Source organism: Tasmannia lanceolata, unplaced genomic scaffold, assembly GCF_043159265.1.
Source record: "Tasmannia lanceolata isolate RefF3 unplaced genomic scaffold, GAP_Taslan_0.1 ptg000002l, whole genome shotgun sequence".
NCBI lineage: Eukaryota > Viridiplantae > Streptophyta > Magnoliopsida > Canellales > Winteraceae > Tasmannia > Tasmannia lanceolata.
This window is the reverse complement of record NW_027518679.1, coordinates 49,211,952-49,356,130: the sequence shown is the minus strand read 5'-3', so window position 1 is coordinate 49,356,130 and position 144,179 is coordinate 49,211,952. Positions and strand designations below refer to the sequence as shown.

The 144,179-nt window shown below is 38.5% G+C and overlaps 8 protein-coding genes, 1 non-coding gene and 2 pseudogenes across 10 annotated transcripts in view; 4 read left to right on the top strand and 7 right to left on the bottom strand.

Moving 5' to 3' along the window:
- Nucleotides 1-568, bottom strand: part of LOC143886369 (Pyridoxamine 5'-phosphate oxidase family protein) — an 11,036-nt gene extending 10,468 nt beyond the window's left edge. For both annotated transcript variants that reach the window (XR_013253758.1, XM_077390312.1), the window contains exons 1-3: nt 421-568; nt 276-325; nt 109-166 (exon numbers count right to left, since the gene is read on the bottom strand). Coding sequence is in view for 1 of the 2 variants with exons in the window: in XM_077390312.1 (XP_077246427.1) it covers nt 109-166; nt 276-325; nt 421-504 (192 nt within the window). In the remaining variant the exon portion in view is untranslated. The remainder of the gene's footprint in view (nt 1-108; nt 167-275; nt 326-420) is intronic.
- A 16,031-nt stretch (nt 569-16,599) lies between these two features.
- Nucleotides 16,600-18,622, top strand: LOC143886354 (dof zinc finger protein 1-like). The gene is made up of 2 exons (XM_077390297.1): nt 16,600-16,937; nt 17,429-18,622. Exons 1-2 carry the CDS (start codon nt 16,914-16,916, stop codon nt 18,170-18,172), a joined length of 768 nt encoding a protein of 255 aa, XP_077246412.1. The 5' UTR covers nt 16,600-16,913; the 3' UTR covers nt 18,173-18,622.
- Nucleotides 18,623-26,432: 7,810 nt separating this feature from the next.
- LOC143876703 (uncharacterized) lies at nt 26,433-45,687 on the bottom strand. Its single transcript, XM_077378397.1, has 3 exons — nt 45,342-45,687; nt 43,436-43,584; nt 26,433-26,850 (listed from the first exon to the last, which is right to left on the bottom strand). Exons 1-3 carry the CDS (start codon nt 45,525-45,527, stop codon nt 26,712-26,714), a joined length of 474 nt encoding a protein of 157 aa, XP_077234512.1. The 5' UTR covers nt 45,528-45,687; the 3' UTR covers nt 26,433-26,711.
- Nucleotides 45,688-55,730: 10,043 nt separating this feature from the next.
- On the bottom strand, nt 55,731-81,157 carry LOC143876695 (zinc finger BED domain-containing protein RICESLEEPER 2-like). The gene is made up of 4 exons (XM_077378385.1): nt 80,902-81,157; nt 77,472-79,432; nt 77,281-77,334; nt 55,731-56,296 (listed from the first exon to the last, which is right to left on the bottom strand). The coding sequence occupies exons 1-2, from the start codon at nt 81,015-81,017 to the stop codon at nt 77,476-77,478; spliced, it is 2,073 nt and encodes a 690-aa protein (XP_077234500.1). The 5' UTR covers nt 81,018-81,157; the 3' UTR covers nt 55,731-56,296; nt 77,281-77,334; nt 77,472-77,475.
- Nucleotides 66,228-66,435, bottom strand: LOC143886343 (cytochrome b-c1 complex subunit 6-1, mitochondrial pseudogene; annotated as a pseudogene).
- Nucleotides 81,158-88,793: 7,636 nt separating the features above from the next.
- On the top strand, nt 88,794-90,565 carry LOC143886334 (E3 ubiquitin-protein ligase PUB23 pseudogene; annotated as a pseudogene).
- A 12,735-nt stretch (nt 90,566-103,300) lies between these two features.
- On the top strand, nt 103,301-107,018 carry LOC143886325 (aluminum-activated malate transporter 10-like). The gene is made up of 6 exons (XM_077390276.1): nt 103,301-103,805; nt 104,702-104,842; nt 104,926-105,198; nt 105,309-105,415; nt 105,547-105,690; nt 106,252-107,018. Exons 1-6 carry the CDS (start codon nt 103,466-103,468, stop codon nt 106,714-106,716), a joined length of 1,470 nt encoding a protein of 489 aa, XP_077246391.1. The 5' UTR covers nt 103,301-103,465; the 3' UTR covers nt 106,717-107,018.
- Nucleotides 107,019-109,962: 2,944 nt separating this feature from the next.
- Nucleotides 109,963-119,328, top strand: LOC143876684 (plant UBX domain-containing protein 10-like). Its single transcript, XM_077378374.1, has 4 exons — nt 109,963-111,008; nt 114,090-114,260; nt 114,627-114,830; nt 118,524-119,328. The coding sequence occupies exons 1-4, from the start codon at nt 110,166-110,168 to the stop codon at nt 118,752-118,754; spliced, it is 1,449 nt and encodes a 482-aa protein (XP_077234489.1). The 5' UTR covers nt 109,963-110,165; the 3' UTR covers nt 118,755-119,328.
- A 1,118-nt stretch (nt 119,329-120,446) lies between these two features.
- LOC143876674 (protein LEAD-SENSITIVE 1-like) lies at nt 120,447-124,623 on the bottom strand. Its single transcript, XM_077378365.1, has 3 exons — nt 124,395-124,623; nt 122,671-122,783; nt 120,447-121,611 (listed from the first exon to the last, which is right to left on the bottom strand). The coding sequence occupies exons 2-3, from the start codon at nt 122,762-122,764 to the stop codon at nt 120,941-120,943; spliced, it is 765 nt and encodes a 254-aa protein (XP_077234480.1). The 5' UTR covers nt 122,765-122,783; nt 124,395-124,623; the 3' UTR covers nt 120,447-120,940.
- A 574-nt stretch (nt 124,624-125,197) lies between these two features.
- On the bottom strand, nt 125,198-133,941 carry LOC143876665 (protein LEAD-SENSITIVE 1-like). The gene is made up of 2 exons (XM_077378355.1): nt 133,721-133,941; nt 125,198-126,159 (listed from the first exon to the last, which is right to left on the bottom strand). Exons 1-2 carry the CDS (start codon nt 133,815-133,817, stop codon nt 125,441-125,443), a joined length of 816 nt encoding a protein of 271 aa, XP_077234470.1. The 5' UTR covers nt 133,818-133,941; the 3' UTR covers nt 125,198-125,440.
- Nucleotides 133,942-135,702: 1,761 nt separating this feature from the next.
- TRNAV-AAC (transfer RNA valine (anticodon AAC)) lies at nt 135,703-135,776 on the bottom strand. The gene has a single exon. It is a non-coding gene; the product is annotated as a tRNA-Val (tRNA).
- Between the last annotated feature and the right edge of the window lie 8,403 nt (nt 135,777-144,179).

Sequence of the window (144,179 nt, the reverse complement as noted above, 5' to 3'; positions counted from 1 at the left end):
CTTTCTTATAATCAAACCCATTCCAATTCAAACATCATCCTTCTTAAAGCAAAAAAAACATATATAAAAAAATAGAAGAAAATTAGAGTTTAAAAAAAAAAAAAAAACCTTGCGTGTTCGGGAGTCTGTGTTGATCAGGATCTTATCGGAGCCTTCTTGGAATCCTCTGAAAAGTTCCATAAAGAAAAACGAAAATCGATGGAGAATAATAAATCTCTATAACTCAAACAGAAAAAAGAGAGGGAAAATTAAAAAAAGAAAGAGAAAATCAGAACCTGAAAACAACAGTGCGATTAGCGGGTCTTCCATTAGAGCTGATCGTTGCCTGAAAATCCAACAACAATGAGTCAGAAACCCTAAGAGAGAGAGAGGAGAGAGAGTTAAAATGATTGAAGAATGAAAGAAAGAAAAGAATTTTACAAGTTGAAAGAAGGAAGAATGTTTGTTGGATTCCAAGGCATTGAGAAGCAGCTGCTTCCATGGCGCGGCCGACGGACTCCCCATTGGAAAAAATGCTCACTCGTTTGGATCACCCGAAAGTTCTCCCGAGAATTTATAGGGTACATGCAGCCCCAAAAAAAAAACATTGGGGCCCACATTGTTTGGGTGATCTAAACCCTTCATTTATTGGGCCCTGACATAGACTGTGTGTAGAAAATCTTCAAGCTCGGATCTATGGAGATTTCTATTTTGAGACGTCCATTTTAAACCACATCAAATGGGAGAGTTAGGATCATTCAATGAAGAATATTTTCTGGGCCCAACAAATGAACGCTTTGGAGGATCGGCCAGTTAATGTTGGCCCCCCATTGTATTATCATTTATCAAAATTTATAGGTGCCACCCTTCGCCTTACTTGCAATACATTCTAACAGGGGTGCAAGTTTGGCCCTGTCAGCCTGACTCGCCCTGAGCTCGAACAGGGTCAGGTTCATTTTTTTAGACCGTGACTCAAGTCGGGTCGGGTTCTGGGTTAATGCCTCGGGTACCCTGACCCGGCCCTACCCTAAGTTTTCTATTATAGAATTGAACCATCTATGCATGTTTCTTTTGCTAATGTTTTCTATTATCTTGGATTGGTGCTTCTTTAGATTATTATTATTAATTGTCACTGTTGCCCGTCATGTTGTTGAATTCATATTATCTTATTTTGTTCCCTTTCTCAGTTTATTGATCATTTTTGGCACTCTCAACAAGTATTTGCACTAGGGTCAATTAGGGCCGGCCCGGCCTGGCCCTGCCCAATCAGGGCCAATCAGGGCGGGCCATGGGTTGAGGTTTTTCGGCCCTGACTCAGGGTCAGGGCGGGTTAGGGCCGAGATAATGGGATCCAGGGTTGGGCTAGGGTTTTGAAAAACCCGACCCTGTTGCAGCCCTATTCTAACTCATCTTGATATTTTTGCACAAAGCTTGAGGCTCCCAAATAATAATCCATAGCTAGTTAGTCTCAAACGAAGCAACGATACTTAGGGGTGCAACTTGGGTCGGGTTGAACCCGAACCCAACGGGTTGAACCCGATTTTTGGGCGGGTTGGGTTGACCAAATTCAGGTTGGGTTCGGGTCCGGATTGGGATTTGGCAACCCGACCAAAATTCGGGTTGGGTGGGGTTGGGTATCAGGCAATCCGACCCAACCCGTAACCCAACAAAGAGTAATACACGTTTTTTACTTTTTGTACTTTGTAGCTTCTGACCTGTTTTGTTGTTTCTTTCTATCCTTTGCAAATATAATAATAGAAGAGATCTCAACCGCAAGATTGAAGCATGTAAAAATCGATTGATTGGATGATCTCAACCTTCTTTTTTCTGGACTAAACACCTGCATATCCTTGTGATTGTGATTGTCATGTTTTTCTCGCATCATTTGCAGTTATTTAATATGTGCATGTGTTCTAGTAGTGTTTTACTGTTTTTTGAACTAGGGTGCCATTTCCCTTACTAAATATCTCATCTGAAATGTCTAACCCGACCCAACTTCGGAATTCGGGTTGAGTTGGGTTGGGTTCGGGTTAGGGAAAAACCAATTTGGGTTGGGTTGGGTTAGCCATCCGGGGTTGAAAGTCGGGTTGGGTTGGGTTAGGGGTGGAGGTTGAGCTCCTCGGGTTGGGTTGGGTTGGCCTCAACCCGACCCAACCGGACCCGAGCTGCACCCCTAACGTCACTTCAAAAACTTCCTTTCAATCCACGTCGAAGCTACACCATCCGTATGGAACAAAGCAAACAAGAAATAGAAAAGTGGGCTCTAATATTATTTAAAAAATGGGTGTATATCTATCCCTTTACACGAGAGGAAACCACATTACTGCACTCATGTAATGAAACATAGTTGGACTTGACCTGCATGGCCTGCCCAATGATATATCTACGCATGCGGAGTACAGTATATCCCACTTGACAGGACAAATTTCTCTTTCTAATACGTAAGGACTTGGCTTTTCATTTTGGAAGGATAGTGTGGTTGATGATCTCACATGCCATTCCAACCCAAGAATAATTTCTATTCCATGATTTTGGAATCCAAATACTATCTATTAGAAGCTCCTTTAACTGTTTTGCCGACAAACAATACTGTTCCCACTTGGAACAGTTCCATCTTTCTTTCTTTCTTTTTTTCTTTTGAATTATCATCCCTTCTTCCCACAATATAGAGACGAACATGCTTCCCTTCTCAAGACTGGACCAATAACAACTCAAAATGCTAGCCACTTCCTTTTAGTACATAATTACAGTTACATTTACTAAAACCATGACATCTTTCAACGTAATCCATCGACTTTGATTCTCTACTTTGATTCTACCTTGAGCATGATAGAATCATTACAACACATGTTCGAACAAATTGGTGCAGCCCGTCAAATGGAAGAGCACTTGGGGAACACGGCCCTACACATGTGGATAATGTGTTAAGATGGCTCTCAAGGTCTGATTGAATTGGACTAGCGTTCAAGTGTGGAATTTTGTCACATAATTCCATATCTTTTGGCTTGACAAAAAGCACTAGCATAATTTCTAACTTGGAATTATTCATCCATGTTTGCCTTCAGAACATTTGTTGCACACACCGGTGAATGTTTAATTGGTCTCCATTGATTGGAAGCAGTGGCTGGAATTTAACCAGTTGAACCTAAAGATAGAAAAACAATAATGAGAAAAACAAATGTATGAAGTATATGCAAGGCTGAGTGAAGCTGTCATCGCAATCCCTAAATGAATCTGTGTCTAGTCGAGAAGACAGCATTGCCGGTTTGTGGTCTTGAGAGGGCCATGAGCAGCTTTAGAGCAACAGTAATATCAGTAGTAGTATTAGCAATAGTAGGTGTAGTTACTCTGATTCTAGGATAGATAATGGGTGTGAATTGTTGCAATTCTTTGGGTACACTACTTGTATTGATTCTTCCATTTCAAAGGAATACAAACACAATAGTTTTTAGTAATCATGGTTTTGCTTTTGCTTTGACCAGAATATGTTTTCTAACAATTTATGGTTAAGAAAAACTGGGTTGGAATTATCCTTCAAAAAAATAAGAAAACTGGGTTGGAATTGGATCACATAATGAAGATGGCTTCATGACATGTGGAGAGTCTGATGAATATCATATGGAGTGTGTACTCAAGTAAGGTTTTGGGGGGCCCCAATTGTTCAATGATCTAAACTATTTATCTACTTAAGCCTTTTTATGGATAGTCCATGCCAGACTATTTTCCAACTGTTACTTGCAACTCAATAATAAGATCCAACAGAAAACAGAGTATTCCTCAATGGCGTAGCATCTTGAAGATCCAAAAAATGGCAGACATTTGGGAGAAAGTCTTCTATGACCAGCTTCAATGAATAGTTTTGGGAGTCAGAGACATTTGGAAGAAACAATTCATAATAAGGTACTATATCAAGGAAAGTGATTTAAGGATCTTGGTGGATTTGAACCATCATACTCTTGAGAACCATAGGTTAAACCATGTTTCCCAAGCGCTCTTCCATTTGAGCTAAAGATCAAGAAAAAGTTAGTTGCAAGCAAGTGCCTCTTAAGTAATACCACTCTCAACTGGGAATGGAAAGAAAGGAAAAGGAAAAAGCATATAAAGCCAACATTAGACAGTTGTGAGTTTTATTACTTAAGAAATAAAAAATCTAAAACTTTATTGTCGAAAGGATAGGAACAAAATAGGGGTCTGTTTCCCCTTCGAAAGATATGTACATCCATGGAGCTGAATGAGCATAAGCCACTCCAAAAATTATTGAAGTGCTTAAATCATCATCTGAATAGCTCCTTGGAGATTTAAAATAAAAAATAAAAATAGCATGCCTTAAAAATGTGCCATACAAAGTTCATGCTCAATCTATCTCGTTGTACATAAGAATTTTGATCTAATGTGAAGAACAGGACACTCTTAATTGTAATTAAATCATCATCAGAATAATTCCATCCTTGAAGAAAGAAGCATATGCTTCTTCATCATCCAAACATTTCAAAAGCCAACAGTCTTGATCACTTGGTATGGTCTTAAAGACCCTCTTCTGTCACTCAAAACTTGTGGGTTAAATCCAAGCTTTTTTCCTCTGAAATAATAACATCAGCAGGATCTTGCCTGATTGCTACAGAGAACATAACAAGATAAAGATCATATTCAGAAACATTGAGCCGACTCTCATGTCATAAGTGGTTCCTCAAAGTAATGTACATCATATCACGGAATCACTCGGACTTGCAGTGTAGATGATTGTACAATAGGATCTCCAATACCATCTCTAGTACCCTGTTGCAACAGTGGATATGATGCATAGGAATTTAGTTCCAAATAGGTGAAGTTCAGAACATTACAAAACACATCAAGCTGCTGCCATAGATCTGTTAGAAGGGTCGTATAACCCTAAGGCAAAATCACTATTCGCAGCGGAATAAAATCGCATAGTATAACATTATTCTTCAATTTTGCTCTCAGCCCAAGATTTCTAGGAACTAGATTATATTTTGGTGATAAAATAAACAGATAAAAATATACCTTTGTAGAAGTTACCACGAAGAAGATCGTCTGCTTAATCTACTCCCTGAATCGCCACGAATAAACTTTTCTTCGCGAACGCCGCAAGTTGATCCGATGGGATCCGTTGATTTTGCACAAAGGGATAGAACAACTTTTGCTCTAATTAAGGATCTGATCTAAATCAGATCTAATGGATGGGATTATCTCAATCCTATATGGAGCTTTAATGATGTTGAATACAAGTAATGGAGAGAGAGATGTGGAGAAACTTTTTCACTTCTTGGGAGGTTTTCCAAAAGCAATTCTGTATATAAAAAACAAACGTCCATAGCTTTAAATATTTGAAGCTTTGTATTTGCTTTTGCCTTTTTGAAATCCTAAAAGATCTCAAATAAGATTTTATCAAAAAGTTGTTTGCAACTTTTTGAACTTTTAAAATACAAAATCCAACAATTGTTGGATGTTTTTGGATGCCCAACCAATTGGTTTAACAAATCAAATTCCTAAATATTCTCCTATAAGATCTCCCCTTTTTCTTTATCCCCAAGGAAAGAAGTTTCCTCATAAAACTAGATTTGCTATTTAATTATATTAAGATAATAGCAATAATAATATCTTCCAGTTTTACCCTCAAGTGTTGGACGAAATTCCAATTTAGGGCATCTCGACTAACAAGAACTTGGTCAACGAGCCTTCATAATCCCTATTCTACAGCCAATAATAGCACGCTGTCCTATTAAGGGAATGCTCAGTAACTCAGATGCAATGGACAGAACAATAACCAGAGATCTAATTTATTATGGAATTCCCTTCCTTTGCTACTTGGTGCTCATACACAATTTGCAATCTTCAATTCTTTTCAACCACTTGGTCCTATGAACAGAAAATTTTTAAATGGCTTTAAAACAGATGATATGCATTCCATCAAGGGAACAAACTAACAGAGAATCTTTACATATGTACGGGATCAAAACAATGATCGACAGAAGTTCATTTATATTTAACCAAAATTGTGTTAATAGAATTCAAATCAAGCCAGTCAATGATCATCCTTACATGTGTGTACGTACCCAACTAAAAGAGATGTTCCTATCATTTTTCACTAAAACTGAATTAATAGCAATTCAATTTTGTGGATGAAAAAAACTAAAAGAGCTTACCGAGGTATTGAGTTCTTACTTCTTAGTGTGATTATCCTTTTGGCTTCTTCTTCTTCTTCGAGAAAAACTGCAATAGATGAAGCCCTTGAAATCGAGTGTAGTCAGAACTCACGGAGAGTGGCGAGAGAGAGAGAAAAAATGTAGTGAGAACGCACGGTTCTTGTTCATGCTCTTCTTCTTCGATTTAGCGTTTCTCTTGCTGGTTCTTTCTCTCCTGAAAAAAAAAACAAAAAAAAAAACAAACAACTCTTACAGCAGCCAATGAGAAAGGTTTTCTAAACACTAGCGCATATAAGGTGCCTGCGCTCTAGCTCAGGAAATATATATTTTATGTCCATCATCCACCAAATATATAGAAAAACAAAAAAAAAGGGAAAAATACAGATACACCCTTAACTTGACATTTTCAACTCTAACCCTGACTTTTAAAAGTTAGTCACCAACTACACCCCTTGAGGTTTCAATTTGTATAAGGTAGACCCCCTCAATTGACTGTTTGTCCACAGATCAAAGGGTCAGGACGATCTTATGAAGCTAATTTTTTGGGCAGACTCTATCTATGTCAGGGCCCATCAAATGAACGCTTTGGATCATCCAAACAATGTGGGCTCACTGTGTTTTTTTGTAGTGTTTGGATTAGGGTATGGGCTTTGGAGGGGCGATGGGGTCTTCATTATCATTGATAGTGTTTCAAAAGAGGGGGTCTACCATATACAAATTGAAACCTCAAGGGATGTAGTTGGTGACCTTTAAAAGTCAGGATTAGAGTTGAAAATATCAGAAAGTTGAGGGGGTGTAACTATATTTTTACTAAAAAAAAAAGGGGAGGCCCGGGGGGGGGGGGGGGGGGGGGGGGGGGATAGAAAGAAGAAGAAAGGAGAAGAAAGTCACAAAATGTTTTTTCTTTAAAGATTATTGGTGAGGGTTTTTTCGTCTCTAAAAATTATTTAATCTTTGGTTCTTGAAAAAAATTACATATTGGTGACGGTTTTTGTCCACCGGTAAAAGCTAATTCTTTTTTCAAATTATAAATATTTAAAATTTAGGGCAAGTTTGGATTTGTAGATTTTAGAATCTTGGATTTCCTCAAAATCCTAGATGGGAGACGAGAGAAGGAGACCGTTTGTTGTTTTCTAATTTCTCGCCCTTCTTTTCGTTGGGCGAGAGTAGGAGATCTTCCCATGTTTTAGAAATCTCGGGATGGGGGAGAGAGATTTCTAAACCGAGATTTCTAAAACCTAGATTTCCTACTTAAAATCCAATATAATGGATTGTAAAATCCATAATTTTACAATTCTAAAATCCAAACAAAGAGCCCCTTAGCGACGGCAACAAATCCGTGGTCATTTCCTTGAATTTTTGTCACGAAAACCTTTGTAATAACTTTTAATGAGGTGGCAGTTTTTCTTTGCTAAATACATATAGCGTTATGGCGACGGATTAAATCCATCACCAAAACCTACATTTCTTGTAATGTGATGGATTAAACGTAGTTGCAAAATTGTACGGAGCATTCTAAATCTAAATGGGGAGGAAGTCAAATGTACAGAAGTACCCGTACTGTTTGGTTCATTTATATTTGTTCATGCAGGAAATTTTCGTAACATTTAAAAACACTACTCAAAACAATAAACAACATTTCATTTATCGCTTTTTTTTTGTTTAGACGACGATTTTCTTCTCTCCGGATTTTATTGCTTTCCCTTCATCTATTGGCTTGGACGGTCAATAGAAGGTTGTAGTCCTCATTTCAACAGGAAAATGTCATCTGATCGGTGGATAGGATCATTGGATTGGGTTGATTTAATATGTATGGCCCACCCATAGTGGTCCCCACCTATAAAAGTACTGCATGATTCTCCTGCCAAATTAAAGAAAGGGAAGTGATATATTCTCCCCCTTTTCTTCCCTGGGCCACCCCCACTAGTGTATTTATGACTATTTTTACACTACAGCCTACATGGGCCGCCCGGGATGAAAAGAGAAGGAAAAAAAGAAATCGATCATTTGGTGAGGCCCATCGGATCTCACAATGGATTGGCCCAGATTTAATCAAGTAACTTAGATTATCTCTACACTTCCTTGTTTTGATATGTGCAACCCTCTCTTTCCTCTACGTAGATCAAACACTGATGCCTCTCTCAAAGAAAACAGAGCATCTATTGGAGGCATCATCCGAAATGAAAAAGGTATGGCCTCCATTGCATTCTCTGTTAACACCTCGGAAAAAAGCAACCAGCAGCTTGAAATGGAAGCAATTCATAAAGGAATCCATCTAGCCTCTGATGAAGGAATTGAAAATCTCTGGATTGAATCAGACTCCCTCACTTCAGTTCTAAACATCTTGGGCACAGTCAGATGTTACTGGATGCAGAGACCACTCCTTCATTCAATTCACTCCAAGCTGATTAGTTTCAAATCCTGGGAAATCACTCATGTCTGGAGAGAATGTAATGGTGCTGCTGATTACCTCTCAAAGGTAGAGTGCCCCATCAAAGGAGAAAGACTTCTACCCTCTTCATTTACGACGGATCTTCTCCAATCCATATCCAGCAACGCTCAAGGAACTCTCTACAAACGGTGGAAATGACTCTCATCCTCATCATGTTGTGGCTACTATCAGAAAGAGACCTATTCTCTTGTTGCTTTAGATGGCTCCATTGCCCCCTCTGTCTTGCTCAATTCTTGCTTGAAGTCATGGGAGTTTCTTCTTAGTTGATTCTTCCTATTTCTTCTAGCTTTCTTTTATTTCTTTTTTATATATCTTTTCTAGCTTGGTGCTGATTCAGGCCCCTGTGTATCTTTGTTTTATATTTATTTTAATGAATCTCTGGTCGGGGTCCGCCTAACCCCAGCTTACCGATATATATATATATATATATATATATATATATGAGGAAAGTTTTTTCTAGTCGGCCGACTAGAGGAGCTTCTCTAGTCCGCCTACCAAAAAACGCAATGGTCCAACATTATTTGGATAATCCAAAACATTCATTTGATAGGTCCTCGCATAGATAGAGCGTGTCCAAAAAATCAGCTGCATAGGATCATCTTAACCCTTTGATTGTGGAGGTTAAAAATGGACTTATTTGTGGAGTTTATAAGCATCCATTTTAACCTCCATAAATCGAAGGGTTAGGATGATCCTATGGAGATGATTTTTTAGGCACATCCTATCTATGTCAAGGCCCATCAAATGAATGCTTTGGATCATCAAAACAACGTGGGCTCACTGTGTTTTTAACCTCCACTGTCCATTTTTAACCTCTACAAATCGAAGGGCTAGGATGATCCTATGGAGCTGATTTTTTGGGCACACCCTATCTATGCCAGGGCCCAACAAATAAATGCTTTGGATCATTTGATAGGCCCCTCATTGTTTCGGTGATGCAAACCATTCATTTGATGGACCCTCACATAGATAGGGTGTGCCCAAAAAATCAGCTCCATAGGATCATCCTAACCCTACGATTTGTGGAGGCAAAAATAGAAGTGTAAAAGCCTTTTACAAATCTGTCCATTTTTGCCTCCACAGTTTGAAGGGTTGGGATCATCTGATGGTGCTGATTTTTTGGGCACACCCTATCAATGTGAGGGCTTATCAAATGAATGGTTTGGATCACCCAACCAATGTGAGCCCACTGTATTTTAAGCCGTCGGTGTAGCTAAGTTAGCTACACGTATGTGTAGCTTCACTTAACTCTCTTTCTATATATATATATAGATCAAACACTGGGTCCAATTTTGGATCAACAAAAGGTGTGGCCACTTTGTAATAGGGCGTGGCGTGACTCCGTTTGCATTAGAATGGGTAGCATTCTCGTGGGAATCGTAGAACGAAGCTGATAAAAAAAAGAAGGCTGCCTCAATATTCAAACAAGGGGGTGAGAATAGAAGGTAAAGTAACTAAAATATGTAAGTTCTAGAAATTTGATGGAATTAAGCTGAGAGAGATGGTCATGTGATGGGATACTTTCCTCATCTTATACAATGATAATCCCATATGTTTTAAGATACTAATCCTCCTTTACACTATAAAAATTAAAAAAATATAATAAAAAGAGATTGTGAGAATCTTGTTAGGCTTCTTAACGGCAAAGATACGGACTAAAGAGATGACTAGTTTTGTTCAAAACAACTACCACTCACTTTCACAATCAATAATAAAAGTCACATTCGTGGCCCACATAGAAGACATGTGTGCGCAATCAAGACCGTTGACCCGCATGGTTATTTTTTTTTGGTAGGCAAGCTGGGGTTAGGCGGACCCCTACCAGAAGTAATTATAAAAGAAAGAAACAATACAGAAGGAGGCCATGAGGGCAGCTACAAGGGAAAGAAAGGAAAAATCATACAAGCTCCCAATGGTTATCAACAATTCATGGCCAAGATGTTGGAGTACAAAAATCAACCATTTAGCTTTTCTAAATTAGGCTTGATTGATCAAAGTCCTGATCATCCGATCAAAGTGGTACCGAGGGAGGAGAAGTGGAGCCCAATATGTGTCTTTTACGAAGGAGCGTTACACCCCCATCAAATACATGAGAAATTATATGGTGGATGACCACGTTCAGCCCCAAAATACAGTTGGGCCTTGCAGAAAATCTTCTCTATAGGATGATCCTAACCCTAGGATTCGTGGAGGTTTAAAAAGGAAGGCACAATATAAAAACTTTGACGGATCAGAGGGTTAGGACGATCCAATGGAGAAGATTTTCTGGGCACAGCCTTATCTATATCAGGGCCATCAAATGAATGGTTTAGATCACCTAACACTGTATTACGGGCTGCACTGCACGCACGGCTGTCCATATAAATTCATTCAAATATAGAGTGAGAGACTTATTTGCTGACGTGTAATCCACCCACCTGCACATAGTCCACGTCGGAAAAGCTATCGACGACGTCAGCTCACACGTACCACGGGTTCTTTACTTGGTTGGGTAGGAAACGCACGCGCAAGCGGGGCCCGCGACCGCCAGCTATTCTCTTGCAACCCAAAAATTGTGGCGTTCACATCAGGGACACGTGTTAAAAGCCAGACCTCCTCTGATGGGCCCCTACCAGGCACTGATCTGACGGCTGCTACGGGCCGCCAATCTTCTCCGGCTTCTACTTTTTTCCTTAGTCGCGAATGTCGGTCAGTTGGCTCGGCTCCGAGTCGAATTCGAGCACCTCTTCTTAGAACCGTCAGATATTTATTAATTAGAAAGGGCGATGGTGAATTCGCACCCCTTGTAGGATAATTCGCACCGATGGAAAGGAGGATGGGGCAGAGTTTAACACTTTTTGACTGTAAAGGAGTGCGAATTATCCTACCAGGGGTGCGAATTCATCATCACCCAAAAAAAAAGCTCCATTAAATTTACGGAAACGCATCCCCGGTATATACGTGGCGACATTAGGTGGCAGTCCGAAGCTTTTTAAAACGAGCGTGTTAAAGAAATGGGCATCAACATAAAGCAATAAATTACATCTTGAAGGGTCAAATCAACGGTCATGTCACTTCCTTTTTTATTTTCCACATGGAATCCCGTTTTCTGAAGTGTTTTCCTTTTTATTTTGACTTGAGTAGTGAAATTGAGAAATTGATTTTGAAGGAATTTTAAGGCCTATTTTTTCCGGATTTTGACAAGTGGTTGTTTGTCCAAAATTAATTATTTGACTCAACATTAAGGTCTCATTTGTTTTGGAGTTTTGGATTTTGAGAAATATTGTGAGTCCAAAATTGATTATCAGACTCATATTTACATTTAATTTTGAGTCCAATAATCAGATTTGGATGCACAATTAGTTCTCAGAATCTAAAACTGGTTATTGGACTCAAATTTACGTTTAATTTTGGCTCCAATAAACAGTTTAGGACAATTAATTTTCAAAATCTAAAACAAACGGGGTTGTGGACATCGAAAAAATCAACTGCATTAAATTATAAAATTACCCCTCAATTATGTAAGTGGGCCTAATCCTATAAAAGGGACTTAAAATGTAGATGTCTCACTTGGGCTCAAATAGGAGGCCCATCAAGAGGTAGCCAAAAGGCTACCAATTCACATACAACTCACCACCATCAAACTGAAAGAAGGTAGTGGGACCCACGACCACTTATGCAATGTGATTGGGGTAGTTATTACATGAGGAAGGAGATTATAAAGGCATTTTTCTTCTCTTTCTAAAAGAAATAATTAGAAAAAAAGAAGAAGAGAGGAGGCAAATAAAAGATATAAAAAAGGGAGGAGGATAGAGAAGAAGAAAGAAGCAGAGAAAGGAAGAAAAGATTACAAAAAATCTAGAGAAAAAGCTACCGCAAGAAAAGAAGAGCTTTCCATTAAAAAAAACAATCAAGTACTTGAAGAATTATGCCAATAAAATCAAGCTAGCACACAAGGTCCTTCATCGAAGAAAATTCACATACCTTCACAGCCAATAAAGCACGAAACCCAGAGATAATTGCGAAAACACTCGTCTTCACCACATTGATCATTAATCAAAGAATTCAAAAAGTTGTACCACTTTTATTAATTACAATTTCTTTATAATTTTCTCTGAAATTCGATTTCGAGAAATTTGTGTCGACCAAGGTCTAAATGTAAATTTCAGTCCAATAATCAGTTCTGGAGTTACAAACAGTTCTCAAAATTCAAAAGAAACGAGGCCCTAGGAGTTTTTATTCGGTCAGTGTGTTGGAGTGGGTAATTAGAAGCCGGGTACCACATAATACCACATATATTTAGTACCACTAATGATCCCAAATACTCATTTATGCCAATCCTTTGGTGTAATCAAATACTAACAAAGACCATGTGATCTTCTATCTGATAGCTGTCAAATATGGGGACCGCCACTTATTAGATATATTGTTGGCTAATCTAGTGTTGGGTCCTCACATGTGAACCGTCCATGTCAATCACACCGAAAGTTCGGTGTATGATTCCACCGGATCCTTCCTCATTTAGTAGTACACGTATCAGACTTGGGAAGACGATAGGCTAGCTGAAAAAGATAGGCGTTCTGTAAACTTCCTAATTGGTATTATAGCAAGAGTGGGGATTGCAAGAATTGTAAGCTTCAATATAAAGCAAAGATAAACGTATAACTTCATATGGCCTTGACCTTCATTTACATGTGATGTGATGGGCAATGACTTCAAACAATATGCAGCTAGATATAGACTTCTATTTATGTTGTTTTTCTTTGTTCTTCCCTGGATGACATATATGTAGGCGATATAGACCGGCAAATAGAAGTAGACATCTCTTGCTTTCTCGTTGACTTGCTTTCAGAATTTCCTGAGCTATATTGTCTACAACTTACAACTGTTCTATCTCTCTCAGAGCGTGTTATGAACCGATCTGATTCGTTACTAGATTGATCTTCTTGGTGGGAAGATCGGCCTCTTGACCCACTTCGAGGGAAGGGCAAGTCCTCCTTGTGCAAAAACACAATTTCCAGGATAAAATTATTCATTTCATTAGCAAAAAATTGTTTACATCTTAAATAGAAAAGAGCACTACTACGAAAACGAAAACGGGATTCCGTTTTGGGGAAAAAAGGGGGGCACCATTTATTATAGCCACGTCCACTAAACGACAAAGGAAGAGAGCTCAAATCCCATAAAAGCAATAAATACGTCTTGAAAAAGTCAGATCAACGATTACATCGCGCTGGTTTTTATTTCCAAAACGGAATCCCATTTTCAAAGTGTTTTCCAACAGAAAAAACCTTGCCACTTACCATTCCCTCTAAAACTCATACCCTAGCTAATCTAAATAACAGGCCCTTATCTCTAAGAATCCTACCCAAAAAATAAAAAAACCTAAGAAAGCAAATGTCTGAAATCTAAACTAATTTATTCCAACCCAAGTTGGACCGATGTTCTACTACTTTAACGTCGTTGCATATAGAATATTAGGGTCGCTTTTTAGGAATGTTGGTAAGAGAATGCCGCTAATTACCATTTTTCTTGGGGGTACCCCATATAAGCATGTAGCACAGTGTTTAGAACAATATTTCTTTGTGATAATTTGCATCAGAACGCCTTCTAAATTAAACAATATTTATGAGGGTGGAAGAAATATAAATATTTAAAAAGTTAGATATTTATGTCTCAAATTTATTCTACACACACACATGCTCCTCTACGCCCTTTTGCTTATAATCTTAATTAATCAGTGGAGATTATGAGCAAACACAAAATAAGAGTATTTTCATAGAGGAATGCTAGAATGAAGGCAGCCCTTGCAACCGGCACATTTTTTAAGATACTGCTATTGGATCAAATATAAAGGGTGGCATGCTCAAGCATTCCCGCTCGGGCACCATATAATTTCTCATACTATATCTTTTTTGTTAATTAGGGAAGCGTGGGTTGAACCTCCAACCTCATAGTCAAAGCACAAAGCCTTAATTAGCCAGCTAGCTAGAGGCTCAACCCCATATTTCTCATACTATATAATCATCGCACAGTGGAAGCTTTATTTATTGCTTTCCTATGTGGGATATAATCACAAAAGGCACTAACCACGTAAATATCCTGTGTTCTCAATACGTGTGCTTGTTTGTTTTCTCTATTATTTTACGTATCAGTCGAATCCAAAAGCTAATGTTTTCACATACATTTGTCTTGCTGTTATTCATTTGGAAATTGAAAATAAACCTTTTGCTCTGACCTCCCATCTCAGTCATCGTGTGTAGCAGCCAAAAATTCAACATTTCTTGCAAATTGAAACGTTTTCCATTCGAAATGGTAAAATATTATCAGAATAGCAAGCCCACTACCAAGAAATCCGAAACGTTTTTCACACTTGATCGTTTTTTTGGAAGCCATTAACTATATCATTTCTAAAACTATTGTAAGTAATCACATTTAACTTCAAATCCATTTTCTATACAACAATATGGGAAAAGATGTTTCCACCCCCTTTCCCATATTTTTACGTACCCAAATCCTGTAGGGTGTGTTCACTTGCTTTCCATTTTGTGGGAAAGGAAAGGAAATATCCCATCCTCTCCCCCCCCCCCCCCCGGTGGGTGGGAGAAGGCAAGAGATTTGAGAGGGCATGGTCGAGATGAGGGTGAGAAGTGGCTAAAAATCAGGAAAAAGTCTATCCAATTTTGAGTAGAGTTCTTTGTTTTCTAATATTCAGGCACTTGCTCACCACTTGGAGATGCTAGTTTCCATATTTTTGTTTACCATTTTTAGCCACTTCACCTGCCCTACGCCTCTCTCACCACTTGGAGACACTAGTTTATTATGACAAAAAAATTTCATAGTAGCCAAATGTGCCTTGGCTACCATGAATTTTTTTTTTTCTTGACAAATCAGTGTCTCTAAGTGGAGATGAGGATGAAGTGGCTAAAAATCAAGAAACAAAAAACAGGAAACTAGTGTCTCCGGTGATAAAGAGCGGCAAAAAATAAGGAAAGAAAAACTGTACTCAGAATTGGAACGACAGTTTCCCGATTTTAGCCACTTTTCAGGCTCATCGCAATTGTGCCCTTTCAAATCTCTCTCCTTCTCCAAATGTCCTACCCCTGTCTCACCACTTGGATACACCTATTTATCATGAAAAAAAAATTATGGCAGCTAGATATGGCCTTAGGGCATGTTTGGCTACTATGTTTTTTTTTTTTCATGATAAATCGGTGGTCTCCAAGTGGAGATGAGGGTGAATTGGCTAAAAGTCAGGAAACAAAAAATAGGAAACTAGTGTCTCCGGTGATGAGAATGAGCAAAATATTAGGAAATAAAACACTCTACTCAAAATCCGATCGACTGCTTCTTGATTTTTATCACTGGAGACACTAGTTTCCTGCTTTTTGTTCCTTATTTTTAGCCACTTCACCCTCATCTCCACTTGGAGACCTCTGGTAAATCAGGAAAAAAAAAAAAAAAAAACCATGCAGCCAAACGTGCCCTTAGAGGCACTAGTTTATCATGAAAATAAATTCATGGTTGCCAAACATGCCCTAAATGTGTCTTAAACGCATTCCTTGGGAAATAAGTCCAGTGGTATGCACGGAAACTTAGCCGTTTAGAAATGAAGGGAAGGAAAAAAAAAAGGCGGCTCAGTGCACGAAGCTCCCGCCATTGCGGGGTCTAGGGAGGGCTAGATGTGCGCAACCTTAACCCTGCTTCTGTGACTCAAACTGTAACCACCAAGTGACAATGGAGCAACCTTACCATTGCCCCCAAAGCTCGCCCTCTAGAACTAGAAATGAAGGGAAGGAATGACTGGGAAAAAAAACCTAATTTCTCTCCATTATTCCTGCGCACTAAGTGGGCTCTACAGCTGCTTTTGTCGGTTTTGGGCGCTATCTAGGTTTGATTTTGGACATTCAGCGTATAGTCAGCGTCTTTAATGGGACCCATACAGCACTCCTTACATAATTTGGTTCTTTGGAGATGGACTCGAATTCTGCAATCCACCAACGCAAGCCCTAGAAGGAGAAGAAGAATCCTACCCTTCCCCACTCCATGGTCATAAAAGACGCTCCACCACGTAAAACAATAGCCTAAAAAATTAAAAAAATATTATTAAATATTAAAAAAATACCCACATTAAGAAAAATATTACCACAATAATATTGCTAAAATACATTGATAAAGAACCCCACCATCTCTCTCTCTCTCTCTCTCTCTCTCTCTCGCATACTATCATATGTGAACCCAATAAAAACTCATTCAAAACCATTTCAAACATTCCTTGCTTAAGAAGAGAATCCAACCTAAGGAATTGATAGTCTTGAGGCAGATCATCACTAGCTTGCATGGATACTACTCAATGGCCACAGGTAATTGTGTATGCATAAGATCTGTTTCGTGGTTTTTTGAGCAGTGAAATTCGGTTGATTTTAGGAATATTGAGGAAATTTTAAGAAATTTTTTATGGGTCTTGAGGTTCTATGAAGTTTTTGTGGATTTCTTGACATGGGTGCTCTTAGATCTTCAAATTAGTGCTCTCCCTACCTTTGCTTTTGCTTATATCGTCATGGAATTCCTTTGATCTCAAAAGCTATTTACTTTTTTCCATTATTTTTTGCCTTTTGATAAAGGCAACAAAGAGGTTTAGTTGTTGTCGATATTATCTGTTTTTGGTTGTGTGGTCATGGAACTGTAAAGAAGCTGCTTTATTTTGCTTATCTGTTTGTTTGCTTTTTCGTTATTTATATGATGGGTGTAAGCTTAGTGAGACTGATCATCCTGTTTTGAAGTTTAATAAGGTTCTATGTGTTTGTGTGTTGTTGTGTTTTTCTTTTTCTATGTTTGTTATTTTGGTTTTCAGGAAATTGGACTTGTGAAACCTATGGAAGAGATGGAGAGGAGAACAAGGCCTCAGAAAGAGAAGGTTTTGAACTGCCCTAGGTGCAATTCTACCAACACCAAATTTTGTTACTACAACAACTATAGTCTTACTCAGCCAAGATACTTTTGTAAGACTTGTAGAAGGTATTGGACTGAGGGAGGATCTCTAAGGAATGTGCCAGTTGGAGGAGGTTCAAGGAAGAACAAAAGATCTTCTTCAAAAAAGTTGCCTGATCACACCCCTCAAAACTCCTCACATTCTACTTCTCAAAACCCTAAAATCCATCAAGGGCAAGACCTCAATCTAGCATTCCAAACCACCCAAGATTACCAACATATGTCTGGATTTGTTGAATTGCCCAACATAGAAAACAACAACAACCACCCTATTTCAACTTGTTCTTCTCATTCGGCTCTGGAGCTGCTGAGGAGTGGAATTGCTTCAAGGGGTTTGAATTCTTTCATGCCGATGCCGATACCGGATCCGAATTTGGGGTACCCATCTGGGTTTGGTTTGAATGAATTTAGACCTTCACTTAATTTTCCAATGGAGGGGCTTGGTGGTGTTTATGGAAATATTCAAGGGGTTCAAGAAGCTGGTGCAAGACCTTTGTTTCCTTTTGAGGATTTGAAGCCTGTCTCAAACACTGATTTTGAGCAGAATAGAGCACAAGGAGATTCATCTGGGTATTGGAATGGGATGTTAGGTGGAGGGTCATGGTAGAAACTCTCATGGTGGCTGATTTGTTTGGACTTGTTCAGAACTAACAAATAGTATACATGGAGTTTTTCCATTTCCTTTTTTTTTTTCTTTTGCATTATTGTGAACAATTGAAGCTTATTTTAGGTTGGCTTCAAAAGTGTGTAATGGGTAACTGGATTTTAGCTTTAAGAGTGAAGAAAATAGGTCAACTAAGCCCAGATTTTTGCAAGGGCGACATTGAGAAGAAGCCTATTTCTAGTGCTGCACCATGGCCTAATTCATGAATTTCTATCTCCAAAAAGAAGACAAGTCATGCACCCAAGTGTTATCTGTTTAATTTGGTGGGTTTGGAAATAATGTCAAGTTGTAGCAAGAGCTTGTCGAATGTGAAAGTTTGTATGGGCAATAGACCTGTTTATTTCTTCTTTATTTCGATTAAACAAACAAGGGATTGAGTGGGTTTGGCTGGCATTCTTTCTTTGAAGTGGGCTGTAAAGATGGCTTGAATTCTTTTCAGCTTATTTTTTTTGCAGGCAGGACTGAAATGTCAGGTCTCATTGGCTCCATCAAGAAGATTCTTCCAGCCATTAAAGCACCTTCATGAAGACTAACTAGGTAAGAACCACCACTCAGAGGTTCTTCACATGACATAATGTTTAGGACACTTTTGAAGAGTTAATGTAGACATTATTATAATAAAAAGTGTATCTCTTCTTCTCACCCTCATGCTTTAACTTTTCATGAGTTGAGAGCCAAAAGATTCAAAAACAAAGCTGTGTTCAAAACCAGATCACCTGCCTCAACCAAAAGCTTACCTAATGATTTCTATATCCACCCCTCCATTAATTCCATTTCCATGTATGATGTATCATTGCTTTCAAAGTTCAAACCATCTTTCCCTTTTATAACTGGCAAAATTTACTCTCTTTGGCAGAGGGAGGCCCCACAAAAACATTCTCCTCGGCATGAGGGCTGAGGAATAACTTTCGATACTAGCTGATCCAAATATAGATCCTCCATTTATTTTATTCTCTTCTTTCTCATCCTTTTGTGTGTTTCCTGGTTAGTTTATATGCTTAAAATAAGTCGGCACCGATTTGCATCTTTCATTTCTTTCTTTTTCATTTTACACTGGATGCCTTAAAATGTTTTAAACCGAGGTAACTACATTTTATCTATTAGGATAGTTCTGTGAAGGAGAAAATATCAAGAAGATTAGAATATTTGCAATAATTAAAGGTCTGTTTAAAGATTTAATTATGATTAGAATAGTTATGTTAATTATCTCCTTACCTTTCCTTATCTTCTATTAAATGCCGCATTTATGGTTCTTCAATAAGAAATCAAAGTAATGGCTTGCATAAATCTCGCGATCAAGCTAGCCATTGTCTTGGAAACTTTAGGCACCATCTACTGTCCACCCTTTCAACTCTATCTTTTAGATTATTATCATTCTAGGAAAGGTTTTCCTTCATCATCTTCTTATCCTGTCACCAATTCAAAATTATGATTGTTGATATCATGGTATTTTGTTTTCATTCCACAATGCAATCTCAATTGTTTGGGAGACTACATGATTGTTCAGATTGCCACCCCCAACCTGTGAACATACTAAGCGTGTGACAACGGTCCATACCCATCGGGTTAAATCCCATATAAAAGAGTAGGTACTCCCTGGAGTAGATAACTTATCTACTCCCTAGCTTAAAATAACAGTTGGGGCCACATTGTTTGGGTGATCCAAAGCATTCATTTGATGGGCCCTCACATAGATAGGGTGTGCCCAAAAAATCAGCTCGATAGGATCATCCTAACCCTATGACATGTGGAGGCAAAAAATGGATAGATTTGTGCAGGTTTATACACGCTCGTTTTTGCCTCCACAGTTCATAAGGTTAGGATGATCCTATCGAGCTGATTTTTTGGGCACACCCTATCTATGTAAGGGCCCATCAAATGAATGCTTTGGATGACCCAGACAATGTGGCCTCAACTGTTATTTTAAGCCAGGGAGTAGATAAGTTATCTACTCTAGGGAGTAGCTGCTCTTCTCTCTCTCTCTCTCTCTCTCTATATATATATATATATATATATATATATATATATATATATATATATATATATGAGGAAAGTGTTGGTGAGCTTAAGCGCCCAATCACATTGGGGCCTACTTTGTTAGGATGATCCAAAGCATTCATTTGAAAGGCCCTTACATAGATGGGGTGTGTACCAAAAATCAGCTCCATAGGATCATCCTAACTCATCCATTTGTAGAGGTCAAAATGGACATACATTATAAGATTCAACTTGATTACGATTTTCACATATACACCATAGATAATCTCTAAAGTATTCCTTAATTGACCATCACCATAGAGCAATCTAAAATTTCCAAAAATAAATAAATAAATCCAACATATTTTATGGGAAATGATATCAGCACAACCATGTCTTGTTATTTCCACTAACCTTTCTCGTCTTTTATTGTTTAAAAAGCCTTCAAAGGTTATTACAGTTCGCAAAAAGCTTTCACAAACCAATTAAAAAGACAAGTTGAGTTTGTACAATTATAAAACATTGTTGTGATGACATCATTTTTCTATTTTAATTGTCCACATAACACCAAATCGTAAATCTAATAACAGTGCATTGGTAAAATACTTAGTATCAAGTAGGCAAATTGATAGGAATCTCAGTCCATAAATCATCTACTCCTTACATTCTCGAGTTCTTCACTATGCAATCTAGAATCACTCCTCGCTATCTGAAAAATAAATGTAAAGAGTGAGCTCGACAGCTTAGCAAGTAATCGGCACTTAGATCAGTGGGATCAAACATATATACAAATAAATAGGTAAAAGGTTCTAAACATTTAGAAAAATAATCCTTTATAAACAAAAAAATTTCATGTCTTAAAATACCATTCAATTATATAATTTAATTGTTCAATATACGCATCGCAATTAAATAATCATTTCAAGATCAACAATCCATTCTATGGTCAATGTGTGCAGTGCTCAGATTCATCCAGTCCTCTTGTCTTTATATAGAAATCCATGCAAAATTCGTTTCCTTGGAGGAAAGCCGAGGAAACCCAATTGGTTTTGAAACCTGGCACAAAACAAACTCTTTTGTTTCTAACGCACTTTCATAAGCAAAAATGTTTTTTCTCCATATGGTAGCTTCCAAATTCCATGTGTGTCACACCGAATAGGAAACACTTTTCCAATTCAAACTCTTTCTCACTTTTCAAATTTCCACCAATAGGAAATTAGACAATTCCCACCAATAGGAATTAAGCTTGTATTAGCCAATAGGATTTCACATAACTCTCATCCAATGAGAATCAAATATGTACACACCATTATATGGTGTATCACACCCTAATTAAAATATATACAAACCATAATATGGTGTATCTCCTCTTTAAAGCATGTGTATGCACCCTATGTATGGTGCACCTTCTCCCTGTATCATATACAGTGGATCCAATTCATACCACGCAAATGAACAAATCCGAAACCCGGATTGTCCAAAAATCCAAAAGGGTCTAGCGAATTATGAGTGGGATCGTCGCAGGATCCAATGGTCATTCCTGTAGGGCTGTCTGGGCCCCACTGCAATCACACACAATGGAATTCCACTACGACCGCATTAGACAAGTGAACCCCACCAGGACATTACTCTGAAGAAGAGCACCAGATCAAAATACCCTAAACAGATCTAATAGCATATCATTCCTCCAATCCTACATTTACCGAGTTGAGTCCTACAGGAGGTGGACATCAATTACCCCCTGGGCCCACTCAATGATATACCTTTCGATATATCTATCAACTTGAGCCCGCAAATGCATTTGCAAATTCCTTTTGAAACAATCAATGCCTTTCAAAAAACTTTGATAAACTATTTATTAAACCGACTGGCCAATCATTATTTAAAGGACCTAGCTGAGATCGAAAATGTAAATGAGGTGGAGGATTCCTTGTTTGGCATCGCTATTGATCCCATGGGTTTACTCGATGACCGAAGACTATCCGCTGGGAATCACTAACTGGGAACTACGGTTAGATTGACCAAAGCCATAAGGCACGCCCATAGACTAAAACGACCCCCTAGGTTTAAGGACATATCCAAAGCTCCTTTCTGACAGGATAACCTTATCCAAATCCTTGTCCACAGGTTATTCCGTGAAGTTATCCGTTCAGTGTGTGATCCAATCATCGCAGCCATTCCGGTTGCTTAGGGTCAACTACTGCAGTGACCGAGATAGGCCACCCCAATGCGTGTTTGGAGGCAGGATCGATCCTGTTTGTGTGCAGCCAAGAATATTCACGTGGATAATATATGTTTAAAGTAATTCGTTTAAATTATCAAAGAAATATTTACATTTACAATAATGTATATAATAATTCATTTACTTTTCCAAAGCTATTTACAAGAATAATAACATGTTTAAAAATGATTCATTTAAATTTTTAAAGAAATATTTATAGCTATAATAACATGTTTAAAATAATTTGTATCTCAAAATTTTGATTTCATATACTTTTAGTTTATCTTAAATAAACACGTAAAAATATCAAGGATTTAATAAAACACCGGCACAGGGTTAGGTTACTTACCTCAACTGCAATTCCTTTCCAAAGAAGGAGGATCTTTCCTAAGAGAGCAGATAGATAGAGAGATGGCTTGAAAATCAATGACGTGGAGAGATGAGCTAAAGTATGCAGAAAAGGTTTTAGGTGTAATCTAGATCTGGAAATTCGAGCTCGGATTTGAAATTTACAGGAAAATGTGCAGGATAATGAAAAGTTGACTGAATTTTGTTAGAATTTAGGGATTGATTTTCAAAACAGATTTGAAATTTTATTTCTCAACAAACTACAAATGGAAAACGAGATCTATGAATGGAAATTAAAGATTTAAATAGAAATTCATATGATTTAAGGATGGTAAAGAAAGATAATTTAGAGGAAGGATAGAATTTCCAAGATAGAAAATGGAAAGTTACATCTCTTCAAGTGATCTTGCACTTTTTCAGATTTACTAACTTTGAAGGAGCCGGCTCTTGCACACAAGACGGACAGACGATTCGAAGAGGAAATGCACATCAATTCATAACGGTGCAAATCTCTAATGGATGTAACCTCCTTCTTCTCCCTTGCAACACCTCCAAAATCTCTCCAAACCCCAACTCTCCAAATTTTACATTTTTAAACTTAAGTAAAACTCTTCCACCAACCCCTATTTATAGACATTTCAACCCCTTAAGTAGACAACAAGTCATTCCTTTCTTGCAGATGAAAACCATCAACCCTCCATTTGATCCGATGTACCCATTTATAGCAACCATAATTTTTCAAGGGGTTCACTGGAATAAGTTCCCAAGTACCATTACGGAATAAAGCATTATACTCATCAGCCATGGTAGCACACCATGTAGGTGATTTGGGAGCTTGTGTAAAGCACGAGGGTTCAATTTCAAGATCCAAGGTGGCCACAAGTGCAAGGAATGGTATGTGTAGGGTTTGAGGATGAAGGGAGACACGACTAAGGAGTAACCTAGGGGACCGAAATAGGGAAGGAGGTGACCGAAGGTGGGCAGAAGAGCTTATCATTTTCATTAAAAACAACATGTCGTGCAATATAAATTTGACCCATCGGAAGGTGAAGACGTCAATACATCTGGTGATTAATACTGTAGCCAATAAAAACACATTTAGAAGTGCAAAATTGTAGCTTATCTTTGCATTAGGGACTTTCTGTGCGTTAATTCTTTGCCAACAACAATGTTTACTTTGTATTTTATCCTACAAAATACCTTATCAAGATGTACAAGGAGGGGAGTATTATCTTTGTGGGTAGAATAGATATGGTCTTTACCACTACAAGGAATACACACATTGGCAACCTACAAAATTTGTTGCCAAAAGACAGAATTCATAGCGATGGACTTTGTGAAGGTTACCGATCTGTTGCTATTTACTACCCAATGGCAACTGATAATATCCGTTGCTTAATTGATTTTATTTTTAAAATGAAAACCAATATATTTAGTTTTAGTGACGGAAAATATATTGTCGCAACCTCGACGGGGTTGACACGTCAGCTAGCGCGGGTTTGCTCCTCATAGACACGAGTTCGAGTCCCGTTGGAGTTGCCAGATGCACGTGGTTTACGGGTGATTGTTTGCATCCATAGGGATTAGTCCCGCCTTAAACTGGTGTGGGGATACCCTATGTCAAAACCATGCTTGGTTGCTCGGATATTAGTGGAAGAAGTAGTCAAAGAGGGAGGTGACAAGCATGGAAGTTGTGTGGACTTGAGTAGGGGAGAAGAGCGGTAGTCAAAGGGGAAGGGCGGTAAAGCGTGTGGTTGCTAGAAGAGGTGAGGAAATATCCGGGTGTCATTATCAAAATGGGCGGTGGAAGAGGTAAAGGAGGGAGAAAGACAGGAAAAAGGCAATGATTATATAAGACAAACAAATTATACTTTTCTTCTCACAAAAATCCACCAAAAAGGAAGTTTTACATTGAAAGTTTACTAGAGGGGACATCTCTGCCACCTAGGAAAAAGTGTAATAATGATGTCTCCTCCATGTCTGATGGTCAAATAGAATTTGAGCTCAAATTTGACAACCAAACATCGTCCGGCATTTCATATTCCATCAAGAGCCCAGCCGTCTTCCACTCTTTTTTGCAGCCAAACAGCAAAGGAAAAAAAAAATCGTCACCAAAAAGCCCATCACTCCAAAATTTAAGTGAGGGATTTGTCCATATCTGACATTAGATTTTTTTTTTTTTTTAATTATTGTTTTTTTTGCTATTCATAGCGACAAACAAATATGTCATGATAGTTGTACCAGTTTGTTGTTGAAATAGTTTGATCAGATATTTTTTTAACCCGGAATTGTGCACTAAGGCACCTGGACAGACACTGTTTTTTCACTAAAAACACTCTGAAAAGACCAGATTATCAGCCCTTTTCACTTTCGTCTCTAAGGGTGTCAATTTTGGCTCGGGCTCGGAAGCTCGCTCGAGCTCGGCTCGAATCCTTAACGAGCCGAGCCCAAGTTAGGCCAGGCTCGGCTCGGCTCGTTAAGGCTCGTTAAGAATTTAATATATTTAAATATATATATTATATATTAATATATACATTAAAATGGTTGTCCATGGAGTGAAAGGGGGGGGGGAGCAAAATATGTCACTTCATTTTTGGAACCCCATTTGTTACTAGGACCACCCCCCATAGTGTAAAAAAAGTAGTCAAATTACACTAGTAGGGCTGTCCAGGGAAGATGAGGGGTGTGAACATAATATAACCCGAGCTCGGTAAGGCTCGCGAGCCGAGCCCGAGCCTCACTTGTGAGCTTAACGAGCCGAGCCGAGCCTGGCCAAGCTCGGCTCGGCTCGTTTACACCCCTATTCGTCTCTATTTTCTGGACGGAGTTCAGTTTTGGAAGTGTTTCCCTAACTATAATAGCATGTCAAGAAAGCCTTAATATTACAATTCCATTACTTAATACAATTCTGATTCGCTGCAAATAGTGCCATAAAGTTTCATAAAAATGTTTGATCTAGGTAATAAATAAAAGGAAGAGATGTGAACAATCGCTTTATGTTTTTAAGCACTGGTACAATTAGGAATTTGGGTAGCTGAACTCAAAAGTAATGGATTGTGAAGATTGAGAATCGATTTTTTTAGTCCAAAACTGTTTATGGGACTAAAAATTGGGTTTACTTTTGAGTTCAACAATCAGTTTTGGGCTTAGAATCCGCAAGAAAAAGGGCCCAAAACAAGTTCAATCTGGCTTAATTATTATGACCAGATCAAATCCCTCACTGCAACAGCACAATAGCGCTGCAATGGAAAAGCAATTAGGAGTCGAATTCAAGTGACTCATCAGAAACCTAGTCCACAAATTAACTGAGATGGAACAAGGTGGAAAACAGCCTATGCCGTACAGGATAAACAGTTCCATTTGAAAAATACCCCCCATTAGATGATACTAACCATCTAATCAATTGTTTTCAAACCACTATTTGGATGGATAGGATCATTTCATCAGGGAGAATTTTGGATTGTGGCCCATCAAAAGTGGAGCCCACCAGATAAGACTACCGAAATCATGAAATCCATCTGCAGGGTGGAAACTACCTCTTCTCTGTATACTTTTATAACGGAAACTGTATCATCCCAATCAGTGTTCAGGGCATAAGCAATTCCCACAAAGTATTTTAATGTATAAATAGCAATCTATAGAGTTAAAAGATGTATGTATGAGAAAAGGGAGAACATAATATGTCATAGTAATTCTATCTGGGCAAAGATGATAATAACAGCACAAATCCTCCACAAGGGTTAATTGAGGATAACTGTACAAAGTAAAAACCAATACACGTATTGTTATATCTAACAAAGATAACTTGTAGTGCAACAGTTCAAGTAAATTTTCATTTACCACAAAAAAGTACCCTTTTAGTTCTCAGATCTGGCTTATGTACATGAGAACCATTTCTAAAAGGGTCGAGAAAACAGTGTGTTTTCTCACTGCCATTCACAGATCGGCATTGATTCCGAAAATTCGGACCTTGTGCATGTTAGGGAACTTTGCAACCACCAGCACAAACACAGCAAGTGTGTTAAGAGCAAGCATTGGATGCTGGTAATCTGTTGTGTGGGAGGCTATCAAGTACCTGCCAAAGAGGCACAGAAACACCCCATCAAAGGAAGAGAAATTGAATGCATGGACATTACTCTTGATCAGGTGAACAATAACTTCATATTTCAGGGAGGCATATTTGTCATATTATATGCAAAAATTATCCCTAGTTCTCCAATTTATTTTCCTTTCCTTTTCCCTAACTTCCATTTGTGATAATGGGTAAAGATGAAAGACATAACAAACAAAATTTATCATATATAACGCTGTGTGAGGATGAAACACATAAAAACAAAATTTATCATATGTAAAATGATCAGAATGTGACAGACCCTTCAAAAGACACCAACACACTGTGTAAGCCATTATTCATTTCTCTTGGTAGGTTGTAAGCTATTATCTTGAATTCAACTAATGATGATGATGTTTTTCTTTTCTTTTTCTAATCCACATATTACTGGACAAAATTATCTCGAGTTTCCGAGTTATTCTATTTATAATTTTCCTTTTTTACAGGCACACATAATTCAGATTTCTAATACGATTTATATGTTGGTATTTAATTTTAACTCGAAAATACAATTGTTAGAAAATTAGTAAAACTTTCTAACCCATGTCAGGAAAATAATGTTAAGGGAAAATTAGTGGTGTAAACAGGCAGGACCAGCGGGGATATAGGCATGTCATTTGGATTGTAACCAGATCTCTCGCCAATGTATTTTATACCAAAAATCTGCTCAGGCCCAGCTCATTGCACCACTAGAAAAACCGCTCTCCTTAATTTATATCCTCCAACAAACATACAATCTGAATAATGACATGATAAGTTACACTTATTAGCATTCTCTCGTTTTGTTTCCACAAGTATTTCAATTTTTTTTAGTAATTTGATTGCTTCAAATTTTTCTTAAATTCATCCTAGCCAGCTGCCAATACACTTTAGTCAAATTTTTTTTCATGACAGTGTGTCCCCACCCCATTTTAGGGCGGGACTAATCCCTATGGATGCACACAATCACCTGTAAACCACGTGCATCGGGTAACTACTTTAGTCAAAATTTTGATGGAATAATCCATAAATTTTCTTAAACTCATCCTAGCCAGCTGCCAACACACTTGTCAAAATTTTAGTTGAATAATCCTTATCCAAATACTCCGAAACCAGGGGTTTCAACCAACGCATCTTTTTCAAAACAACATGCGTGCAATTGCAATTGCAATCTCATTATTTCTTGTGCTGGCTTTGTGCTTGCTTTCTATATTTTGACCATCTCGGTCTTTCGTTCATGAAATTGGCTACCATTCAAAAAGGAAAACATATGTGCAATTGCAATGTGAATTGCATCTCTCTGTCCTTAAAAGCTTAGGGGGGGCTTATCTCAAAAGTGGAATTTCTCATAATTCAGTGTGTCGATAGCATAACTGAGACTTAATATGAGTTTTCTAATGTATATAACAGTTTGTAATGTTGATGTCACGTAAGATACTAGTATTCTCCATAATAATATAATTTTTTAATGGTAACTCCATAACAATGTATTAGTAACTAAACATATAGTATAGCAACCAATATAAATATACTATTACACAATGGGAAGTGATATATCCGCCCCTTTTGATTACTTGGGACACCCAGCAGCAGTGTACGTGGCAATCAGCCCCATTGAATCCTTCTGAAGTGAAGTACATCAGCCCCTCTGAACTCATTGATACACTGCTGCTGGGTGTCAAGTAATCAAAAGGGGAGGATATATCATTTCCCTTAAATAATATATTAGCACATAGGAAAAGTAGTATCAACTAAACATATAGTATAAAAGGGCGGCCCAGTGCACAAGGCTCCCCCATTGCGGGGTCTGGGGAGGGCTAGATGTACGCAGCCTTACCCCTGCTTTGCAGAGAGGTTGTTTCCTTCCGTGACTTGACCCAGTGACCACCAGGTCACAATCATGGTTTTAAATTTCGGTTTCGGCTAAAATTTCAGAGTTATCTGAAACCGAAATTTCAGCCGAATCCCGACATTTTGGAATTTCGCAATTTCAGGCAAAATTTCGGCAATTTTGTTCGAAATTAGTTAACGGAATAAAAAATTATTATTTTAATAGAAATTTTGATGAAATTCCTGAAATTAACGAAATTTCTTTCAGTGCCTTTTCGTTTCGGTCCCCACCGAAATCTAAAACCATGGTCACAATGGAGCAACCTTACCGTTGCGCCAAGGCTCGCAACTAAACATATAGAATAGCAACAATAATTCTCATTAAAGAAAATTATGATGTCACATAGATGAAGGGAAACTCGCTTCCCTATGGGGCCCTCTTTGGTTGGCTGGGAGAGTAGTGGAAGTAGTAAAAAAGGAGGTGACAAGCATGGAAGATGTGTAGAGTTGTCTAAGGAGAATAGGGGAAGAGCGGTAGTAGCGTTTGGTTGCGCGTAGAAGATGTGTGGAAAATGTAGGGGTGCCATTATCAAAATAGAGAGTGGAAAAGAGAGAGAGAGAATGAGAGAAAAAGAATAAGACAAGACAATTCTACTTTTCTTCCACCCAAAAACCTACTTTTTGGAGAAATTTGCTTGGGAGATGAGAGGAGGGTACAATTGAAAAAGTAGGGTGCCACATAGGATAAAAGCTCATGATTATGTTCCCATAATGTCTAGAAGTTAAATGGAGTTTCCACTAAAATTTGGCAACTAGACAACGTCCTGCGTTCCATATTCCACTAATTTCCAAGACCTCTTCCACAGTTTTGGCAACCAAACAGGGCCTCTATAAGCTCGATTCGGAAGCTAAGTTCTTCTTGCTTCCCAAATTTAGGGAAAGCGCACTTCCCACACGCTTCCTATGTGTCTCTTCTATATTAAGAGTACACTTCCTATTCAGGTGATTAATTTTTATAAAAGAGTGCTTTATCCTTTGATAATGCCAAAGGAGAGTATTAAAAAAATGTCAAAGGAGAGTATTAAAAAAGTGCCTTTAAAACTTGAAAACTCACCTTAACTATCAAATGAAACTCATGTGGATTTTTTCCCCAAAAAAATGTGAAATCCCTAAAATTTGGTGTTCTAATCAATCACGGTGTTTTCTTTAGTACTTATAATCCTTACCGACATTAAACCATCCAACTTAACCAACTGTGACCCTACTCATTATATTTTTTTTTGAAAGTTGACAGAATATATTGATAACCATAAGAGAATTACATGAAAAAGGGACTAGGAGTCCCCCATGAACCATCGTATAAGGTCCTAGGAGATAACTTCAAAACCCTAGAAAAGGTCCAGGGCTATCCCCCTTTACATTCCCTCGTACATCTACACAACAAAATACTAAAAATTCAAAAACTATAATCTTCCTAGAAGATCATTCCTACAAGTACCCATGTTAAAACAACTAAAACATCTTTGCGATCTTCAACGAAGATATTGAAAATAACCCTTCACAAATTAAGGAAACCTTCTTGTGCCTTCTCGAAGATCTTGAAACAACCTCCAGAAATGAAAAGAGACTCAAAACAATCCACCAATAATCCAAAAATCCCTTCAGAAGAGCTTCCGTTTCTAAATCTTCATAAATTTCCAAAACTCCCAAGACTAGATAATTCCCCCAAAAACTGTGTCTATACTAATCAGAATGACACCCCCAAGCCTAAGAGCACTTCCTTAACTCGCAATGAAGAAAATCAATCCCGACTTGCAACTCATTTTCTTTAGGGAAGAACACGATGGCAAGCTCAGGTATAGGGGCTTCTTCCATCGGGTCCGAGTTGATAGCAATTAGTTTCTCTAACTTCCGAATGCAAAGTCGACGGTTTGCTTCCCAATTGAGACAACACACCCTTTTCTCGTCCTCCAAACTGTTCTTGAAGAAGCGAAGCTTGTAAACCGGCAGGCAGATATCATTAATGTTGCGAGTGCCTGTGAGGGGAAAGAGCTCCACACGTTCTGCAGAGAGTCTGCTTTGAACTGATTCCATTGTCTTTAAATGGTACGTTTGACAATCTCTCTTGGAGTGGGAGCTTCAAGGGAGGCTTTGGATTCGTCATACCCTAAGAGTTGAACTTCAGTTAAAATCTCAGTCCAATATGAGCAGTTCACTGGTTCCAACCTTCTACGCTTGAATGTTTGAACTTCCGAGATGGCAACACTGCTGGACTCCATTTTTAAACTACAGAGGTAGTTTCCTTTCCTTTTCCTGAAGAGACACAGGAGACTACCTTTTAAAGGAAGAACCGTCTTAACTACCAATGAATAGACCCCACAAAAACGGAAACGTGCGAAGCAAGTAATGCAATTATGATATAATCGCTTATCTTCTTAATACCTATAGGCAACGAGGTATGAATATCAAGAATTACCACCTCCCAATTAATATCAGTGGTAGCAACGAGCATATGTCACTTAAATCGAAAAGGTACTTATTCCTTCCCAAAGACATTGTTCCCAAGAGATTTAGATTTTGCGTATTCCATTTACTTTCTTTCATAGAAAGCCACCGCTTCCAAAAATCCTCTACTTATTCCTTCCCAAAAGAGCACGTTTCCCAAGAGATTACGATTTTGCTTATTCCATTTACTTTCCATCCTAAAAGGCCACCGTTACTGAAAAACATTTACCCGAAAAGGCCTTCCAACCAACCTTTTGAAAAAGAGGCTAGGGAGCTCAGATCTTTCACTGATTGACCAAAAATACCGCTCATTAAGGTACCAAATATCTTCTTGGCTTTTGTATTTGATTTTCCGTATCTCGATTGAGACGAGATTCGACGCCAAGCCTTGATTTTGTCAAATTGACCCTGCGGTCCTAGAGCCACACCTACTGGAGGCGAAACAACTAGCTTTGGATCACCCAAAGCTAAACCTGCTTTTTTGTTCTCTTCTAAACACTTAGGATCCCACCCTCACCCTTGGAGATTTGATCGAAAGATATGTCACAATGATAATCTTCGAGGTGTTGTATATACTGAATTATAGTTATGTTTTAACCCTACTCATTATATACAAGAGGCTTCTGAGAACTACTCTAACCTTAGCCTCGTTAGAGTCCTTGACCCCAATGAGACCCAAGAAAACCCTTCTAGTCTCTCCCTCTTCGTCTTGGAGCAGGACACCCACCCCTACTGGCCCAGGACCGCCAAGGCTTGACCTGTCAAAATTTAACTTGAGCATACGATGGTCAAGCGATACCCACCTAGGTGGCTAGGTGTAATGGACTCCACACTTTCGGATACTGAGCAAATCACCTTCCAACACCTATTAAAATCACAGGTAATATGAAATTTGAAGGGATGGAGGACACTCACCTAGGAAATAATCTCAGTGTGGACGAGTAGAAGGCCTCTGGTGAAACTTTTGAATAACCCCTAGCATCGGGCCTCTTGTGAGATTTTTTAACAACCCCTGGCATCCTTCTCCTTCCAAAGGATTCATATGGTAGATAGCATCGCCGCTCTCTATAGAATGCTTCCTTTTGAAAGCCAGAGCACTAGAGACCAGCTTTCCAATAGATCAACCAAGTGGTGAGGGAAAACCCATGACATCCCAAAATTTTCAAGACTGTGGCAACATGCCTACCTAGCAAAAGAAAAGAGAAGGAGCAAGTGGTCGGCAGATTCCCTATCCCTCACACAGAGAGAACATTGGTCTATGGTCCACATCTGCGATTACATAGATGACCCAGTGAGGATCTTGTCCTAAAAGGCAGCCCATCCAAAAGCACTCACTCTAAGAGGAACCGGGATACTACTCCGAAGTGAAAAATATGCAAAGTAGAAGCAATGCGGTTAAAGAAAGATTTTATACTGAATGACAAATTTGCTCCATATCCAAACCCTTTTAGCTTTATTAATGGAGATAGTTTCCAGCATTTGATAAGTTGAGTGACTATGTTGACCTCCCTGTCAAAGAAATATCTCCTGAAGTTTTTTTTTTTGAATAAGATCTCCTGAAGTTTTTCTTCAAAGAAATACGGCCTTAAACCCTTTCGAAACAATCTTGAACCAATATTTTCTTATTAGATATCGCGACAAACAGCTTAGGGAACAGATCCTAAAGGGGAATCCCAGAACACCACTGGTCCATCAAGAATCTATGTCCTTTATGTACTCTAAATCTCGTACCTTCGACAAACTTTTGGTCTTCAAAATGTCCCTACTCAAGGTCAAGGCAGAACTTCTATATTTGCCATCTGATATCCAGTTACCCAATGTAGCCCCATACCTGATTTCTATGACTTCGGTCCAGAGATTCTCTTTCTTCCCCAAACCTCCACAACCACTTGCCTACCAGAGAAGTATTGGCAAGTCTCAAACTCCTGATTCATAGACCTCCAGATTTGATAGGCCTGCAAACATCTTCTCAACACACAAGATGGATCTTCTTTTTCTTGTCTAAGCCACCCCAAAGAAAATTTCTTTGAATTTGCTCAATGCACTTAATCATGGAAATGGGACGTGTCAGCAAAGAGAGGTGGTAAATGGGATATTCCCAAGCACGGCTTCGACAAGAATGATTCTTTCCCCTCATTGACACAAGGTTTCCTTTTCCAGTCGATAATCTCCTTTCCACGCTTTCCATTACTGTGTCTCGAGCCCTCTTCTTTAGATGGCCTTCACCCTGGGGAAGACCCAAATACATAGTAGGGAAGTGGTCCACAAAGCAACCCAAAAGGCCAGGTAACCGATCAATTAGCCTGGACTTCAAAAAATAAGACATTTGTCTTGCCACTACTGATTAGCATCCACCCCCGGTGACCGATATTAAATCCTTAGAAACTCTTAGACATTTGTCTACAAACTATAAGTAAATAACATCCACCCCCCCCCCCCCCCGGTGACCGATATTAAATCCTTCAATGAGGCCACAGCTTCTCTCTTTTTCTATCATTTTGCTAAGAGTTTCTACTACTACTACGAAAAGGAAAGGAGACACAGGGTCACGAAGCATTCACAAGGATGAAGAACCATGCTGAAGATATGCACCTTCTAATCAAGGCACGCCATCGAGCCCCCAAACCCATTTGCCCCATTAAATAATCAAGACAATCCCATTCAATTTTGTCATAATCCTTTTTCATATCGACATTGCAAACTACTCTATATGAAACCAGACTTCTATAGAAACTTTAAGAGCTCAATAGAACCAACTTCCACAATTCATATAGTCATATCCATACCCGAAAAAAAAAAAAAAACAAGCAAACAATAAAGTGTATAATAACAACTTACATATTCATAAAGGTTGCTTTAAAGAGATCCCATGAATGAGAAACTTCCCACACTAAGCAAGAATGCATATAAGAAGATAAATAGCATTAAAAGATGGGCATTTCAGGTTCAAACAATCACTTTTATTCACTGTTATGTTGCTGTCCGCGAATAAAAATAAAGATCTAGGCCAAATATTGATAAAAAAATGGTGAAAGGCTTAAAATAGGCTAGGGTAATTAACTAAGGATGTTCCTAAGAATTTCTAAAGGCTAAAATATGACTAAAGGGGCTCAATAAACTAAAATAAACAAGTGTATGAATGGAAAAGAATGATCCAACGGTCGGATTGGATCACGTCAACTGGCTTGTATTTGCTTCCACCAAACAAGGGCAAAACCCTTCAGTTTTATGGTCACAAATTTTAACTCTCTTATCCTCAGGGAGTTCTGTCCATTCAAAGAAATTGTCGACGCTCTCAAGCCAATCCAGGAATTTCTCAAGCACATGGACGACGGATAATCGTCGCAGATCACATCGACGATACTTTGTTCGCTGGAGAGACCGTCCATTGACAGATTGCACCCGGATAGACAGGCCTGAGTTACGCAGACTCCGTGAGGACTTGTTTCAGCGAGTTGCAAACATATATTCGACAGAGTCAAGTTCTTCCTAGCAGGGGGAACTTGATGTGATCCCATCGTTCGATCATTCTTTTCCATGCATGCACTTGTTTATGACTCATTTTATGTCTATCTGATATGCCTAGATTGGGCGGGGGGGGGATGTCTACATCATCTAGGGCCCACCATTGCACACACCATTCACCCCTTATTCATTTTATTTAGCCTATTCTTCCCATTATGCCCTTATGAGTTTATTTGTGTTTCTTTGTTTCAAGGGACAAGGCAGTCTTTTCACTTGGAAATTAGAATTAAGAAAGGGGGACCACCAAAGCCAACATATAAATAAGAGTTATGAGGGGAAATGCCCTAGTTTTGATGAATTGAAGAAAAAGAACAAAGAAATGAGTTGCACATCTCCCTCTCTCTCTCTCTCATGGCATGTGAGTTTCCCATCTTCCCTTCTCTTTCTCCTCTATCTATACCTCCCTCACATCTCCCTTTGTTCTCTCTCTCTCGCATACTTTCTCTCACTCTCTCTCTTGAACCTCTCCCTCGCCCACTTTCTGTCTCTGTTTACTCTCTCTTCCACTTTCTCTCCTCACTCCCCTCGCATCTCTCTCTCTCTCTCTCTCTCCTCGCATCTTTTCTCTCTTTCGACCTTTCTCTCTTGATCTATATTCTCTCTCTCTTATTCCTAGATCTCCTTTTCTCATATTCTCTCTTTTACATCTCTCTTTCATATTATATTTGGGGGCTAGCTGCTGTCCGGAACTTCGAGACATGACCACGAGCTTTTCCACCATCCTCTTGGCCTCTTTGTTAGCAAAAACTACAAGTGAAAGGACTGCTGCAACTTTTCGGTGAGATTTTTACATATTTTCAGCCCCATTAGTCATATTTTAGCCTTTAGAAATCCTTAGGAACATCCCTAGTTAATTACCCTAGCCTATTTTGAGCCTTTTACCTTTTTTTTATCAATATTTGGACCCTAGATCTTTATTTTTATTCACAGACAGCAATATAACAATGAGTAAAAGTGATTGTTTGAATCATAAATCTCCATCTTTTAATGCTATTTATGTTCTTATATGCATTCTTACTTAGTATAAGAAGTTTCTCATTCATGATCTCTTTAGTGCAAATTTTATGAATATGTAAAGTTGCTGTTATTCACTTTATTTTTTGCTTCTTGTTTTTTTCGAGTATGGATATGACTATGAATTATGAAAGTTGGTTTCATTGAGCTCTTAAATTCCTGTAGAAGTCGAGAGCCTCCGGGTTTGCACCAGAAGAGATGACTTTCGGCATGACCTTCTTTGATCTATCTCCAAGGACTTTTGCCAATACTTCATATACGCATCCCACCACTTATCGGTCCGAACTCCCCAATTTTATACATGTCATTAACCTTAGGGATCAGCACAACAAACGTTGCTCCCGTGCTTCTATCTAAATCCAATCCCTCGTGAAATTCTTTAAAGAATTCGCACATATCCCTCTTCACAACCTCCCAGCAAGTTTGTAAGAACTCAAGACAGAATCTGTCTGAACCCGATGTACGATCCCTAGTCGAATAGAAAAGGTTGGCTCTGATCTCCTCATCAAAAGGTTTTTCATGGGTTATACGATCAACTTCTTCAATAGAATCAAAATCGACCCTAAGAAACCACACACTCATATGAATAAAGGCCCTGATAGATTGTGCAATCTCATTAATAATGGATTCCCTATCCTCACATCAGCTACCATTGATCTGAGGAGCATTAATCATGTTTCCTCTTCTTGCGCTAGCAATTCCATGAAAGTAAGCTAGGTTTTATCCCGCTCTTTCAACCACTTGAACCTGGACCTTAGCCTCCAATAATTTCATCTTGGATTATCAAACCAATCCCCCCTGAGACGGTCAAGCCCTAAAATGTCTTCCATTCATGCCTCACCAAGATCCTCCGCTTGACAAATATCTTGAATTTTTTAGGTCACTAAATATTTTCTTTCACATGTGGAGCGAGATTTTTCCTTTCTCCACCCCTTCAGCTTGGCTTTAACATATCACAATTTCTGAGTAATGACCATGTCTGCAGAGATCCAACCGATATAGCCTCATTCCACTACTTGGCTAACTCTCCTCCATTTTAGAAGTTTCCAGCCAAGCTAGCTCAAATCTGAAGGGAGCAGGGCCCAAGACTCTAACGAAGGGTCCAAAAGGATGGGGCAGTGATCCGGCGTAGTTTTAGGTAGAGCAATTTGACTAACGTCAGGATTTGGAGAAAATCATCTGAGACAAATTAAAAACCCATCTAGTTTGCTCCTGCTTTCACCTCTAGACCAACTAAATTAGGCTGCTCTCAAGAGTAAATCAACAAGTTCATTTCTTGAAATGAATTCTGAAAAGACTAAGGGTGTGTTCAGCAACCATTATATTACAGGATTGTCCCTTTTTTAGCTATGGGGAATGAGAAAAGGAAAAATACTAATAAAATTTTGTTTGGCTATCGACCCGGTATGCGCCCGTTTCATAAGTTTCCCCTTCTCTTCGACTAAAATAAGGATTATTCAGATCTACAGTTAGTCGCTTCAAAAGATTCTCATCTCCGATTTCTGCCATTTAATTGGGCAAGAATGAGAAGCCTTGCCAAACACACCCTAAAAAACTCGAGGTACTCCTGCTGCAACTTGCCCTATTCTCAATGAATCTAGTCGCATTAAAATTACAGCTAATGCACCACGGGTTATCCCACAACCTTCGGACTCTATCTAGCTCCTCCCATAGAAAAACACGATCTGTGGTCTGATTAGGCCCATACACTCCTGTAAAAGTCCAGTTCAATCCATCTGCAATCCTTAATTGCCACCAATAAGGAGAACCTTCCTCTGACAACATCTATTAAATCAACCATCGAGTTGTCCCAAATGATTAAGATGCCTCAAGCCAAACCCACTATATCCAGAGCAACAAAATCCTAGCTAACTCTGCAGCCCATCTCCCTGATCACTGATCTATTCATCTCTTCCAACTTCGTCTCCTAAATGCATATCAGCTCCGATTTTTGTTTTTGAATCATTTGTTTTGCATGCAACTTCTTCTCCAGATACCCCAATCCTTACAAGTTCCAACATAGGATCATCATCAGGAAGTAATATCACACGAGCTACCCTGATAAGGCCTAAGCCCCCCGGCAGCCTCTGCCTCTAACTGGGGTGCAATAGAACATTAACATTTTCCTTAACAAAAGATAAGTGGTTGTGTACATCTCATACACCATAGTCCAATCAAATAGCCACAATAAGAGAAGAATATGGCAAGATTTTAAGAACCACATTGAAGAATACGGCAAGCTTCTAAGAACCACATTGCCTCACAATTCGTCTATATCACTCGCCAATGAAAATATGAAACCAACACCCAGATTCATCGACACTTTTTTTTTTTAAACAATTGAATATTGCATGACCGAGTGTCTTTAGACTGTTCTTTCAACATCTATACCGTCTCACAAAAAACTATATTTTCATTTTCAGAACCACATTGAAGAATATGACAAGCTTGTAAGAACCAAATTACCTCACAATTTGTCTTTATATCACTCGACGCTGAAAATATGAAACCAACACCCAGTATTTGTCACTTCTTTTTTTTAAACAATTGAATATCGCATGACTGAGGGTGTTTAGACTGTTCTTTCAACATCTATACCATCTCACAAAAACAACCATATTTTCATTACTTCCACTGTCTACTAAAAGAGCCAAAATTTACCAAATGACGTGTGGTCTTAAAAATGGCACGATGTAGCCAATTATCATCTCTAACGGGAGTTGGGATACTCGTCAAAACAGTATGAAGTACAAAAGTATCAACCATTTGGTCTCCATAGAGATCTTCATCTTTTTGGGCCCTCCATTAGCAGACTGATCTGCTGTTTCCAACTCTTCTTTATAATAGCGCTCCACATCTCCTTTGTATTCCGCCAACTTGATGTTGACGATTTGTTCTTTATGGACATTCAAAAACTTCATGTTTGGGCTGGTGGTATTTGAAGCACAAATTTTGAGAAGCATTACTCACTCTTAGGCACAAAAGATCCTCATCTAACATTCCCTTCCTGCGTTTGGGGGTTGAGCCGCCTAGTTGGAAAGCGAGGGACCAATTATGTCGCACATCCAGCCATAGGTTTACAGAAACTACCTCCTTACTATAAAACTGAATATGTAAAATCTTTACTTCTATGAGACCCCAATAGTGAAGTTCATCTTCTCCCATAAAGTGGTTTTATCCTTTCTAGGATGAATGTGGTTGGATAGAACATCATCCCACCGTGCTGATGCATGTCCTGAGAGCTTGATCACCAAAAACTTCACCTTCTTTTGGTCAGTTGAGTCTTTGCGTTCAAAATTTTCTCCACTCAACCAATCCAAAATTCATCCAGATGCAATCCATGGATGTCTAGCTTCATTCCTGAATCCCAATCCATCTCCAGCAATTGCATGGTCTTGGAGCTTTTCACAAGCCATATCACTCCTCGTTGGTTTGGAAACCGATGTCCAATAGCAATATACCATAGATCTCCAATTTCTTGTTGAAGGACATATGGATTAACCAAGAACATTAAAGAAAATTTTAGAAATAACTCACCAGAGGTCCGTAACTATGGTGCTCAAATACAACCACTTGTCTACACAAAGTTCCTCACTTGCACAATGAAGGAATCGAAAAACTATCAAAAGGGAAGCAGTGCATCCTATCTAGTGATGTCAATAGGCTATGCATATATTTCTTGATACTTTCCCATGTCATTCAATTCCTTTTCTTCATCCTAACTCGATGTGAAATGTGCATATAAGAGAGTTGCAAGTCCCAAACCCGGTGTCGACACAGCTTCCTCATTTCAAATCCAATGGAATGTAATATATCTGATCATGTAATTGTCAATAGGTTACATTTAAAAAAACTTGATACCTGCTCACATCCTTCAATTCCTTTTCTTCGACCTAACTCGAAGTGAATTTGTTTAAAAGAGAGTACCAAATCTCAAACCTCTTAACCATGTCTTTGGCATATGGTTCTTAAGACGCAAATGTGGCACCATTTTCTCAATTCTAGACCAAAAAAAGGCTACCTCTCCTACGTTTTTCACGGAAATTAGATTGCTGATATCCCCTTATGCATCTGAAATTCTCCACAATCTCACTCATCACAACAATATCATCCATGCATACCATAACCATCGCAGAAATTTTTCTATAAACAAGATAGAACCTAATTAGTTAATTTAAAGAATAAATTAGAAGGTATTCAAAATCTCACAATACAATAGTGCTTCCTTTGGACCACATACCAACTTCATGAGTTGATATGCAAGGTGCCCAAACATCTTGAAGGAAGAAGAAACAGGTTGGTCCATGAGCATTAACGAATCTATTTCAGTATAGAGAACACTATCTGCATCAATGTTCACAAAGGTTTCATCGTTAGGAACTGGCCAAAGCAAAGTTAGAAAATCTCTGATGTTTTTTTTTTTGAATGGTGGCAAATTTCATTCCAAAAAGATGACCAAGTGAGTCACCAAAAGTACAAGAGACATAAATACGAACATAGAAAATAACAGAAAATACAAAGAGAAAGAAAATCATGGGGGCAAGAAATCAAATAGCACAAACCTTGCTTGTCTACACCTTCCCTAGCTAGGCGATCTGCAACGCTATTAACTGATCTTCGAACATGCAAGAAACTGATCGACGAGCCTTCTATTTTATCCCGAATCTCGTCAAATAAGGATGTGAATCTCCAAGGGGGAACAAGAGAACCACTAAGCCACCTAATGGTATTAAGAGAATCACCCTCTAACCAAAACCCTATTTAGGGCCTCCCTTGCCAAGCTTTTTATCCCCTGGTGCACAGCTCGAACCTCCGCTTCACTAGCATCCGCGGTCTCAATGGGCCCTGAAAATGCCCAAAAACTCCCCCCTCTGAATTTCTAAGAACTCCTCCTATACCTGCTAGACCTGGGTTAATCATACTAGAACCATCGAAATTTAATTTCAACATACCCTCAGTTGGAGGCTTCCAATCCTAAACAATCAGATCCCGCCTCTCAACACTAAAACAAATCTCCTTCCAACCCTCCCAAAGGTCGAAGGAAGAGACAAAACAAAAAGAACACATCATGGCAAGAAGACACACATCCCATAAAATCTTCCCTTTCCACCTCCAAGGCACCAACGACCATCTTGCTATCATCTCTTTAATAGAGGAAGGGAACACTCAGGAAATCCCAAACCTTTGGAGAATACTGCTCCATACTTCCTTGGCAACTCTGCAATGGATGAATATGTGATCTACGGATTCCCCTGCAGCTATATATAGTGTGCAATGATCAACTATCAACATCTCTCGCTGCCTGAGAAAGTCTATCGTCTGGATACGACCTTTAACCGCCGCCCAACTAAAGGTGCACACCAAAGGCGGCACATATTGATCAACTATCAACATCTCTCGCTGCCTGAGAAAATCTCTGATAATAGAAATGGGCATAAATTCATTACAGACCTACCCTTACTTTTTGGTGAACATAAACATGAAGTTCTTTATCCCTTTGGCCTCGTCATACCTTGCTAGGTCCTTAATCCATGGTTTCAAATTTATACTGAAACCAATACGAAACGACCAAAATATTTTTGTTTTCATCCCCAATGAAACACATAGTGAAACCAAAACTGTAAATGAATTAGAGGTAGATTATATCAGTACGTGTTACATAATTATATCACATGAGTTGCATGTGAAGTGTGATGTATGTATTAAGTAAAAATATTTATAAATTATATGTCAAATGTAGCATATGTCAAACATGCGCGAGCCTGCATGTGACTAGGTGTTCAACATTGTTAAACCATTATGAATGGTTGCCTTGCTTATGTGATAGTTAATAAGTGTGCATTTGGGCTTAGTCTAGCATTTCTTGAAGTTTAATCTTAAAATTCTATCATTTCTTTTTTGAATGGCAAGATGTATTACAGTAAGAAGAAAAATAAGGCCCCGCAACCAAGGTCAAAATAGGGGAGATACAAGAAGGAAAAAACCAAAGTAAAAGATGCTATAGAATCGCCCCAAGGAGCAAGAGTCCTCAAGGGGGAAGAAAATAAAAAAATCTCAAGTATCGCCCTCGTAACTCCTGTCCTGGCAACACAAGCCGCATCAGAGTTGGACGATCTCCTGCCATGCTGGAAACACACAGAGAAACCCAACACTTATCCCGAATCTCATCAATTATGTGTGTGAATTTCAAAGGAGAAGGGTGGCTACCATCCATCCACCTATTAATTTGCACTAAAATTCTATCATTTGCATACTCTTTAATTTGTTTCTATGATTTTGCATGATTTCCATCCAAATTTTCAACCAAAACCAAAGCATTTCCATTTCCGAGATCTAAAACCCTGGCTTAATTTCCCATGTGCCCACAAAAAGGTTCTACGATGTTCCAACAACTCGTACCAATGCAAAAGAATCCTTGAAAAGTAGCTGTTTACAGATACCCTTTTTTTTTGTTGAAATTATCCAACAGTAGATTTTCCTTCTTGGGATGCCCACTCTTGTTAAGTATTTTACAACTTCCCTTTTAGAAAAGTTTGCTATTTGATTTATAAACATGTTGTCGTAAACTTTGAGAATTCGATTATGAGACTTTTTCCACAATTTTTCTCCAATATGTGGATTATCAATTAAGCGATAATTAGAAATGTCACTCATGCTGTAAATGCATTTCCCGTATGGATAAATAAAAGAAAAAAAAAGTAGAAAATGACATCCTGTGAAGGAAATGCCTTGTTTTATAAAAAAGACCTGTCTTGTTGTAAAGTATTCGTGGAGTGTCTACATATCCGTGCACCATAACCAAGGTTTAAAATTTCGGTTTCGGTAACCGTTCGGACCCTACCAAAAACTGAAATTTTGGTCCGAAATTTGGTAATTTGGTTCCAAATTCCGGACCGAAATTCCGAAATTTCGGCTGAAATTTTGTAACACTTTTTTTTTTAATAAATAATGTCATTAAACCGAAATTTCGGACTGAAATTACCGAAATCCGAAATTTCGGTCCGAAATTTGGTAAAGGGCGAAAAATGGAATTTCGGAAATTTTCGGTTTCGGTCCCCACCGGTATCCAAAATTTCGGATTTCGGTTGAAATTTTAAACCATGACATAAATAGCGAAACGCCTTGCTTTAACGTCTTCATGGACTGCATACACTTCTGCGCACCATAACAATAACACAAAAAGTGGCAAAAGGACCAGTCTTGTTGTAAAGTATTCGTGGACCATAACCATGACATAAATAGCAAAAAGTAAGTTAAAGAGACAAGTAAATAACTCCCTAAGGTACACATAAAATGACAAAAAAGCTATACTATGGCCGCAGAATGTTCAAAATACCCTTTTTGAAGGTAAGCTAGGATTGAACTCATGCCCTCTTGGTTGCGACAGAAAGCATGTGTGAAGTTTGAACTAAGATATGGGATCAAACCTATAACCATACGTTTTAGCAAAATCTTAAAATGAACTAGTACATTTTTATGCATGTCAGATATACATGTCATGTATAAAAGACACATGCTATGCAGATTATAGTTTTACATTGAACAAATCAAGGTATAAACAGTAAACCAACTTCCAAAATGGTAAATGCTCAAGAGATAGCTCCAGAAGAAAAAGGACATAGTTATACCTAAATATATAGAATTACATAAGAGATAGTAGCATATTAAAGTACATATGAGATAGAAGTATACTCACAGCACCACAGGTACAACGGTCAAAAACTTCCTATTTCGAGTAAGCTGCTTGCCATTGTCCATCTGCTCCCACCAAGTCAAACCATTATAAATACCTTGGTCTTCAGCAAATGGAGTTCCTTTCTTCCAATGGAAAAAGTGATAGGTGACCTGAAGAAAGAGTCATAGAATAATAGACCTCAATCAGGCCATATAGGACCCTATACTAGGCATTGAAAGGACAGAGTGCAAACCCAATCTCCAAAAAAAGAAGAAACGAAAAATGTTTGCCTATTAATTAAACATATTACATGACAAGCATTTATAGCATAAGGCCACAAGATGAAGAACAAGTAACTAGATTGGAAAAGGTAAGGTCAATTGTCAAAGCTCCAGTTCAGCCAGTTGTCACAAGATGAGTAAATCATAAAAAACATAAAAGACTAACATGATACTAATCAAGTAAGAGCTCTGTATAAGAAAATGGCATTCAAAGTACGCAACAAGAAAAGCATAAACCCTAAATTCCCACAAACAAACCAACCAAGAACTTATTTATTCTTTGACAGATCAATAACTCAATAAACTCATTTGCGAAGGTTTTACAAAACAGCAAAATAATAGAAACCACTGCTCATGCCTTGTCCTCCATTATGCTCATGTGCCACCCCTTATAATAGATCTAGAGCAAGCAACCGGTGTACACACATGAGAAAGTGAGGGAGGATAAATGATATATTAAAGAAAGCTACATCGCATACAACTCTTCAATAAGTGAGAACAATATTTAATGAGAAAGGTGAGATGCAAGGACCATTCTTTGTGGGAAGGAAAGAGAAGGAGGTTTCAGTATCTTTCCTCCTTTGTAGACCATGTGTGTTCTATTGACGCAGAGTGCTCTTAACAATATGACACAAATTCGATTGAATTGAAGACCAAAAGGTCCAGTGTCCAAGTATTGAAAGCATTGAGGTCTCATAAGAGAGCCCAAAGTAGTCAAAGCCATTTGCCCAGAGGTGTGTAGTGTCCAGTTTTTCCTCGTGAGCTAGCTGGGCAACCTCCTAAGCTAGCTGTGTAGGTTTCTAGGGATCACCAAGGCAATTACCTATGGCCAAGATAGTAGCTTCAGAGTATGAACAAAAACTGCCAACCATATGTAAGAAAACATGAGTGCGGATGCCTGTTGATACAGACCCAATGAAAACTTCATAGTCCTCTTTTACAAATCAAACCATGCCGAGTTACACATCATACATAATTGATATGTTAAAAGTTTAGAAATTAATAGTTTAAAATAGTGATGTAATTCACCACTACCGATCAGAGACAAGACCCTAAACGAGAAACGGTTTCTTAGAGCCCAAACTCAAATTCATCCCAAGAAAAACACTGCAAAAACCCCTTAGTTTCCAAAAGGAAATAAAGAAACCCTAATCAGAAAAAAAAAAAAAAAAACAGATCCACATCCGATCCCAAACGGCCGATCCATAAATTTAACAGAGACCGTGGCAAAAAAACACAATAAAGAAAAACACTAAAAACCCAAACTTCACAAATTTAACCCTTACCAAACTTCCTTAGCGATCAGTCCTCAAATAAACCCTAAAAAAAACAAATCCGACAAATCAAGCAACCCTAACGATCCAGAATTTAGATCAAACAAACCAACAAGCCATCATCATCAGCAGCACCAAACATCAAATAAAAAAGGCAAAAAAAAAAAAACAAAGAAACCCTAATCAGAAAAGAAACAGATCCGCATCAGATCCCAAACGGGGGATCCCTAAATTTAACAGAGAACGTGGCAAAAACACAATCAAACAACAATCCAGAAAAAAGAAGAAGAAAATGATAGAGATACACATAAAATCGGAATTTTAAAAAAAAAAAAAAAAAAGGTAAAAGAGAAAGAAGGGAGGGGTGCTTACAAGAAAATGAGAGAGATTGACAATAGTCCATGCCATGCCAGGGGAACAACCAAAGAGAGACAAAACGATGATCCATGAGAAGAAGAGGATGAGGATATATGTGGTCCAAACGCCTGGATACATAAACCACTCTGTATTCTTATTCAGATCTGGTGGAGGTACTGTTTGCACGTACAGTTTCGCCATTTCCCTATAATCACCTCAATCCATCCACAATTATCGAAAAAAGACGAACTAGATCTCTCTCTCTCTCTGTCTCTCAGGACCAATACTGCGTATAAATGAGGGAGAGGATTTTATTTAAAGGATGGAGGTGGGGACATGTTTTGGTTGTGGCGTCATGATATTTACTTTTCTTAGGTAGAGAACTAGAGAATGTGCACTTTGTAGATTGCCTTACTATTTTATAAGGAAATTAGGGGTGGGTTCAACAGAGAATGTACATGCAATCGTGGCAGTTGGTGTTGTGGAACATCTTGAGGGGGGAACCACGTGATTTCGGTCACATCTCATACGTAACCAAAAAATAAAGGAATTGTGACTTGGGATTTTTTTTATTTTTTTTTCTGGACCATAGAAAGTCTTGATAGATCAATGGCGTAGAGCCGTCTGATCAAGGGAAATTAACCAGATCTATGATCACTATTCAGCCAACGGATCCGATCACACGTACATTTCAGCTCTGTGTAGGGCATGTATATCCAAAACACCACATCCATGGAATGATCCTAACCCTCTGATCAATTATATGTTTGCCTTTCATCTATAGATCGGAGTGTTAGGATCATCCTATGGCTATGGTGATGATTTTATGGCCAAGGCCTATTTACACTGGGACCCAACAAATGAACAGTTCGGATCTTCAAACTAGTTGAGCCCGAGTTGTTTTTTTATATTTAAATAGAAATTATATGATGAACGAACAGACATGCTCGTATTCATCATCTGGCCCTTGATATTTGATCCCACAGCAGCACAGTTTTGAAGATGATCCGATGAAATACCAAGGGGGTAATTCTATCCTACGAGGCTACAATGAATATATGAGCCAGTGTATCTAGGCTAGGGAAAGAGGTCCCCAAAAACAGCCCTGTGTGGGACCCACCATTATAAAGGATCGCATGCGGTTAAAATTTCTATACGTGTCTGTGCGTTTCGGCTGCCACGTTTTCACAACTAAGTCTTTAACAACAATAGTCAGCCCTTAGATTTCCCATGGTGTAAGCAGTAAGCCCTTACAGTCCTCAAAAGGTACTGTACGGACAGCACTATATGATGATCAAAACCGTCCATCTGATGGCCCACAACGTAAATAGATTTTTCCCCAAAAAATCATTTTCATAGGATGATCCTAGCCCTCTGATCTCAATAGTTTTCCATAATATGTAGTTCCTCTATAGGTCGGAGGGTTAGGATCATCTTATAGAAATGATTTTTTGGGCACATCCTATTTACGTTGTGGCCCATCATATGAACGGTTTGGATCATCCTATAGTGCTTTCCGTACAGTACTTTTTGAAAAATACGGGACAGTATCGGCTTACACCATATAAAAACTCAGCCTTATCTTCTAACACGATATTGAATAATGGGGCCTACAACACCCAATTGCAATCTTCTTCAACAAAGCATAGCATTCCACGTGGACATTCAGATTACTTTTATGGATGTGATTTACTAAATTACCCTTATCATAAGTCTGTTTGAGTTCCATTCGGAGTCATTGAAGGAATAATTCGACTTTCACAAGGACTCATATACCTCTGAATCCCCTGAGGTGAGTGAGATGTTATAAGACTAGGCTTGGCTTTTAGAATTTATGAGCAGGCTTTTGGACGTGCAGAGAGAAAGAGAGAGAGATGAACAACACTACCATGTGCAACAATGCCACAATGTGGGGGGCACTCTCATGCCCCACAAAGAGTGTGTCCACAGTTATCTTCATCTCCTTCATCATCTTCTGTGGCGTCTGTGTTCCTTGCTTCTTCTTATATATTTGCATTATTGCTCCCCTCTTACGCCTAATTAGTAGGCGCCACACCACCAGTGATAATCACCCCACCCCAGATGGAGCTCCATCCTTCACTCAAAGATCTGTTACCATCATTCATTTACGAACGAAGGGACGAGGCCGATGAGAGTGTTGAGTGCGTTATTTGCTTGACTGCGAACGAGGAGAATGAGATGGTTAGGCTCCTACCAAAGTGCAACCATATGTTCCATGTGGACTGTATAGACATGTGGTTGTTTTCCCACTTGCCGTGTCCAATTTGCCGAACTGGGGTTTACCCTATAGATAGGAGAATTGGACATCACGGTGATGGTGTCGAAGATTTGGAGCCGCAGTAAATTTTAGGGTATGGGTAAATTTTTACATGCCTTTCATTTATAAGGAATGCTAAACTCAGGGACAGCTTTGCAAAAATGAGCTGAAAGGGCTCCCCCATTGGCTACAAGTCACCATCGTGCATTTATGATAACTGCAAGAGTGCCCTTGAGTTCAGCATAACTCATTATTTATTTACTATACTTTTTTTCTTTTTATTTGATTTTTTCATGGCAGTCGTGTATGAATTATTTGGCATGTGGATTAATAAATTTTTTTCATTCATGTTTATGGATATGTCATAATTCCGGTTTAAGACAATGAGACGTGCCCACTATTGCATAAAGGATCCTATGTTTGATTATTCTGAATCATCAATCATAGTGCCAGGATTAGACTTAGTCAATTTGAGCCGGTAGATTCCTTCTTCATGAAAATTTTCTAAAGGATTCATTAGTTGATCCCAACCATGGTTTTAAATTTCGACCGAATCGGGGCCGACACCGAAACAGCTAATACCCGAAACGGTACTTTATTTTGCCGAAATTTCAAGAATTTCGGTTTCTTGCCATTTCGGTCCAAAATTGTAGGAAAAAATAATATTTTATTCATTATTTAATATTTCCCTGAAATTTTAGGCGAAATTACCGAAATTTCAGGCGGGATAAAAAATGGCTTTTTTTATTTCGTCGGATTTCAAATGAAATTTTGATTCAGTGGGGTCGAAAACCGGTACTGAAACCGAAATTTAAAATCATGATCCCAACTAGTTTGGGACAAACGATTAGTTGAGTTGAGTTGAGTTTTTTTTTTTTTTTTTTCATTTGATTTTTTTAGTGGTTGTATGTGAATTATGCATGGTTGAACCTGAATGTTTGATTATTCATGTTTAGGAGGGAACATCGGTTAAATAAATATTTTTATTCATGTTTATGGATATGTTGCAAGTTCTAACACCATTTATGGACTGGACGTTTGATTATTCTGGACCATCCATCATATCAGACTACATTTAAAAAATCATATTACGTCAAAAAGCGTTAAAGCCTGCCCATAATTCACGTTAAAGGGGGGTGCATAATCCTACAGGGGCAAAAAATCATCTCCCGTTCTTTTTTCGAAAAGACATAATTTTAGATACTAATATTCTTAGGATTGAAATAATTTCCGTTGAGGTGGGTCCTGTAGGGGTAAAATTTGTCCACCTATAAGCACATGACACATGGCCCCTTTCATTAATGGAACCGAACTTACCAATTATAAGGTATGGGCAAAGAAGTCATTCCACACTCCCTCGACTAGTAACCACCCTCAAAAAAACTCGAGGATCGCTCTGGATAAGCATGGAAACTGATTCCATGGGAAAGTAGGAGTGTTAATGGATCCAAACAGTCCGATGGACCATCCGAATCCGAACTCAAACGAACATGATCTAGACACATTATCAGGATCCATGGACACATTTAGGATCCTTACCATAGGATCCAAAAAAATTTCTGGAACAGACCCAGACAACTAACAAAAGCCCATGGGACAGTCCTAAATTCGAATTTATCATACTATTTAATCAAAATAACCTTCCATGTTTTATAATGTTGAGTAATTTTTCAGGGGTGTTTTTTGTGAAAATAAGGCATTTTTTTTTCTTTCAAACTGTTCTTTTTTTCACTTTTGTCATTCATCACACTCAAGTCACAAGTCACAAGTCACTCTCTTCTCTTCATTCTATAGCCATTGACCCTAAGTCCCTAACTTACTGATCCGTCACTACTACGGCGGCACTTACCCGCTCCCTAGCCTTCTTCTAAGAAATTTAACAGAGTACAATATTAGTAGGGCCTACAAGGACACTCCGATGGACGGTCCGATTTAAAATGGACCGTGGCCGAGACACGATAAGTAGGATCCGAAGAACACTATCTATCCAATCCGACCAACAAGTTATTTGAATGGATCGTGACCAAGACATAGGTTGTTATGATCCGAAGTGGATCCATTGATACCCCAGGAAAGTCGCTCGATTGGAAAAACTCCAATAAAGAAAAAGCATTCTAAGCTGCCTAGGACTTTGGCTCTATAAAAAGACCACCGTGCCCAAGCTAAGCATGGAAGCCCTCACACTCCTACCGCCGTTACTGTACTCCATTGTTACTCGGTTTACCCCGTCGTGTGCCCAGGGGTGGAGGCACATATAGCATAAGGGGGGCCATACCCCCCCCCCCCCAAAAGAGAAAAAAAGAAGACAGGCTTTACATGCATGCTTATCTAAAATTTGTCCACCTATAAGCACATGACACATGGCCCCTTTGATTAATGGAACCGAACTTACCAATTATAAGGTATGGGCAAAGAAGTCATTCCACACTCCCTCGACTAGTAACCCCCTCAAATAAACTCGAAGATCGCTCCGGATAAGCATGAAAACCGATTCCATGGGAAAGTAGGGGTGTCAATGGATACAGACAGTCTGATGGACCATCCGAATCCGAACTTAAACGAACATGATCTAGACACATTATCAGGATCCATGGACACATTTAGGATCCTTACCATAGGATCCAAAAAAAATTCTGGAACAGACCCAGACAACTAACAAAAGCCCATGGGACAGTCCTAAATTCGAATTTATCATACTATTTTATGAAAATAACCTTCCATGTTTTATAATGTTAAGTAATTTTTCAGGGGTGTTTTTGTGAAAATAAGGCATGCATTTTTTTTTCAAACTACTCTTTTTTTCACTTTTGTCATTCGTTACTCTCAAGTCACAAGTCACTTCTTCTCTTCCTTCTATAGCCATTGACCCTAAGTCCCTGACCTACTCACCCGTCACTACTAGGGAGGCACTTACCCGCTCCCTAGCCTTCTTCTAAGAAATTTAACTGAGTACAATATTAATAGGGCCTACAAGGACACTCTGATGGACGGTCCGATTTAAAATGGACCGTGGCCGAGACACGATAAGAAGGATCCGAAGAACACTATCTATCCAATCCGACCAACAAGTTATTTGAATGGATCATGACCGAGACATAGGTTGTTCTGATCCGAAGTGGATCCATTGACACCCCAGGAAAGTCGCTTGATTGGAAAGACTCCAGGAAAGAAAAAACATTCTAAGCTGCCTAGGACTTTGGCTCTATAAAAAGACCGCAGTGCCCAAGCTAAGCATGGAAGCCCTCACACTCCTACCACCGTTACTTTACTGTTACTTTACTCCTTTGTTACTCGGTTTACCCCTTCGTGTGCCCAGGGGTGGAGGCACATATAGCATAAGGGGGGCCATATCCCCCCCACAACACAAACACACACCCACCCCAAAAGACTCGCAAGAATCTCTTTTATGGTGCAAGGCTTTACATGCATGGTTATCTAGTTTAGTAGCGATCCCTCCCCCCCCCTGTAAATTCCTGGCTCCACCTCTGCTTGTGCTGATTTTTGACATGCATGGTTATCTAGTTTAGTAGCGATCCCCCCCCCCCCCCCCCCCCCCCCCCCCGCCCGTGTAAATTCCTGGCTCCACCTCTGCTTGTGCTGATTTTTGACTTGAGTGTTGGAAGGTCTTCCCGGAGTCCAAACTCCAGGACCTCTAATGTATGTTCTTTGAGCGCAGGACGAATATAAATAGAAGTGCAATCTATGTTCAACCGACCCAACCGGATTTCGGCACCAATAGATTGACGCCGTCCATGGGAACTGTTTTTTTTACACCGAGTAGCACAATGACTGGAAGGAGCAATATGACTCAGCCAAAGTCTTCCGTGATTGCACCTCCTAAGGGAAATCCTCAGGAATCTTTTCTGCCCAAGGCAACCCACCTTCAGCCTGTCAACTTGTCAACACACCGAGGGTCGATCAGTTCAACGACCTGGCACAACAAGTCGCTGACTTGGTAAGCATGTTTAGAGCTTTCATCACCGACGAGATTATTGAGTGTGTTGTTTGCTTGAATGTGATGGAAGAGAAAGAAAAGATTAGGGTTCTACCAAACTGCAACCATATGTTCCATGTGGGCTGTATAGACATGTGGTTGTACTCCCACTCGACTTGCCCAACTTGCCGATCTGAGGCCTACCCTCTACCCCAAGTTCAGAGTTCGAGATCAGATAGAAGAGTTGGACATGGTGTGGAAGATTTGGAGTGGCAGTAAATTTTTGTGTACAGGAAAAAAGGTTCCTCTACCAGGTTTTTTCATGCCTTTTATTTTTTTATTTATACTTTTTTTCTTCTTTATTTGATTTTTTTTTCAAGTAGTCGTGTATGAATTATTCATTCATTTGACATGTGGATTTATGAATTTTTTTTAGGGAGATAATATTTTCACCCCCTCTGCAGTAAGCATTCACCCCCCTTATAACGTGAACAGTGGGAGGGGCGAATGCGTACTGTATGCAGGGGGTTCAAAATATCATCGGCCAAAAAAAACCGGCCCAGGAGCATCCAGAAATCCAGAAAGGATAGCTACTGAGCTCTGTGTGGGACCAATCGAGATTATGTATTGCCATTAAAAACGTTTCAACTGACACGTTTTCGTAAGGAAGTCATAAAAAATTGGCCTTTACACCAATAGCATGCGAAATTCAACTGCCTTTATTTTCTAAGAGGATCTCCAATGGTGGGGCCCATAACACCAATCGTAGAAGTACCAAACTTTCGGGTTTTGTGAAACTGGGAAATGTTTTTTGAGTTGTCTACTGAAGGACTTGGACATCAGAAGGACTCATCTCTAAATCTAAACGTGAGGTGAGATACTATGAGAGAGAGCTAAGCACAACATAAACACCATGTGCGACCATGGTGGATTGTGGCGGGCCCTCATATGCCTGGAATGTGTTGATGGTGAGTCCATGGTAATCATCATCCCCATCATCCTCAGCTTGATCATAAGTATTTGTTTTGTTTGCCCCGCCGTATGCTTAATTAGGCGGGACACCACCGATGAGGACTCATTCAAAACAGGGCACGATGAAGACTCGTCCGAGACGGGGCACTACTATTCTCTCTTGGAGACATTGCCTGTATTCATCTATAAACGAGTATTCATCTATAAACGAACCGATGAGGCTGATGATGAGGGTGTTGTATGTGTTCTTTGCTTGGTTGTGATCGAAGAGATAGAGAAGATTAGGGTTCTACCAAACTGCAACCATATGTTCCATGTGGACCGAACGAATAAATTGATTCATGCCACAACATCACAACATCACAAGTGACGAGAGCCATTTTGAGTAAGACCAAAAAGGTTCCATACTTTTGAGTAAGACCAAAAAAGGGAACCGATGAGGCTCATTTTCATGTATAGGTAAAAAGGTTCCATACTTTTGAGTAAGACCAAAAAGGGAACCGAACGAATAAATTGATTCATGCCACAACATCACAAGTGCCGAGAGCCAGCCCTTAGGTTTAGGGAAATCATCAATAAGTAAATATTTTTTTGAACACATGGCATATTTTTGTTGCAATCCCCTGCTAGGTCATACTCGCGGCCTTCCTATCATTTTCCTTCAATTTATAATGATATCTTTCTAGAGATATTATATGGTGAATAAGCATGTAGATCAGTGTAGGTGGTACCGCGATATGTTATATAGTTTCTCATCTTTCTAAATAATCAATAACCAAATTCATTCCCAAAAAATTTGTCCACTTGCACATCACTCCATATTAACAAGATATGAAAATCACTTTTGTTCTGAAATGAGTATTCTGAGATTGCAACAGCCTTTCATACACCGACCTTGACATCATCTCTCTTCTTGGTATAGGTCCATCATTTAAATGTGAAATGAAATATTCAATTCGCCCCCTTTTTTTACTTAGTAGAGCGCTGCGAGACAAACTAAATATACTAGAGGAGGGTTGTCCCAAGTAAAAAAGAGGTGGATGTATTTCGCCCCCTTTTTCACTTAGGACAGCCCTCTCTAGTCTTAAAAGAGAAAAGCTAAGTATACTAGAGGAGGGTTGTTCCAAGTAAAAAAGGGTTGGATCTTTGAAAAGGTAGATTCCTTCCCTTTTTACTTGGGACAACCCGCTCTAGTCTAAAATACACTAGAGGGGGTGTCCCAAGTAAAAAAAAAGTCAAATATATTACTTCCCTTTGGGATCTTTGTAAAGGTAGACCCCACTATAGTTTTAAGAGTTTTTCTAAACTGAAGGGCGCCCTTGTAGAAATGGGGTGAAAGGGCGCCCCCATTGGCTGCAAGGGTGGTTATGCATTTGGTAATGGTTGAAAGTCAAAATGCATTAAATGCTAACTGTCCCTTGCAGCCAATGGGGTCGCCCTTTCACCCCATTTCTACAAGGGCGCCCTTCAGTTTAGAACACCTCTAGTTTTAAAAAAATACATGCATATGGAGACCATAATTTTATTTAAAGAATGCTTAGTGTTACTGGCTAAATTCTCCTTGCATTCCGGACTCACAATCGATTGTCGAGTTATAACATAAACACACCCAAGCCCATAATCACAAAATTCTTGCCTATCTAACCCTAATTTTTCTCTTCACAACAATCGCATTTGGACGGGCGAGAGCAGAAGATGGTTGTAAAGTGGGTGTCACGTGGAATAAAGAAGGGGGTGAATAAGTAGTAGTAGATATTAAATGGTGGGCCCAATTACACCTATTAAGCCTATTAAGGACCAATTATGACAACCAATTATGGAGTCTCCAACCTATTATTGGACTCAAAATTAGTTTAATTTTTGGTTCAATAATTATTAGGTTGTCATAATCTAAAACAAACAGTGCCAAGAAATCAGGAAATCTAAAACAAACAGTGCCAAGAAATCAGGAAAAATAACTATTTGATTTTGATTCGAAGTAACTCGACTTTAACGAGGACTCTTTTCCAAATCTACAACCTTCTATAAATAAATAAAAATCCTGGTTTTATAGGATTTATGAGAAGGCTTTTGACAGTGAAGGTTCAGAGAGAACATAAACAAACACCATGTGCGTGGATGACCGATTGTGGGGGTCCCTCGTATGCCTAGAAGGAGCAGATAGTGGGTCCATCATCATCTTCATCTGCCTCTTTTGCATTTATTTTGGTTCCCTCTTTGCATGCCTAATTAGGAGGTGCCTAATTACAATGCACTATTATTCTCTCTTGGAGAGGTTGCCAATATTCATCTACAAACAAACCCAAGAGACAAACGATGAGGGCCTTGTGTGTGTTATTTGCATGGCTATGTTCGAAGAGAAAGAGAAGATTAGGGTTCTACCAAATTGCAACCATATGTTCCATGTAGAGTGTGTAGATATGTGGTTCTACTCCCACTCTACGTGCACATGCCCAATTTGCCGAACTGAGGCCTACCCTCAAGCCCGAGTTGAATCAGGTGAGCCAACAACAACAGTGAGAACTCAGGCTTTACAATTGGGTAGAAGGGGTTTGTTTAGGAGGATGATTAGTTTTATTAGAGAGAGATCAGGGAGAGGAGTTGGGCAACGTGATGCTTTTGTAAAAGATTTGGAGCGGCAATAAAAAACTTCTCCAAGATATGATATTTTCTTGAAAGAAATTTGAGATTTTTCTGAAATGAGTTTTTTGAATCTTTATATTTTCTGTGATGTTATATGCAAACTGTTATTATCTTTCAACTACTATTTTTCAATTCATAAAGCATAGTGGATCCCACCTTTGACTGATCTGAACAGTCCATTTGAGAGGCCATGCTTTATATCTCCTATTAAATGAACGGTCTAGATCAATCAAGGTGGGACCCACTATTCTATAAGTATGGGCCAGGTCACTCTCTACCGGAGCATTCCTAATTGACTTCAACTTCTCTTGCCCCTAATTAGTGGCAGAACGGTAATACTAAAGTTCAGATTTCCAGTTTTATTAGGGCTCTTCAATGGGGCTAGGTCACCTTCCAAAAATCTCCAATCCGAACCTGTTCTATTTGTATTAAGATAGAATAATACCTAATAACCAAGAAATGAGAAGAAACTCATCCTGGCTGTTGATGAAAAGAAAATTAAAATCAAAAGGGTTTCTAAGCAAATTCTCTAATACAGAATTTCATTAATCACTAGGACAGTAGAGCAGGCAAAAGATTGATATCAATGGCCTTTAAACCTTTATCTAAATACAATCAGGGTTTTCTTAGTCAATGCCCAAAGGTTGCTTAATAGTTAATATGTAACAGAAAACTTCCTCCCATCGCATAGTCACCATTTTCGGGTTAGGGAATACTTAGGAAAACATTCAAAATATATTGAAAAAAACACTCTGGGAAAAGTTTGGTCAGGATTCCATAGTATGTTTGTTAACTGTGTTGCTTGATTGATAAAGCTCAGGGTTTCAACTTGTAAAATTCGCAATTTAATTCAGAAAATTTTGCTAAATGTTAGTCGAATTTCTGCCGAAGTTGGTGACTGATCCATGGTTTCAACTCTGTGTTGAGACAAATTACACTGAATGAAGGCTTTCCGCTCAACAAACGCTATCGAATCCTCTAAGCACTCAAACCTTTCTCGGAACTGATCTTTAGTTCTTTGTTCCTTGAGTTTGAACTCTGAACCCTGTATAAAAAATAATCAATCCGACATAAATAAGTAGACGACGAGGCTCAATACCCAACTGATGCTCTCGAAGCCTGTGCTTGCTATGCACAAAAAACCTGTGGAAAAAAACCGTACAAGTTGTTAGAACTTGAATATACATTCAAAAACTTAAAAAACATGATTCAAAATATAAGTCCCAAGTGAAATTAGAATTTGCTTTTGCCATTATTTTCAGGTGGTCAAGCTGGGTTGTTTCAATCATCTATGACATTGCAATTGAAATTCTGATGATTAAATTGTAGAAATGGTGCATTTTCCACTCATTGATTATTACTAGACTTTATATTTGGAGAAGTTATATGATGCCCGACTGTAAAATGAAGGGCGGAGAGAGAGAAAACCTCTCTCCTTTGATTTTTAATCCAAGGGAAAGCTCCGTTTTTTACTTTTTCTTGGTTCAAAAACCAAGGCAGCAGGTTCTGTCTCCTTCCGCCCTTTACATTTTCACGGTCGGGCATCATATAATTTCTCTTATATTTGAATCAACCCAACTATGACAGCTTTAAAGTTGGAAACAGTACAACATCTAATTTTAGAAATAATGAATTATACACTGATGTAAGATAAATCTTATAAAATGACAGAATAAGGAATTTGGCAACTGATCTAAAATTTACAAGAATTACTAATTAATAGCCAACAGTTGTGTGGAAACTGCGACCAGTTCTCATTGTCTTCATCTTCTTTGTATAGACTACGGAATCACATACATGGAATTGTTATTATTTTATCCTGCTATTATCTGTAATACATAATTCTGGGTAAAGAGATATACTGACAAACAAAAACGAATGATAGACTTTAAAAAAGCAGGTTTTCTAGTGGTTTCCAAATGTTCAAAGAAATTGTTCAACCCGGGCAAACTCGTAAGGCTCTGTTTGTTTCGGACTTTGCGAAGCAAGTGAGTCCAAAACTGATTATTGGACTGAAATTTATGATAAATTTTGAGTGCAGTAATCAGTTTCGGACTCACAATCGCTTCTCAAAAAAAAAAAAAAAAAAAAAAACATATACTTATTTTGATCAGCAAAAATTGCCACAACTACATTAAAGAAACAAACATACATGGATAATTTCTGATGGACATAGTTTTCAGAAGGGAAAAACTCATCGAAAACAAGTGCAAGAAACTTGTATGTTATTAAGAGTAAACCTTCATCCTGTGTGAGATATTAAGGTCCATTTATCAAACTGCAAGCAGTGGTAAAGATCATGGACTAGAAGGATTCAAAAAACAAACAAAAAATCATCATGGACTAGGACGTTGTCTTCATGTCTTTATTCAAGATACCGGCTAGGATTGCTGCTCAAATCGAACAACTCCAAAGGGACTTTCTATGGGAACGAATGGCAAAGGATAAAAAACGCCTCAAGCATTTATTGAAGTGGGAAAAAGTTTGCAAATCCAAAGGAAGGGGTGGCATTGCCATTGGAAGGATATGGCTGCGCAATAAATCCCTTCTCGGCAAATGGTTGTGGCGATTCGGAGTTGAAAGGAGGCACTATGGCACACCATCATCGGGGACAAGTATGGCAAGGGCTGGGGTGATTGGGAGTGTAAAGGTCCAACGGCTGGCAGGGGATCGGGTGTTTGGAGATCTGTTGAATATGCTAGAATCTCTTTCTCTAAGCTGGTTAGATTCAAAGTGGGTAGGGGTAACTCTGTACGGTTTTGGGAGGATCTTTGGATAGGGGATAAGTCTCTGATGGAATTGTATCCCCGCCTTTATCGATTACCTACAGACCGCGCTACATATGTGTCGGAGAATCTGATCCGAAGTGAAGGCTCTGAGAATCAAAGCTGGGATATCCGGCTGTGACATAACCTAAAAGAGGATGAAATTGAGGATTTTTCATCTCTTTTGGGGCTTCTATCGTCGACCTATTTATCTCCTTTTGTAGACGACGAATGGATTTGGATACCTGAAGTTGAAGGTGGCTTCTCGGTAAGATCTTTATTCCACCGATTGGACGAAGGTACCCGCCCTCACTCTCGGCGATGTCGCTTTTGGAAACTGGCTGCCACTGCGCATTTTGGCTTTGCTTGGTTGGAATCACACCATTGGATCAACACTTGTGACAGATTGAAAAAAAAGAGGTGTCCGGATGGCTTCTTGGTGTGTTTTATGCCATTGCGCTGATGAATCCCTCTTGATCACCTTCTCCTTGCTTGCCCTAATGCTTATGCGGTATGGATGAACATTTTCCTGTCTTTCAATATTTCGACTATTTTACAACGTCGAATTATTAAGGTTCTCCGATCTTGGGGCGGATCTTTCTCGGGTTGCTTCGGCAATAGCATGTGGTCGTTGGTCCCAGTCGCGATCATTTGGCATCTTTGGTGTGAAACGAATAATCACATTTTCTTGAATAAGGCTAGATCTTGGAATTATGTGGCCCTTGAGATCAAGCTAAAAATTATTGTTTGGTCTAAATCTAAGGCGGGAATCCCGTACTCTGTTGGTCATATCTTGTGCAATTGGCAATCGGTATCCTCTGAGCGTAAGCATCACTAGGTCATCCTACCGTCTTGGTCTCCTTCGGAGGCTGGCTGGTTCAAACTTAATTTTGATGGGTGTTCTCTAGGCAAACCAGGTTTGGCTGGTATGCGTAGGGTTGTTCATGATGATAAGGCCACTGTAATTGCCTCCTATTCCGGCCTGCTTGGTATCTGTGATGCTAATGAGGCGGAAGCGCGTGCTCTTTTATTCGGTCTTCACTGGTTCATTAATCACAACTTAGGCCCCTTGGTGGAGGGGGACTCTGCTAATGTCATTTCTTGGGCCTCGAACCGGTGCCTGGGACCGTGGCATCTTCACCATATTCTTGATGAAATCCGGGATCCATCCATTTATTAGACACATGGGGCGATCAGCCAATTCCATGGCGGATGGGCTAGCTAAAGAAGGTGCTCGAGCGGCTGTCACGTGTATTGTCTTCAAAGGACAAATGGAGGAACTTAGCTGAGCTGCTTTGCTTTTATTTGATTTGTATGCCCGTCCATTTCTGGGTTTTTCTGATCTGTAAATCAAAGGGCGGGGACATCTTGTGCCCTTTCCTTTATTTGTAATGATCACCTTTATTGGAATAAAAGTTAATGTGTTCAAAAAAAAAAATCACGGACTAGGACTCAGTGCAATATCACATGGCATAAAACATATAGGTGCAAATCCTACGGAACAACACTCCTGTTAGAAGGTCCCAAAGACAGACTATCAACTGGAAATTTTTACAAGCTGCAAATATCCATTCAATAAGCTATTAAATGATAATTTTCAGCATCTAATATTGTGACAAAAGAATTAACACACTAAAACACAACAAAATTCAACGGGATGTGATAGTAGGCTTTTACCACAAAAAAATAAAAATTGAAGTACGTTGTAATGCACAAATGTGGTTGCGCTCCTATACCCTTTTCTATTTGGTCACTATGCCCTTTTTCTCTGGATGAGTTATCATGGAGGATTTTAATTGTAAGTTTGAACCTTGATCCCTGTCAAAGTGACTCTAACCCAATACAGAGCCATTCATCGCCACTGAGCAAAATGGGCTGGATTGGAGGCATTGTGCATTTGCATTTGTAAACTTGTTGGAGATATCTTTTGATGTATAGTGTTGTGAAAATAACAACTGAAGATAAACTCTTAGTATGCTATATGGAAGATTGTTTGACAGAAATGAGCCTTGATATGTTGTTCAAAGTTGAAACAATTATTTAAAACATCTCTAGAAAGAAAATTAGAAGCTTGTTTCCTTACTATGCCAAAGAGAAGACAAACAAACTAAATCAGATGTAGAGAAGAGGATAGCTCCTAATGTTTTTATTTATGTTTAAGTCAATAAAGCAAATTCAGTATATTAAGTTTGTCACCTAAATCACTTAAAGTGACTTAAATTATGAAATAATGCCCACCCATGCCCACGACATCAATAAAGAGGGGAGTATCTCTTTCTTGCAAGAGGCGGAAGGGAAATAGGTCTGGGATTTCATAGGTTAGAGGGGAAGTTTTATCCAAAAATATTTGGATTTGATTCAGGTCTGAAAACTTTCTAGTCATTTTTTCTTTCTTATAAATATGCAGTCTCAGGGGCAAATGCAGATCATCTTATGATTATGAAACCACCATTTTTTTCATACAAAGAAAATTTATTTCCCGTAGATTGCGGTGTGATGCCCAATCAACCTATGGTGTGATGCCCTAGGGATATAACAATGTTGCATGGATTCTTTGCCCTCCTACGCCGAATCCATGTCGACATGTTTCGACATGCAAATCAGACGTGGATTCACATGGGACACAACCGGATTATTGTGTAGCCATGTCCCGCATGAATCCTATTTTTTCGGGTGAATATGACACATCGTTGTCTCTTTTGAAATGTGAATCCTCTATATTTATCTTTTAAAAGTGCTTTCTTCTAAACTTTTATTTTATAAAAGCGCAGCATATCCTCTCTTAATAAAAGCACTAAAGCCACGACTCTCCACCCAAGAACAAAGACCCCCCCCTCTCTCTTCCCCCCTCTTTTTAGACTCTCAATAAAAGCCATAATGCCTCGAATCTCCAACCTCAAATTACACACACACACACAGATATATATATATATATATATATATATATATATATAAATTTTAAACTTTATTTAATAAAAATTAATAAGTTGAAGGGAAATTTTATAAGACAGCTGTGAGGCTAGCCATGCTATACGGCTCAGAATATTGGGCCACCAAGAAGCAGCATGTGCATAACATGAGTGTAGTGGAGATGCGAATGCTTAGATGGATGTGCGGCCACACAAGGCTAGATAGAATTAAAAATGAAGACATTTGTACAAAAGGTGAGGGTGGCTCCAATTGAGGAGAAGATGAGAGAGCACCGCTTAAGATGGTTTGGACATATCCAACATAGGCCTTTGGATGCTCCGGTGAGGAGGCGACTCGTGCCAAATTGATGGAGTAAAAAGAGGTAGGGGTAGACCGAAAACAACTTGGGTAGAAACATTGAGGAAATACTTGATAGCTAGGAACATAATAGAGAACATGACCTTGAATAGGATAGAATGGAAGAAAATTATCCACGTAAAAAAACCCAACTAGAACCAGGATTAGAGCCGGGTAGATTCCTTTTACCTTCTTCATGATTTTTTTCTAAAGGATTCATTTAGCCGACCCCAACTAGTTTGGGACAAAGGCTTTGTTGAGTTGAGTTCTGTTGAGTTGAGAAAAATTACCAAATGCACGAATCCTGCCTTTTGGGGTTTGCCGAATCTGACACCTCGAATCCATGTCGGATCCCGACACGCGAATCCGAATCCATGCAACAGAAGCCATAAGGTATGAGGCCTCAGATCAACTATGCTTCTTACCTCTCTATTATTCTCCAAGGTAATATCTAATCTCTATTTGTTCTACATATTAGAGCCTCAAGATCATTACACTGACTGTTTTCTTCTAGTTTTTTGTTTGATTTTATATTGTTATGTAATGATTTTCATAAGTGTGTTATTGCGATTAACCTGACAAACACAACTCTTCCATCCAATGATCATATTAGATTGATCTCATCCATCGACTTTTCTTAGTGATAGGGTAATAGAGTTTATACTCCTATAACCACGCATTGTACCTAAAAAATAAATGCTCCACTCCTTTGTCACCCAACATTATTGGATTTTCTTTTTTAATAGATGCATAAGCAAGCACTCTCTCACACACACTAAAGATGAGAAACCGCAGGCTTGAATTGCCCCATGTTTCTTGAGATGCCTTGTTCTTCGCGTTAGAAGATTTATTCAACAAATAAATACAACAAGAAATAGATTCTGTGATGCAGATTGTAGGCCCAATAAGTGCCATCTTTGCCCGTTAGGATTTTAGAGATTTATAACACGTTCAGTGATTAGCTACACAATATTTGAACCGCTCAGTGCAGCGAGGGCCCGTGGAAGATTTATCATTCAGCATACTTCTTACAAGATAAATAAATGTCATATTCCTTCTCTTTGCTACTCCATTTTGCTGAGAAGTATAGCTAGTGGTGTACTGAAGGCTAATTCCATTTTTTCTCATAAAATTGTAAAAACTTCTTTGAAATGTAGTCACCATCGTTACATGTTCTTAAGACCTTTATTTCATACCCACTTTCTTCTCAACAAGAACTATAAAGAGTTGAAAATTTTTAAGTCTCAAACTTTGTTATAGAAAATACTTCCAAGTTGCCATTAAAAAAAAAACGAAAAAAAAACAGAAGAAAATACTTCCAGGTCATTCTATTCAAGGTTTTAAATTTCGAATTTCGGTGAGGACTGAAACCGAAACATTCCGAAACTGAAATTCACCAAATTTAGGTCGAAATTTTGGAAATTTCGCTAAAATTTTTGATAAAATATTAATTTTTTAAAAATTCCTTTACAAAATTTCGGCCCAGAAAATGACATTTCGAGCACCTTTACTGAATTTCAGCTGAAATTTCGGGATTTCAGCTAAAATTTTGGTTTTGGTGAGGACCAAAATTACCCCGAAACTGAAATTTAAAACCTTGATTCTACTTAAGTCACCTATAAAGATGAGATAATACCTATTGCTTTCATGCGATGGTGTCTCCATAGGCTCATAAATATGAAAGCACAAAATCTAAAGGCTTTGAGGCTCATGATTTTAAATTTCCTAGAAACTTCCCCAAAACGACCGAAATGTTTTCATTTCCATCCCTACTGAAACAAAATCTACATGAATTCCTTCCATGTCATTATTTCTAAAAAGTTTCCACCGAAATTCCCGAAATTCAACCGAAATGGTCGGAATGACAAGAAAATGGAAAGATGTTATTATTTGCATTTCATTTCATTACATTAATGTAGAGAATGATATTTGGTAGGAAACATCATTGAACTTCAAAACAAAATAACCATATCTTATGCATGGGATGCAAGATCAACATGAGATCAATAATACCTCGAACACTCTATGGTCTTGACATAAGAGTTTCCTTAGAGGGGAGACTAGTCATTGTACTTTCTTATACTTTATTATTGTACTTGTTTCTTGACTTCACTGTTCTTGACATGTGCAACAACAAATGTCACTAGGTGTTCGATGTGATTAAGCCATGAAGGATGGCTTTCTTGCTTATGTGATGGTTTTTAAGTATGTATTTGTGTGTATTCTAGCATTTCCCAAAGTTTCATCTTAAAATTTCATCATTTGCACATGTTTCCATACGTTTCTGTGATTTTACAAGATTACACTAAAATGTCCACCGAAAACAAAATATTTTTGTTTCCGTGCCGACAAAACCAAAATTTAAAACCTTTTTTTTTTGTGATGACATAGGGTATTCCCACCCCAATTTTTAGGGTAAATTTAAAACCTTGTTGAGGCTCTCCAAGATTATCCAACTTGAAAAGGGTTTCTATGTTGCTCTACAACTATGCAACCTTTACATAACTTTCTCGATTGATCTTTTCACCATGTCCTTTGATGACAATAACTTTAAATAAATAAAACCTAGCTTTGTAACGGATGGAGCATGGTGTGTTACAGTTAAGAGCTTTCCTTAAAGATTGTGCAGGGGTAGGAGCCTCCCGCCACTAGCCTTGTAAAACTTAATTTTGACGGCTGTAGCTTGGGGGATCCCGGCCCTTCAGGAATTGAGGGTCATTTAAGGGATGCAGAGGGCTCATAAAGGAAGTCTTTTAAGGGTCCTATAGGAGTGGCAGACTCTAGTGAAGCTGAAGTGAGAGTTGCCAATCAAGGTATCAAACTCCTAGATAGAGATGCTTTGTATGAGGTAGTGGTGGAAGGGGACGCTCTCAATGTGATTCGTTGGCTTACTGGTTCCCATCTTTTTCCCTGGAGATTTGCTAGTTTCTTTGATGAAATTTAGGATAGAGTGGCAGGTTTGTGGATCGCTTTTCGGAACGTGAGGAGGTCATCTAATAGCGAAGCCTTAGAAGGGGATGGCCTCTCTAAAGAGGACCCAGAGATTTATGAATTATGACATCCTCCCTCCTTGACCTCTCTTCTTGGCGTAGCCGGAAGCGCGAAGAACGAGTCGAGGTTAATTAATTTCAACACCGATCGAACCACTAACTTCATTCTTTAACTAGGACTCTATCTTGACCATTGATTTGATTTGATCTAACAGCTATTACTAACTCCTAACAAACAATATTCACTCGGCAGCACCTATTCCTAGACTCAAATTCCCACTCGGATTCAACTACTGAAAAAATATAAAAATGAACTTTTATCTTCAGTTGTACTCATCTCCCTAAATTAATAACGTGGAGGAGTCATCTTCCGCGTCGACCGTGACGGTAGAGATGTTCAACGTCCTACAAGCTAGCGTTAATCAAATAGCGGAGCAATTGGCACGGTTGAATCCTATTGAGCGCGAGCAACCCCAAATCAACGACGGTGATTGGCAACGGGAACAAGCTCTAAATCAAGTTCAACGTCCCCGCACAAGAGTTACGTATTTTCCCGATGATGATTACTCTAACGAGGAGGAATTTGACAACATCGTCCACCCAAGACATGCCCGTGGTCGTGTTTCGCAAACCTCAGCTCGTGATAGCGATTATCGTATTAAGGTGGATTTGCCCAAGTTTAATGGCAACTCCATAGCGAAGATTTTCTTTATTGGCTTGCGGCAATCGAGAGATTTTTCGACTACATGGAGGTACCCGAGGAAGAGAAAACAAAGCTTGTGGCCATCAAACTTAAGGGAGGTGCTTCGGCATGGTGCGAACAACTTCAACTTTCTCGTACAAGGATGGGAAAGAGACCAATCCGGACATGGGCACGGATGCGTCAAATCCTTCGTGAGAGATTTCTTCCCATTGATTATGATCAGGTACTCTTTCAACAGTACCAAAATTGTCGCCAAGGTGATAGATCGGTTCGAGATTATACGGAAGAGTTCTACCGGCTATCGTCTAGAAACGATATTTCGGAGACAGAGACACAACGAGTGGCACGCTACAAAGGACGTCTTCATCAGGCGATTCATGATCAATTCGCCCTCTACCCGATTTAGATGTTGTCTGAGGCGGTAAAGATGGCGGAACAAGTTGAGACCATGTTCAACCGTTCGCCTCAGAGAGATTTTAACGTGAGTCAAACCGTGGTAAAGACATCGCAGACGACGATTTCTACGGCGAAAGAGAAGGCGGTTTTGGATCTTCCTGTCGGGGTAAATAAATCTACCCAAGCGTTCCCGACACGAGGAAGAGGACGTGGAGATATTCCTACTACTTCAGCAACGACCCAAATTCCACGGCGAGATCCGTATGAGTCGCAGTTCGAGCAGCGGATCATATGCTACAAGTGCAACCAAGTGGGTCACAAATCTAATCAGTGTCCCCAAGGTGGCCGGCAGACGACAAATCTAGTCGTTGGTGACGAAGATGAAGAAGAGCATGAAGAGGAACAAAATACAGATGATCCCATTCCTACGAGGAAGTATACATACAAAGGTGTCAAAAAGAAGCATAAGAAGCTTGCTCAATCTAATAATATTAGGTACGATGCCGAAAAAGCCAAGCATCAATGTGCCAAAGTCTTTGAGGTTGGAGATGCTATGAAGACAACACCAATGAACTTGAGGTCAAGTTCTCCACAAGTGGAGGGGAATGACATGGCAACATCTCCATGTTGCCCACGTCTCTTGGCTGCAAAGGATAATTTCAAGCGGAAAATGACTCCTCCATTTCCCCTTAGCCATAGCTGGAGTTTTTTCTTATTGTCTGCACTATATATTCTCTTCTTCTTTCTTTGATGTTGTATCAACCATCTCGGCCTCTTTTTTCAATGAAAATGTTTGCCATTCCAAAAAAAAAGAAAAAGGAAAAGGACCATACAACCATAGCTACTTTGGAGTTTGGAGCATGTAGCAGCTAAACTGAATGTCCATAAAATGTCACTGGATATTGATGAATAACAAAGAAGGAAACATCACTAACCTATGAAAGTCCCTTTAATCATTTAACTTTTGCAAAGAGCTGCAGTGCAACTTCCTAGTCAATACACGACCAGTAATCAAAATACTACCCAGTGCAGTGTTTGTGGCCAGTTTCGTCACCTTTGATCCTTTTCTCACATGCCTCATATTCAAGCCAAGGTCTCACACACTTTGGCTTGCTAGCCTGTTCCAAGATATTTCTGGTCAAGAAGCTCTTGTTCCGCCATGGCATTGGAGGTTGTATATCAAAAAATGAGATGATTATTGGTTTACCCTTTCTAATAGGAGATTCGAGGAGATTCGAGGCAGAAATTGCCAGCTTCTTGGTTTTAGTTTTGACAAAGGACAAAGAAGACTCTTTACGAAAATACCGAGAGAGAGACATTATTTACAGAGTTAAAAATTAATAATAAAGCACTTGATGTATCACCATTTTTCTTTATATGTGCAATTAGCATGGTTCCTACCATAATACTTATTTTTTCTACATTCACTAGCATCAAGGTTTTAAATTTTGGCCGAAATTCGAAATTTAGGTCCAAAATTTCGGATTTCCGAAATTTGAAAATTTATTTCGGATTTCCGAAATTTGAAAATTTATTTCGGATTTCGGCTTAAATTTCGGCCGAAATTTTAAAATTTCAGATTTAAATTTTGGTTTCGGTAGAGGCCAAAACTGAAACCGAGATTTCAATCCTTGACTAGCATAAGACCATACTTATTACAGAAGTGACAGTGGATGTTGGATTTATCATAAGTCTGATCAATTTTTTTGTGTTATTACTCTTCCATTGCCTCAATTTCCTCTTCTATTTGATCCTTGACTTCTTCTTCTTTAATTGAATGAAGCTTGTGTTTGAAATGCTTGCTCCAAAGATGGTTTAGCCTTTTGATTAAGCCTAAATTTATGTCCCCTAGAATGTTACAAAATAAACTCTCTAAAGATAAAGTAGACAGATCTTTTGACTCCTTTGTTGCAACAACAATATTATCAAAATGGTCGACATACTTCTAAGAATCTTTTCAACTACTTTTTTTGTCTTCAATAGTTTTGCCATTAACCCTTAATGTTTTTTACTCTTCTTTAATGAATTATTTTGAGTTGGAGAAAGATCATTAAAAGCTTGTTCAGTTACAAGTTCAGCATATCTATTTTCAATAATATCACATAAAATTTGAGATACAAAAATCACTCACTTGAATACTATAATTTTATAACTTTTTACATTCAAACGAAGAAGTTGTTCTGGGAGAAAAGTATTTATAGATGCAATAAAAAGATTGACTCAAGCAACGCTCTTCTCTATAGCTATATGCTTGCAAATTCAATAGCGAACTTCTAGTGTGAAAATCTCAATCTTTATTTACCAACCCAATTACCTTTTGGGTGTTCTCTCTAAAGAACTTGGCTCTTATACTACTTGATGTAATGGATGGCCGACTATTACTTGAGACACGACAGAATTATTGCTGCAACATTCAAAGAGATGACAATCCAAAACTTATCAAGAACTTCAGATTTCATTCTCTTACCCAAGTAAATGGGACACACACAGATTACACATGTGTGTGTGCGCGCGCGTGAAATGTTACCACCCACCCCATAAAAATTGAGGTGTAAGATCGTAGTCCCCACCCTATGCATGGGTCTGGGTGGAGATGGTGGGACCACCCATCAAAACATGAGGTGTAAAATTGGGGGGGGGCATCAAAACATAAGGTGCAAAATGGTTGGCCCCATCCATTTTACAGAGGTTGGCCCCTCTATTTTGCATAGGGTGCAAAATAGAGGCCCCCACCCCCATCAAAAGATTCAAAACGTGTCTAGAATGCTGGGTCCACCCATGATACGCATGACGTGTGACTAAAAAAATTCATTGGAAAATAATATTCCATGGAAAATATCCAATGACTAATTGGTTTGCAATAATCCATGAAAATGGGAAAATTTTCAATTTTGGAAAATAATTTCCATGGAAAATGAGTTTACAAAATACTGGATTTTTTTTTTCTTTTCAATAAAACTATTCATGGAAAAAATTCAAATAAAATCTTTCACGGAAAATATTTCCAATAAAAATTTTCCATGGTAAAAAAAACAATGATAATTGCCATTTAGTATATATAATAGATGTATAGGTTCTTAGGGAACATTCTAAACCTATTCTAGAGTATATCTAAGAAGTTATAACAAATAATTTTACTAGAGCTCTTGACAGCCACACAAAAATATAAGAATAAATCTAAAAAATACTACTACACAAGATACAAGAAGATGCTTAGAGTATTGTAGACTATTGCATTAATGCTTCCAAGCCTCTCCAAAATTAGCTACATAGTTTTGTGTATTTCCATCTATGCCCTTGAAAAGCAGCATCCTAAAATCGCCCTAATATCTAACAGGATTTTAATGCATGACAGATCCATAGCAAGGATTAGCAGATAAATGGTTTAAATCATTGAAGTTGCCTGTATTTCCACCGGCTCGTAGTTTTCCTTTGAAAATATGTACATGCATCACTTATTTGTACGTAATGTAGCCGGCATGGTCATAGTTGTGATCACTACTACAAACTTATTGGGTATACTGCTAACACCTCTCGGGGCCCTTCAGCGTGTCTGTTGGCCTCGTCATGCCCATCTAACACCTCTTGCTTGCTAATTCTCTAATGGCTATGACTACGAGAGCACAGTTGGGTCTCCAAGCTAGGTTCCGAGATAAGGAGACTATAGAGCCACATACGCCTTCTCTTATTACAGAGGCTAAGATCCCAGGTACCGCAGATTCATGGGCCTTCACTGCCTCTTTGTTTCTCCCCTCTTCTTGTTGGTTCATTGACTCAGGAACCATTAATCACGACTGGTGACTCCTGTAGTTTTTTGTTGAGTTCTCCACCTTCTACATCGGTTTGGATCTGTCTTGCTGATGGTTTTTCTAGTCTTATCTTGGGAATGAGAATCATTCCAATCTCGTCCTCTTTTCTCTTTCTAGGCATTTATGTATTCCATATTTGCCCACTAATCTCTTTCCAGAAGTAGTATTGCAATACAACTAAATTATTGTGTGATTTTTTACCCTTCTCGCTATGTATTTTAGGAGCTTACTACAAGGAGGATCCCTTTACTACTTTGATATGCATTAGATGATATGGAAGCAGTTATTATCACAGATTCTATTGGGAAATTATCTATTGTTTCTTGTTTTCCATTTCCTACTGCAGCCAATCGTAACACTTTTTTGTGGCATGCTAGACTGGGACATTTAGGGTTTCATTCTCTGTTCTCTGATACCTCAATTCAAAGCACTACATAACTTTGTCACTTTTCAATGTGATATGTGTGAGCTATCTAAACAGATTCGCACTATGTACCCTTTTGATTTGATTCACTCGGACGTTTGAAGCTCATCCTCTATCGTTTCTATTTATGTTTTTCGATATTTTGTAATTTTCATTGATGACTTTTCACATGCAACTTGCTGTATCTTCTAAAATCAAAGGATGTAATGTTTTCCATTTTTTAGCCCTATGCCACGGTTCACACTCAGTATAGGATGCCTATCAATACACTCTAATCAGATACTGGAAGTATACCTCCAATGCCTATGCTCAGTTCGTCCAAGGTCATGAGATTTTTATCATTTTACTTGCCCATACACCCCCCCAATAAAATGGGGTGGTTGGGTGCAAGAATAGACATCTTATAGGTGCCACTCATTCCCTTTTATATGGTATGCATATACCTAAGTCTTTTCAGTCTATGGCCATTCTTACGACATGACATGCTATCTCATTAACCGCACCTCATCTCATATCCTGCAGGGCCATACTCCTTTTCAAAATTAGTGTCCTCAAGCTTCTTGTTTTCTTATCGAACCTTGTGCCTTTGGGTGTGTGCTTTGTTTAGGACCTTCGTCCTACTAGGCATAAACTTGATAACACTGCTCTTGTTTGTACTCTTGATGAGTATTTTAGCTCATCTAAGGGCTACGGGTGTTCTGATTCTAGTTCTCACCATTTTTACTTCTATGTAAGTTACATTTCATGAAGACTACTTTTTTGCTTCTTCACTTGCGTATGCACTATCTCCTATGACTAGTTTATCTGTCATTTTACATATTCCAATGTCTTACTTGTTCTAGTATTTTCTACTAGGCCATGTGCTCTTACTCGGTTACTCCTCACCCAAGGGACTATATCACTTATGTTCGCCGCAAATAACATGGATCACCCTCTCTGATGACCCCACCTCAGTCTTACTTAAAGGATTCTCATCCAGGTATATCATCATCCCCTACTAACGTTCCAGATTTTTCTATTGATCCCTTTGTTGTTATTGATCGTGATATCCCCATGGCCCTTAGTAAGGAGGTGCACAGTTATATTATTGATCCCTCTGATGTTGCTGATCTCGATCTTCTCGTTACTCACAGTCTTGTCAAGCATGTGTCATATCAGTATGTTTTTCCCTCCACAAGGCACTTCTTACTGTGGTTGACTCTGTATCCATTCCTCATACCATTAATGGGGCACTTTGTCTAGCTGCTAATATGCAAGAGATGGAGGCCCATCAAGAAATCATACTTGGGAAATGGTTTCTCTCCCTCGTAGAAAGAAACCTGTAGGTTGCCAATTGGTCTTTGCTGTGAAACACCAATCAGATTTCAGCGTTGAGAGATATAAGGCGTGCCTTGTTGCTCGAGAATTCACCAAGACTTATAGCCTTGATAATAGTGCCACATACGCTCCTACGGGGAACCCAGGGTTGGCCTGTTCACCAGCTAGATGTAAAGAATTCCTTCCTTCATGGTACAATTATAGAGGAAGTGTATATGACTCCTGGCTCTATGCTCCAGGGAACAAATGGGAAGGTGTGTCGCCTACACCAATCTATCTATAGTTTGAAGCAGTCACCATGTGCACGGTTTTCTCAACTCAGCACCATTGTTTGTGACCACACACTATTTACACATGGTGGAACAGCTGTCAAGACTATCCTCTTAGTATATGTTGACGATACATTCTCATTGGCGAGGATACAGTCTTTATCACACATATGAAAGAGGAGCTCAGTCGAATCTTTGAAGTTAAGGTATTGTGTAGCATGCAGAACTCTCTGAGTCTTGAGGTTGCTCGATCCAACAAAGGGATATTTTTGTCTCAGCAAAAAGTATGCCCTTAATCTTTTGAAGGATATAGGGATGTTGGAGTGCAAACCTTCTAGCTCTTCCATGGATCCTAAGCTATCTCTTCATGCTAATCAGGGGAGCCTCTATCTACTCCTCAGGAGCAAGGTTTTAAATTCCAGTTTCGGTTTCAATTTCGAACACCACAGAAACGGAAACTTTTTGGTTTTGGTTGGAAATTTCGATCCTGTAAAATCAAGGAAACATTTGACAACATATGCAAATGATAGAATTTAAAGATGAAACTTCAGGAAACGCTAGAATAAGCACAATACACTCTTAGAAATCATCATATAAGCAAGATAACCATCCATAATGGTTTAAAAACATCAAACACCTAATGACAGGCACTGTCGCGAATGTCAAATAATTTAGTACCTGCCAAATTTCACATGTAATTCATATAAATATTTATAAATAATGCACGCACCATATTTTGCATTCACTTAGTATAAATATAATTATCTAATACATAATAATATACCATTCAAAAAATAAATAAATAAATAATAATAATAATATGTACTAATATAGTATACGAATATTACACTTCCGATTTTAGTTTATGCATTTCGGTTTCGGTTTCGGTGGGGATGGAAACGGAAACACTTCACTCAGTTCGTAACGGTTTCGGTGGAAATTTAAAACCGTGCTCAGGAGGACCAACGACTAGTTGGCCGGCTTATCTACCCGACTATTACTCAGCCTAATCATGTGATGTGATCCAACCGTTGGATCATCTTTTATTCAGTTGATGGACCATTAGATTGTTATTTTTAGTATTATTGGACTTGTTTATGGCTGTTTTGGTTTCCACCTAGATGTGAGGGGATGTCCACATCACTAGGGCCCACACACACACGCCCACACGCCCACACACCATTCATCATACATTTTTTTATTAGCTTATTTCCCTTGCTGCCCCTCACTTATTTGTTTACCTCTTTGCAGTTTAGGGGCGAAGCAGTCCTTTCACATATAATTAAGCCACTTAAGTGACTTAATACTATTGGAGGAACAAAAGGGCCCACAAAGCAAATATAAAGAGAGCAAAGGGGTGGACGAAAACCCTAGAATTGGTTTTTATGCGTGAAAAGAAGAGAAAGGAACGTCGACCCCCTCTACCCAAGACGCCTAGGGCGTCATCTTCTCTCCCTCACATTCTCTCTCCATCTCACCTCAAATCAAGGTTGGTTCATTCTTTCCTTGATCTTTCACTCTCTTCTTTGATCTCTTCCCCTCTATTCATCTTCTCTTTCTCACATTCTCTCTCCACCTTACCCCTATCTATCTCCCTCTGGTCTTCTTTCCCACCCCCACTTGATCTTTTTTTTTATTCCCCCATCTCTCTCACGCCCTTCTCCCTCTCACTTTCTTGATTCCCTCTATCTTATTTCTTTATTTTTCTCTTTTAATCACTCTTTTGGAAGACGAACTGCTGCCCGGAATTTCGCGACGTGCTCTCGCATCGTTCCCCCACTCTCTTGGGCCCTCTATTGCGGAAATATCGTGGTGAAAGGACTGCCATGCCAATCAGTGAGATCATTCCTTATTTCAGCCTTTATTTTCACCTTTTAACCTTTTAGATTCCCGTAGGAACTTTGTTAGTCGATTACCCTACCCTAGTTTAGAGATTTTATCACCTTTAATAACCTTTGGGCCCTAGTTTCATTGGATTTAATTTCTGGACAGCAATAGTAATAGGACTGTTTTGCACTTTTGTGGACCTTTTTATCCCTTTTCAATGCTATGGAACTTTTATATTCAATGAATGATTGGTTTAGTATCTCCTCGCATTGATTTCTCTCTTTAAAACTAACTTTTATGTGGGTTTCCATGGCTGAAGTTAATTATTTCTGTTATTTGTTTGTTTGGGCATGATATGTTTAATGAAGGTTGAAGTATTAGCCCCGTGAGCTCCATTAGATCTTGGTAGTTGTTGTAAGCCCTCTCGGGTTTGCACCATCATGTCTTTGTTTTCAGCATGGTCAGTCATTTCACACATGTTCCTCATGCTCCGCAGCTTACCGCATCCTTCACTACATCAAGTCTTAGCCCGAGCTGTGAACTCATGTATCACTGTCATGGGTACTTAGATATCTCAACATATACTGATGCGGATTGGGCTGGAATGAATCTTCTATTGACCGATGCTCTACTTCAAGATACGGTGTCTTCCTTGGGGGCAATCTTGTTACACGGAAGTGCAAGAAACAAGTAGTTGTTTCTTGCTCCAATGCTTAGGCTGAATAGAGAGGGCAGGTTCTCATGGAGCCTACGAACTACTATGGCTTAGTTTCATTATCTCTGACTTAGGATTTCATATTAAGGATCCAATGCCGCTTCACTGTGATAACCAAGCTGCCATCTTCATTGCTTTGGATGCAGTTCTTCATGAGCGAACGAAACGAAGCACATTGAAGTTGATGCTCACTCTATTAGAGAAAAGATAATTGATGGATCTTTAGCTCTTTTGTATGTCTCTTCATTACATCAACTGGCCAATACTTTACAAAGGTTATATGTATGGCCTTTTCTTCTAGATACGCGAATCAAGCCCTTCTTGCATATACTAAAGTTAGTTGATTCTCCATAATCATCTAAATAATTCTATGTATACAATTTACAAGTCTTAGAGCCGGGTAGATCTTTCACCTTCTACATGAAAAATTTCTAAAGGATTCATTAGCCGACCCCAACTAGTTTGGGACAAAGGCTTAGTTGAGTTGAGTTGAGAATTTACAAGTCTTAGAAATCACTATAATGATTGCTTGGCTATTCATACATTACAAGATGAACACCAGCAATCAAATTTTAAAGCTGCTGGTATGTACATCCTACATTTGTATAGACTATGCCATTGAATAAATCACTAGTACAATAGTGCTGCCAATATCTATAAAGGTGGATTTGGGTGAGAGTACAGATACACTTCTGAATACAACGAATGGTAAATAAAAGACATAGGTACTCTAAATTTCAAAGAAACTGTCCATCGCAGGTATGTACCTATTCTCAAGAATCCAGGCAACATGGAATCTATATTTGCAAGGATACTCAATTTTCGGGCAAAACTCGAACTCAAGAAACAATTTGGCCAAGGTAAAAGGAAGACAACTAGGGAAAAGAGACCATTTACTCGAGAAGTTTTTAGATAGTGATCAGCAGCAATGTTGTGTAAATTTGAGTCGAATCGTACATCGTAAATCGTAAGTGGTCGAATTGTATCGGATCGTAAATCGTAAGATTCTCTCTCTCTCTCTCTCTCTCTCTCTCTCTCTCTCTCTCTCTCTCTCTCTCTCTCTCACACACACACACACACACACACACACACACATAATATAAAAACTTGTAAATATATTAGATTGGAGAATAATAAAATAGCCAATTATCCAGTTTTTATATAAATTCATTAATTTGAATAGAAATTACCATGATTACTTATTCAATATCATAATATGAGTTGTTTGCAAATAAACTAGTCACAGACTATTCATCTATTTCCCATCCAAAACCATGCCTATCGGATAATAATCTTAAAAATAATAAAAGACGAGAGATCATATCAATTCTCAAAGTCTCAAACATTAAATGACAAATATCAATTATAAAAACCCGGTCAGTCGTCGATGTTGTCTTCATTATAGTCGTCTCTCTCCTCGATGTAAGTAATGCCCTCAAGCACATTGACTGTACTTCATTGGTTCAAACTGGTTTGATTCGTTCGAACTCCTACTCCTGTCTTCTTCCTTATCATGAGGGAGTTTTCAAAGACATTTTCTAATGCATAAGAGAGAAAGGTTCTTCATTCATAAAGAAAGTTCTATTTTCTTTTATACAAAACTACTAAGATAAATTGCATGAATCATATGATTTATGATCGAACAGTAAAATTCAACCGAAAATCGCAAGATTCATACAGATTAGGATTTGATCACGAGATTCATATCGAAATCCATAAGATTTGATTTGAATCGAAAATCGTAAGGTTTTCAAAACAATGCTAAGCAGTATCAAAGAAGAGTCCATCCATGCTCACAATTTTCTAAGTTGCAAAGACATGCCCACAGAATTCTCTCATTTTTAGCTAGGTTCTGCATTCTGCAGTAATTGTTGATGATTTCATGGCATTTGTCAGCTTCCTACTTATATAGCCCATGATCATAATTGTGGGGAGTATGGATGCTGGAGGACAGAAACATTGCATGCTTTTCCACTAACTTTGAAACACCGAGGCAACACTTTGGTGCCTTGAATACACTCAGATTGAATTTTACTTTGGTAGCTTGATGTAAAAGAGAGCAATTTTGTACCACAATTTGGAAAATGCTTCTCCACCAAGGTCTTTATGTAGATAAATAAATTCTGAATGGGATGGTTTGCAAGCTTTTCCACTAACTTTGAGACACCGAGGCAACACTTTGGTGCCTTGAATACACTCAGATTGAATTTTACTTTGGTAGCTTGATGTAAAAGAGAGCAATTTTGTACCACAATTTGGAAAATGCTTCTCACCATGGTTTTTATGTAGATAAATAAATTCTGAATGAGATGGTTTTCAGAAGGTAACAACTCATCAACAGTAAGAGATTGAGCCTTGCAGATAATGCATACACTGTAAATGCATTGTTGAATGACATTCATATTGGGTGCATATTTGCCAGTAAATTCCCACCAGCATATCAAAGACGGAATATACATACTGTTTTTTTGAATGGTGATCTTTATAGAAAATCAGAACTACAACAAGAAGAGTAAGATTGTTTCAAAGGAGGACACTAGAGAAAACCTAAATAAGGCTAATCAAACCTTGGCATCCAATAGATAGGAATAAACGTGCTAAAACAAGGCCTTGAAACTTCACATGGGATCGACTGATTCCCCAATCCCATCAGCATCCATCTAATCATGTTTCTCGGATCCCCCTTTACAACCAAAGGTTTAACTCTTTACTCGGGCCAAAGTCGGATGCCCCATCTAAGCGCGAGGATCTCAGCCCTGCGAAGAGCCCTCACTGGTTTAAACTTCAAATCGAATACTCCACCATTCACACTCCTTCCAAATCATCCAAAGGTTATCCAGAGAGTACAGGTTCTACTGGTTTAGGAAAAATCCACGATACACCAAACAATGATACGACAAAGCTGCACAACTGAGAGGCAATCAGGCAATAGAGAGGAAATACCCAAACTCGAACTTCTTATGCACTTGAAATTGTCTATAGCACATTACATTGAGGCAACTCATTTCATGAGAGCTACCCTTTAATGCTGTATAGAATTAATGTACATGTACCTAATTGCGACTGGCAAGCCATGATGAAAGCAACTGCATACTTTCAATTATTGGTAAATAGACTGATTCATTATGGAATATTGGAGAATCATATGGTAACAGATAAAAGGTGCTGGTCCAATGGAATGTCAATCCTATTAGGAGGTCCTAAAGACAAAGGAATGACCCACAACTGGAAGAAAAATTGCAAACTGGAGCAGTTCATTCCATAAACCTACTCAAATCATAATATCGACTTTTATATGGCATAAAAATGTTGGAGGTCCAATCCCAGCTTACCCACCCAAAAAAATTTTGGATGTCACGCACGTTCAAAGAGATATCTTCTGACACAAAAAAATTCATGAAAATAATGAAAGGGCAAGAGTTTTATTACTTTAGACATATACTGGAAATGAAACAAAATCTAAAAATTTGATCTGATATCTAAAAATCTATAAAAGATAAATTGGTAGATTGTTTTCTAACTACAGTAAGATAAAAGCTGAATCAGCTAAACTCATACAACTAGAGAAGAACTAAAGAGTAAAATAAATTTGGTGCAAGATCATGTGCAAAGTGATAGTCTTAGCAGAATCTGAAGTAACCATACCACAAAGGTACTAGCTCAAAATATGTGAATCCCCATCTCCAAAAATGACTACATCTGCATTGAGCGATGGAGGAAACATTTAGCGAAACTGTAGTATAGTTGCTAAAGTCCAAAAGTAAACTATCAGCCATTACATGAATACTTATTAAGGTAAAAAGGTAATAAACTACATAAATTTAAAAGGTAGTTACCTTCTCACTCACTTAACGAACCACCAAGAGTATTCTGCAACCAATCTTGCGCACAAATCAACGACTCGATTGTTTCCGGAAGCAAGGAACTGCGATATTGATCAAGTACTTTGGTTCTTGTACTAATAGATAACTCTGAAGGAACAGCTGACATAGGAATTGCCAAAATATCACGAGCCATCTTGGAAAGCATATTATACTTTGCTGTATTAAGTTTCCACCAATTCAAGATGTCAAACTCTTGGTCTCGTGGTAAAATAGGTTCATCCAAATACTGATCCAATTCCGACTTTGCGTGCTGATTAGTAATTTGTTCATTGATGAATTTATCATACTCTTGGAGCTCATCATTACAATCAGAACTAGCATCTATTCCATTAACATTATCAACAAAACCTTCACCCATACCAGCTGAGCTCAACTGGGTTACATACTTATTGTAGAGATCATAAATACCATCACGGACAAGTTTGATGTGTGCTTGAGCCTCGCTCCCATAGATTTTTGAAAAACAGTATTCTAGTAGCTTCATTTTGAATCGAGGGTCCATAGCCACGGCAAATGTCAAGACCAAGCTACAATGTTTCCAATATTTATCAAACTTTTCATGCATCCCCTTTGCCAATTTGCTAATAAAAGGATCTGGGTCAGTGCAGTGCTGAGTTAATTGCGCTTGGATTTTCCACAGCTCGTGAAAATATAGATTGGAAGCGGGAAATTCAGTTTCCAAGAAAATCTTTTTCGAATCATAGAATGCTTTTAGAAACATACAAATAGCTTCAACCTTGTTCCAATCATCCACAGACGGGGCTCCTTTGTAGTTATGGTCGCATGTTTCTAAGCGGCAAAATGCCTCCCTGAACTCCAAGGCAGCCTCTAGCATGAGATATGTTGAATTCCACTTTGATTGAGTATCTAAGCACAAGCTCTTCTTGGTTGAAACTCGTACTTGTTGGGCAATCTCGTCAAATTCTTGTTGTTGTGCATGTGATGCCTTAACATACTTAACACTCTCACGAACTTTGTGGATGGTTTCTCCTATCTCATCTAGCTCATCCCGCGCGATGGTATTCAGAATGTTCTCGCAACAACTCATGCAGAATAACTGACCGTTGAGTGGGAGCATATTCTTTTCTGGAAAATTTTCTTGGAGGATTTCAATAACAGTATCACTGTTACAGAAATTATCCAAGGTAATAGTGGATAACTTTTCCTTAATATTCCAATCCAAGAGAGACATCGAAATAGAATGGGTTAGGGCATTTTCGAGATGAATAGATGGATCCATAGTAAAAATCTTAAAATTGAGAATCCTTTTGTGTAACTTCCAATCATTGTCAATAAAGTGTGCAGTAAGGGACATATATCCAACATTTTGGTTGAAGGTCCACATGTTTGATGTGAGGCTAATCTTTCCCGGCACATTTTTCAAGAATTCTTCCAATTTTTGTTTCTCTTTTTGAAAGATTGCTAAGCAATCACCCATGATGTTGTTGCATGTAACCATCTTGAATTGAGGTTGGAGACTTTTGACAAATTTTACAAACCCTATATCTTCAACCATGTGGAATGGGTACTGGTGCAAGATTATCATCTTTGCGAGTTCTTGACGGCAGTGATCCTGATCAAGCTTGAAGTTTGAAGTACTCCAACACCCTTTATCTGTTACCAACTGAGCAAATGGTAAAATCCGTTGGCTTTTATCCAGATGTCGACGTTGATAACAATGTGCCAAGTGTCGCTTGAGATGCGTGGTCCCACTACTACTATTGCCAGTAAACAGTCTTTTACAGTGTTTACACATTGCCTTCTTAGAGCCATCTTCGGAAACAATTATAGTAAAGTCCTCCCAGACTACGGATCTTAACTTTCTACGTTTGAACGATGATGATACTGTGTCTAAGTTGGCAGTGTTGTTGTTGGCACCGGATTGTGGCGTATTCTCCAAATAAAAACAATCTCTACAGCATAAACAACATGTATATATTAAGAGAATATGTCATAACTTATAAGTACACAATAAATAGACAAAGAAAATAGTACATCCCAGAATTTTAGTACAAACATATAATAAAGTTCAACATACAAAAATTCATTAATTTACCAAAAGAAAAAAGAACAGTTGCTAGTATGTTTCGAGTAACCCGTGAAAATCAAGGGAACTAATTAGACTTATTCATGTCAAATGCCAAATATTGAACTTTCTCTAGGATCTATTTGGATGCATAATATCCTAGGTTTTGTAGGGGTTTTGTGTATTTTTTGCTGCCACGTCAGCAAAATGCTTTGTTTAGTTGCATGTATAGTTTCAAAGTACCAGGAGACTACTTGCATTGTCTCCTTCTTGTCTGCTCTGTCTGGTGACACGGCATACCAGAAAATTACTAGTAAAATTCACAAAATAGTAATAGTCTTTGGATAGAATTTTTTTTTCTCCTTTTCTCTTCTCTCTATATATTAATAATGAAACTCCCTATCACTACTTTACGAGGTTTGACAACCAAATACTGCTTTCCACTACTCTACGAGGAGACTACTCAACTTGTCTCCTTCCCTATTGACTACTTAAGGTTTAATTCACCCCTACTCTATGAGGTAATTACTTGTGACCAAACTGACCCTTAATACATTTTGATGCTGGTATGCCTATAATTGGACACATAATTTAAATTCAAATTTCAGGATTTTGGTAAACTGAAGATACTTATCCTAGATCAGTTTGCTATACATTTTCCTGATAATAAAAAAACTACTGATATTGGCACAGCCATGTTTTAATGGGCTTCTAAACACTTTTGTGAAACTAATAACCTTCAACAACTGTTTAAATAATAAAAGACAAAATGAGTTAGTGCAATTATCAAAACATTAGTGCCAATATCAGTAGCCTAAAAAAATACTTCTCCAAGCCTCTCAATCACTGACTAAGAACTGAAAAAAAAAATCTCCAACAACCCACATTAAAACCCATCGTGCTTTGAATTTGGAGAACAGATTGTGAGTCCAAAACTAATTATTGGGCTCAAATTTAAATACATAAAAGAAACCTAAATGAGTTAGCTAGTACAATTATCAAAACATGATAGTGCCAATATCAATAACCTAAAAAAAAAAAATAGTTCTCCAAGCCTCTCAATCACTGACTAAGAACTGGAAAAAACAAAATATCTCCAACAACCCACAATAAAACCCCTTTTGTCTTGGATTTGGAGAACCGATTGTGAGTCCAAAACCGATTATTGGGCTCAAATTTAAATACATAAAAGAAACCACTTTTCACCCATATAAAAAAAGAAGAAGCAAATCCCATAAAACCATGGATTCTCTAGGGAGAAACAAAAAGTCCAAAGATTTGAACTCAATAATTAGAGACTCAAAGCAATAGGAAAATGAGAATGAGAGATGAAAAAAAGGAGAAAAGAAAACATACGCAGTACTTTCTGGGTTCATGTCCTTCTCTTCTTTTCCGGCCCGACGGGCTTTCGTGGGAGAGAGAGATGGGGAAGGTCGGAGCGGAGATGGGTCAAAAGGGGGCTTGTTTTCCATTCTATTGAACTGGGAGGCCCGTTTAGGGTTTTGGCTCTCCCTCTACTTGTTATTTACGGGTATGTTGATCGAACCGGGTTTGGTTCGTATCCGGAACAAAACGAACGGATTTGTAGTTCGGACTCGGACTCGGACTCGGACTCGAACTCGGACTTCTACCTGGCTTTAGCAACCACGAAAACAGAAATGATATATTCACGGTTTTTTTACTTGGGCAGCTCCATGAGGTGTAAAAGAGTAGTCATAATAATTCATAAATAAAGTAGAGGGGCTGTACCGAGTAAAAAGGGGGGGGCAAATATATCACTTCCCACACAAAGAAATTTGTTACGATCAATAGATCGAACCTCACTTATCCACATAAACAGAATTGAATCAAAATAAAATTTGAAATTAAATTTTTTTTTCTTTTAATAATCTTGTTTAGTAGAAGACTAAGCAGATTATATGCATTTTACGCTGCCAATCAAGGGACATGGAATAGGTTAGGGATTGAACTCTTGAAAAATAAAAATAAGAAATGGGCGATTTATTGATGGGAGAACACGGTGTAAAGTGTGGGTTAACAATCAGATCTCTAGAACGAAGTTAAGTGAGGTCTGCAGTTGCATATCGAAATGGAGTTTCTGTTGAAAATTTTCAAAATATTTTTGTGTAATGGTATATCCATTCAAAAGACACTTGTGATGTGTGAAGAAATTTTGATTATTAAGAACAATTGTCGTAAATGAAAGAGCGTCTTCATGTCTTTTTATCTTCTATAAAAGAAGATTTATTGTCTCATTTTCATAAGACTCTCTCCTCTTGTGCTCTTCTTTTTTCTCTGAGTAAGGGAATTGTAATCCCAAATGAAACCTGTTACATGCCTAATCGGACGTAACACAAATAAGAAAGAAAAAAAAATAGTAGGGAGGGTCCTAGTGGTTCAAATCGAGAGAAACCATGACTTCACTTCTCCTTGAAACATAAGTTTCCTTTGCTGTAAATTTATCTACTTCCATTTTATTTAATTACCAATACTTAAATACAAGCATCAAGGTGTGCCACATCACCAACCCATTAGTCCACTTACATAGCACATAGGCAATATCTACACATACAACCCTACACCAAATAAGTTATAACTAACACTACAACCCTAAAACACATACCCACAACTACATGAAAACTACATACTAACTAACCTCATTTACACTACTAACATGCACATAACATTCCTTCGCCCTTAGAAACAACCTGGTCCTCAAGGTTGAATTGTTTGAGAAAATGATTTATTCCACCGGGGTCCCAAATCCCATTGGACACAATTTTGTTTAACAACATAATTGACATCAGGCCTTCACGTTCTTCATAAATAATGATCACTATCTTTCGAATCTCACTTTCAAAATCTATTGTGATCAAAGGTGTGAGAAAATACGATTTTTCATAGTGGCGCATTGAAGCGACGGAATGATCGAATGAGCTTACAAAATCAAGATAATCCTTGGCTTGGTGTTCAACTAAATAATCTTCACTGGCATCAATTCTCACTTTTTTCTCCAGCATAAGATCAACATTTTCAAGATACAACATTTCATCTTCTCGGCACATTTCCTGGATCACAATGTTGATTTTGTCCAAGCCTATCGCAAATCGTAGGTTTTCTTCCATCAATTCCAAAACAAGCGATTTGATCTGCAAGAAATCACCACGCATGGAATCCAAGATCTCCCAAGTTGCATCCATAGCAGAGGATCGACCGCTTGATACCACTTGTTATTGCCTAATCGGTCGTAACACAAATAAGAAAGAAAAAAGATAGTAAAGGAGGGGAGAGAGTTTGATTCAAGGCAACCAGACCTCCTAGTACTTCAAATCGAGTGGAACCATGACTCTCCTTGAAACATAAGTTTCATTTGCTATAAATTTCTCTTCTTCCATTTCATTCAATTACCACTACTTAAAGTCTTAAATATAAGAATCAAAATGTGCCACATCATGCCCACTTACATAACACATAGGCAATAACTACACTCACAACACTACACCAAATAAGCTATAACTAACTCTTCAACCCTAAAACACATACCCACAACTACATAAAAACTACATACTAAGTAACCCCATTCACACCACTAGCATGCCCATAACATTCCTTCCCCTAAGAAACAACTTTGTCCTCAAGGTTGAATTGTTTGAGAAAATAATTTATTCCACCAAGGTCCCAAATCCCATGGGACACAATTCTGTTTAACAACATAATTGACATCAAGCCTTCATATCTTCATAAATAATGATCACGATCTTTTGAATCTCACTTTCGAGATCTATTATGATCAAAGATGCGAGAAAATACGATTTTTCATAGTGGCGCATTGAAGCGATGGAATGATTGAATGGGCCTACAAAATCAAGATGGTCCTTGGCCTGGTATTCAACTAAATAATCTTTGTCGGCATTATTTCTCACTTTTTCCTCCACCATAAGTTCAACCTTTTCAATATACAACCTTTCATCTTCCCAGCACATTTCCTGGATCGCAATGCTGATTTTGTCCAAGCATTTCGCAAATCGTAGGCTTTCTTCCATCAATCCCAAAACAAGAGATTTGATCTACAAGAAATCATCATGCATGGAATCCAAAATCTCCCAAATTGCAGCCATGGTGGAGGATCGACCGCTTGACACCACATGTTACGTGCCTAATCCGCCGTAAAACAAATCAGAAAGAAAAAAGATAGTAAAGGAGGGGAGAGAGCTTGATTCAAGGCAACCAAACCTCCTAGTGGTTCAAATCGAGAGGAACCATGGCTCTCCTTGAAACATAAGTTTTCTTTGTTGTAAATTTCTCTTCTTCCACTTCATTCAATTACCACTATTTATAAGCAAGCATCAAGGTGTGCCACATTACAAACCCATTTGCCCACTTACATAACACATAGGCAACAACTAAACCCACAATCCTACACCAAATAAGCTATATCTAACCCCACAACCCTAAAACACATACCCTCTACTACATAAAAATTACATACTAACTAACCCCATTTACACCACTAAAATGCATAGTACACACCCAAGAAGACGGGTGAATTGGGTATTTTAAAAACCTTTTGATTATTTTTAAAAGCAAATTAATTCAATCAATTAATTAATAACTAGAAAGAAAAGAACTTGAACAAATAAGAAAGAAGTTACCAATCACCAAAGAAGAGGGGAAGAGAAGATGTAGCTTGACAAACATATTTTAATAGTGGTTTGGCCAATCGAACCTACGCCCACTCTCCCAAGGAGCTTTTCCTTGAGTCTTCACTAATCATCCTATCTCTTCCTGGGTACAGATCAAACCATTACAATTGTTTGCTGAGCTTTCTCCGCTCCAAAGATTGATAGGTGTCCCTTGTACCAATTACAATGGTAAAGAAGAAGAAGGATCTTTGCCTCTTAGTAGGCTAGTACACAAATGAAGCACTCTCTCTCAGCTCACAAAAATTGATACAATGAATCCTAGATAATCCTAGATAATCGCAATGAAATATACAAGTAGAGGCACGAGAGAGATGAATGCGAGAGAGGTTGTTTGTTTTTGGTTTGTTTTTGTTTGTTTGTTCTTTTTTAATCAAAGAGTAGGTTCTCAGATGAATATGTTGATTAAAGGGTGTAGGTAAGTATTAAAAAGTTGAAATAATTGAAGCCAAGAGTGTTTATATAGAGAAAGAACACAAAAGAGTCGTTATAGGGTTCTAATGGCTAGTAAGGAAGATGCCACGATTGGCTCTCCGACCAGCCATGAGAAACCTGGGAAATTTCCAGACCGTGGATGCGACGGTTGGCTCTCTAGTTAATTAATTTTCTGTTTTTATTTTAAAAGTGATTCTGACCATTCTAGTCTACTTCCAATTTCTACCTGACCTACGTATGGGTGCCAAATGATTCCGAACATTTTCGGATTCTACCATGGCCATCCGGATGTGAGTCCGCTAATCTCTCTTAAGTGTCATTTACTTGTAATGTCAAATAGGGACTGAATACAATCTAAAGAAAGAAAATTACTCCACCATTTGATCATTCATCATACCAATTTGTCCCAACAGTTCCCACCATAACACCAAATTGACCCGACCCAGACAAGCTGTCACCTAATTTGACATTTTTTTTCATTTGACCTTGGCTTGGCATAGCTTGCCTTGCCTACCTCCCAAGTTGCACGACATTTTGCATTTAATTTTCATTGCCCACATTTAATGGGCTTATGGTAGCTAGGTCCAGCTTGACTTTCACTTTTGTTGAAAAATAAATTGGGTACAACTCAAACCTTATTTTACCGAAGTTTAAGGTTCAAGCTCAACCTGAATTCCCAAAAATCGATCCGATCTAAAACCCTAACGCATACATGCGAAATTCCACATGCCAATGTATACAACGACCATTCTTTAACGCTTCAAATTGATATTGGGTTACTTTGTTCCCTCAGTGTCATAATTGGTATTTGCTAAGCAACTTGGTGGAAAACCATTCCACGGCCGACTAGCTTTTCCATGAGTAGGGGTGTAAACCAGCCGAGCCGAGCCGAGCTTGGCTAGGCTCGGCTCGGCTCGGCTCGTTAAGCTCAAATGCTCGGCTCGGCTCGGCTCGGCTCGGGCTCGAACCAGGCTCGGCTCGGCTCGGTCAGGCTCGGCCAGGCTTGCGAGCCGCTCGCGAGCTTTATCGAGCTTTGGTTTATCAGGCTTGCGTTATAAAGTTTCGCACAAATCGCAAATGTCGCTGCAGATAAGAAAAAAAGTAATCACACAAAAAGTAAATTAGCTGAATTTATAAAGTTTAAAATAAAAAATTACCAAAAAAAGGCAGTAAGTTATGACAATTAAGAAAAAAATACCAAAAAAATTTCAAAGTTATGACAATTACGGGAAAAAATAAATTTTTGAATTTTCACAACCGTTTGATACCCTCAGTTTGCGGATGATGTTAACATGACATTCGGTACGTTTTTGCAGATGATGTTGACATGACGAGCCGAGCCGAGCCGAGCCTGGCCTAACTCGGGCTCGGCTCATTAAGCTTAATGAGCCGGCTCGGCTCGGCTCGTTAAGGATTCAAGCCGAGCTCGAGCGAGCTTCCAAGCCCGAGCCAAAAGTGACACCCTTGTCTGGCTACTCGTCATAATTTACTTGAAATTGGTACGCCACAAATATGGATAAAAGACAAATAAAAGGCTAATGACGTTGGCATTACCGTGTTTTGATAATTGCACTAACTCATCTTGTCTTTTAGTATTTAAACAGCTATCAAAGGTTATTACAATTCCCAAATGGCTCTTAGAAGTAGAAATGACAAGCTAAGTTTGTGCAATTATTAAAACATGGCAGTGCCAACATCAGTAGCCTAAACAATTTACGGCCTATCGTCATTCTTATTTCTAGCTTTTATACATTTAAAATCAATTTATCACCCGTTTTAACATTCAACTTTCTTATTTCTACATTTTATACTTTTTCCATTTTGGGTATTAATTTGGCCTCCATGTAAACAATATGTATGTATGTATCACATAAAATTTTAATAATGAAAGTTACACATGAATAATGTCTGTCCATATTGCACCCGCCGCTTTTTTATTATCTGATGTACATCACCATCCCAAAGAGTGTCTTAATCACCATCCCAAAGAGTGTCTTAACAGACAATATCAAATGAAGGTAATTTGAAGATTCAAAGCTTTAATGAGCATGACTTTTGATTTCGACGTGAATCATTGTTTATAATACACCGTTGTAACTTGGTCTAAAATCATCGTTAACACTTTTTTAACGTTAAAGGGTGCGAATTATCCTGCAAGGGGTGCGGACTATCATTGCCCTTTTTTTTTTTGTTTATTTTACTATTTTTAGTAAAAAAATTTCTTAACCCATTCTGAGGTTTTAGATTCGTTCTTTATAGAAGTCATCCTTTAGTATTTAGAGTGAAATAAAGTGTTTTGATTATTTTTTAAAATTTAATAAAATTTACTATTTTTTTAATAAAAAAATATTAAAGTTCGGGGTTTTCTTTGAGGTAGAAGAGATAATCTTCCTATTATGGGTTTATAATCTAATATTTAAATAAGTCATAATATTTTTGGGATTTGATAGGAACCGTCCTAGAAGGCATTTCGTGGACCGGTTGTTGTGTGAGAGAGCTTTTCAACATACTCTGTCTTATTCATTCAATTCATCTGAGGTGGCGGCCCTCTCATGCAACAGCCGGCCCGCGAATGGTCCCTAGAAAATCCCAATATTTTTGTAAGGTAATATTTCAAAGTGGCCTTAATGCCCTAAGATTAACATAAAATATTAATATTTGCAATGTATTTAAGACCCATTTATGTGTTATTCAAAGGCCCCTTAAGTCGGAGACAGGTTGGCCTCTTGAGAGATGGGAGAATGTTTTTGCTGGAATATTTGTTGGCCCAACTGAAATAGTAGCTGAGATGGAAGGAAGAGGAGAGACTTGAGAGATCATGAGTGGAGAGAGCTTGAGAAGATCCTAAGAACAGTGAAAAACATACCTACTTCAAAATGAGCACTGTTTTTCCTGTGTTTTTTGGCTCTCATTCTCTCTGCCTATCACTCACAACTGGCCCTACTAATATTCTATGGAATATATTTTTTTCATGCTAGGCAAACATGCCTATGGTGAGTTTTGATTTTAAACAGACACAGTTGGCCATCTAACATTTTTATAATGGCTACAATGTCCAGTGTAGACAAAACTAAGTTGACCGCAGCTTTTGCCACATCAGCCATTATAATAGACTTTGACCACATCACTGATTTTGTCGGTTTTGGCCAAATGCCCCCGTCGACACGATGAAAACCAAAACGTGAGAAAAGGGATAATGTTGACCAGCCACCCCCTCCCACCCCCCCCACCCCCACCCCCCCGCCCCCACAAAAAAAAAAAAAAGAAAGAAAAAAAAAAGAAGAAGAAAAGTTTTAAAGTCTCAAGCAGCAATTATGATATTTAATTCATTTTGGTCACCTATCAAAGTTTCCAAGGTGGATACTCATTTGACTTTGTACAATCTTCTTAGTGGTGCACTACTTTCTCATATCTCCATCTGGACTGTCCAATCCATAAGCTCTTGGATGTGTGTTGCTACACTGATCAAATCTTAATCGTCCGATTATTCAATTGATCAACTTTTTGCATTTTTCTTATGATCGTGGAAATGGTAGCCGTTAGATCGTGGAAATGGTTGTTGATAGATCAAGTTTCAGTGTAAATTTAAAGTATTATTAACTTTCCAAGATCAATAAGAGCTCTGATTGCAATAATCTTTATTACACATCATGTGATAATAACAGATTATCTAAAGAATGGAACTTCAAGAACATATGCAATAATTTTTAATACACATCATGTGATAATAACAGATTATAAATATATTTCAATAAAAATCTAGTTAAAAAATATAACAAAGAACTTGATAAAACAGGAGTGTTACACGACATCCTCTTCTATCTCTTGTATTTGATCCAATCCATTGTTTTGCGTACGTGTGAGATTTAGAAACAGTAGAACAAAATGAAAGCAATCTATTGGCCGATAACAATGGTCAAAAACCATAACCTGGTAAAAGATGCAAAAAGAGACCAAGTAAAAGCAAAGGCCCTTGATTTCATGCACGAGAGTCTTGTGATTTAAGTGTCAAAAAGGAATCCACCATTGATGAGGTTTTATTGATCTCATGCCTTCACTTCTCTCTCTTTCTCTCATAGTTCTTTACTTACTTTCCTTTTCTGCACTTCCAAACAAAGACATCCCACTACAAATCTTATTATATCTCCTTTTTACTTCTCTCTATATATATATGACACTTTGTTCATGCTGTCTCATAATTTGATTTTCCTAATAGGGTAGTCTTCTATCCTCATCTTCTTGGATTTTTATCCATCAAAAGGGGAGGAAACAAAGAAGAAGAAGAGAAAAGTAATGGATGGTTATGAAGTACCCCCATTCTTCATCTGCCCCATATCTCTTCAGATCATGAAGGACCCAGTTACACTCTCTACAGGCATGACATATGATAGAGAAAGCATCTACAACTGGCTTTTCTCTTACAATCACAAAACATGTCCAATTACAAAACAAGGCCTCACAGATTTCATCCTCACTCCAAACTCTACCCTCCTTCGCCTGATCAAATCATGGCTTGCCGACCAGGCCTCAAAAGGTATCGAAATTTCCGATGGGCCAAAACCCACCTTCGACGTTTCATTTCTTCTCAAACTCCTCGATGAGGTAAGAGAACCCGAATCTCAGCTTAGATCTCTTAGAAAGATCAAGTTGTTAATCCAAGAGAGTGATGATAACATAAAGCCCTTGGAAGAGGCTGGTGTCACTTTGTTGGTTACCTCTTTGATTACTAAAGCAAATAAACCACAAGGGATTTCACATCTTAATGGTAATTCAATAACAATTGAAGAAGCCATTAACGTTTTGTACCTTCTTAAGCCATCGCCCGAGGTACTGAAGAAGATCTGCGAAGATAACCATGGCGAAATTATTCGATCTTTGGCAATGATTTTGCTAAAGGAGAGCTACCAAGCTAGAATTGTAGCTGCCCTTCTCCTAAAATCAATATTCAAGGTGGTTGATGTAAATTATAAAACTGGATTATGTGCTGAGCTATTTGATGGCGTCGCCGAGATATTGAAGGATCAAAACTCAACCCAAGCGACGAAGGCGGCATTATCAATTTTAATGGAAGTGATACCCTTTGGGAGGAGCAGAATTAGGGCAGTTGAGGCAGGAATTGTTCCTACTCTGGTGGAATTACTTATGGAGACTAATGAAAGGCGAAGCTGCGAGGTCATGTTGAGAGTGTTGGAGATATTGTGTGAGAAAGCCGAAGGGCGGTCCGCTTTGTTAGAGCACCCGGCTAGCGTTGCGGCGGTGACGGGTAAGATGTTGAGGGTTTCACAAGTTGCAAATGAAAGAGCTGTGAATATAATATTGCTAATTTGTAGGTTTTGTGCTAGTGGAGGTGTTGTGGAAGAGATGGTGGAGGTGGGTTGTGTGGCTAAGCTTTGTATGGTGGTGCAAGTTGAAAGCAGTAGGAAGACAAAGGACAAAGCTAAGGAGATTTTAGGGTTGCATTTTAAGACATGGAACAAGTCACCTTGCTTCCCTTCAAACATGTTGCCTTGAAGAAAATTCACTGGTTAATTTGGTTTTTTGTTTTATTTTTTCTTTGGCTTTCTGTTTACTGTTTTGGGTTTTGCAGTTTGGTTTCTGGTGGCATCTATTGCAGTGAAATGATAAGTAGAAATAGAACAGGATTTTATTCGATTTGATAAATATTACATGAATTGTATAATGATTCAGTAATAGAAGAAGGGAGAGAGAGAGAGAGAGAGAGAGAGAGAGAGAGAGAGAGAGAGAGAGAGAGAGAGAGAGAGACTTTGTGTCAAAATTGCTGGAGGAGGAGCTAGCTGAAGCTGTAAAACAAGCTGCTTAGGTCCTCTTTGGATACCCTTGCATATATATAAAATGTATATAGTATTATTTTGTACTCTTCTATATATAAAAATGATGGTTATAGTACTTTTTCATTCTAACTGGCCTTAATGGCTTCCAAACATCCGTTGATGCCAATGCTATTTAAAAATAGGGACCAATTTTGGTGTTGTTCAAGGAGGCCCTTATTTGACAATATATCAGTAAAAAAACTGATTCATGCAAGTTTACACCTTCGAGGTTTAGAACTTAAAATTGGCATTATTATTTAAGCCTATTGTATTCTCTGCTCTCTAAGTTTCTCTTCATCTTTATACCTTAGTCCCTAAGAGTCTAATTTCAGAATTTCATGAGAGAGAAAGAGAGAAATTCAAGAAGAATAAAACTCTTCATCCATAATGAGAAACAAAACCCAAGAGATGAGCACCATAATCTCCACAAGAATTTGATAAATCTCTAGACCTTTAACAGCTCCCTCCCCTTGTAGCTTTTAGTACGTAAAAAGGCACCTTTTTTTTTTTTTCTTTTGAGCAAAGTACTACTAAGAACTATCAACTAAAAAGCTTAATTAGTTAAAGACTGTCTGTCATTATATCCCTCGGATTCTAGCAGACCAACACCACCATTATCTCCTCGAACTTTGATTATGCATGTCTTGACATTATTGTCTGAGTTAGAAGGGTGCATATGAGGAGAGCACTTTCCATTATATAACTTGAGTGTGGCTGCTTGAATCCTATGTCTACAGAACCCACAGGCAAAAAACATGCAACAAGAAACAGTCATCATATAGTGGGTTTTTATCCGTTGGTTTGCCATTAAAAAAAAGAAGCAGATGAAGAAGGTAGAAGAGAAACCCACGTTTTGTTTCTCTATCAAATTATAAGTGCACCCCTTTTTCTCGTTTTGGCCCTCACCCTTGCATCTCTGAGACCAAAACCCACTTTCTCTAACACCCACCAATGAAAACTACCTACAAAATATTGTAAGAGAAAAAACCAAAACTTACTCTAAGTCAACTTTAATTTTTTTAAAAGCATTCAAAGTCTGCTCACTCTATACTATCCTACCGTACATGTGGCATACAATCCTAGGTTTAATCTGTTTATACTGTTCTAAACCATTCTACAATACACATGATACATGCTCATCTCTTCGGTCCCACCAATGTGCTCCAAAAATTTATACGTAGATTGCAGGAAATTTCTGAAAAAAAAGTTTAGAAAGGAAAAATTTTTTCAGAAATTCCTGTTTTTCCTTTGTTTGATAACACATGAAAAAACTAAAACGTCTAGTTTAAATTAGAAGGGCCTTCAATTTATGATAATATATTTCTAAATAAGCCATAACCATATATTTTGGGAGATGATATTTTCACCCCCTTCATTACGCATGCGTCCTCCTTATAACGTGATTTTGACGTGAACAGGCCGGGGCAACTTTAACGCTTTTTGACATCAAATCACGCTATAGGGGGGGGTGCATGCGTACTGTGGGGGGGGGGGGGGGGGGTGTTCAAAATACCATCGCCCTATATAGTCTCTCTAAATTATGGAAAGGTAAATAAAATTCTGCCGAAATGCTTTTCCTGCAATCCAAACAGGGAGTAAATGGATGATTCTATCCAATTGGGGGTTGAAGGACCAATCCAGTTAAGATTATTAGCAACCATCCACATTCAAAAAGTAAAAGTCTATTTATTTGAAGATTACGATTATTCAAGTCAGTAGACTTTCGGATAAGGTCAATACTTTATGGGCCTACAAATTGTATGGTCTTGATCAGGATATGCATGTGACACATTTATGATAGGAAGGCCGCAGTGGTGGTAAAAGTCGTATTCATGTACTTTTTTTTTCCTTTTTTTTGGTAACGAAGGGTGTCCACCCCCCCTTCCGGGGTTGGACTATTTCCCTACGGATGCGTGCAATCACCCGGAAACCACGCACATCGGGTAAGCAAGGGGGGATTCGAATGCTCGTTCTGGGTAGCAAACCCATGACTTTACGCCAAAGAGCCACACCCTTCCGGGTTTCGTATTCATGTACTTGATACTTTTGAGACTGACTACATATGAAATCACTTTTAGGATCAACTGCAAAACGCAACTTTCGGGGTCCTATTTGGAGCTTTAGGATGGAATGTATGTGAGATCGAGACCGTTGATATTGAAGACCAAGAGGAACACACAGTCTTGGTCTCATCACAAACGGACATCCTATGTGGAAGATATTGACCAAAGAAACCAATGGTTTAGATTTTCTTAGCACAACCCTGATAGATGCTTGATGGATCGCGGGCTTAGGATCGGATGATGAAGGTGATCTCAAGGGCAATGGTCCAAAGTTATATAATTTGTATAATTGGGATTGGGATTTGCTAGTGTCCATTGCAGATGTTCTGTTGCAGTCAGATGAGCCGCCTCATGAATGAAGACAAAAGCTGCTGTAAAGTGAGACTGTGTGGTTGGTCTAACCTAAATTTTGGTTTCCGAATGTGTTTCGGTCCTCACTGAAACTGAAATTTTAGTCGAAATTTCTAAATTTTGGACGAAATCGATCGAAACTCAATAAAGTAATATTTTATCCTGTGACAAATTTCAACGAAAACCTGGCCGAAATTTCTAAATTTCGGTCGAATTTTTGTAATGTTTCGACTTTACCCAATTTCGGTCCCGGTCTCCACCGAAACCTGAAATTTCGGTCAGATTTCTGTTGAAATTTAAAACCTTGCATGCAACAGATCATCTGCGATGGACGCTAGCAAATCCCATGGGAATTTGGGCCCAAATGATTGTCTTTTATGAAAGAGGGTAAAAGTGACTTTCTATTTTATGATTTGCCCGCTTGAACAGGGCAACGATGTAGGGCTATTATGAGCCTACCTACCAAACGCGTATACTTAATGGATCGTAGCTGCTGATGTGTGGCCTCATTTATGCATGTATGAAAAAGAGATATAAGTGCCCCTTTTTCTTCCCTGGGCCACCCACTTGTAGTGTAAAAAAGTAATCATAAATACACTAGAATATGTTGGCCCAGGGAAGAGAAAGGCCCAATATATCACTTCTTATTAAATTATACATCACATCCCTTGTGTCAACAAAAGTGTAGCAAATTAATTAATAGGACAGACTTACATGGTGCAAGGCGTAAACTTAACGATGAAAATACTCACAAGAAAATCAATTTTATCGTTCACTTAGCGTGCGTTTGGATTGACAGAATGAGAGCTTGAATATCCTATTCTGATTCTAGGGTTTGGTTCGAAAAAATGAAGAGAATGACTGGGCAAAAAGGACGCCGGAGTGGAATTAAACGAGAAAAAAAAATGTTAGAATCTGTTTCCCGCTCCAAGAGGTGGTATTTTGATTCAGCCCCAGTCGAATGATTTTTTTTTTTTGATTTTTTTCCATTCTATTCCCAAGGTAATAGGAATAGGAATCGGATTAGGATAACTAATTCCTGAAATCCAAATGCAGTAGTAGGCTGTGTTTGTGTTTTGATTGCTTGAATCAAGAATCTAAATAGGCATCTTACTCCGATTCCTATTCCAAATCCTCTAGAAAAGGAATGAAAAAATTGATAAAAAAAAAAAAATTAATTTCAAAAAAATTCCTACAAAAAATTCTTTAACCAAGACTGAATCAGACTACCACCTCTTGGGAAAGGAAAGGGATTCCAACCATTTTTCCTCTTTTGAGTCCAGCGTGGTGTCATTTCAATTCTCATATTCCATTTAATTTTTTAAACAAAAGTCCATAATCGAGTGGAATCGGAATAGGATGCAGATTCTTAAGTGGCCCCATTTCGGCAATCCTAACGCACCCTTGTTGAGCCACACTTCAGTCTTTTGTTATGTGATCAGATGCATAGTGTTCGGCCAGGAAAAGTTAATGCCCTGTTCGTTTTGGATTTTTAGAATCGATTGTGTCCAAAACTGATTATTGGACTCAGTTTTGGACTCACAATCAGTTCTAAATATCTAAATAAAAAAGGCCTAAGCTGTTGATTTTTTTTAAAAAATTTGTAGTGATTTATCTTACACATACTTTGTCTGTTTGGGAATTGGGATGGGACGAAGACTATGTGGCTTGCCTCAAAGCATTCTGCAAGATCAACGGTCCCGATCTTCCTTGTACGACCCCAAACGTTGCCTTTCAACGATGATCCTAAATGTGACTAAGCTTTAATTAATTATTTCAGGACCAAGTATGTGCCTAATTGCCTATCAATGGAAGTCAAATTGCCTATGATAGATGTGACACATGTTTATTGATTGAGACCATCAATTTGCTTGGTCCCACATCACCATCATCCATCTAGGCCATTCATCTACTTTACCCACTCTAATAAAATGTCACCAATTGGATGATCTCAACCATTCATTTATTAGTCATTTGTCACAGCATATAGATGGTGGAACGCTATTGATTTAAGAAGCAAGACAGGGCCTACTGTTTAGACGATCTGAACCATCTGATTGATGGTTTGTGAACGGTCAAAAAACAAAATCCAATGGACGATCGAATGGTTGGGATCATCTAAAGGGAGAGATTATTGGACATCGCCATCCACAGTGGGTCCAACAATAAATGGTTTGGACAGGAGGAACGCCACCATCCTTGGTGGGACCATTCAATAAATGGTTTCGATCAGTCCATAGACCTCTACTTTTTGCCCAGCCCTTTATTTTCTTTAAAAATAAGACCACCGGTGAGAATAATTAAATCAATGGTCCTAGTACAGCCTTCTCACTTGTGCATAGACGGTTCTCATGCAACTTTACAGGCGGGTCCCACCGCTTCCACCAATTACTTAATAATAATAATAATAATAATAGCAGTACTAATACTACTACTAATAATAATAATAATAAGGGAATTGCTAGCGTCCATCGCAAAAGGCATTTCGCGGCACGTCAGTAGTTTTTGTTGTCCATCGCAAAAGGCATTTTGCCGTTGGTCTGTCGCACGTCAAACCAGCCACCTCGTCAATATAGACAAAAGATGTTGTCTTCATTCACGAGGTGGCATGCGACAGACCAGTCACGAAATGCCTTTTGCGATGGACCCTAGCAAATACCTAATAATAATAAGGGAGATGATTCCTAGCCCCTTTTAACGTGAATTGTGGGCAGACTTTAATGCTCTTTGACGTCAAAATAACATTAAAAGGGGGATCATCGCCCTAATAATAATAATAATAAGAGATTTGCTAGGGACCATCACAAAAGACATTACACAGTTGGGATGAGGTTGGGCTGTTGCATATAAGAGCAGCCACAATGGCTCAGATTATGTCTTATTCATTTAATTCTCTGATGGGCAACAACACGTGCCGCGAAATGCCTTTTGCGATGGACGCTAGCAATTCCTTTATTATTATTATTATTATTATTATTATTAGTATTAGTATTGCTATTATTATTATTGCTATTATTATTATTATTATTATTATTATTAAGTAATTGGTGGAAGCGGTGGGACCCGCCTGTAAAGTTGCATGAGAACCGTCTATGCACAAGTGCGAAGGCTGTACTAGGACCATTGATTTAATTATTCTCACCGGTGGTCCTTTCTTTTCAAAGAAAATAAAGGGCTGGGAAAAAAGTAGAGGTCAACTTGAACCCATTTTTAAAGAACTCGAAAAAAAAACTAGAAAAGTTCAAAAAAAATATTTTCGAGTTTTCATAATTTTAAAAGAAAGAACAAAATGTAACTGACCTCTACTTTTTGCCCAGCCCTTTATTTTCTTTGAAAAGAAAGGACCACCGGTGAGAATAATTAAATCAACGGTCCTAGTACAGCCTTCGCACTTGTGCATAGACGGTTCTCATGCAACTTTACAGGCGGGTCCCACCGCTTTCACTAATTATGTCTTATTCATTTAATTCTCCGAGGAGGCTGCTCTCCCATGCAACATCCCAACGACGAACTGCCTTTTGTGATGGTTCCTAGCAAATAATAATAATAATAATAGCGTCCATTGCGGAAGGCATTTCACTTATGGTCTGTTGCATCTGATAGCAACCACAAAGGCTCACTTTTCAGCAGATTTTGTCTTCCTTCACGAGGTGGCTGCTATCAGATGACCATATGTGAAATGCCTTCTGCGATGGATGCTGGCAAATTCATAATAATAATAATAAGAAGAATAATAAGAAGAAGAAGAAGAAGAAAAAGAAGAAGAAGAAGAAGAGGGAGTCTAGGCTCACAGGCGCACTTGCAAAACAGGTGGCAAACGGCGCCCCCATTAGTCAAACCAAATTTAAGATGGCAAAGAAAGTTAAGATCATAAATGCATGCAGTGGGATTTGACCAATAGGGGCGCCCTTTGATCCCTTTTTGCAAGGGCGCCTGTGAGTCTAGCATTCCTCTAATAATAATAATAAGGGAATTGCTAGTGTCTATCGCAAAAGGGTTTTCGCGGCTGGTCTGTCGCACATAAGATCAGCCACCTCGTTAATGAAGACAATAGGCTTTTGTCTCCATTCACGAGGTGGCTGGTCTGACGTGCAACAGACTAGCCACGAAAACCCTTTTGCGATGGACCTTAGCAAATCCCTAATAATAATAATAATAATAATAACAGTGAGATGATTTTTTTACCTCCCCTTAGGATTATCGCCACCCTTTTAACTTGATTTGACATCAAAAAGCGTTAAAGTTTGCCCACAATTCACGTTAAAGTGGGACGCATAATCCTACAGGGGGTGAAAAAATCATCTCCCTAATAATAATAATAATAATAATAATAAGAGGAGGAGGACTGGAGGAATGCTGGTCTCAAGTGCTTAGTTTGCCGCTTGAAAGGACGCGCCTTCTTTGTGGTTATCACAGAGCCAACTATTATTTAGTCGACTTTCCTACTTATTAGGCCGCTTTAAATGAGCTAAAAAGCGCTCTTTTAAATGCATGCTTTTATTCGCTGGACCCACGACAATGCTTGGAAAGCCCTCTCCTCTCTTTCAAAATGTTTGAACTCTCACTTTGGGGTTTGACGCTCCAGATTTTAAATCCCCTGTAGACTTCCTCGACTGTGAGTCACTTTAGAGAAGTCCAGCAAATTGTGAATTGCTCTAGGAAGATGGACTTCAATAGGTATTTAAGAGTTTCTTGGATTGTGGCTCAACATATTGTCAGTTACTCTGGGAAGATGGACTTCAATAGGGATTTAAAAGTAATCGGCTTTAAAGTTTTGTGTTAATGGTGAAGAAATGTCTAAAGGTAAAGTCCTAAAGAAGTTTTACATTTCAATCTTTCACCATTATCATAGGAAGTTTGTGACCCAATTGTGGGTCCAAATAAATAAATGACGTGGTCCGATTCTTAGGACGATCCAAACGGTTCATTTGATGCGCCAAGATGTAAATGGGTCGTACCCCGTATATAGTCTTGATTGGATGATCCTAATCCTCTGATTTGTAGATGTTTCTATAATGTGCAATCCCTTTTCAGTCCATGCTACAACAAGGGAACGAACCCTTCTCACTACAATCTTCAAACAAGGAAGAAGAAGAACGCTGAAAGTCTCTTTAGTGGGCATGTAATACAATAAAAGCTCTTAAATTCTCCAAAAGGAAGATTGCAATAAAGCCTAAAGAGATATCCTTTGAAAATTTAATGAACAAAATCAAAGATTGAAGGAAAATGATTGAAAATCTTGAAAACAGTTAAGTTCAAGAGTATGTTTGATTTCCAACTTATCAAAAGATTATAAATGATCAAAAAGTCCATTTTTTTAAAGGCAACAACCAAATATAGCTGTATAATTTTACTTTTATTGGGTTCAATGGTGCAGGTGAGATAACTACCACGGTTAGTTTGATTTTCTTTAGTTACGGCGAATATAGTACTGTGGTGGATTACATTAATTAGTTGTCGAAATGAATGACTTAGTCGATATTCTAGCCTCTTGCACGTCTGGATTTTATTTGCAGGTAAACGGTACTGCCACATGCCTTGCCATGGGCTCGGTTAAGGGCGTAACACGTACCAATCTCAGGAACAACTTATCTAAGGATTTATATTCTAGTGGTGAACAGCTCCGATATGCTGACTTCATGTCACGTAGTCGTCACCTTCAAATGTCATGTGATTTTTTGTCTCAAGTAAATTACAGCCGTTGATGTAATGATATTCAAAATAATCTTCAAAATGGTTTCCTTGTCAAGCCAATGCGTATATGACTCAACTCTAATATAAGAATGAATAAAAAGGGCATAACAACATTTCTTTACAAAGGCTTCGAAGCCTTTCCACATTTTAAGTTGTGTTGTTTGAAGTTATAAAGATCTTGGGAAGATACCTGGACTTAATTAATTATTTTAGCGGTTTGCTCAACACTTCTTTCCAATGATGGGGTCCCATTGTTTTCACCAATGGGAGCAAGCTTACCACAAATTTCCAGCCGACCACCTTCTTTTAACCATTAAATTAATGACCTTAAGAGGACAATTAATCACTATCATTTGCCATTGAGCATTGTCTATCAATGCATTTAGTCTGGCATTGCTTGTCCTAAGTGAATGCTTTTAAGATCTCAATACACAATGCTAAGTTGATGGGAAGACTTTCACCATTTGACAAAGGGAAATGACACTTCCACCTCCTTTCCCGGAATTTCCACCGCTTTGTCTTTCTTCTCCTAAGAATGAATTGAAGAAAAAGGCAAACAAAAGGGTGGAGATATAGTGATATCTAGGAAAAGACGAATAAAAGTGGGTTGAAATGCTGGAAAAGAGGGTGAAAATATCGCCGCCCTGAATAAAACATGTTATGTGTGTTTATAGAGAGCTTCGAGAAGTAGCTGGTTCTCCACTCGGTCCAGCCGGTCGTCGGTGCACACCATCATCAAATTAACAGACAATAGTTAAAAATAGAGAGCTTTTGAAGCGATTATGAGTGTCTTAGGGTTATGTGGTCAATAGAGTAGACCACATCCAACCTTAATGCCTAGATCGATGTTACAAACCCAAATCAGTTCGCAACGTGATGGTTCTTATTAGAGTGAAGATCAGCCTCGATCTCAACCCACTTTGAGGGAAAGGCGTGACCCATCTAGGCACATATATAACACTCGACCTAGGCACATTGCATAGCAAACTTGCCAATGCTAGCTCGGAGGGCCATGCACTTTGCTAAAGAGAGTATGGCCCAAGGGCTTAATTTGCAGATCTACCATAAGAAAAGCATGACATGCCCTATGGCACTTCGGCATGTCATGGGTGATGCCGAAAGGGTACCACTAATCTTTCATAGGGAAATAATAAAAAAATTAAACTGGTCGATGTTATGCTAAACCGTGATTAAAAAATAAGCCAGGGGGGTTTAAAAGCCGAAATCCTACATGTTGTCACCTTGGTCTAATGATAATATTTTATCTTTTATAAGACCTAAATGATGGACGGTGGAATGGGATGTAATATAAGCCAATGCTTTTTTGATAAACCCAGTTGGGTTTTCAAGCCAATGCACATGTGGAAGCCTCTTCATGAATTAAAGAAGTTAGATTAGTGCTAGTTCTTCACGGGAGCATCATAAAGCTATGGGGGTTATTCATGACCTAATTTAGCATGGAAGAAAGCATGAATTGCAATGTGTTTTTCCTTTTTTTATTTATAAGAAGAAAACAAAGGAGAAAAGGAGATTGGAATCTCATAATAAGTGATAAGCTGGTTGTTGCTGCCTTCAAAAGTTAAGGGAGGCAAGGGGAAATCAGTTGGGTGGATGTCATTTTCATGTAGACATGTTAAAATAAGGTTAGCTATTTGATAATGGGGTTCCCACTTATTAGAGGAACACCACTATCTAAAGCTCTAAAATTAGGTCTTCTTCCCAGCTTAGGCCTTAAGCTTTTCTGTTAAAGTGACCCACATGATGTAACCACAAGGACTCAAGGGGGTCCTTTGTACAGTGAATACTGCGCGTATTTTATAAGAGAAGTGGTCAGTTGTATACAAACAAAAATAGGCATAACACCCATGTCATTTTGTCTTATATATGAAAAAAATAGGAGAAAATCAAATAAGACAAACTGAAACGGATGCAAAATGTGTAAATTTATCGGTGTCAATACGAACTGAGAAAAACCTTTGTAGACGAATGAGTTGGTGTAAGAATACGTAATATCCTATTAGTTTTTATAATGGAACACCATAAAGGGTGTGTTATTAGCCATGGGATCATAACAACTTTAGATAAGGGACTATATAAGCTAATCCCTTTTCTCTGGAGAGAAGAATAGGAACCCCCAATCAAGGTTTAAAATTTCGGTTTCGGTACTGGTTTCGGACCTTGAAAATTTGAAATTTATGTCGAAATCTGGTACAAAACCCGAAACTAATATTTTATTTAATATTAAATTTTGGCCGAAATTTCGGTGAAATATTAAATTAATATTAAAAAAACAGATTTTTTGGGCAAATTTTGTAAAAACCGAAATTTCGACCGAAATAAATTACCGTTTCGGTTTTTATGGATTTCTGTGTCGGTCTCCGCCGAAATTTTGGTCGAAATTTAAAACCATGCCCCCAATTAAGCCCAACCAAATAAGGCCTTCCCCGAGGAAGCCCAACCAAATAGGGCCTAGTCGATGACTTTTGTGTGCATTATATCTTACCCATATAGGATGTCCATTCAGCAAGGGGCCAAGACCATATGGGTTGCTCAATAATATTATACAAGATCAATGATATATATTTTGTACATACGTGTCCCCATGTAGGAACAAAAAAATGCCTGTTAATTAGCATTAATCCTTACACCTGTCCGCTAGTCATTCTCTTCTAAATACTATTTTTAAACTGTACCCTCCTCTAAAACTCAAATGTCACGTGCCAGCCATTACCCCACTATCCTCCTTTTCTGTCCATGTTGTATTAGTACGGGTACGGATTTCAAACTCCGATACCGAGTGGCAAAGCTCAAGAAGATAGATCCGTAAATTTGCCAAAATATTTTAAGGGAAATGTCATCAGCACTACTGTATTTTGATGAGGACACTCCTCACTTTATTAAAAGTACGTTATGGCCCGCACCATAGGATGATCCAAACCGTCCATTAGATGGACCATAGCCTAAAAAGGTTGTACCTCAAAAATCATTTCCATAGGTTGATCCTAACCCTCCGATCTGAATGTTAGAGTGTTGATCCTAACCCTCTATAGATCAGAGGGTTAGGATCAACCTATGGTAATAATTTTTGGGGCACAACTTATTTAGGCTGTGGCCCATATAATGGACGGTTTGGATCATCTTATGGTGTGGGCCATACCGTACTTTTAATAAAGTGAGGAGTGCCCTCATCAAAATACAGTAGTGCTGATAACATTTCCCTATTTTACTTATAATATAAATGATCAACTAAATTTTTAATGGGATGAGTAAATATAAGGAGATGATAAATTCGCACCCCCTGTAGGATGATTCACACCCCCATGAATTTTGGGAAACTTTAACGCTTTTTTACGTGTAAAAGGGGTGTGAATTGAATCACCCTACAAGGGGTGCAAATCTATCATCACCCTAAATATATTGTTTTATTTCTGTACAAATTTATCATCGCCCTAAATATATTGTTTTATTTCTGTACAAAACCATGTCATACTTGGCAAAGCTCAAAAAGACAGATTTGTAAATTTGCTAGTGTGAATCATCCTACAAGGGGTCGAATTTGTCATCTCCCTAAATATATTGTTTTATTTATGTACAAAACCATGTCATACTTGGCAAAAGATCAAAAAGATAGATTTGTAAATTTGCTAAAATATTTTAATTATTTTTCAAATTTTAAAATGACAAACTAAAATTTTAGAGAAATTATAGGGAGGCCGACCGTGCACCAACAAGGGCGGGAAGCCCACCTTTGATATTTGATCCAACAGCAGCCAAGGATGGGCTTGCCGCCCTCGTTGTTACATGGTTGGCCACCATATAAAAGTTCAAATTTTTAATAAGATCAGTAAGTAGGATAAGTAAATATATAGTATATATTTATTTCTGTATAAAAAACCTATCATTAGGATGGATAAAACTCAAAACATGCACTAATTGGAAATAAAGTATCCTTACCATTAGATCTTGGTTGATGCCAATTACACATGCCAGCCACAATTACAGTACCACCCTTGATATTTGATCCAACAGCAGCCTCTTAAAAAGTGGGCTGGATCAAATATCGAGGGTAGTACCGCCCACACGGGACTCGGGCACCATATAATTTCTCTAGTTTATGATCCTTATGTAAAATGTGTCAAAACTCAAAAGTACATGGTATGTGTTCTCGATATTTCAGAATGAATGGAAAGGCCACTCAACTTAGTAGTGGGGCTAACGGGACGCATGCGGAAATACTCTGGGCGTGACTTTAGGCATAACAAGATCTTGTTGTTAGGTCACAAGATAGCCCCAACCCCATCTCTCTCTCTCTCTCTCTAGCCACAATCGGATCGTGAATTGCTTTCTCCCTCTAGAATTATATATCTCTCTGACACACACTCACATATGTGTCAAGTGATTAAAATACCATAGAATAAGAGCCACTGGCATGTTTGATTTCAATGAAAAAATGATACAAATAAGCAGGTCACCATGCCATCTAATGGCTAAGATATTCATTTTTCAGTACCATGGATAGGTGGTGGAGGAGAAAAAGAAAAAGCAAGCAAGACAGAATGAAAAGGATTTGCAATGTTGATCCTTGGATGAATATTTTAAGGCATACAAGCCATCAATGCTCCCTTATATAAGCCTCCATGTGATACACATCACAAAAGCAAGCTCCTTCCTCACAGTACATGGCACTAGGGTTCTTTCAAGCCATCTCCTCCATCTCAAGAGCTGTTCTTAAATTATTGGGCACATACCCATATCCTAGAACATTACAAACCCCCATCATTGAGCTCTCAAGCTCAATTTATTGCCACCCAAGAAATATTTTTGTTAGAATTAGATTACGCGGGCAATGGCAAATGAGAAAGGAGCCACTTGTGGGTTGGAGTGGAGGCTAACGGTTGAAGGTGGGTCGTCGTCGGAGCTACTGCCGGAGTCTGGGCTACTCTATAGGGTGTGGCTAGGCATATTTGGTTTGATTTTAGGATTGAAATTGAAGGTGTGGAAGTTCTTCGAAAATGCATGGAGGGTGGGGGTTGATGACCCTAGAAGGGTTATCCATTGTTTCAAGGTTGGGATATCACTTACAGTGGTCTCACTCTTTTACTATGTAAGGCCATTGTATGATGGCGTTGGAGGAACAGCTATGTGGGCAGTTATGACCGTTGTGGTAATCTACGAGTACACCGTAGGTACGAATTTAACAACAGAAAGTAAATTATTCTCTTTAGCTTGTCTCTCACTCTCTCTATATGTGTGTGACGATCTGGCCCCACTATGTAAAATATTGTCTGGTTCTGAGACCTCCTATTCTAGCTAGACCTTGGTTCCTTATGCTGGAACCATCAAAATTCAACTTGAGGAACCCACTGCCTAGGGGCTCCCAAACCTGAGAATAGGTTGTCCTCTGATCGTAGCTGCTACAAACCTTTCTCCAACCGTGCCACAAGTCAAACGCTGACACAAAGTGGAAGCTAGGCAAGACCTTAACCCAGGAGATGGTCAGAGCTAGAATCTTAGTGAAGGGGAACTGCGAGGACTTCGCTAAGCCTCTGAATACCCTAGCGTTCCTTTCCTTCCACAGGAACCAAATGCGGTAGCCACTAGAATAACATTTCATAGAGTTTAACCTCTATTTCTCCAAGGCACACAGACCAATTTTCCAATAGTGCTGAGAGCTTTGTAGGGAAGACTCATGAAATGCCGAATTTGTCAAGAATACAACTCCACACAAGCTTGGTGGTCTTACAATGAATGAATATGTGGTCAACTGACTCACACCCGCCTCCACACATAGCGCTGTAGTCAATGATACACATATTTCTTCTACGAAGGTGGTCCACTGTTAGGATTTTATCTAGGGTAGCCCTCCAAACAAATGCACACACTCTAGAGGGACCTGGGACACTCTACACTCTAGCCAGTGGCAAAGCTGCATTGTAGAAAGATTTGACGCTGAAGCTCCCTGAAGAGCGCTGGATCCAAATCCTTTTTTCTTCCTCTTTTATAAAAAAAAATATATAATTTTTCTAGTTTGAGTTTTACATCTAAAAAAATTCGAAGAAATCAACCCTTCTTGTTCATGTAGGTGCAACAGTGTACAAAGCGCTGAACAGAGGAATTGCAACACTACTCGCAGGATGTCTCGCGGTCGGAGTTCATTCGCTTGCAAATCACTCCGGAGACAAAGCCGAGCCAATAGTTGTGGGTTTTTCAGTGTTCCTTCTAGGTATGGAAAATCTTTCCTGAAAATTGTATCTTTTGTACATTGTCTATAGCTTTGACTCTCATCCAATGCCTCATTTCTTCCAGCTTCGGTGGCGACATTTTCTAGATTTATCCCCTCAGTGAAAACCCAATTCGATTACGGTGCCATGATCTTTATCCTCACCTTCAGCTTGGTTACAGTTTCTGGCTATCGTGTAGATAAATTGGTTGATATGGCGCACCAGCGTTTCTCTACCATTGCCATTGGAAGCAGTTTGTGCCTTCTTGTAAGCATGCTTGTCTTCCCAGTTTGGGCTGGTGATGATCTCCACCTCGTCATCACTCGTAACATGGAAAAACTAGCAAATTCTTTAGATGGTATGCCCTTTTAGTATAATATAATCTTAACCTTTTCATGTGATAATATTATTTTTTTACCTTAATGTCTCTAATTATTATTTAATTTGTGTCCTTTAATTTAAACATAGGATGTGTAGCTGAGTACTTCAACAACAGTGGGAGCAATGAAGAACCATGTCAAAAATCACTAGGCTATATATGTGTGCTTAATTCGAAGGCGGCAGAAGAATCACTGGTGAATAATTTAATTAGACAAAAAGATTAGCAATTGAATATAAAAAAAATTGATTTTTTTAAGCACCCATTAATCAATTTTTATTTTTAACATAATTTCGTTGGTTAAAACCAGTTCATTTTTCTATTCAGGCCAATTTTGCAAGATGGGAACCTGCCCATGGCCATTTTGGTTTTCGATATCCATGGCAGCAATACCTCAAGATCGGAACCACAATGCGATACTGTGCTTGTTGTGTTGAAGCACTTAATGCTTCATTCAATTCAGAAATTAAGGTAAGCATATGATCCATATTTAGCTTTCTAGTGTTCTAGTTTAAGTATCAATGATTAAATAACACCAACTCTAACAGCTTAAGCTTTTGGAGTAATTCTTTTTTTCACATGGTATCAGAGCAAATTGCCTGGGTTCAAAACTCCTTGATATTAAAAATTCACATATAATGGCCAACCTAAAAAGAGTGGCCACACCTGAGGCGGAGTGTTAAAGTTTAAGTGATTAAATAACACCAACTCTAACAGCTTAAGATTTTGGAGTAATTGGTTGTTTCACGCTAGTAACAACATATTCATCTCATGTTTAAAATATTTTGATCCAACATTAAAAACTCAATCCAGTGTTTGAAGAAGTAACCAAGGTGACTTGACTTAGTCACTTAGTCAATAATCAGATTAAATAAAAGGCGTAACTTGGTTGAGTACTCAATCGGAGTTCGAGTTGACTCGTCCTCCAGCCCGCATTGAGTCTGGTTTGAGATTGATCATTCTCAAATTTTGCATTGAGCACAACAATAATAAGACACATTATTTAAACTCAGATTTGTGCTTGAACTTCAGGTGCCTGAGTGTATGAAGAAGTATCTTAGCAATGCATGTATGAGACTGACTTCCCACTCCACCAATGTCTTGAAAGAACTGGCAGAGAGTACCAAAGCCATGAGGAAATCTTCCAACACAGTCATTTTAATTGAAGAGATGAACAGTGCAATAGAAGATCTCCACAATGCATTGAAATCTCTTCCACACCAAGTGATGCAACCACCACCACCATCACCAATAGAAGCAACAGAGAAGAAGAAACTGCTCCTCTTAGAGGTTATGCCACTTGTCACAGCAGCGTCATTGTTAATTGAAATCGCATCAAGGATCGAAGAAATCGTGGATGAGGTGGACGAATTGGCGGGACTTGTAGATTTCAGGCCTGCCATGGATAAAAAACCCAACCAAAACCAACCCACAAACAAGACTCACCCAGAAGACCAAGGACAACAAGATGCTATGCAGACCCTTCAACGAATTTGAGCTTGATTTAGTCCTTTTCTACTTACAAAATCAACATGGGTTTCTCTACAACATGAAATGGGAAGAAGAAACAGAAAGAGATAGGAAAAATCATTGTACAGTTGGTTAGTTTTAAACTTTTAATTGCTTGCTCTTTCAAAAAAGTCTAAACATCTTAACCTGAATTATTCTAATAGCATTGCAACTCTTGAGAGTATTACACAAACAAACAAGCAGAAAGACTTTTATCCAACTATCATGCAGAAACGCCTGTTCATACTTTAAAAGCTTTGGAATAAGCTTTGGATTGTTGAAATCTTTAGACGTGTGCAATATCCTTCTTTTGTTTCTTCCTTTGTGTATTGAATGGCACCACTTTTGTATTTGTATGAGGCCATGAACGATGTAATGCGTTACACCATGAAATGCACCATGTTGTATTGAATTGGTGGCCCCACCTTAAAGATTTATGTGGCCCAAAATATACTTTCAATGGGTGCATGCTCTTGATCACCCTGCTATATATAGGTACTTGAATTTGGATGGTTAAACAAAATAGGGAAAAATTATAAAAAAAAACTATGCTTTGATCACTAAAGTTTATTAACTGGATAATTATCAAAGCCACAGATTGCTATCCTAAATTACTAAAAACATTTAGGGCTACTTTGGGTACATCAAAACTTTATTAACATATAATCTTAAAAGAGTTTTTTTTTTAAAGTTAAGAATGATTATTCGCAACTAATGGTTATCATAGCTTCAAAATAATATTCTCTCAAAGAGACCTTAATATGTTATTACTCATTCGAAAACGAGATTAAGAAAATAATTTTACTTGCGAAAAACGACAGATTTTGTGGCTTCAAAAGAACTTTAATCATGCTAAAGAAATATTAACCATGTCACATTTGCTACAACTCTGTGCTCCTCTAAGTGCCTTGGGTTTCAAGCCTTGTGTAGGCTCCAAACCTGAGGTTTTGGGCATTCTGAATGATGTGGGATCATCCGAAGGGAGATTTTGTGGCACTGGTGTTTATTTAAAACGGGGTTTTTTTTTTTTTTTTTTCCTAGTGTATGATCGTGAAGGGGTTCTTGTGATTGTAAAGACCCTGATTCTGGGGTTTAGTGGTGTTCGCTATTTCTGAAGGCACATGGCAAGGGATTTTAACTGGATGTGGTATTTTCGGGTATTTTTGGCATTTACAAGTAGACCGTAGGTTTCAGAGTTTCTCCCAAATGCCTAAGGTTTGTAGAATACCAATTAAGGTTGGAGACCCATACATTCAAGGGATGCTCATCATCAGAGTCTTCCAAACAGACTGTTCTTGGGATTCCAACTAAGATTTGGGGCCGTTTGGATATGTGATTTTAGAATCCAGGTTTTTAGTTTGAAACCAATGTAAAAGAGGGTTCATGATTAAGCTGTTGTATGCAGTCTTGACAGCGTTTCTTTGATTTTAAGTGAGAAAGTCTGGTTTTGAAAATCTCTCCCGCATCCTGAGATTTTTAAAACCTGGAAATATGGGAGGATCTGCTACTCTCTTTCTGACGGAAAGAAGGGCAATAAGTTAAAAAGGATGGCTGATCCGCTTCTTCTCTTGTCTCTTAGAATCCAGGATTTCTTCAAATTTGTAGCAAAGAGATAAGAGAAGAAGCGGACCAGCCGTCATTTTTGACTCATTTTTGACTTTTCGCCCTTCTTTCCGCCAACAAGAGAGTAGCAGATCCTCCCATATTTTCAGGTTTTAGAAATCTCAGGATGCAAGAGAGATTTTTAAAACCTGAATTACTCACTTAAAATCCCTGAAAGACAGCATACAACATCTTGATCATGAACCCTCTTTTACACTATTTTCAAACTAAAAACCTGGATTTTAAAATCTGTGGGCCGTTTGGATACGCGGATTTTAGAATCCGGAGCTTCTTCAAAATTGTAGCTAAGAAACAAGAGAAGAAGCGGACCAGCCGTCGTTTTTGACTTGTTTTTTACTTCTCGCCCTTCTTTCCGTAAGCAAGAGAGTAGCAGATCCTCCCACATTTCCATGTTTTAGAAATCTCAGGACAGCATACAACAGCTTGATCATGAACCCTCTTTTACACTGTTTTCAAACAAAAAACTTGGATTCTAAAATCCGTGTATCCATCTAATCTGGGCTAAGAGATAGATGGATTTAAAAAGAGTTTTCTTGATGAAATTTATCGTCATATGAAATTCTCTTCAAATAAGGAAGCAGAAAATTATAGATAATTCGCCTCAATGCACCTGTGCGATGGCGGAGGCATGACTCAGAAAAGAGAACATAAGGCCGATATATCACCTTCTACTTTGTTGAACCTACATATAGTATTATAAAGATAAAGTATAAAGTATATGCAGTTTGAACGACATATTCTAAGAAGATTTTTTTTTTTTTTTGAAATGGCAACATATTCTAAGAAGATACTCTCTTATATCCTATATCACTAGATTTTTCAATTAAGTATTAGAAATAAGAGATTATAAATTTATAACACAGGAAAAATGTCGGTTCCTAGTATGAGCATAGGATGTAAGATATTATAAATTTATGGAGCATTATTATGATTTATGAGAGCTCCAACTGTATCTCTCTCTCTCTCTCTCTCAAGTGTATCTACTTAATCGAGTAAATAACTTATCTACTCCATAAAATGAATGGTTTGGGTGATGCAAACCATTCATTTTATAGGCCCTCACATAGATAGGGTGTGCCCAAAAGATCAGCTCCATAGGATCATCACAACCCTTCGATTTGTGGAGGTTTAAATGGACGAGCATAAACATTCGCAAATCTGTCCAATTATTACTATGGTTAGGATTATCCTAAGTACTCGGTTAACACAGACATAACTCATTTTGCCCTACAAAGTCGATCCAATCTCCTTTGACTGTTTTTGAGTTATGGCCGTGTTAACCGAGTAGTCAGCCGTGCCAACCGAGTACTTGACTGCGTCATGTCAAGCCACCTAGGATTTATTACGGCGTGTTTTAACTTGCATCCGTATTTTAAAACAGCCAAATAAATAATGGTAACTTCTGTAATTCTTCACAGCCATGTTTGGCAACAAAAAAAAAAATACATGGTTGCTAAACATGGCCTTAGTTATAAGATTTTTTTCACATCCTTCTAACAAGAATAATTGCATGCTCTATATAAATAGAAGTTTTTCCTTTTTTGCGTAGGTAAGCAAGGATTAGCCCCCCACCTTTCGGCCCAAGAACAAAGTCTTAACCATTGGTCTAGAGGCTCGATCCTCATATAAATAGTAGGAGCAAAAAACGGGAAATCCTTCTCTAGTTCAACTTCTTATGACTCCAAAATTAGACCTACCCACTTTTTCTACTTATACACCTCCTTTCTTCCTATAAATTGACCCCACTCAAAAACCCAAACAAAACCCTATTTTCTCCTCCATCTCTCTTCTCCAACTTGAACTTGGAGGGAAAAATGGTGGATTCCGACGAAAAATTATCGTATTTCCAAGCAATCACAGGCATCGACGATCTTGATCTCTGCGCGGAGATCCTGGCCGCACATCAATGGGATCTCGATCTCGCCATCTCCTCCTTCACCTCCCCAAATCTCACCCAAAACCCTAATTCCCCAAACCCTAATTTCGAAAACCCTAATTTTGAAATCCCTAATTCCCCAAACCCTAATTTCGAAAACCCTAATTCTGATTCCGATGTCGAATTTCTACAGGATTCCGGGCCCCTTTCCGATTCCGATTCCGATTCCGATTCCAAGCCGCTCGACACTGACGTGGCACCCGGATTGGCATGGAAACTCATCACTCTCCCTTTCGCAGTAATCTCCGGCAGTCTAGGGTTAATTTCCGGTGCAATAAGTCTCTGCGTATGGGTTGCCGGAGGCGTTTTCCGTCACTCCTTCGGCATAATTAGCCGGACTAGTACTGGTGCGGGTGGACCGGCTGATGATTCATGGGAGGATTTGGATTTTGTAGTAGGGTTTGAGAAGAATTATGGAGGGTTTTGTCCGAATTTTATTTCAGAAGGGTTTAATGACGCTTTGGAACGGTCTCGCCGGGAATTTAAGCTCTTGTTTGTTTACTTGCACTCGCCGGAGGACGCTGATACACAGTCTTTTTGCGAGGGTACGCTTTGTTCTGAGGTGGTTGTGGAGTTTATTAATGAGAATTTTGTGTCTTGGGGAGAGAATATTTGGGCAAGTGAGGGTTTAAAGATGAGGAATAGGTTGAAGGGGTCGAGGTTCCCTTTCTGCGCGGTGGTAATGGGGAAAGCGAATCAGAGGATTGTACTCCTTGAGCAGGTATATGGTAATTTTTGTTGGGTCAGGAATTTTAGGGTGTTTATTCTGTTATTTTGTTTATTGATTATATTTTTTTATGATTTTTGAAGAGTTGGATTCAGTAATTTTGATGATTCTGTTACTAACCCAAATCAGTTTGCAATGTGATTGATCTTCTTAGAGGGAAGATCTGCCTCTTGACCCACTTCACAATTTCTGTGATAATTTTCTTCATTGAGTTCCATTAATAGTAACATGCACGAATATAAAGCACTTAAAGATAAATATAGAAATTGATAAATCAAGATTATCCTATTCTATTCTAACTACTAAATATATCAAATCTGGTGAGATCCGATCTTATTTTCTAACCCATACCAAACAATTTATATACAACTCAACTCAACTAAGCCTTTGTCCCACAATTCCCAAACTAGTTGGGGTCGGCTAATGAATCCTTTAGAAAATCTTCATGAAGAAAGTGAATGGATCTACGCAGTTCAAATTGACTAAGTCTTATCCTGATACTATTTGGGTTCATCTACATGATATGCCAAACAATTTATATAAACTACCAAATTAATTTATTCTACTCTAAGTGGGATCATCTAGGCACGTAACAGATTCTTGTATGCGTTCGCTATGATAGATGGTAAAGATGTGGTGACACATCATTTTATCATGTAGAGAATTTGAATCTTTTTTTCATGTGAGAAGAATGGGTCTTGAACTCATTTATAGTTAAAAAATAATGTGATCAAATTAGAGGGGTCATATCCTGACAGTAAGACCATAGGCTTAATTAGGTTGGTTTACATTGAAGTTATTTGTTGTTTAGCTTTCTTCATTATCATTCCAAGCAACCAAAAAAAAAAAAAACTTTTTTTGTATATGCTTCTTGAAGGGGTTGGATTAAATCGGCGAAAAGAACTCATTTAAAGTAAAAAAAATAATAATAATTCTTTTTTTGGAACAGTAGCAAGTTTCATTAATAAGAGGGCGAACTGAGAAAGTGCACCCCAAGGAAAAACATTAGAGACCAAAAATACAAAGCAAAAGAAGAAAAAACTAATGTGATCAAACTAGACGGGTGATATTCTGACAGTGAGATAGTAGGCTTAATTAGGTTGGTTTACATTGGAGTGATTTGTAATTTAGCTTTCTATATTATCATTTAAAGCAACAAAAGAAAACCACTTTGTATATGTTAATTGAATGGGTTGGATTGTCAAGGGGTCAGTTTTTCATTGGTATGTGCTTATAGTGGATAATGCCACATACTGAAATACTTAACCATATGGGTACTTTATCATTCAGAAGAAAAAAAAAAAAACCCATATGGGTACTAAGCCTGGAGATGGTGTTATGCGGACCACAAACTGTAGATGTAGAGGAAAGGAACGGTATTGCTTTTTTTTTTCCCAACTCCAGTAGTTGCTATAGCACATATACGCTCCAAGAATGAAGTTTGGGAATTGGTTGTGTGCCTTGTCGATCCTTGAAGAGTATTCTTGGTTACTTGTTTATAGTTCAATTGCTAGGGATGGTTTATAGGTTAGTTGCTAGGGAGTATCTATTGGTGGCTTGCGGCTTGGCTGGATCACCCGTTTTATAGGCCCTAGCTTTCCCTCTCTTGTAGACATTCAAGATGTGAGCAGCTAAGCCAAAGAGATGTACCTAAACTCATGCTTTTTGCTGCATGGAGGAGATAGGCTTCACATCTTTTGACCAGTTGTGTTTTCTCTTAATATTTGACGACATCCTTATCCATTCTTGGTGAAACCCAAAAGGGGTGCCAACGTATTTTCTGGCAAGATATTTTGTGTTGTTATATTGCACACCCACTAGTTTACTCAAGATCTTGGGGTTTTAGATAAGGTAATCGATTTTCTATTTTCCTCTTTATGATTTTTGTCTATGCTTTAATAAAACTATTGGTTAGATGCAGAGTGTTGATCTTTATGATTCTCCACAACCTACTTGTGAAGAAGTGCTAGATTCATCTACTTGAGCCTTATCCCAAGGTCCCCAGGTCGCTTCAGTGTGCGAACCGCCTCCCATGCAACCAATGGTGGTTTCTCATGCCCTCCCTATCGTTCCGAAGGAAATCCTGTTGTATGTATTTTATTATCTCATTGATGCTTACTGGGAATTCAAATAATGCCATACAGATTGTTGGGACACTAGCCATTGACGAGTTCATGAGTGTGATCCTACCTCGTAAAGGTAGTCGTTGCTAAGGACAGGTTAGGAGCATATAAGTAAATTAGCAGTTGTGGTTGAAGGCTTGTTTTCTGTGAGCAAGAGGAGCGCTCAAATATAATTACCGTTTGATTCAACCTGATGAAGTTCGCAAATCATAGATTTTCTGTGGGATATGGTTTGTAAATCTAAGTAAAAATGATGCATTCCTCGGGAAATGACTGGCATTTTGGGGAATACATGGGTGCCCATTAGGGAAAGGAAGGGTGATAGTTGCTAGGTATAAGTTTGGGGAGATGGGATATGATGGAGATGGGGTGGTTAGAAGTTGGGGCTCAAGTGCATGATGCTCCATTTGTTTGTTTGCCCTCCATGGTGTGGGAGCCAAGAACTTATTCCACTTTGTTGAATCTATCATTAACTTGTCCAAGTTGACTTGGCTCTGGCCAAGTACGTGTCCGATTATGATTCTTTAAATTATGGTTTAAACTTGTCTGGCAATACTTTTTGACCTGGGCTAGTACTTAAATTCATGCTTTAAACCCTAGTCAAACAACCTTGCATCTATAAAGTTGAAGAACGAAATGCTTAGTATTTTTTGTTTTAAGATGCTTACAATATGGCTGAAGTATCAAGTGATTCTCTAGGAGGGCAATAATTCATAAATTCTTTCACTCCATAACGCATACTGCTTCCATGTTTCATCTTGTTTGAAATTAGGTTTTTATGTTTTTGGCAGTAAAAAGATCTTAATTTGTTTGCTTTCTCTTCTCATCAACCTATAGTTTCAAATAAAAAAAGATAAGAAAAATCCATCTTTTTTTTTTTTTGAAATTTGAGAAAAATCCATCTTTATATGTGTACTTATCATCATCGTCTTCTCTTTATCACTCTCTGCAGATTGAGGGACCAAGGTCTCCTGTACAAATGCTTGCGATCCTCCAAAGAGTGCATGAACAGAACGCTTATGTTCTTATCACTGCTCGGTGTGATGCAGAAGAAAGAAGGAATGCCATTCTTTTAAGGGAGGAGCAAGATGCTGCATACCGAGCAGCACTTGAAGCTGATCAAGTATGCAATTTTTCGAACCTTAGTATTTTTGTTGCTTTGAGTAATCGATACCTTAGTAATTTTCTTAACCAATCATCCCTCACCAATTAAGGTTTAAAATTTCAGTTTTGGTGTCGGTTTCAGCAGTGGCCGAAATCGAAATCGGTAATAAACCCCAAAAAATCAAAAAAAGAAGAAGAAGAAGAAGAAATGACCGAAATTTTGTCCAAAACTGAATTCATGTACTTTTGGTGTTGGAGCCGAAATTTCAGTGATTCAGCCAAAACTTTAAACCATGTCACCAATGATTCTAAAAAGATCAATGCCAATATTGTTCAGTTATTCCTTAAGAACATTGATGTATCGATTTTTTTCTCTTCAAACTAGGATAAGGAACGCCAAAGAAAAGAAGAGCAGGAGCAATTGGAAAGGGAAGCTGCAGAAGCTGAGAAGAAACAGAAAGAGGAAGAAGAGGCTCAAGAAAGATTAGCTCGTGAAGCAGCCGAGAAAGAAGCTGCGCTGGCTAGAAGGCGGCAAGAGAAAGCGATGTCAATAGGAGCTGAACCTGAAAAAGGACCCAATGTTTCACAAGTAATCACTCTAGAACCTTAATTATGTTTTTTATAATAGGTTTCTTACTAAATGTTATCTATGAAAACAAGAAATTTATTAGTATTGTTAAATAATATGCAAAACACCTCTTATTAATGATAAAAAAGGATAGTCTGCTGAAGGTATCTTCTTCAGAGATTGTAGCTATATAAATACATAAAGCATGTTATACTTTTAGATCAAGTATTGGTTTCTTCCGAGTTTGGTCATTTGAATATATGTAGCTTAGCTGTAGATGCATTCAAATTGAGCTGTATTAGTGTCTGTTATGTGTAAAATATTCTAGTTCATATTGTTATTTATTCATTGCGAGACCCAAAACCAGTTTTCAGTATTTATGTCACTTTCTGTGCTACAGCTACATGTTCGTGTAGGGAGTGTGAATAACTGTGTCTAAGCCACATTAAAGAATATCAACTTACTGTCTGGACCTTTACATGTAGGTTCCTTCAGGCATCTACAGACTTCTTATTTTCAGCTCATGGCATCTTTATTTCATTTTTTTATGTTCTATATGTCAATTAGGGTGATGATAAATTCGCACCCCTGTAGTATAATTCGCACCCCTTTTAACATGAGTTGTGGCAGACTTTAGCGCTTTTTGATGTGAATTCACCTTAGGGTGCGAATTATCCTACAGGGGGTGCGAATTTATCACCACCCTTCAATTATATTTCTTTGTACAAGTTTATTACGATTGGAAGTCCAGATAATCGATATTTTTTTTTGGGTTAATGTTTATTTCTGAGCTTTTTGGTGACAAGAATATGTTACAATATTATTCCCCTCAGAAACACACAGTTGTTCTTTCTATTTACTGTTCAGTTATGATTTGTGGACATGGACACGAGTGTCGGGCACGGCAAGCCCCTAAAATTTAGAAACCGGGATACGGCTAAACCAAAAAGGGGACACAAAAAAACCAATAGGATACAATACCATTCCAAAAAAAAAAATCAATAGGATACAATGAATATAATATTGGAATAAGAGTTTGTTTAGGGTTAAAAAAACATTACCCAAAGCTACCATTCAAAAGAGAGAGAGAGTTTGTTTAGGGTTTTAGGTTTAGGAGAGGAGATATAACAACAAATAGTAGTTAGAGAAGAGCTAAAAGAAGAGTTTATAATATAAGAAGAGTTAATGATAAAAGAGGTAAACACAATATTCAATAATAAAATAGAATGTCACACTTGACACGGTACAAAATTATGTCGACACGCCTATATTAAGTCTGACACTTCTAGCAGAACATTTACAAGTGTTGAAAGGAGTGTCGACACAGTTGGACATAGTTTCTAGTCTGTCGTGTCAGACACGACACAGGACACATGTCACGTGTCAGCAATAAATTCATAGTGTCGGCTAAATCATAGCTGTTTAGAAGAAAAAAGTTCTACTTTGCTCATAGAGTGGTGACTGATGTTAATGTTTATTTATGTAACATATAGTTATGACACTTGGAGAGTTGGAAGATCATATTTCTACTCATGATAAAGAGGGATGGACACTGACACCTAGTAGCCTGAATTTTCTAACAAGATTAGCATTTTGGTTCTTGAATCACATATCATTCCCCTATTTATCCTACATACCTTGACGTCCTTGTACTCACAATTACCGGTCTTTTCCACTTGTAAACTTGATAATTATAGTATTTTGAAGACTGTTGATAATTTGAGTTTGGTGTGAAACCAATCAATTGGGAAAAATAAATGTACTTAAACCATGGGTTGTTTGGGCATCAAGAGGTCTCAAGCGTGCAAGGCCATACATGGCCCTATACATGAGAGGGCTGTCCTTGATGTTGGAGCACCACATGGGGTTATTGCAATGAAAAAAGTTGAATCTCTTGATGCATAGAGAATTATTTATCATTCTTTTTATTAGCTACAAAATGTGGGTTGTCTCTCTTTAAAAGAAACCTTTTGGGTTCTTGTAAGAGACTGGAACCTAGAAATCTCAGTCTAGCATCTAAGTTTAATCTTCTTCTAAAAGACTTTGATAAACCTTTTCGTCCTCTTATCCCCTCTATGGATTTTACCCCTCCGTCTCCTCTGAGCATTCAAGAGCCAGTCCCTTTTGAGGTAAGCGATCTTCAACTTCTTTGCGATTTACAGTATGATGAACAATTGGCGGCCAAAGAATGTCCCACTCCTAAGGAAATTTACATGTCTATTTTGAAGAATCAATGGAAGCAGTTCAAACAAGAAGCTCTGGCTAACAAAGAAAGCTTCTTTTAGATTTCAGGCATGTCCGATCCAAAAGATGCATTTGTTCAAATTTACAAGATGGATTTTTTCCAAAAGGCCCTTGAAGAAGAGCGTCTTGAGCGGCGTCATCGTTGGGTGGAGGCTAAGACGATTGAGATTGATCGGCTAGAAAAGTTAATAGGTCTCTCTGATGAAGTCTCCCAGGTGTCTCGAGACTCCCTTTACTGAGAATTTAGCTTAGAGATTCGCAAGCGGATGGGTGAGGAAGAATATAGGCAGGAGGTGGATTCTGGACTGACCGACTTCCTGGAATCGGAAGAGGATGATGTTGTACCTCGTGAGAAAATGAACAAACTCTTGGCAAAGGAGATGTTTTTGGAGTTGGTTTTGATGATAATCTGGAAGCAACAAAGAACCTGTTTCGTGCTATGGCTATTAGGACATTGAAGGAGCACAGAGAAGCTGGTAAGGAGAAGGAGATCAAGGGGGCCGAGGGTAGTAACCCTGAATGATATGCCTTCTGGCCTCAAGGAAGGAAAAAGAAGAAAGAAGAACAGGAGAAAATATGGAAGGATTAGAGTAAAAGGAGCAGGAAAAAGCGAAAAGAGGATTGAGAAATAGGAAAATGATATGGGAATTTAGGAGAAGGAAAATAGGGGAAATATATTTTAGTTCATTGGGGCAGAAGGATTGGTTTTGAGGTTAGATTAGGTTGGATTCAATGGTTTGTGGAGTGGCTATGCTAGCCAAGATTCAGTTCTCAGGATTAAGAACTTGAAGAATGATCTTCCCCTAGATTTAGTGTCTTGTAGCTTGCTGATTGATATGTTACAGATCCAGAATTTACTTTCTATTATAGTAGCTTGAGACATTCGTTCTCTCGCTATGTTTTGACTGGATGTTTTAGCTAGGTCTTTCCGGGGGGTACAGAAGTTTGGAAGAGTTTGAGTTCAAAGGGGGCAAATATCATTTGTTCCCCCAGCATTGCAAGATGATGTGGTTAAGATTCTAGGTTGTTGGCTGGTAACGAGTGGTGGTTTCTTCACATATCGGTGTGTACATACTTGGTGGTCGTAAGATGATGAAGAGAATAGTCTTTTTGTAGTATATGGATGAATATAAATCAATGTCAATGCTTTGTTTATTATCTTTTTGGACTGGTGCCAGCATGTCGACCCAGTCCACCTTAATATTTTGCAATATAGGATGGGACTACTGGTCCCGATTAATATCTTAATATTAATGGAATATGTCAATTTTCAAAAAATGATTTATCATTCTTTTTTCTTCTGTAATGAAACTCTAGAGAAGTGTTTATCATTCTTCAGTCTTCACTAGCAGATAATCACCCCTGTTTCCATATTTTTTACTGCATTTATTTGTCAGTTAAGGGACAACCCTGAGAAGTTGTTTATGCCTCTTCTTATTTCTTCCCTAATGAATATTCGAATTTTTTCAGGTACTTGTGCGGTTCCCGGCAGGACAGCGCAAAGAAAGGAGGTTCGATAGTTCAGCTACCATCCAATCTCTCTATGACTATGTTGATTCTTTGGACTACTTGAAAGCTGAGAAGTTTAGCCTGGTATCAAACTTTCCTCGGGTCATCTATAGCTCAGAAAAGCACTCCTTGTCTTTGAAGGAAGCTGGGTTGCATCCCCAGGCAAGCCTCTTTATTGAGATGGACTCATAAGAGTCTGATCATCTTAGCGATCTGATTGAACAATACTAGAAATGAAAATTTCATTAGGTAGTTTTTCGCTATTTATTCTTTTCAGTAGGATGAAATTGATCTCAGCCTTCTTTTCTTGTCTCTATGGCCATGTTTGGCTACCATGATTTTTTTTCCATGGAAGATTAGTTTATCAAGTGATAAGAAAGGAATAGACAGTATGGGGAGGAGAGATTTGAGGGCTTGAGTGATTTTTTTTTTTTCCGTATTCTTCTGCCTATACTGTTTTATCAACCTTCCCCAACTCTATCCCTTCCCCTCCCTCTCTAGCACCCTCACCACTTGGTAAGCTAATGTTTCCATGGGAAATAAATTCATGGTTTCCAAACATGGCTTAAGCTTATGCTTTTAGTACAATACACAATAGCTAGTAAAGCATTGCACCCAATGTCTGGTCTAGTGTGGGTAAGTGACTTGGGATGCTTGTTATAGTGGAATGGGAGATGCCATTTACAACTCCTTAGGTTTGTGATGTTTATTATGTCATAATGTAAGATTATATATACACCCTCACGGGTTTGGTAGCGTGCACCCCTATTTGGCTGTCCCTTGTAGTTTCCATCCTGCATTCCATGGAAAGTAGACTGAATGCTTAATTTTCACTCTGATTGCACAAGAGGGAGAAAATTTGACACTACATGAAAAGTCCGACTTAATGGCTAATTTACTCATTCTGTTACAAGTTGGATTCAGACCAACGGGCTTGATGATCTTTCTCATCTTCCCTGCCTTTTCTTTTAAAGGAAAAGCATTCCCATTTTCAAGCAGAATTCCTATTTCAAAACTTTGATTTTGCCTGCAACCAACTTCCATAGAACTGAACCTTTGGAATTTGCCAAAAGTTTTGATTGTTGTTGAATATCTTACTCGCAACTAGTAGACCTGGCAAAAGTGACCCGGCCCACCCGCAAATTTGTGGGCACGGGTCTAAGTTTTCGTGACCCGTGAAAAATCAACCCGCGGGTGACCCAACCCGCAAAAACACGGGTCGGGTCGGGTCAACCCGCGGGCACCCGCATTTTTACAGTATGTTTAAATTTTTGTGAGAATGTTATCGTCACTCACGCTGTTTTTTTTTTATGAGGGAACTCCTCACTTTATAAAAAGTACGGTATGTCCGGCACCCTAGGATTATCCAAACCGTCCATTAGATGGGCCGTACCCTAAATAGGTTATGCTCCAAAATTATTTCCATCGGTTGATTCTAACCCTCCGATCTATAGAGGGTTAGGATCAACCCTCTAACATCAAGATTGGAGGGATAGGATCATCCTATGGAAATGATTTTTGGAGCATAACCTATTTAGGCTATGGCCCATCTAATGGACGGTTTGGATCATCCTATGGTGTGGGCCGTACCATACTTTTAATAAAGTGAGAGTGCCGAGTAGTGTTGTTAACATTTCAATGTGATTTTTATTTTATTATAATTTGCTATCAAGCTTCGCTTTTGGTAATTTCTCGGCAAGTGGGCATTGTGGGTGCACATATACGCTCATCGAAAATGTTGGTAGCAAATGTAAAAAGGTAAAAAAAAGTAATCATTACACGAGAAAAAAGTAAAATAGCTAAAGTGTTAAATGAAAAATTACGTAGAAATGGTGATTGATAGATTGTAACATTACCAAAAAAATACAAATAACCTGTATAATGTTATGACAATTACAGGAAAATTATATGCTGTCAAATCAAAATAGTGATTACAATCCCATATTTGCGGCATATTTGCGGGTGCCCGCGGGTCAGGTCACGATAATTTTGACCCGCAAAAATGCGGGTCATTTGATAACCCGACCCGTATGACCCGCACCCGCATCACCCGCGGGTTGACCCGGCCCGGCCCACCCGTTTGCCAGGTCAGTCGCAAGGTAGAGAGTAGCCCACCTTGGTTTAGGCTGTTCTTCCTGGGGTTTCTTCTCTATCTTGTACAAGCAAAGAGGAAACAAATTAAAAAGGAAAACAAGAAAATCTCCATCTTCTGTTTCAAACTCCCTCCAATCTCAATCAGAATCCAATTAATCCATGTAAAAATTTCTCATCGGTACTAATGATATCCTTCACTGACCAACTACAAAACCTTGACGGATCTCCAAGAAATTCAAATTTACTAAGATCAATGCATTCCTTAACATTAATGTGTCATACGCCTATTCAGGGGCTTTCGCATCAGAAACCTTATTTTCCTTGGGTGTTTGCTCATCCATGTCTTCCACTGGAACCTTGATCACATCTGTTCTAACACCTATATCAGTTAAATACCTGCACGTGTAGAACGCCCCGACACTAACAACAGCCTTCCCGACCGGACATGTCACAAAGAACTTCGAAGCATTAGAAAGAACTGCTGCCACCGGAGCACCAGCGAAGAACGAAAAAGTTTGACCGCTCCTTCCCGGGCTTGATTTCTTAGTAATTACAAGGCCCGTCTTGCAGTACAGAGCAAAATCCTCACAGTTGTTATCGAATACATGATAGTCCCCAAACCCATAACGAAGAAGCAAATACATTGCTCTTTGGATTACTGTTTTTGGAGGATCAGATGTCGCAGTTGTGCAAGTTCCTCCCCTGACTTTAGCAAGAAAAACAAGTACTGACACTCCGTACTCAAAACGGTATAGAGATCCATTGCCGAGGAAGCAGTCCAGGCAAGAGAGGAGCACCCCACTGTTAGGTTGCCTGAATCCACACTCAGGGAAGTTCAAACAGGTTGTTGGCATCCCTGAATTAAAACTGGAAGGGTTGAATGATGAACTCATGCCTGAAGACTTGTTTCTGTCACATGTAAAGTGCATCACTAAGTTCCCTCCAACATAGATGCCTGTATTATTTGTAATCGAATGAACACAGAACATTAATACATTGCTATTGCATTTTGAATGTGGGACGAGAGAAAGAAACAATAATGTTTGTTGAAATATGAATGATTAAATCATTACATAACACCAACTCTAACAGCTTATGCTTTTGGAGTAATTGGTTGTTTCACAATGTTAAAATACAGCTTCTCCATGGACCATTCAAAAAAAGAAAAGAAAAGAAAAAGCGCATATAGTAGCCATTCAATCCTATGACAAGCCAAACCACATCTCCACATGAAGTAGTGAAAAATGCATGAACCTTGTAATGTAAATCAATATCATTTCTAGTGATCCCAGTACAAAAAGGGTTCTTCAACAATCCATGATGGAGAAATTTGACTCTCTGAATTCTCAGAATCCATATCATTTACTATATTTCTCATGTAATAGAGAATCTGCTGTTTTAGCATTAAAGCAACTAGAAACAAGCAGTGCTCTCTTTTATCTATCCTCCCAAGTAACTACTTTGCTTTTCAACAACAGAGTTAGGAAGGTTATTGGTAAGGAATGATTAACTGCGTTGCCCAGTTTGGATATCAGCAGTGCGTATATTTTACGAGTTTTTATATGGTGTAAGCACTTAGAGTCCCTTATTTTTCAAAAAGTACTGTACATAACGCATCATAGGATGATCCAAACTGTCCATAAGAATGAACAAAACGTAAATAAAGGACTATAAGGGCTTACACCATATAAAATCTCTTATTTTACACTCGAAAAGATTTTTCTTCATTAATTTTTAGAATTTTTTTTTTTTTTTACATTCATATTGTATCCCTATGAATTTACATCATTTATATAGACCTTCACTTAAAGTTTTAGAAACTTCTAATAACACAAGATATATGTTTGCCCTCTTGACTTGAAACCCTAAACTTTATAAATTTGACACACATAGTCCAATAGAAATATAAAAAAATCTTGCAAATAGTGCAAACAAAATGAACAGGGCACTAACAAGGGGAAAAACAGAACCAAATCTTGCAAACAAACAGCATTGCCAAGTTCTAAACAGTTACCATGGTGTGAATACGTATAAATGGCTCTCCAAGAGTAAATGTGATCACCCGCCTTGATTTGTGATTTCTCCACTCTGTTAAAGAACACACCCATCTCCTTCTTCCCTTTTCAGCTGCTTAGCCACAAACAACAGAAAGGGTGCTGGTTTTTAAAGTTTTGATAGAAGCTTTATATAGTTCTCCTATTGTTCATAATTATTAACATATATTTAATTAGGTAGAATAGGGAGATATCGAGACCCTCAAAACCAGCAGAAAACAGGAGAACGCATTTGCCTATACTCCACTATCTGTGCATGGGGAGTTGGTGAACTAAATTTTACGCTTTAAAATTTTCAAGCCCTCAGTTCTATCCGTTTGCTGCTTAGATTTCAGTTGCTACAATGTGGGTTCAATTTTGTAAGATGTAGGGTTGCAACCTGAAAAAAACCATGGGCCAAGTTTAGGAATCTCAGGTTGTTTAAAAAATAAACCAACCGAACCGAACCGACCCAAGATTTCTTCTTGTGTATGGTAGGGTTCTAGGGAACTCAACCTGACCGACCCAAGTTGCAACGCTAATTTTTTGTGAATTCCACTCCCATCAAGGCGTGCATGTATTTACACGCCTATATGAGTGTTGATATTTTATCATATCTGGGAGGCCTTTTGAGAAAAAAATGTTTTCCAACATGTGTTCCAAATATATAAGTTTAACCATTGGGTTGGAATAGGTCATGCACATAAATTCAACCCTTCGAACATAAAATATGGTGCATGTACGGAGAATGTAGAAAAACCTGACTTGACCCGAGATAGTTTCTCGGGTTGGTAGGGTAGGGTTCCGGAAAACCTGACCCGCAACCCTAATAAGATGGGATTTGCTAGACAATTTCATGGAAAGCCATTTGGCTGCTGACTTACGCATAAGAAAGCAGTTGCGCATGCTTACTTTTTAACAGATTTTGCCTTATTCATTTAATTCATCTGATGTGGCTGCTCTCTCGTGCAAAAGTGAGCCGTGGAATTGCCTAGCAAATCTCTATTGGCAATTTCACAGAAAGCCATTTCCCAGCCGTGTGTGCTTGCTTTTTGGCAGATTTTTGTGTTGGACCTGTAGCTCAATGCCCGAGGCTTTGTATCCCGGGTCACAGTTTCAATCCCAGCTTTCCTCACGAGAGAACAGCCAGAGAGGTTCACTTCTTAGCAGAATTTGTCTTATTCATTTAAATCATCTGGAGTGGCTGTTCTCTCCTGCAAAAGTGAGCTGCGAAATGGCTTCCCGCAAAATTGCATGGCAATCCCTAAAATTTTACTTCTTTCCTGATCCCGAGCATTCGGTTTAAACTGAACCGAATTAACTGAATTGAGCAAACCGAAAAAATTTCGGTTTTTGAAATTTCCAAACCGACCGAACCGATTTTGGCATGAACCGAACCGGACCGAAACCGATTATATAATTTTGGTTTTTCGGTTTATTCGGTTCAAACCGAATAGTGAGTTCTAGTCGAATCCATGAAACCCTAAATCCAACAAACCCACAAATCCACAGAACCCAGTAGGCCAGCACCCACAAATCTACTATGAAACCCTAAATCCATACAATACAACCCTTTCCTGCTCTCCAAACCAGCAAATCCACCAGTCACCACACTCATCCAAACTTTTCAAAAAAAAAAGGAAGAAGAACCCAAGAAGGAATGACTGATTCTTCGGATAAATAAGGGAAAACCTATAGTACATACCTTCGATTCTTTAATCTTCGAAGTGGAATGAGGGGTCAAAAACCGCTGGAGTGATGGCCGTTGCGCCATCGCGGGTCATGGGATGGAAGGCGTAGGATTGCGGACTCGCCGGAGTGATGGCCGTCACTCGGTTCTCAGTTCTCCTCTTGTCTCTCTCAGTTCTCCTCTTCTAGCAATATAAGAGATGTTAAAACAATTCGGTAAGCACCGAATAACCGAAAGGGGAGTATTGCTTAAAAAAAAACGAATGGGGAGTATTCTCCATTCACTCGTTTTTTACTCGGGACACCCCCCAAGGCCCAAGTAAAGACTACTAGTATTTTTTATTCTAGTGGTGCTGTCCCAAGTAAAAAAAAAAGGTGAATATGATATCGTAATTGCAAATTTGCATTATTCGTTTTTTTTAAAGCAATACTCCCCATTCGGTTATTCGATTCCAAAACCGAAAAACCGAAATTGCTTGGAATTTTAAACCGAAACCGAACCGAAATACTATTTAACCGAACTGAAATAACCGACCACAAGCCCTACTTTGTAGTATTTATGCCAGATTATAACAATAACTATAGGTTGAACATTTGCACCCATTTCCTGGTCTATTATTGTGTTGATCGTGGGAACTTGAGGAGGGTTATACGTATTGAAATGAGAGATTATAATAAGTACACCCCCTTGGTTTGAGATGTTTATTATATTGGAATGGGAGTTTATATGTGCACCCCTGTTGGTTTGGTAGCATGCACCTCCCTCTTTATTTTTTACTCCATCGACTTGCATGTTCATTGAAACTGTAACAGCAAACAGCCAATGTAAAATAATCCAATTAATCAGAATCCATTCCAAGTCATAATCCAATTAATCCATGCACAAATTTCTCAAAAATACTTACAAATATTCAACATTCCCCAACTAAAACAACCAATGCAGACTCCAACACACTGATGAGAAATTCACTTTATTAACACTAACACATTCCCTATTATACCAATAAACCTGATCAAGGACATGCAGCGCGCAACTACCGCGATGCCCACGTGCGAATCATGTCATCTAGATGTCTGTTCCACACACCCACTCTCGGGGACCTGCCCATCAGAGACCTTTTCCTCGCATGCTCCCTCATTTATAAGCTCCACCCAGCCAAGGTTCACAGCCATGTCCTCCACTGGCATTTTAATCACATCTGTTCTAACACCTATATCAGTTGCATACCTACTCACACAGTACATCCCAGCAGTAACAGTAGCCACTCCAACAGGACCAGCCATAAACAACTTCAAAGGAGAAGACAAAAGGGCCGCCAGAGGAGCGCCAATGAGCGAAGAGGCTTGACCACTCCTTCCCATGCTCGAGTTCTCGACGATCAAAAGACCCGTCCTGCAGTACAGAGCAAAGTCCTCACAGTTGTTCTGGAACACGTCATAGTTGCCGAACCCATTTTGAAGAAGATACATTGCTCTATGGATTACTATCTCTGGTAGGTCCGATGTCGCAGTTGTGCATGTTCCTCCCCGGACTTTCGCGAGAAAAACAGATGGGGCCACTCCGTATTCGAAGTTGTATAGGGATCCATTGCCGAGAAAGCAGTCCAAGCAAGAGAGGACCACCCCACTGTTGGGCTGTCTGAATCCGCAGTCGGGGAAGGTTAGACAGGGTGATGGCAGCTTTGAACCAAAACTGGAAGAGCCAAATGATGAGTCTGTGTTTGAAGATGTATCTTTCGCTCGTGTAAAGTGCACCACTTTGTTGCCTCCAACATAAATACCTGTATTATTTGCACTCAAATTAATTCAGAACATTAAAATGTCGCAATTGTGTTTTGTGAGTGTCGTTCTAGCAATATAAGAGATTGTTGATTAATAATAAGCTAAGTCAGTGACTTTTTTAACTCCGTCGATTGACTGAGTCGCTTACTATTCCTAAATCTCAAAAAAGAGATCAAAATCATTAGGGATACTATGTGATTACTTGGTATCCTAAACATATATGCTTAAAGTCGGCAAGTCAACAATCCATGAAATAGAATTTTTCAGAATGCTGATGCATACATTAAAAAAGGAGAAAACCTCCCAAGACCAAGATGGTCAACACCTTAAAAAAACAAAAATAATGAGGAAGATGATCAAACATCTCCAAAGATGCTCACACAAGTCTTGAGCAAGCAATATGGTCTACCTCACTATTAGCCAGAGGAAACACATGATGAAAAACAGTGGAGTGGTCTTCAACTGTGTCCAAGATTTCCTCGATAGCGAAAGCAAACTTCCAAGGATAGGAAGCACCGTCTCTAACCTAATGGATGGCACTGAGAGAATCTCTCTCAACATTAGTAAATCTAACATTGCCTAGTCTACAAGCCTGATCCCATTAAGCAAAGCCTAGATCTCTGCTTCCTTAGAATCAGTAAAGTCAAGCATCCCCAAGTAGGCCCGAATGACCTTAGCCACTGACTCACAAGAAGACTGCCATACCCACCAATCCAGGATTCCTTCAGCTTGACCCATAGAAGTTTAGCTTTAGGAATCCCAAGGGCGGGGAATCCATCTGGGGTCATCGGGACACTCCGCTTAAATCTAACTCAGTCTAATCTTCTCCCAAGATAGACGAATTGTAGACTCACAACCCCTCTAAATATGGGAAAATTGCTGCCTAGTGCACTACAAACAAGAAAATATGTTGTTGGATGACCCATATTCCGTTCGACACCCCTTTGAATACCCTTCTGTTTCTTTCATTCCAAGTTAGCCAGAGCAAGACGAAGAGAAACAAACCCCTGAGCGTACGACCCCTAGAAAGCCAAGGTGCAAAAACATAGGATTCAAGGAGTTCATCAATGGTCCAAGCATAAACCAAATTCAAACCAAACAATCGAAAGATGAAATCCCAAATCTCCCGAGTGAAACAACAATGGAGAAAAAATGATCAACCGTCTCATCTGAAGCAAAGCACATGGAAAAATGGCTAATATGATCCTACAAGGATTACAGAATTGATCAACTATCAAGATTTTATCCAAGCACGCAGTCCAACAGAAAGCAATCAACCTCTGCAGAGCAGGCACTCTCCGAACCCACTTGGCATGAGATTTGGCAAACCGCGGGACAAAATGAAAGTAAAACGAGCTCATAGAAAACACATACTCTGAAGTTCCCATCCAAATCCTATAATCCATCCCTGTTTTCAGAGAAAAAAAAAATCCAATATGAACATAAAATAACCAAGTCAATCTCCCAACCGAAAAACACTCGAAGGAATTGAACCTTCTAGCATAGTCTCCCATCCGGTCGAATAAAAGAGGCAGCCACACTAAAATCTTTTGCAGATAAAACTTGAAAAAGAGGAGGAAAATTTATGCTCAAAGGATAAGACCCGCACCAAATGTCTTGCTAGAACCCGACTCACATCATTAGCCAAAAACCACACTTTTCTTTTATAATAAGACGCTACAAATTATCACTATCAATCCTAAACCTCCGAATCCATTTCCCAAGAAAAGCATTGTTCATCAAGCATAATCTTCTTATGCTAAGCCCGCGCTCCTTTTTAGACAGGCACACCTCATTCCAGCTAAGTAGCTAACTAGATGGTGCTTTCGATAGTCCTCTTAATGTTTATTTTCAATGGGAGTTATCCTCACCGTTTTAAAATAAAAAATAAAGAATTGTAAGTTGTTCAATCTGATTCACCACTCGAATTAGGTAATGGGAAAGGGACATAAAATACAAACACAGGTTTGGAGAGAACTTCCATATGAGTAATTCTGCCACCCAAGGAAACAATGCTCTTTTTACATGGATAAAGCTTCCTCTCAACTCTAGATCACAAAACCCCAAAGACCTTTGGGAGGTCTCCCAATAAAAAGTGATAATCCTAGATGTGTGTTAGGAATAACTCTGTCAGAACAGTTAAGAAGATTAATCCTCCCCATCATCCAAACTAACACCCATCACAATGGACTTGCAAAGTTGATTTGTTGCCCATCCTTTACGTCTTCTCTTAAAAGATTATATTTTTTATATAGACTAAAAGGGCCATTGATTAAGATTTTTAGCATGACATGAGTGAAACAGCTACTTGCTGCTATATGGCAGCTGAGCATGAGGCATGCACACGATTCATGGGGCAGAATGTCGCAGACGAGCAGAATGCCACATCAGAATCGGTAAAGACAGCTTAAAGTGCATGCACTTGTTGTAAATATAATGGGTTGCTGTGTGGCATGATGCATTCTTCCTTTCTTGAAAAGAAAAAAGGCAGTTGTGGGCCACGACCACCTCCAAGTGCAGCATGTACTTTCTGGTGCTGGGGCTGCCCACTTATTCTGCCAAGAAGGTGATGCAACATTCAAGAAACCCTAATATGATCCAAGGAAAATATGATATAACACGCTTTAGCCACAGATCCAAGGACAATAACCATATAATTTCGATAGTAATAAACAATGCGAGAGATTTTAGCATAGGAATCAGAGAAGATGGATGGGAAACCGCATACTTAATTAGTTAATTTTAATATAAACACAGAAATCATGCGTACATGTGTTTCGCCCTTGCCCCATGTGCCAAGATACAAAATGAAGGATTATCATGGTTCAGGAAAACATACTATATGGTGTTAGCATGACAGATGGTCAAAATGAAAGTATGAAACAAAACAAATTCAGAGATAAACTTAAACCGCATGACAGATGGTCCAAATGAAAGTATGAAACAAAACAAATTCAGAGATAAACTTCATGTTTTAGTTAGGGAGCACACCAATCCTATAGCGAGGCAGGCCTTAGGTATTTATAACAAGTCGAATCCACTTTATACGAGCAAACTAATCATATAGCGAGGCAGGGCTTATGGAGGATTATCATGGTTCAGGAAAAACATACTATATGACATTAGCATGACAGATGGTCCAAATGAAAGTATGAAACAAAACAAATTCAGAGATAAACTTCATGTCTAAGTTAGGGACCACACCAATCATATAGCGAGGCAGGCTTTATGTATTTATAACAAGTCGAATGGCATCTACTACGCTAATATCAGTTTGGATAATGAGAGGAGATTGAAAGACCGTTTGAAGAGAAAGAGATTAAAGAGGGGGCATTTGACTGGATAGGGTTAAGGGCCCGAATGGCTTTAATTTTTTTCTTTTCAAAGATTATTGAGATATGGTGGAGGTGTGTGTGTTCAAGATGTTATCAGATTTCTTAGAGATCGATCACATTTGTAGATCGACTAATGCTCCTTTCATAAACTCATACCTAAGAGATTAGGCACTTTTATCCCATTAGTTGGTGAGTAGCTCATATAAGATCATTATGGAATTCTTAGTGAAGCAGTTGAGAAGTGTCTTGGGGAAACATCAAGTGTTATATGTAAGGTGGATATGGAGAAAGCATACAATCTTGTGGAATAAGAGTTTGTGGATAACTTGATGGAGAGAATGGAGTTTGGAGGTCAATAGAGGAAATAATGATGGGGTTGTATTCCTCCCCTCATTTTTCCATTTTAATTAATGAGAAACATGTGACATTTTTAAAAGCACAAGGGATCAATTATCTCCCTTTTTATTCACATTGGGGATGTTCTCCATGGGAATAGCAAGCTGGGGTTTTGTTTTATGCGTGGATAGGCTTGCTATCATCCATTCACATTAAGAACAGCCCCAATGGACAGCATACACAATACAAGTGGGGTACCTAATCACATGGGCTTATTCAAGATAAAATTATCCAAGTAAAGTAGTCAATCCCAGAAATAGATTATCTAGGATTCTATCCCTCCGAAGAATCCCATTGGTGGGTGAGGCAAATAGTAGGATCATCTATAGAGCCGTTGAGATTGGTGTCTTTGCAGGGTTGTCCGCAAGTAGGAACGGTGCATCCATGTCCTACATCTAGTTTGCAGACAATATGGTGGCTTTTTTTGTGACGATTCCATCCAACAAGTGAGTACTCTTCGGGGTATTCTTTGGTGGATTTAATGAGGAGGATAGAGTTGAGGAGTTTACAAAGGTTTTAAGGTGCAAAAAGGAGAAGCTTTCTATCACTCATCCTGGCCTCCCTCTTGGAATTGGTATCCCAACATGAGCATTATGGGATCCTATTGTTGAGAGGTTCGAAAGGATATTAGCCCATAGGAATAAGCCCTACATATCCATTGGAAGAGGAATTGCATTGATCAAAGATGTCATATCCAAGCTTTTGACCTATTTCATGTCCCTTTTTAGGATCCCAATTGTGGTAGCCAAGAAGATTAAGAAGCTTCAATGGGAACTTTTGTGGGAAGGGGAGGCAGGGAAGAAGGTTAAACACTACGTGAAGTTGGAGGATGTGTGCAAACCATGTGGGGAAGCGATCTGTGAGATAGAAAATATAAAATGGAGGAAAGTGGCTCTTCTGGGTAAGTTGCTTTGGCGGTGGGGGAAAAAGACGAATTCGTTTAGAGAACAATCATCATGAGAAAATATGGAAAGGGCTGGGGGAGAAGGCAGTTTGTGATGTTAAGGGCATATTTGGGTCCTTTATTAGGTTTGGGGAAGGGGGAGAAATTTAGATTTAGAAAGACTTTGGGGTGAAGAGTATCTCATAATGCGATGATTATTTGTGCGTTGGGTGTCCCTATTATTGACTGCTATGAGAGGTAGAGAGGGAAATAGGCTAAACTTTGGTCTTTAGGAAGAAAGTTAAGGAGGAAGAGATCACCAATCTTAAGTCTCTTCTTGGGCTCATTAATGATGTGTTTGTCACTTGACGTGAAGGGGATAGGAGGATGATCTGGCCCAGTGTATTTTTTCTATCTAAGCTTTCTTCAATTGTTTGCTGAAAGGGGATCACACATTCCCCTCTTTTAGAAGATTGCTGATTTGGAGATCATATGTGCCGGCCAAAGTACAGGGCTTTTGTGGGACGAATGAATACCAAAAGATTAAAATTCCTATCAAGAATAAAAGCTTTAGCTTGGAAATTATGTGTGCTCCATGTTTTGGAGGTTGAGGTCATCTAACCACTTCTTCCTCAATTGCTAGCTCGCTAGAAGAGTGTGGTATTAAATTCTATCTTTGGTAATCAATGAGTCTTCTCGAGGTCTCAAGGAGCTCCTGGAGGGCTGGTGGTGTCATAATCTTAGAGAGAAGGGGTTAATCCTTTGGACGCTCTCTCCATTTGTGATGACTCGGATCTTATGGAAGGAGAGCAATAGAAGAATGTTCGACAACAAGCAATTCTCTTGGGCTAGATAGATTGGAAATGTGAAAGGGATCCTCTTCTCATTGGTGATCACTAGGAAAGAGTTCTGTGACTACTCTATTCAAGATCTCTACTAGAAGTGGGAGGAAATGGTCAGTGTTTTAAAACATGGATGCGGGCCAAAATGCGGCCAAAGTAAGTCCTAGTTGACTCCATGTGGCGCAACCAAATACTCGATTGACGCGGTCATAAATGGGAGAGTCAGAGGAGTTTTGATCGACTTTGGTGCGCAAAATGAAGACACAGACGAGAACATGGCCAAAGTAAAAGGGAGTCGACTTTATCCATCTCCTTTAATCACAATCTCTAGAGCGTGAATGAGTTTGTTGATCATCTTACTGAGGGATATGTGAGAAGGAATTCTATGTATGTCGTGAATCGCTTCCTTCATGTAAAAATGTACACTTCTCTGTTTTAATAAGGTTTTCTTTACAAGTTCAAAAAAAAAAAAAAAAGAAGAAAAAGAGGCTTTATTAAGTATTAAGTATTAACATTGATGTGGCCCATTACATTTCATAGAAACACTGAAGGTGAAATTCCATAAGAGGCCCTTATTACTGCTCTTGCAGCAACTAATGACACATCTTGAGTCCTACCCAAAACTCATCCATTATCTGAACTGCATTGTCCAATCATGAACGCCATTCGGCAATAAGCTTACCCCGGCGTCCTAAGAGATGAAATCCAATCTCGCATAGGTGGTTAAATGCATGAAATGAATCACAACTCAGTGAACACAGTGCTAAGGGCGGTTAAGTGACTTAATTCCCAACCATTCAGTGAACAAAAATAGAAAACTACGCACCATTAAAAAAATAGAAAACTATGCAACTAAATAGTCAAGATGCACAGTTCCAACCAATATAGGCAAAATCAATTCAAGCACAGAAAACATCTGATCAGAGGAGCAGTATTGTGAGCTGAAATCACAATTCTACTAATTGTAGTGAACTCCCAAGGCGACATTGTTCCGCTTGAGTGTCAATTGTTCTGTTCTAACAAATACACCATGAATAAAAATGGAAAATAGCCTGAATGGAAACTAAAATTAATGTATAAAAATTTTGGTTGCAAATAGAAAGAGGTATTCATAAAGAAAGATGGAAACAGGATGACGACTAGTCTACTACTTAGCTTTTGGGAGATATTACTTAATATTCTGTCAAAATGTAAAAGTTTAACAATTTATCCTTTTCCCTAAACACATCACCATACATTTTACACAAAGCCCACACGCTTTAGAATCACCCAATTTGAGGAGAACCCAAAAGCTAGTGACTATAAAAACTGCCAATTTGGCCAGATTTGATAAGTTTTGGAGTAAAAAAAAACATCTGGGTTTTTATTGGTTAGACTATTGAGAGCTTTTATCAAGGAATCAACTTCACAAACAAGACAAATCAAGAAAGGCATCAACATCAAAACACTAAACAGAGAATTGAAACACAAGAAAACCATAGTACCCTGATGATGTCTGCATGATCGTGGTGGTGTAAATGGGGTTAGTTAGTGGATGGATGTGTGTTTATGGGTGTTAGTTATATAGCTTACGTGTTGTAGAGTTGTGGGAGGAGTTATTGCCTATGTTTATGTAAGTGGGTTGTGGGTGTAGTTACTTTCTATGTGTTATGTAAGTGGGTTAATGGGATAGTGATGAGGCACTCCCTTTTGCTTATATTTAAGTAGTAGTAAATCAATGAAATAGCAACAAGAGAATTTTATAGCAAAGGAAACTTTGTAGGAGAGTCATGGTTCCTCTCGATTCGAACCACTAGGAGGTCCGGCTGCCTCGAATCAACCTCTCTCCCCCTCATTTCTATTTTCTTTTTGTTTATCTCCGTTACGGCCGATTAGGCACGAAACACCAGATCTTCCCAAAACGGATCAAGAACAAACCCTAAGTAAAATGCACAGAAAACCCAATTTTTTTTGTTCTGAACAATACAAGAGAAAAGAAGAAAGATAAACCAATTGAACAAGCCACTAAACCCCCCAAAAAAAAAAAAAACCATAACCAAATCCCACTACAAACAAACTGCATTGTCAAAAGATTGGAGGGGGTTAAAAGAAGGGGTTGAATTACCGTGGTGGGAGTAGGTATAGATCGCTCTCCATGAGTAAATGTGATCACCTGCCTTTATTTGGGATTTCTCCACTTTGTTTGAGAGGAAACCCATCATCCTTTTTATCCTTTTTCTCCTCCCCTGTCACAAACAGAACAGTCGTAGGGCAACTGCTAAAGAACAAAACGAGGAAGAAAGAAAAGAGAAAAATAAAAGACCAGCAATCACAATCCCAACACACCTCCTTTCTCCTTTTCAAGGCGTGATGTGATGATTGGGTGAGTATACTTTTATGGGAAAATTACATTTACACACCCTCTAGTTTCTGATACATCCACTTCAGCCCCTTTAGTTTAAAACGTGACAACTACACCCGTGGAGTTTCAGTTTGTACAAGGTAGCCCCATTAGTTGACGGTTCGTCCACAGATTGAAGGGTTAGGATGATCCGATGGAGCTGATTTTTTGGGCACACCCTATCTATATCAGGGTTCATCAAATGAACGATTTGGATCATCCAAACAATGTGGGCCCACTGTGTTTTTGGTAGTGTTTGGATTCGGGTATGGGCCCATATTGTTTGGATGATCCAAAGCGTTCATTTGATGGGCCCTAACATAGATAGGGTGTGCCTAAAAAATCAGCTCCATCGGATCATCCTAACCCTTCAATCTGTGTATGAACCGTCAACTTAAGGGGCCTACCTTATACAAATTAAAACTACAGGGGTGTAGTTGTCACGTTTTAAACCATATGGGTAGAAGTGGATGCGTCAGAAACTAGAGGGGGTGTAAATGTAATTTTCCCTACTTTTATATCATCGCTTGTGGCTGATTTGTCTTACTAATTTCCTTACTTTTTATACTCGAGAGAGAACTCCCGTGTTGCTGTCATAAGGTTTTTTTAATGCTCGAGAGAACTCTTGTGGTGCTGTCATAAGTTTGTTTTGGAAAAACTACTAATGTAAATGCATGAACACTCTCTTAATTAACCTAATGTAAATACATGAACACTACCTATAAAAAATATTATTTGTTTTTACCAAATTTACCCTTAATTTCAAATAAGGGATCTGCTAGGGACCATCACAGAGGGCATTTCGCGGCTGGGCTCTTGCATGTGAGGGCAGCCAGCTCAGAGGTAATATTACTTCTATTTTTTCTATTCGGCCATATGAAGATACATATAAATGAACAATTATTTACTTATACTAAGTGCAATAATAGAGAAAACAGAAAAAGCACATAACCTAGAATTAAGCAATAGAGTACAAGATATTCAACAAGTTCCAGTACCCTTCCACGAGGTCAAAACTTTGGGAGAAACTTGCAGAGATATGTATGTCTAGTTAATTGAATCATATCATACTTGTTGACTGTTATGAAGAATCATCAATTTTCTCCTTTCTTTCCACTCATTATTTTATCATAGTTGGTGAAAGGCACAAAACCTGAAGTTGTAAATTCAGGTCGGGCGGGTCGGATTTTCCAAAACCCTACCCTACCCTACCCTAGAAGCTAGCTATCTCGGGTCAGTTTATTTTTTAAAAAGCCCGAGATTCTTAAATCTGGCCCATGGTTTTTTCTGCCTGGGTTGATTCGGGTCGGGTAAAACCCGACCCAAGCTATACTCCTATGTGTCATGAATACTAGTAAGTTTAAGCATTGATCAATCATTTAAGAGAGATAGAGAGAGAGAGAGAATTACTTATTTAACAAAAATGGAGGAGATTTTGTATGGTCGTAGGGAGAGAGAGAGACTTTTCAAAGATTAATGTTCTAATGTGTTTCTAATATCATCACTAGTCACTAGAGGGAGAGATTTTAGAGATTTCTTTATTAGTACAATGACCAAAAAGGCCTATTTTAACCAGAAAATTATCAAAAATACAACTACGATGGGATCGGAAAGGTGTTGAGTGTGGTTTGGTCAGTTTCTCGAAGAATAAATTGTAAAGAGAAATTAGAGGGTATAACGGTCATTTTGGGAAAATGTACAAAAAATGGCTTCGCCCGGGTTCGAACCGGAGACCTTCAGTGTGTTAGACTGACGTGATAACCAACTACACCACGAAACCTTTTTGTTACTATGTCCCAACCAATTTTAAATATAACTTGATTAAAATACTAGAAAATGTACAAGTGATTAGAAAGTCCAAAACCAATTATTGAACTCAAAATCAAACGTAATTTTGAATCAAATAATTGGTTTTGGACTCAACCGGTTAGCATGATCTCAAACGAACAGGGCCTAAGATTGACCGGTGGGTTATGTAATCAACACTCAAAGTCAGCGATTGATGTGTCGACTTATGTTTGGGTTCTGCAATCGATGTGACGATTGTTAGATGGATCAATAATCGGCACTCATAGGAGCATAAAAACACTACATAAAGAGAATGATGAGACAGAGAAGATAAAGGATATCAATCCATAAAAAGAATTAAGGATTTGGTAGGGTCCGTCGCAAAAGGCATTTCGCGGCTGATCTATTGCATGTCAGATCAGCCACGTCATGAATGAAGAAAAAAGCTGTTGTTGATAAACTTCAGAAATTTCACTAATTCTTGGATGCAATTACAGTAATCAATTACTTTTCTATGGTCCCATCTACTTTGATCTTCTTCTTGAAGATCCATTTACATCCTATATGTTTAGACCTAGGTGGTAGATCAACCAAAAAAATGAAAGTATAGAGATGGGTGACGAATAGCGGAAAAGATAACGGCACATAAAAAAAGCCAATGACTTTACGGATTTAAATGGTGCATGAATAGGAGGGTGCAAATATCAAAATTTAGGAGATAGATTGAAGAGATGGGGTGCATTGAAAACATAGAAAAAGTTAGCCGTGTCTACACCATAGGCTTCTGTGTTCCGTGGGCATCCCTCATCTTCTCTTCCTGATGTTGGAATTCAAGGCTTGATATTTGGACAAAATATTGAGGACTTCATTCTCTTTCCATGAGGCCAATCAAATGAACCTAAGGGGAGATGGCTGCGAGTGCAGTGAAGGCATGGATGAAAACCCATGGATGGAACATGGGAAAGTAGAGATGAAAATGAGGCAAACACAAAGGAAGCGAATTCTAAGACTGGGGATTTAGATTTGCAGGGGCTGTTTTTGCAGCGGATAAATTGGAGAGCTATGTTGGCCCGGCGGACGGCCGAGTTAGCTGTCCGCCGGAAAACGGAACTGCGAAAGCTGTGGTCAAGGATGGGTCGGATCGTCCCCTTTGATACCAGGATAAACTTCAGAAATTTCACTAATTCTTGGATGCAATTACAGTAATCAAATGGTGCTTATATAAAGCACTTACATGATAAGCATAGAACGGAAATCAAGATATTTATGGAAGGGAAGGAATCCTAATCAAATCTACCGAATTAAATCTACTTTGCTAATCTTTCTTGCTTGCCTCTTCTTATCCACTCGCCTAATTTATCTAGTCTCCTCATTTAGCCAACTTACCCAATCTACCTCCAAGATGATCCAACGGTGAGATCTTAACCCAATCCAACCATTGGAATCCACATATTCTAACATGCCCCCTCAAAAGTATATGGATTGAAAATCGATATACGTTTGATTACAATAAAATTGCCAAATATGAAAAATAGAATTCCCAAATTACAAATTTAATCAAAATCCACCAATTTGATGCACACTTCCGAAAGTTGATGGTGAAGACTGATTTTGCTGCCAATGATCACCAACGATGGTTGCCGAAGAAGACGCCGCTTGTTGATGTGTCGCAAAGAGGGTTTAAAAAAAAAAACCAATGGATCAGTAGATCACAACCTCAATGGGCTAGACAAGACTCAAGCCTCGATGGACGAGTAAGATTGGGTCACTATGGACCGATGCCGGAATGGGCAAGAATGGGCCTCGATGGGCATGACAACATGGGTTGGTTTTAGAATACCAATCTTCATGGGAATTTCAAATTGCTCTCTCAGGCACGAACCTCGAGGAGAGAGGCCTCTCAACTGAGTAGAGCTCCTATTTCAGGCACGCACCTCGAAGAGGTACTTCAACTGAAATGGATCTAGGAATTAAAGAGAGAAAAAAAATTAAAGCATAGAGATAGGCGACGAATAATAGCGGAAAAGCTAACGGCATATAAAAAAAGCAAATGACTTTACGGATTGAAATGGTGCATGAATAGGAGGGTGCAAATATCAAAATTTAGGAGATAGATTGAAGAGATGGGGTGCATTGAAAATATAGAAAAAGTTAGCCGTGTCTACACCATAGGCTTCTGTGTTCCGTGGGCATCCCTCATCTTCTCTTCATGATGTTGGAATTCAAGGCTTGATATTTGGACAAAACATTGAGGACTTCATTCTCTTTCCATGAGGGCGATCAAATGAACCTAAGGGGAGATGCCTGCGAGTGCAGTGAAGGCATGGATGAAAACCCATGGATGGAACATGGGAAAGTAGAGATGAAAATGAGGCAAACACAAATGAAGCGAATTCTAAGAGTTGGGATTTAGATTTGTAAGGGTTGTTTTTGTAGCGGATAAATTGGAGAGTTATGTTGGCCTGGCGGACGGCCGAGTTAGCTGTCGCCGGAAAACGGAACTGCGAAAGCTGTGGTCAAGGATGGGTCGGATCGTCCCGCTTTGATACCATGATAAACTTCAGAAATTTCACTAATTCTTGGATGCAATTACAGTAATCAAAGGGTGCTTATATAAAGCACTTACATGATAAGCATAGAACGGAAATCAAGATACTTATGGAAGGGAAGGAATCCTAATCAAATCTACCGAATTAAATCTACTTTTCTAATCTTTCTTGCTTGCCTCTTCTTATCCACTCGCCTGATTTATCTGGTCTCCTTATTTAGCCAACTTACCCAATCGACCTCCAAGATGATCCAACGGTGAGATCTTAACCCAATCCAACCGTTGGATCCCACATATTCTAACAGTTGTCTCAATTCCCGAAGTGGCTGGTCTGACATGCGACATACCAGCTGTGAAATGCCTTCTGCAATGGACGCTAGCAATTCCCAAAGAAATATATCTCACTTGATGTGATGCTTTCTCTATTTGCTCTTCGTTCGTACTTCTATCCTAGATTGGGAGTATTGAGGCTTTCAATAGGGAAGTGATAGATTCATCCCCTTTTACTAGGGACAACCCCTCTATGGTATTTATTAGTACTCTTTTACACTAGAGTATAACATCTTCCTTTTCAATATTATTAACATGCAGGTGGCTTGAGTGCTTTGATTGAAGGGACTTCTAAAGAATCAGGTATGTCTAGATGTCGATTTGGGACCGTTGAACCCTCAATCCTCTTCTTTTGAATGCTCCCGTTGTTGTTCTGCGGGGTCAAAGGCTACGTTCCCGAGTTGATTTTTGATTAGTGCTTATCGGACCTTGTTGAAGTGGGCCACACCTTTAAATTGAGTGATTAGATTGTATGATTGTTTATTTAACTTGATTGCAAGGAACTTATCCAATTAAATTTATTTTTGGTAGTTGAATTATGAAACATTACCACTCTATAGTTCTTCATTCGGTTATTGATTGAACAAATCTCATCATTAGATATTTTTTGACCCATTTGAGGCCTAATGTGGGACCCACGTCTGGTTTCATACACCAATGTTTGGGTATATGCGATCACTGTTCTTAGAAAAGCTCCTTCCCTACCGAACTTATCCACAGATTTGGAGGACCTAAAAAATTGGGAAGAGCTTCCTTTTATAGTGAGAAAGATGTTCTATCACTTTTTAATACAGGATCTACACTTCAAGGAAAACAAAAGTAATAGTTTAAAAACCCTAATCACTAGAATATTATCATTTGAACTTTTAAATGTTCGAATTTTTACATCATGAATAATTACCTTATTAGTACATCATGAATAATCACCTTATTATGTTTTAAGTTTTCCAAATAACTATAAGGGCCCGTTTGGATACCCCTTGGATTTGGATTTTGAGGTGAATTTGGATTTTTAAATCCAAATTCGGAGTTTGGCAAGCCTTTATGACATCTGGATTTGGATTTGAGTGAAATCCACAAGATTTACAAATTCCTCATGTTAGTGTAATTTTTTAGATTTATAAATCCTTTCTGCGAGAGGTTATTTATAAGTCTAAATGTGACCCGTAAGGGATTAAAATGACCAAAATATACCAAAGAAGTGTTAAATAACTAAAGTACCCACATGACATTAAAAAATGATCAAAATAAGTCGTATTAGGTAAAATGACTAGAAAACCCCTGGGTCAGGCAAAGTTACTGAAATACCCTTATACCAAGTAAAAATGAAAAATACCCCCGAGTGGTGCAAAATGACAAATACCCCCATGACATAAAAATGATCAAAATAACCTCATATAGGGTAAAATGACTAGAATACTCCAAGATCATGAAAAATTACTGAAATACCCCTATATCAAGTAAAAATGACTCATGGCTCATGAAAAATGACTAAAATGACTAAAAATACCCTCATGAGATAAAAATACGCCATATTAGGTAAAATGACTAGAATACCCCCGAATCATGCAAAATGACCGAAATACATCTATACCGGGTGAAAATGACCAAATACCTTGAGTCATGGAAAATGACTAAAACACCCTTATGACATAAAAAATGATCAAAACAGCCCCATATAGGGTAAAATGACTAGAATACCCATGGATCATGGAAAATGCCTGAAATGCCTCTATATCAAGTATTTTAGGGCATTTTGGTTTTGTTAAATTTCAAATTCAAATCCAAAGAGCAGCCAAACAAAAAAAAAATTAATTTAGATTTGAAATCCAAATCTATACGTGGTCATCCAAACGGCATTATTTATAAATTTGTGAATTTTAAAATTCTGGATTTTGAATCCATGGATTTTGGAAATCCAAATTCACCTCCAAATCCAAATCCAAGGGGTATCCAAACGGGCCCTAAAGGAATGTATTAGTCATTGAAAAAAGCTTATGAGGTGAAGTAAAATTATAGGGAAATGATTTCAACGCGATCATGTTTTGATAGATGTGCTTGCCTATCTTGTTTTCTAGTATTTAAGAGTTGTCAAAAGGTCATTACGGTTCCAAAAAAACTCTCACAAGCCAATTAAAAAATAACAGACAAGCCATAGCGCGCCCATAACAAAAAGTTGGTGTGTTGATATCATTTCCCAAATTATATGTGTATAGACATAGACCTATTTTTTGTTTTCTTATATTTTTCTGCATATGATGAGATCTGTTTAGGTCTGTCGAACTTTTCATCACTACAATTTGGATATTTGTTTCTTAAAAACAAAAATTAATGAAATTTGCGTGAACTACCTATTGTCATTTCTAAGTAGGGATTTGCTAGCGTCCATCGCAAAAGGCATTTCGTGGATGGTCTGTTGCATTTGACAGCAGCCACCTCGTGAATGAAGACAAATATCTTGTTTTGGCTACTTAATTTGTTTATTAATGGCTTGTAAAAATGAAGAGCTGGGAGACGGAAATTGCTAGCTGATTCTCTCCCTATTTTCATTTTGCAAAAAGAAGAAGAAGAAGAAGAAGCAATGTGTGAACTTAAGGGAGTCCTTGCAAAAAAGGATTGAAAGGGCACTCCCATTGGCTGCACATGGCGGATGTAGGGGTGGACATGGTTCCGGTTCGAACCGAGGAACCAAACCGAACCGGCACATATGGTTCGGTTCGGTTCGGCTCGGTTCCATATCCATATCGTTCGGTTCCGATTCTGATATCCTGGAACCGGTGGAAATTCCGTTCGGTTCTGGGTTTGGGATCCCAGAACCGAAAACCAAACCGAGAACCAACCCTCACCTTAAAACCCAATGCCTCCTCATTTGATAAAATCACCTCACCCCCTTTTAATTCACCCCTCTTTAACGTGTTGCTTTGCCTTTAAAATTTTAATTCACGCCCCAAATTTGTGCCTATTTGTAGTTTATATAAAATTTTTGCATTGCCCAAATTTATGCCTGATTATCCCAAATTTGTGTATGTTAGTGTTTGTAGTTCATATATAAACAGGACCAAACAGAACCGATTATAAACACGATTGGGTAAAATATCTACATTTGGTGAAAGTTGGGTAAACCCAAAACCGAACCGATTATATATGGTTCTGGTTCGGTTCGGTTCCAAACATATATGGTTCGGTTCTGGTTCCAATTTCAGGGAACCGATTATATATGGTTCGGTTCTGGGTATACCCCAAAACCGAACCGAACCGAACCATGTCCACCCCCTAGGCTAATGTGACTTTGGCCATGTGCAGCCAATGGGGGCGCCCTTACACCCCTTTTTTTCAAGGCCGCCACTGAGTTTAGCATTCCTCTTTTTCTTATATTATACAAAAGTTGTCGGGGAAAAGAAAGTTTTCCACTGCATCTGAAAGCTATTTCTTTGATATGCTATTTCCCATGCATACATTCATTCACATTTGATTATACAAAGAGGGCAAGACAACGATCTAAACCGTTGATCAGACCATTGATCAGGGAGGGCGGAAGTAGTACTAACTATCTAAACCGTCAGATAGACATCCTAGCCAAATTGGATCTTCAAATATACATCCAAAGAATAATTTTAGATCAATTGGTATCAGAGCCATTAGATTCTACAACATCTCAATTTTGGATCAGCATTAAGGGTGTAAATGGATATTCGGAAATTCGATTACCGTTCGCATCCGAATCCGTTTAAAGCGAATATTATCCGAATCCGTTTCAAGCGGATATTATCCGAATCCGTTTATGAGATATCCGGCTCTTAGCGGATGCGAATTTGGTAAATGGTATATCCGATCCGTTTAACATCTGAATCCGAGAAGTAAATCATTTTTATTTATTATTAATAATATCATTAATATTTATTTTTAGTAATGACACACTATCTTTTGTTTCTATAAGAAAAGTGAATATTCTTTTTAGAAAAAATAAAATAAAAACAAAAATAGCCTAAACCCATTCCATCAAAATAACCCAAACCCATTCTATCATATACAAAAAAAAAGGAAAAACCCAAAGACCACTACCAACACTATCATCCATCCCCATCCCCATCCCCATCGCCTCCCTCTCTCTCTCTCTCTTTGCCTTTGTTTTAAAAGGAAGAAGAGGATCTCATATATTTTAGGGTTTGAGAGTTAATTTTGTGAAGAGAATGTAGATGTCTAGTTTTAGGGTTTGGAAAATTCATTCGAGTAAGTCGGAGAAAAAAGATAAAGTGCTGCAATAAAATGTTCGAATTTACCGGATAAACGGATACGGATAATATCTGAATTCGAACAATATCCGACGGATACGAATTCGGTAATAGATATTAAATATCCGTCGAATCCGAATCCGAATCTGAAATTGGATAGTGTATACTGTAATCGAATTCGGATATAGCCATATCCGCTCCGAATTCGATCCGTTTACACCCCTAATCAGCATCACACACATTAGTCCGTTTGATGGTCCATTCAACACTGTACCAAGAAATATTAGGTGAGTCACCTCATGATGTTCTACAAACAAGATCAGAGGCTTTAATTTGAATAAAGAATTGGATGGCAGTGATTTCTCGGTATCCATTCGTAGCACATTAACAACGCACACAAACTTAACTGGGTTTTTAAAGACAACCCAACCCCATTGATAGCTTCTTGGAGGTTGAGACAAGCCTTTTTTTTAAACAGCTAACTAGAAATTTAATGTGTAAGATGGAAGAGTGCCATTATTAAAACAAGAGGAATGTAACTTGCATTTTAATGTTATAATAATTTGAAAAGAAATAAAAAGTACATGGAAAATTATTATTATCTTATAATACAGTAAAGGACTATACAGCTCTAAATTCATATATTATTGGAGACCATGGCATTACTGCTATACTATTTATCCTGAGAACCCATCTAGTGGCCCCTACTGTAGATAGACCAAATTACGGAATTCCCACCAATCAGACATCCATTCTAATCCATGGGATTTTTCTGCATTGAATATGGGTTCTTGGCCATTTTTTTCCCTAATGCATCAAGTCGAAGGCCGTCGGTTTTGAACGGTTAAGATTGTCTAGTTGGTGAGCCACCCATATTGTATGAATCATCAGAATCAATCAAACTTAAATCCCACATGCACTTTGTTCAGTTCTTTCTAAAGAGCTATGTACCATCTGAATCAATTAAACATATAATCCACCTGCACTTTGTTCAGTTCTTTCTAAAGAGCTATGTACCATCTGAATCAATTAAACATATAATCCACATGCTCTTTGTTCAATTTTTTTCTATAGTGCTATGAACCATCTGAATCAACTAAACATACGAATCATTCAACCCAGTTGCATAGCTGATTGCAGTTGAGATTGTCAAGACAGCAAATTCCAGGAAGCAACCATTAGCAACCTAAAGAGGAAACATGCTGTGAACAATTTAGTTACATTTTATGTAAAAGACCAAAAGAGCAGAGCAGTGTATATGTTTCGAAGAGCAGCATCGAATTGC

What these genes read in the sequence shown, in the direction of transcription:
- LOC143876674 (XM_077378365.1), bottom strand. Translation starts at nt 122,764, where the DNA reads ATGGGTGTGTTCTTTAACAGAGTGGAGAAATCACAAATCAAGGCGGGT. An exon ending in TTATACGTATTCACACCATG is followed by an intron (nt 121,612 to 122,670) that starts GTAACTGTTTAG and finishes CAAATAATACAG; the next exon opens with GCATCTATGTTGGAGGGAAC.
- LOC143876665 (XM_077378355.1), bottom strand. Translation starts at nt 133,817, where the DNA reads ATGATGGGTTTCCTCTCAAACAAAGTGGAGAAATCCCAAATAAAGGCA. An exon ending in CTATACCTACTCCCACCACG is followed by an intron (nt 126,160 to 133,720) that starts GTAATTCAACCC and finishes CAAATAATACAG; the next exon opens with GTATTTATGTTGGAGGCAAC.
- LOC143876695 (XM_077378385.1), bottom strand. Translation starts at nt 81,017, where the DNA reads ATGGAAAACAAGCCCCCTTTTGACCCATCTCCGCTCCGACCTTCCCCA. An exon ending in ATGAACCCAGAAAGTACTGC is followed by an intron (nt 79,433 to 80,901) that starts GTATGTTTTCTT and finishes TTTATGCTGTAG; the next exon opens with AGATTGTTTTTATTTGGAGA.
- LOC143886325 (XM_077390276.1), top strand. Translation starts at nt 103,466, where the DNA reads ATGGCAAATGAGAAAGGAGCCACTTGTGGGTTGGAGTGGAGGCTAACG. An exon ending in TTTTTCAGTGTTCCTTCTAG is followed by an intron (nt 104,843 to 104,925) that starts GTATGGAAAATC and finishes CATTTCTTCCAG; the next exon opens with CTTCGGTGGCGACATTTTCT. An exon ending in CATTCAATTCAGAAATTAAG is followed by an intron (nt 105,691 to 106,251) that starts GTAAGCATATGA and finishes CTTGAACTTCAG; the next exon opens with GTGCCTGAGTGTATGAAGAA.
- LOC143876703 (XM_077378397.1), bottom strand. Translation starts at nt 45,527, where the DNA reads ATGGCGAAACTGTACGTGCAAACAGTACCTCCACCAGATCTGAATAAG. An exon ending in TCAATCTCTCTCATTTTCTT is followed by an intron (nt 43,585 to 45,341) that starts GTAAGCACCCCT and finishes CTCTTTCTTCAG; the next exon opens with GTCACCTATCACTTTTTCCA. An exon ending in ACCGTTGTACCTGTGGTGCT is followed by an intron (nt 26,851 to 43,435) that starts GTGAGTATACTT and finishes CCTCTTTGGCAG; the next exon opens with GTACTTGATAGCCTCCCACA.
- LOC143886354 (XM_077390297.1), top strand. Translation starts at nt 16,914, where the DNA reads ATGGATACTACTCAATGGCCACAG. An exon ending in ATACTACTCAATGGCCACAG is followed by an intron (nt 16,938 to 17,428) that starts GTAATTGTGTAT and finishes TTTGGTTTTCAG; the next exon opens with GAAATTGGACTTGTGAAACC.
- LOC143876684 (XM_077378374.1), top strand. Translation starts at nt 110,166, where the DNA reads ATGGTGGATTCCGACGAAAAATTATCGTATTTCCAAGCAATCACAGGC. An exon ending in GGATTGTACTCCTTGAGCAG is followed by an intron (nt 111,009 to 114,089) that starts GTATATGGTAAT and finishes CACTCTCTGCAG; the next exon opens with ATTGAGGGACCAAGGTCTCC. An exon ending in AAGGACCCAATGTTTCACAA is followed by an intron (nt 114,831 to 118,523) that starts GTAATCACTCTA and finishes GAATTTTTTCAG; the next exon opens with GTACTTGTGCGGTTCCCGGC.